This window comes from Mastacembelus armatus, chromosome 8, assembly GCF_900324485.2.
Source record: "Mastacembelus armatus chromosome 8, fMasArm1.2, whole genome shotgun sequence".
NCBI lineage: Eukaryota > Metazoa > Chordata > Actinopteri > Synbranchiformes > Mastacembelidae > Mastacembelus > Mastacembelus armatus.
In genome coordinates, this window is record NC_046640.1 from 14,656,362 (window position 1) to 14,790,591 (window position 134,230).

Below are 134,230 nucleotides of genomic sequence, written 5' to 3' on the forward strand. Positions count from 1 at the left end.
CTTGTACTTTGCTTTAAAAACAGAGCTGTTGCAGAGCTCCTGTTGGCTGAAGTCAGCCTGTAATGTCAGAGCCCAGTGTACAGGTGAGCAGACAGTATGTCTGATGTCACTGTTAAACTTAAGAACGTGTTGTTCCACAGAGTTGCAGCACACAGCTTGATTGGACGATGGATAAGGCTCAGCACGTGTGAGAGTAAATAACACTTGTCTTTGAATTCTGCTGAAGTGTAGAAGGTGACATACTTGTGTGTGTGTGTGTGTGTGTGTGTGTGTGTGTGTGTGTTTGTGTACAGGTCACGGAACATTACTGAGGATATGTACACTTTTAAGTGCCATTCATGTTAGAAGCAGACTGCTGCATCACTGTGTGCTCGGCATGCATGTGAGAGCATGTTTGATCAAGCGAACACCTACAGCGAAACCGGTGAGTCATGCCAGCACAAAGGAATCAGCCTGTACTTCTCAAGAAGACTGGATTATTATTTCAAAGTTCTTGTGTATTTTGTCTGAAGCAGCTGTTCATCTTCTTTGTTAGAGGAAAACATTATCAGGTCAATAAACAAGAATTAGATGCTATTTTGGTTGTTTTCAGCTGAATCTAATCATGGAAATAGAAACTTTAAACCGCTTTATGTATATCACACTGATAACATATTTAAATATATACAGTATGTGTTTTAGTGTATTTCTAAAACTGCACTATCATGTAGGGTAGTGGTTTCCCACCTAGGTTTGTGGCAAATGATGGTGCTTTACAAAGTTAAGAGGAAATTGTAAAAACTGTGAACTTGTGGCTTAACATCTGTATTAATTCAAAATTAGAGATGCTTGCTTATAAGGTGCAGCATGTTTCACTGTTAGTGAGGACAGACCCAAAAAAAGAAAAGAAAAAACCTATTAGTCAGGTTACTCCTCCTGAGGAAATAAGGTTTTAGTCATCACAGAGCAAATCAAGTAATGAACTCATACTTCTTATAAAAATAGTGCTCTTTATTATAAGTTAATAAAACTTTCATACAAATATAAATAAGTGCAAAGTTGTATCAGTCTGCTTGTTTCGTCAAACTTCTCAAATATATTCAAGCATCCACAGCCAGTTGTGTTGCTGGCAAAAGTACATCCTTTATAAAAGACAGCACAAAAAACAGATTTACCATTTCATCTTCACTCATGTAAACATGGTTTTAGGGAAATTATGCATTTTGATGCTTCCCTTATTAGGAAAAGACAGATACCATTTTTTTAATACATTCATTTGCGAACAGTGACAACCCTGTCTGGGCCACAGACACTACCACATTATATATTATGCTTGCTTTATTACTCGGCAGTGGTACTTTTTCTTTTTAAGACCCTGTAGGACTGAGTTGTGTTGGTATTCCAACAAACTGTTACCAAGTTCAGGCAAGTTTGGCATAAACCCTTCCTCTAAACAAAACATGAGCAACACATCTTCTAACCATTTTTTTTGTTTTTAAACATCTTATATGAACCAGATTTAAAACAATAACAACAAAAAATTTGCCCTTCCTCATCATGGTGGGCACAAATATGCACCCAGACAGCTGTCAGCGCCTGCTCATTTGTACTCTAAGTTTCCACTGTCTGCGTATTTCCACCGTACACTTGGTCAGAGATTCCTGGTTGCTGGACGGATGTGTTTAATTAGTCCAGGATTATCATCCAATGTCAGCAAAAAAGCCAGTCTGATTGTAAAAGCCAGTCCAGCTTTAATGGATGGATGATTTTCTGAGGGTGATGTGTGTGAGAGCTTGACAGTCTCACAGCACAGTGGTTAGCAGCAACAGCAGCAGCAGAGGGAACTTATGTGTCATCTGACTGTAGACAGCTGACTGTGAGCCTCACTTCAGTTTTCAGTAAGTCGGACGTCATCAGTGAGCCAGAGGAGGACGGTGGGGTTATCTGTCTGCCATACCAGCAAACTACAGCAGTGATCTCTTCTTCTTGGACTTCTTTGTGGATTAGTCCTCAATCCAGTGTTCTCCTGAAATGTGAACCTTAAGAGGCTGATACCCACTTCTCTGTGCGACTACACATCTATTGTCAGTACACAACGGCTCCTTTTCACAAGCTCAGTCCCAGGCTGGACTCCTTTGATGCTGCTTCAGACACTGTGCATGTCTTCAAATGTAGCTGTGCTGAAACCACTCAGTTTCCTTAGTACAGTCTTAAGTCTCTGCCACTTTCAAGAGCACCAGCCCAACATCTCTAGATAGGAGCATCATACTCCTGGAGGAACTCCTTAAGAGGAATAGGAAGTTTTTCCTTTTTAGACAAAATGTCCGAATGTCCATTAACTGCTTTCCTACACAGGTGCTGCAGCGTGGACAAGCTACAGGAGAAAGGTTTGATGAGTTCCAGAGGGATCTTCTCCCCTCCACAGTAAATGTGGCACATATTCCCACTGCGAGTGTTCCCTTTGCTCTGAGGCATATAGTAATGTACCAGCTTGAGGACGCAGTCAAAGTGGGGCACAGACTGAATGTTCTTAGGGTCTGTTTGCAGATAAAATGAAGATGAGTCACATTGGATACGCAGATTCTTGGTGCCTGATGCTGTCTTGACACTGAGGGCAAACAGGTGCCGGTTGTCTGAGCTGTCCCGAATGAGGAAGGTGCCGATGTTCTCAACCGCCAGCATGGCGTTAGCTTCCTTCCCCGTAATGGGACCCCAGTAGAAGCCACTCTCCTGGAGCTTGTGGAGTGTGGCGAGGACCATCTGGTACTGCGTCTTGGAGGTGAAAGTCTTGTAACGGTGAGGCAGCCGCATGCTGGAATCCAAGAGGCTGCTGCTCATTGCGGAGTCAAACTTGCTGTGAGTTACCATGGCTCTGTGCCCAATCTCTAGGTAGCCTGGGCAGCGCTGGGTGCCACACAGACAAGAGAACAAGAGGTGGAGTCAAAGAGAGGTTCAGGAGGTTGTCTGGGAGGGCATGAAGAGGTCACCTCTCAGTTCTTATGGAAATGAAATACCTGAAAAGAGAAAAAGGGGGTGAGTAAGTTCGAGAGCAGTGTGGAAAAGATGACTTGAAATGTTAAAAATTCACTTTGAGAGTTGAACTACACATTTTATTATACCCCAAATCTGTTTTACTCATGTTGAGATTTAATTTAGGCTGATACACTTCCAGCTCTGTTGGAAGAAACTCTGTTTTTCCAGATGTGAAAGAACTGTTCATCACGCGTTTAATTACACATCTCTGGTTAAGACTGGGAAACTAGAGCGACTTTTTTCTCACTAAAAAAAAAAAATCAAAAAAACGAACTACCTAACTTCCCTGACTCCTTTCCTCTGTTGGAGAGGAGCTGTGGTTTTAACTGGGTGTTTAACTAAACTGCTTCCAGTTAAACCATTTCGGGGAAACTTTTGTGTGTGTGTGTGTGTGTGTGTGTGTGTGTGTGTGTGCACCTAATCTGCCCTGGAGAGTCAGGCACCACGGTCAGTTCCAGTAAAGACAGTGTCATTCTGATTGCGCAATTTACATGCCAAGCCCGGCTTTACTAAAATAAAATACCCCACTTAGATACACATTCATAAAGCTTTAAACTCTGGTTCTAGTCTACACAGATAATAAGAACTATGTAGGTCTACAAAAATAAATAAATAAATAAAAGATCCTCACCTTTAATGTTACTCGCTCTTTTAAAATAAATCCAAGTGCTGGCTGAGCGGCTGTTCACTGCCAGGAGGTTTAAAATGTTTTAAAAGTACTTTGGCAACAAACTCCAGACGAGAAGTCTTGTCGGTGCGTAACAGCCTGAGAGCTGCCCTGCTGAGCAGAGGGTTATAAGCAGGAGGTATGAGGTGGCTCCGCCCTCTCTCTTCCAGTAAAGCTCTCTCTCTTGGCAGATTGACAGGAAGTGTGTATTTATTTTTTTTTTTAAGGGATTCCTGCTATGAGAAGGGCCCTCCCCCCCCTAGCGTTGCCCTAAAATGAAGTTAAGGAGGATTTCAAAGTAAAACTTATCACCGGTAATCTGTTCAGTGTTAACATTTAAATACATTTTTAGATGTTCAGAATCTTTTTTTTTTTTTTTTTTTTTTTTTTTTTGGAAAAAGTTCCTCTTTAGTGCGAAGAAGTGTGAGGTAATGTTTCATTTTTAGCTGGGGCACTATTGTGTAATGAGTTTCTGAGAAATTCACTGTAACGATGTCTCACAACTGTCGATAGAGGGCGCTAGATTTTGGGGAACTTTAGGGCTTTATTTTCCAAAAGCAGCAGTCGGTATCCAAGGGCAACAGCGTATATGACCATAGTGTATTCATACTTTAAGGATTGACTCAAGCTTAAATATTCTTGTCTTACATATGCACCTTCACAGCAAAAACACATAAGACACAAAAAAACAGGTCTATGAATAAAATCTGCACTAAAAACTTGTATTTATAAGCAATAAATGAGCATTTAAGGAAGCACAAAGTCTTTACTTATACTGTGTTCCAAATTCCAAGCAGAGCATGATGGATAAAATAAGGTGTATTAGTACTATTACTATGTTCTCAACTAAGTGGTAACAAAAATAGATTTCTTTGGAGCTCTCCACCCACTCTGATGCACTACTCTATTCTGACGATACCCCCCACCCACCCCCCTTCCGCCCCACCACCTTACTGTAAAACTTTCTTTATCATCGTTTTATAATTATTTGAATATCAGCATGAAGCCCGTCTGAGCTTTGGCAACGTGTGTGTGACTGATGGAGTGCTCATTCCATCCACATCACTTCCTTCCCTGCTGATTCAGCTTCGATCACCACAGGCCTCAGGTGGTTATTGTGTTGTAGATTAACCCCAGGATATGGTGTCATGTCAGGCTTTGCCCTCCTTTAACCAGCTCACTCAGCAGTGTTTTACGACGCTTCAGCTTGTTAAGTGCAAAGCTGAAAAGTAACTGTGAAACGTTTCAGCACGATGTGATTCAGTGTAGAAAGACACACAGCATCTGTTTTGGTGTTCGGTTTATCAAACCCTTGACTGGGAGCTGCGCAGACGGAGGGGGTTGTGTGCATCAAATAGACGTCAGAGTGTGATAGGTTTGGTAAAGCCAGCTGTGTCCACAGAGGTGAGTCAGGTGTTGTCAGATTCAGACCCCATTAGGATATGGGGAGGGGGAAATCAGAAGGACTGCCTCATATCAGTCCTCTCTTTCCCAGAAAATCTAGCATGTCATCATTGTGAGGCATCTATTTAGCATCCAAAGTCTCTCTCCAGGGATCCTAATGGGAGTCAGTACAAGGAGAGGAGCCCTGTGATGGCAGTAAGTTGGGAAGCCCCAGACTATGATTTAGCACAACATGCTGCCATGGAAACCACTATGCTGGTTACTAAAGTGTGCCGACTTTTCACTTTGATAGTGCAGAAAAAATAGACTTTAAAGTTCAGTGAGAAAGACCTTGAAAAAAGGAAGGAGCCACAGATGTCAAGAAGAATAAGGTTTTTTTTAAAATTTGTTTTTAAGCAAAAAGATGAAAAAATAAAATAAAGAAATAAAAAAACAAAAGACAGAGCTTTGGTAATCAAATGACAATTGTCAGATGGCAAACCAAGTGACTTATTGCTCTGGGACAGCAGCCAAACTGAAGCCTCAGGGTGTGAGGCTCAGTAGTGACAGATTTGACTTTACTGGCAAAGTGTGTGTGTGTGTGTGTGTGTGTGTGCGTGTGTGTGTGTGTGTGTGTGTGTGTGTGCGTGTGTGTGTGTATTTCCTCATCTTGTATTTCTAGCAGGTTTGCAGAATGTAAATAGTAAAACAAAAAACACCCTCTAGTCCATGTTTTAAAATTTGCATCCATGCTAAACTAACTGTATTTTGCCAACTAATACTTTAGGAATGACACAAAAATGGAATACGTTTAAAATTCACATGCAAATTCGTCCTCACTGAAGCAGACGAGACAAGGCTTTGCATGATAGTTTGTTGATCCACCTTGCATGATAGCTTGTTGGTCCAAACCACTGTTTAGTGGAAAAAGCCGGCTGTTTAGGTTTTCCCACACTGACTCAGAAATTTGCTCTAGCTCATGGTTCCCGTAAACCCAGCGGGTATGAGCGGGAAATAGAGGACCTCTCGACTGGAAACAGGGTTGAGAAGCAGAAAAATGTTGTTCAACAAAATATTTTGGAGCTGCTTGGTCTAGCAGAATTTCACAGAACAGGGAGATCTTTTAAAAGCTTTGCATGTTTTGCCAATTTTACGAAATTATTTGTGAAAATGGCAATTACAGAGGCGCCACTTATTGTTTGCACAGCTGAATACAAGGCCTGAATTTAGGTTAAGTCAACAACATCAGCATATGTTCTTTATCCTCTGAAATTATGGGTCTTTGAGTTTAGAATAAAATTTTTTTTTTTTTTTTTTTTACAATTCAAAATGATTGAAATCTTTGCATGACACTGCATGAAAAAAGGCTGCAGGAAGAAAATAGGAAGGCAAAGTGTTACTGTGAGATGTAAACTACACTGTATGATTTCAACTGCACTGGGGATGTCACTGATCGTCTAAACTATGAAGGGAGGTTCCTGGCACAATCAGTCAGTCTAATTCCTGTTAGCTCTGTATCATTACTATGTACAGTAGCTGTACTTCCTGTTTGTGCCAGCGTGTCTACCTAGTTTTAATGTCATTGTTAGTCGGCTATGAAGCCTTACCATCCACAGCTGTATTACTGTAAAACTTCCTTGTTAGTTCAGAAAGATCACTTCTGTGTGATTACCAATCATCCAGTAGTAATTTCCTGGTAACACATGTTCTCTCTCTCTATTTGTGTTGTTCACTGTGTCACTGTTAATGTCATTCTTTGTGTGTTTCTGTGAATTATGGGAAGTGTCATGTGTGCCCACCGCAGATGAGAATGAACAACATGCCACAAGACCCAAAGTGGCAACAATGTCTTTCTCAATTCACTTTTTCGAAAATAAACCGCCCATCTGTCGTTTTGTTATTGGTTTAAAGTATCTGCATGAATTCTGTGTTGACATGAAACATTTTACAATAGTCTGTAGTATGTGAGCTGATGCCAGGAAATCTCTTAAGAATATTTTGTTCATGAGTGTCGAGATCATTGTCTTCACACTGATTGAGCAATAGTGTTAGGGCATTACTGTAAATTTACAGGGAAGGAAGCTTCTGCATTGCTATCAGGTTTACAGGGTGGAATTGAAAAACTAAAAGTAAAACAAATAAATCATTGATAGTAAAGGTACCACATAATCACAAATATAACCAGCGGAAAAAGTGAGATCATATTTTTATATATACTGATATATAGATAGATAGATGGACATTTGTTTAATATATTATCAAGCAAAGCAATAATTCAGCACTCTACCACACCTCTGTCTGCAGGGCTGGCTAAATCTGTCTCTAGGTTGTGAACAAGAGATTGTTATATGTTTAAATTAGCAGGTTACTGGCACTCGATCAACTGCAAAGGTGTAATGTTAAAGTTGAAGCATTGTTCTTTGCATATCACACTGAGTCTATTTCTAGCTGAGCATTATCACTGTCACAGCTGCTTCTGGGAACAGCTAAAAGCAGAACAGAGTCATTAACTTTTACCATTCACACCCAGAAAAGTATCCATGACTATATTCAGACCACAATTGTTTCAGGTAAGTATGTGACCTTTCCATTTTATTATTGCTTGTCTGTTTTGTATATTTATTTATTTATTTATTCCAAATAATGCATACATTATCACACTTCAAAATGTGTCTACAGTATTTCCTAGCAGCTAAAACCTGTTTAAAAGCAGGTTTTTACATTTCCAAGAATGATTTCTGAATAAATGTTCTATTTATTTCTTATTGTATTATATACTTTCTGGCATGATTTCATGTGGACCCTATCAGCAAATGACCAACAAACTTTTCAGCTATAGGCAAAGCTCCAATAGTCACATTACACCACTCAGTGGCCTGATGACCAAGCCGGTGCCAACTCTCAAGCTGAAGGAGGAGTGTGAAAGAAAAGTTCTGGATGCCACAGTCCTCCGACTGTTGTCATTCGCTGCTGGCTTTATGAGTGAATTCTATGGGCATGTTTCTTTTCACAGCGTAGTATTTTAGTCATGTGACACTGAGCTGTGAGCTTCAGTGACACAGACATCACTGGACTGACTCCTGAAAGACCTGCACTAGAATTTCAAAACTGTTTCTTTCCAAATCACACAGATGAATCAATGTTACATTTAACGCTAACTTGGGATAATGCACTGTCATTCTCTTGAGAAAGAAGCTAAAGAAAGAAGTGAATGTCACAAACATCATCAGGTCTTGGAGCCGATTGTGTCATTTTACATAATGTGTGACATTAATGTGGTTGCTAAACATATGACACCTCAACATTTATTGGAAAGTTGAAGTTCAAATGTTTATAGTGTACAAGTCAACTGATACGCAGGAAATCCCATCTCAGTCTTCACTCTTCTTACGTGATATGCTTATTCGTTTGTTTGTATAATTAGAGTAGAGGTCCAATAAAATTCTCACATCTACATGCTAAATATGTTACTGCCAGCAGCCACTTAGCTAAATTTAGATTAAAGACAGAAACAAGCGGACCTAATTCCACCTATCAGCAACACAAAAACTGACAAATTTACATATTTCATTTGCTTCATGTGTCTAAAACAAAATCTAACAACAGCAATTTATTGTTTTACAAGTGTCAGTAAGAGTCTGCTTCCTAAGCCTCCCCATAAGTAAAAAATCTGCATTTTTACACTTTAGGTTTTGTATGCCAGTCTGTCACAGGGCTGACCGGTTAACAATCACACCTAAAGACCATTCAGAGTCACGCAATCGCCTAATCCCAAACTGCAAGTCTTTGGACTGTGGGAGGAAGCTGGAGTACCCAGAGAAAACCAACACAGGCATTAAGAGAACATACAGAGGCAGAAAGGCCCTGGGCTTGAACAGGATTCAAACATGGAACCTCCTTGCTGTGAGGGGACAGTGCACAATTTTACCACTGCAGCGCCTTGCCACTCTTTATTCCTTTAATATATTTTACAACATATGAGTCCCGTGTAAACTAGAGGGGAAACTAATAAACACCCTGAAGGAGGCTGACATGTTCAGGATTACAGTCTGCGTCCTCTTTGATCTCTGCAGTTCCAACTGAAATAAGTTTGTGAGGTCATACCCCCATGATGCTACAAACTGCACACACGGCTCTGAAACCCTTAGTATCCAGATCATGATCAACTACTGCCTCAAACATTCAGATTGCATCATGGCAGATAATGTGATTGATCTGACGCTGCCCACCTATCTCAGCCCGCCTGCTACTGCCGCCACTATCCGTTTATCAGTATCAAATGCTTGGAGATAAAGGGAGCCAATGACATAAGCAGGATCTTCAAAATGGACTTTGATTCCCACAAACCCCTGAAATAGCAGGCTGATGTCACCAGGCAGATGGTAATAAATCTGTCTACACTATAACGGCAAGATGGCCGAGAGATGCTGCTAACTGAGAACACCTTGCTGAAATACACTCAAGATGGTGCACTGTCAAATCACACTTACTGAGCACAGCACTCAGCCTGTGTATAAAACAAACACACACACACACACAAATGCATACAGTATTCATGCAAATATAATAATTATCCATATTTATCTATACGCATGAGCACATGCAAACGTGGACACGCGGACACGCGGACACACACACACACACACACTTCTGCTATAACACAGTAGTAATTTGATACTGAGCTGTGCCAGTAAGTCTGATATTTCCGGGTAGATTTAACGTGTACGTGCAACATTCACCCACCGCTTTTGTGGTTATCCTTCAGATAAGAGTGTGGAGATAAGTGTCATGCAGAGGACAGGGACATTTCAGTGAATCAGAGGCGATTTTACTTGGAAGATGTCCTGTAAAATAACTCTGCAGAACCCAGGCCCTGATTGCTCATTTATCCTTTACTGATAAGTCGCCTTTTCCTTCATGCTCCACATTTTCTACAGGGCCTGACTTGCATGTTTGAGGATACTACCCCAGACACATCAGTCAGCAGGAGGAAAGCTTTGATCCTAGCTATTCCTTCACTCGGTAAATGATTCCACATGTGTGTATGACTGGGCCTTCAATGACTTTCCACAGCATCTTTTTATGGCAGACACAATAAAGTTGTATCAGGGGAATATAAACTGACTACAAGTCACTGACTGCGTTGAATAGAGCCTATTGTTGCTGGCGCAGGTGCGTGAGTTACAGGAGCACTCTTTCATCTTCTCAGTCATCATCCGGGAGTCTTTGTTCCTATGTTTTAGCTTCTAATAAATCTGCAGCTGCATTATCAGCTACTATCTATGCATTTGTTTTTTCACGACTCAGTTTTCTTTAATTCTCACACAGCCTGCTGCAATGGTCCTATCATTTTCTCCTTGCCTTGATTTCTGCAGCTCCAAGTCTTTGAGGTTTATGACCCCTAACAACAACTCAGTGTCCCTGTGACACTGAACAAAAGGATCTTCTGTCTTTCCTGCCTCTTCTAGATATTGCAAATGTTTATTCAGATTACACTCATCACACACAAGAGTTCAACGGGACTTTTCAAAGGCTGCAAGTATTCATCGTTTCCCAAGAGTAATGAGGGCAGTAATCAAATAACAAATGACAGTGCTGGTTGTGGAGCAGAGATCAGGAGCCCCCTCCCTTTTTTTGAATTTTCGTCAAGGCATTTCCTTTTGTCCCCTTCTCATTGGACACTCCCTGTAGACAGGAAATTCTTCTGGAGCAGCTCCAAACCACAGCCTCCTTTTCCCTATTTTTCCCATTCTAAGTTAGAAATCTTGGAACAAGGGTACAGTCTGTCCCAACCAACAGAGTGCATGTAAACAAACTGTCTATTCCAGTTTATCCAGCAGTTTTCATCTGAGATTTCTGCAATTTTATGCTGCCTGTAATTATTAAACATGAGATAATATACAGGATTCTCCATTAAAACATGAGATCAATAAACTAAAATCCCAGCAGAAAAAAATGTGCTTTTTTTCACACATCATATTAAAAAAAAAAAAAAAAGGTTCCCAGAATTAGAGCCACCCACAGTTCAATGAATATGCAGGAAAAAAAAAAAAAAAAAAAAAAAAAAAAAAACCCACATTACCATTTTCCCACTGGGACAAACAAACTTGTCTTATTTGTAGTTTTTGTAGAGCCCTGCATCAGCATGTTCACTACCAAAAATACTGTACGCACAAAAAAAAAGCTGATTCTTCTTTCCAGTAAGTCTAATTGATGTGGCACCCAGACAGCGTCCATCTCTCAACTCAATTCTGTTCAGTTAAATTCAATTCCTTACAGGAACAAATACTGAGCTGTAAACTTGAGGTGGCTGCATCACTTCTCAGTTGTAATCCAAGAATGCCAGTAACTGCAGTTAGTATAACATCTACAGTATCACCTGAATCATTTACAGCACTTTTTATTAGCTACACATCACTGTTTATCGTTTACAACTGATCAATAATTTGAGCATGCCTCTGTTCAAGCCAGAAAGATTGCAACAAGATATGAATATGATTGAAAATGTTTTTAAACTATCTCTTTAACAAGCTCATATCCAGGTCACCTATAAACAGGACATCAAATAGCCGGGTCACATAATTTCAATAAGTACAACTAAAAACTATGCCGTTATTAAATGTTAGTCTATTTATCTTTGTTTTCTTTTTCGCTCCAGCTATTTTAATTAGATGTTTGGCAAGATTTAACATGTAGGGGAACTTTCAGACTTACTTAAGTGCATGTTTATGGGAAGTTACGTTTAACTGAATCAGTAAATCATACAGTTTTGCTCATAGTTTTACATACCTCTGGTGCAATTTGAGAAATGACCACTTTTTGGAAAATATAAGAATATGAATATGCAGAGCTTGTGTCTTCCTATTTAAAATCATAATGAAAACTGCAATTATTACAGATATTATTTGACTACCTTTCTTATTAAGACAAGTTTTCTGTGTGGTCATTTATATCTTTTAAAAATGGCCATCATCGGGCGTAGGTACATTTATGAACGAAACTGTGTATTCCACATCCCAGCAACATTTTAAACTCTTCACTGAATGCAAGCTAAAATTTTGCTGCTTTTTACTACTTCTCTTGCAACCCTTATGCTCAATAACTGCCTTGCAAACAACACTAAGATGTTGTAATATACTGTAAATAAAACGTTTGCATGGTTAGATGGGTGTGCCTTCAGGCAGACAGCCAGATAGCTATATAGTACCAGAGATAGTGGAAAAGGGGAGGAGGAAGAGAGAGACTGTGTTGTGGCTGCTTTTTTAATTCCCTTTCTCAGAAATCCTGCCCTGAGGATGAATTCAGCGTCCCTCAGCAGAGCCGGAGATTCCTGAAGTGATTTGAGCAGGACTTTTGTTTCCAGTAAAGCAGAAATACATGTATCAGCAGAGCACCTGATATGTACATGCATCTTAAACACTGTATTTGTGCACAATTTTAAAAGAGTATCACTATGACATGGTGGTGATAGTTTCACTGTTTCCTGGTTAATCCAAGAACCATGTGGACTCACATGATTGACAGCTTTTAAAATGTCTTCAAAACAAAACCCTTCTTAGTAACTGGGTTACTGTGTACAAAACTGAAAACCGAGAGACCTGCAAAAGCAAATTCTAAGGACGTGTGAACTGATTTGCTAGAAAATGTCCACCAGGCCATGTTGTATTTATGGTTGCATTTGCATACCTGTGTGTGTGCAAAATTCTTTGTCTGCATGAGACCAATCGTGAAGCAGCCCTACCCAGGCCAACTGAGGTCAGGTCTGGACACCATGGGGCACACACTTCTCCTGCCACGGTGGGCCAAGAGGCAGGGGGAGGCCTACAGAGCTTCTGGGAAACAGTCTGGGCCTAATTGGAGCCTGACTGGTCTCACATGTCTCCACTTACCGGAGGAGATGGAGGATCCCACTGCCTGGCCTATGAGAGCTGCTGTAGGCCTAGGCCTTCCCCCACTTCATCAGCATAACCACAGAGAAGTGAATTCACCAAGCAGGCCCAACATGACCATGTGAATGAGTGATGTGGTTGTGTGTTTCAGTGCACTGATGTCAGGTACAGTATACTATACTGAGCTCCATCACCTTATACTGTGCTTTAAAAGAATGTGATAAATCCTTCTGTGTTCCAAAGATCTCCCTTCTGAACAGTATGTTCACTTTCCTTCTGTTCCTTCCTCACTCATTCTTGGTCAGGACAGAAACCTCCCCTCATACTGTACAGTATATCATGTTCTTCTCACACACAGAAACCTCACCCTCATAGAAAAAGATGAACAAGCACTCTGTCCTTTCATGTGCCTGCTTACCCTCTTTGCAGTGAGAAATACGAGAAGTGAAGAACAGTGCAGACAGTAAAGAAAACAAAGGCTTCCACGCTGCTGCTGCTTCCCCCCCACCACCACCACCACCACACATTCTCACCCTTTTTTTCTCAGTTTTTTTTTTTTCTTACCGTGGCAACGTGCCTCTCATTTCCCATCAGTCATGGTCACCTCCTTGGCCCTGCTCTGTAATTCTCAAAAATGTTATTACTGTGTTTTAGATCAGTGCAAAAAAGTTGTTTGATTGCAGTTGTGCAAAGATGATTAAGGGAAATCTCTTACACACAGTTCTTTCCTTTAATATCAGAATGCCCAGATACAAAACAGGAATTCGTCTTGCTGTTAGATTTTTTTCTGGAACATCTGGAACAGATATTTTCATAAACTGTACCCATGTTCCTCCCAAACACTGCAGGCAAGGGCTGAAACGAAAACATCATCTATTCATTTAGCCTTCATTTGGGACATAATTGTGTGTTGCTAAAATAAATAAATAAATAAAACATTTTAACCTTTCACAGATCAAAGAGCTTTAGCAGCTAATTCTCTCTGAGTTTCATGCCTTGCACTACTCATATAAACACGTCTACACTTAGGTAATCAGAAACCTTTTAACCTCTAGACAAAACAGTTTTTTTTTTCTTGCTTTGTAGTCATACTGTATTCGTACACTGTATGGCAGCACAGATTAGTTTACTGCGAATGTGCAACTAGAGCTGAAGCTGATCAGTTTTATTAAAAGGTATTTTCTGTAGTACTGTAATGCAAGAGGTAAATCGGAAATACAGAATCACTTTTCTCACCAGGATGAGATTAAGGTAATTTCTTTTTCAGTTATTTAACATTATCCTCACCTGAGTCACTCTGCCTGATGAATGCACGTGTGTTTTCTATTTTATTTCAGCCCACATGACTACAGACATGTCCTACATCACACTGTATCACAGCATTTATGCCCTGCCGTTTCCTGAATGCCTGTTCTACTGAGAAAAAGTCATTTCTATTGATTGCTTTTCCAGGCATCATTTAATATGATACATATTCACTTGTAAATATTGACCTTTCTCCACTGCTCCAACATTTGTCCCATAAATAGTTTAAAAGCAGGCTTGTGGAAAGATATGAAATGTTATGAAGCTGTAAATAAAGGCTGAATTTAAAGGGTAAATGTGGGTGGGCGTAATGCAAACTTTGCTGTAATTGTGTGCAATTACAACAGATGGGGGATGATTCAATTTCAAGGCCACTGTCAAGTGGAAGCACAATTTAGTATTCATGGGCACACAGCAAGTTGGCCTCACTTCACTCATAATTTAATTAGTGATTGATTTGCAGGATATTAATTCAGATTAAATAAATATTTGCATGTAAAACTTTATGTTACAATACTGCTGAGTTGCCTCTGCAGCACAGCAGAGCACACTATCATATACTGCCACCTGCTGGAGTAATATATAACAAGCTTTTTGCCTTTGTGCGAAACATTCACGTACAGTGTTTGTGACAAATCCGTCTTTATTTCAGCTTGATTAACTGGCAATAATAGAAAACCTCAGAACATTATTGAACAGAATAACAAAAGAAAATGGCACAACTAATAAGAAACAAAATGAAAAAACACCCACTATACATTTAAGTATGTACAACTTTGATAAATAAACCAATACTGTCTAGAATTATGATTGTTTTGCGATTTTTTTCTTATCTCTCTAGGATTAGTGCGCTGAGAGGAGCAAAGAAGAGAACCGGCAAACAAAACAGGCAGGCAATGAGGATAATGACCAGCAGGCACAGAGAAGAGTGGAGACGAAAGGGAGACAAGAGTAGAAATAAATGACTGCTTGATGCACAACACAGACTGCATTTGCAAAATTGTACCTTGAGAAAGTTTTTGCTATTTGTCGAAATGATCACTGCTGCAGCATGACCATCCTGCCTTCCATCTATCTGTTCCCCACCACAATACATTCCTGATACAAGTAATAGTTTTGTGTTCTTTCGCACTTCCTGAGATAGGGGACATCCCATTTCTTTCCAGGCATGAACCATGCGTGTATTTGTGCTGCATAAAAGCCTCTACAACAATATGTCATATATCACGGTTTGTGCATAAACAACCTGACGTACACAGTACTCTACAATGATTTATGAGGTTGGGCTGATGGATGAAAATGATCTGTTTTACCATTAAATAGGTAACGCTCTACAAAGAAAAAATACCTAAAAACTTTTGGAAACAAAGATTAAACCTCTGAATGGGGAAAACAGTGGATTACTGTTGCTAACCAGCAGCATTTCTCATCACACTTCAGCCACAGCACCAGGCACTGTGCAGCAGTACAGTAACTTTTCTGACCAAAAAAAAAAAAAGCTTTTTTCTATGATACAGAAACAGAAAGTGTTCTTATGTTTGAGACAAGGTGAGAGCAAGAAAAATGTATAGGAGGAGAAAATAAGGGGCCATTTCTGTTTTCCAGTCAAACTAAGACGGCAAAAAGAGGTCCAGTGTGACACTGGATGCCCAGTCATCATCAGGATGCATCTCCAGGACCTTCAGGAAATGAACAGTGAGAGTCAGATACAACACTGAGACCCTGCCCAGACAAGCAGACACCCTCGCCAGCAGCGGTACGTCCCCTACTGCAGCATTTACAAAAACAGTTCAGTCTGTGACACAGATGAGGCTTTCATTCCTCGCATGGCTGTCGTGTTATGAACAGGATCCATGTCAACACTGACATGGAAAGTTTCAGAACATCGTTACAATCTCCTGAGTGGCAACTGTTTTAAACAGAGAAGTTTTTGTTTCCTTTTTTTCTATAAAATCACTAAGAGTTGGCAACCCACCCTCCCTCCCACACCCTGCAGTTGCTGTTGAAAGACCATTTCATTTTACAAAGCAAACAAAAAAGGTTCAAGAAGAATCAACAGTAAAAGCTGTAAAAATAGACACGTATTACCGAATCGTATTAAAGCACATTAGAAAAGGTTTTAACTTTTCTTTGATAAAGCGAGAATTATTTTGGTTGGGGTGCCACACTCGGTCAGACCTGCTGAGTTAAAACGATGTGTGCTACAGGGGACTGCATGAGTGTATGCATGTTGTGTATGTACACAATGTACTGTATATGGGAATTCTTTTTTAAAGCATCTTTTAAGGGGATTTTGCTGCAGCAACATTCCCTTTTGGCTTCACAGACAGAGCACACACAAAGCTCAGAGAGAAAAAGAGACATTCAGACAGGAGGTTAGAGGAGCTTTTGGCCATAACTCTTATCTTGAATCTTGAAACCCCAGCATGCTTCCTGTTTTTCAGGCCATTCAAGTCCCAAAGCCAGACCTAGTTACTGTATGTATCCTAGAGAAATTCCCTGGAGAGGTTTGAGGCAGACCTCAACCATGGCCTCTGCACCAGCCCAGACAGGGCAGATAACCAGAACCCCCCTGATCTGTCAAGTGCAATGTTTGGAGTGCTGAGCAGCTCTAGTGCCTCTTCATGGATGACACCTTTTTCTTCCTGGCTGCCAGCATCTCGTAAAAGGGGTCCCTGCTGATGGCAGCTCTGTGGGCACAGACACAGAGGAAAAGCTTAAGTGTGCAAACTGCTGCACTCTTGCACTATAATGTTGGACATAGTATGTTTGCATCTTAAGTAGAGCTAATGTTCTTCAATTTTTATTTCAAAAATCCTTAAAATGTATCTGAGTATTAAATGTCAACATCCAAATGAGACAAAAAAAAAAAAAACATTCTGAATTACACATATCTGTTTTTTCATTTAGGTAAATTACTCAACATAATGGTGTCCAGAGTGTTTTCCCCCTATTTTTCTCTTTATGTTCTATAACCACAGAAATTTCTAAACTCTGCTGATCATAGGTGCACTACAGTGATTAGGTGCTCTTGCATGAACAACCAGAAAATGCAGATCAGAGGATTTCAAATATGAGGCATGGAGGGGGAAACCTGAAATCTGAACACACCTAATCATTTTAGATTGTGCGACTTACGCTTTCTGTGGACAAAATCATCTCTTATTTTAGGAAGTATAATTTTGGGGGCTTCCAAACCTTACAGGAAGTTATTCACATATACACTGTACCATACACTGCCTAAACAAAACTGAAAAAAACATTTACTTGATGCTGTTCATCCATTCCTCCTTTTCCTCAGCAGTGGGTGCAGAGATACGGTAGAAGGTGTGGTTGCCCTCCACAACACGTCCGTCAGCCTCAGTCTTGCACGCTTTTATCACCTGGTCTTTGTTGTCAGGAATGAAAAGCTCAAAGCAATTCTATGAATTAAAGTTGAGGGAGGTTGGACATAATTAATCTTAAAAAATGAAATTAAAAACTGCTTTTCAAAACTACTATATACAGTTATCTCAAGGTCATGTGCATCTGAACAGCACACTGTCTACAGATCTCTCTAAGGTATACTCTTCAGCTGTGCATACTGGGTAAATCTGGCAATATTATGAGGATGCAACTGCCAAAAAAGGGTAGTTAATATAAACTTAATGATGTGACTTACTGCTAGATAATTTTCAAAAGTCAAATCTGTGCCTTTGTTGACAATTAAAAAATATGATTTAGAATAAAATCTCAATTCAAATCCCAGCCCTTCCCTGACTGTGTGTAATCATAGAGAGAACCAGTAGTGGGAGCTGTACTTACGGGCTTCTTATCCTCCACCTCCTTGATGCTCAGGTTCTCCAGTGGAATGATTCCTCTGGGTTCTTTGTCCTTTACAAATATAAAATACAATGTCAGTGCACCCCAGAAAAAACAAGAACAGCTTATTCACAGTAACTGAGCAACTCAGCTGTACTCACTGTGGTGTACTCAAAGTAGTATAAACAGTTGTCTGTAAGGATGAACCACCTCCTCTTCCAGGTTTTTACACGACCCCCTGTGGAGCAGACATTTAGCATCAGCGTGGCTCGACAATAGAAAGAGAGAGAGCACTGAAGCACCGGGTCGAGCAGCAGACAGGCAGACAGATGTATGGGCAGACAGACAGATGACAGCTCCAGATGACTCTTTTTACACAGAACACCCCACTATCCACCGGAACAAACACTGGACCAGTTTGCACTAGTCTTCAGCTTTCCTCATATTTTTTGGGACTTCATAATCATTTTCCCTTTTTACTTGTTTATTTGAGATTGAGATTGTTTTTAGTTGTTTTTCACAAATAATTTTTGCAAGCAGGCATGAGCCACATAGTTACAATGGTCTAAAATAACTGATAAGTGCTGACTGGAGTACATGTGAAGATACTATATGATAAATCAACACATCCTCATAAATGTCTGTCTGGAAACTCTTCACTTGGCTCTGTTTTCTCTTTCTTTGTTGCTGCCTCAGAGGAGTAAGTCTGGAAAGGCAGGATCAATAAACAGGACACAGATCTATGTGGTTTACACTCACTGAACTACCACATAAATTAAGTTTTTACAAGAAGGCAAAAAATGTAGAAAGCACTCAAATAACTATATCAGAGCCAAATGTGCAAAGTAAGGAATGACTAAGGAGGATTAAATTCTCGCCTATTTCACACCCAGCGAGGGCTGTATGGTTGACTCTGTGCTTGCTGATCTTTAACTGACCTCTGACCTCCTTTGTCACCCATACTTCCTGTGAGGGGAAACCTGATCATGGTAGCAAACGGCAACCTCACTCTAGGAGGATTTGATGCCAACAAACTGAGCGGGACAGGAAGCTCAGTGCCTGAAGCTATGCTGAGCTACTCTACAGGCATCTCAGACTTAAGATATTTTATTAAGAAACTTATCCAGGAGTGTCCATTGAGTGGGTTTCTTTCTAATGACAAAGATGTCAGTTTTGACCAGACTCAACTGTCCCACCACCAATGTTAGTAAAAAAGCTGCATTGTGAAACCCATCTACCAGGACAGAAGAGGATTTGAGGATGCTTGCACTGTATACAGACATGTAGAACACACTTGTATTATCATATGACAGCACTGGCACTGTATATGATATCCCATCATTTCAGAGATGCCATGATAGGTCAAACAATTCACTCTGTGCTTGTTTTTATCTACAGACGCCACTGACACGCTTCACTCAGCAGACAGGGATGGACAGTCCCTCGCCACATCTTGATTTATTGGAGTGTTGCAGACACAGAAGCAGACATACAGAAAACACAGACGTGATGCCAGAATCACACAGCTGACGGCCTGTGAGTTGATTTGGTTGGTCAGTTCCTGTCACACCAAGAAAGAGAAATGACCTCCTCCCAAGCAAGAATGTCTGGGATAAGGTGGGACATCCCAAGCAGCTTGTTTTAAGGGTGTGTGGACACTGCTAGGCTGGAGTGGATCTGAGTGGAGTGAGTCACCCATGCAAAAGTGGACTGTGGGAGGCTGGGCAAGCGGAGGTTAAGAGGGAACAAGCCATGTTATCAAGTTGCTGAAGACTTTTTGATTTATTTCAACCAGGATGGATTAGCAACATTCTATGTTCTTGTTTAATTTAATTTGACTCATTTTTCCTCTTATTTTTGTGCAAAAAAAAACAAAAAAACAACTACTTTCATTTATTAATAGGAAATCCACACTAATTACATGAATTTGCATTCATTGTACTAACCATCTGCATTTTATCTATTTCCTGAACATGCATGAGTCTTGAATCCCTTTCGGTAAACTCCTCTGCCCATGCTTCTCTCACACAGTTTGGTCCAGTCCAGCCTAGGACCACACAGGGCTGCAGCTACACAGTTAAACTTCAGTTTACTCCTTTCAGATTTACAGCATGAAATACGGAGAGCAAAGCTACCTTATTGAAAAGGTGCAGTATGCCCTTTCCATGGAACCAGAGAGCAAACAACAATAGACTAATGGGTAAATGGCATAATAATCAATTCAAAAAGTCAAGCAAAAGTCCTTTGTTGTGCTCGCTGAATGGACAAAAGGTATAATGCAGCTTCCAGAAAACAAAGCTCAAAAAGAGTGACCACCACAGCATACAGAGAAAAGAGGGTCAAACTGCTCCGTAGAGTGGCCACAAAGCATCAGTTCCCAGAGCCAAGCCCACAGGGTGGCAAATGCACCCGGTGACCGCCCGGCAACCACCCACAGAGATAAAAGAGTGTGGACAAACCACCGACTCAATGAGAGACTGAACAGACAAATAAACATCTGATGTTCAATGAGTCAATGGAGAGACAGACATTAAAAAAGTTACAAAAACCCCTGGATGAATGCAAAAATAAAAATGAAGAAGAGAACAAAAGCATGGCGGACCACCAAAAGCACCTGAGAGCTGAGAGATGGACTAGCATTTGGGAAGAGCAGGTGTACATACCTCCTGAGGAAAGACAACAGCCAAAATCATGGGAACAAACAAACAAACGTAGAGGAAAAGAAAACAAAAAAATAAATTAAATGATAAGGAATTATAGCACCACAGTCCTGTTAATTTTGGCTCCAACGAGGCATTCATGCATTGCTTCACAGATTTGATTTTTATTTTTCGAATAAGGGCCAACAGATTTTATTATTATTTATGATGTTATTATATCAGCCCACAAGAGGGAGTTCTACTCATTGTGAACTTGTGAAAGCTACTGTGAAGTACTGCATGAAATACGGCCTCAGTTTTGGGTCCATTTTTTGTTATATCCAGTAATTTACCTTCCACCATGATTGCCTTACTCAAATCTGCCAATTTGGCAGACAATGATGAAGACTAATTCTTCACTACCTTGTCATCGGTTGTAAAGATTCACAGTGACTGGAAGAGAATTTCACTCTACACATTCATGGTTTTTTAATTAAATTCATTGTGAATCTGTACAACACATAGAAATCTCAGAGGAAACAGAGGATGAAAAGTTAAAGGATCCAGAGTTCTGCTTTTGTATATACAGAAATATACATTTCTGCAGATGTATATACATCTGTGTGTCAGAAATTTGCAAGGGTCAGGGCAATAAAACCATTCACAGTTTACAAATCACTTGTACAAATGTAATTAGGTTAAGAAAATAAACATGAATAACACACATTTTAAAAACACACTTTATTTTGAAAATTGCTATGGCCTGCACTGAGTCACCACAATGGGACAAAAGGGGGAGAAAAACGATTAACGGAAAAAATAAAAAGTCGTTCGATACCATCCCAACTAAAAATCAATCCTAAACTTGGTGCATTTTCAGGACATGTATCTGCATACACTTGATTTATAAGCTATGAAAATATCTGTGCCAACGCATGCATGTCTGTGCACGGACATGCCTTTTGTTAAATAATTCAGGGGCCTCCCATATGCTGGTCTGATCTCAAGGCCTCATTCATAATACATTAAAGTAGACTGAACTGTCTTCAGATGTCTTGGCTTGTATGTGTACAAACATATTCGCACATGCTTACATTTGGCTTAACACACTCACATATTTGCATACACACAGGTTACTGACCTCAGGGGAGATATTGGTTATCACTTTGTGCAAGCTTTTCAGACTTGAAATGTTCCAGCAATGTGTGGTGCTTCAAAAGCATAATGCAAAGTTACCCACTGAAACCAATTCATTATGTGCTCCAATAAGTGTCACTCACCCAGTTTTAACAGCCAGCCCTCTCTGTCTGGGTTGAAGAAAGTGTGCGTGAGGTCGTTGCCGTCGTCCTCTGGGATTTTGAAAGGCTCGTTTTTGATGCTTTCATAAAGATTCTACAATAAAGAGAGTTGACCATAAATACAGACCAGGTCTTCAATTAGAGAACAACAAAGAAAAGAATTTGTACCCAAGTTAGAAAGTCCTACTGACTCTGAGCAGGTCTTCGGGTAAGTCTCCTCCATCGTTGATACCTCTGTTCATGGAGATAAATCGTTCCACAGTAGGTTTGTCCTTCACATTTGGGTTGTGAAGGCTGGTGTTTAGCATGATGATTGCAAATGACAGGATATAACAAGTGTCTGTAACAGATACACACAAACTATAAGGGAGATATAAGCCTTACAAGATAGCAAAAGATTTCTTACAATAAGAGTACTACCAGTGTTTAATGTGCTGTTTAAATATGAATGTGAATTAGCTTAGCTGAAAGAACTGTACTTTGGGGACTGCAGTTACACAGAAAGGAACAGATAGGCAAAGCTTCGCTAGCAAGGGGCGTGGGTGGGATGAAAGATGCATGTGGGCAGCTAAGTATTCATGTGCGTTTCTGAATGTGCATCCCTGTGTGTGTACACTAAAAGACAACGTTCCAAGCACGCGGCTGACACAGCAGCACTTTATCTGGCCTGTTAGGCTGCTGAAAAGCCCATGCATTATTCACATCCATCTGCATCCATGTCAGAGGCAGTCTGCTAGGGGAATTATTTTCAAAAGCCAGACAGCACAGTTCACCTCAGCAGACTTTGTGTCTGCTCAATCAAATAGTTTAGATAATACTTTAATTGGCATGCCATTAGATCTCAGTTCAGTATGGAAAAACACTATATGCAATGAATAACAAGAACGAGATAAATGGAAGTTATTTTTTTCTTCATATCACTGCTCGGACATTACTAGCTCATTGGCTTTTTATCACAGTATTGAAAGTCAGGCTGTGGCATCACTCCAGTACCTGTAGACTGGAAAACACCAGGGTTGCATTGACAGTAGCGCTGGGCAAAAGCCTCCATCATACGGTCGATTTTCTGAGCTTCTCCTGGTAACCGAAAGCTCCACAGGAACTGTCTGTTAGGGGGACACAGCCCAGTAGTCAGCAAAAGATTCACTTCCACTGTGGAAATATTTTCTGCCCAGTCACAAACCCGAAACTGTCAGCTGCGTCCTTTTAAAGTGCCAATAACGTGACTCTTCATACACGATTTACATGAAAAGAGGCACTGAGCTATGAGTATCTAGAAAAGCACTTGATCATGTAGCAGACCTGGAGAACATGTCGACTTACCTTAGGGCCTGAACCAGGTTGAGGTCTGTAAACTCATGAAGCTCCACAAAGGCATGGAGAACTTGGATATTGAATTCATCTCTATTGGAGACAAAATACAGCAAATTTTCTTACTATAAGACGTAATATACAGAAAAACAAATTCTTAAGTTTCTTTATCAACGACACTAATTATTATTCTCTGAATTAACTCACTAAATTGTGACTAATGCCCTTCACCCTTTCCTAGTTTTATCTAGTGCAAATTCTAAAGATATTTAATTTCCAACCCATAAAAACAGCAAATCCTCATAATAAGAAGCTGAAACTAGAAACTGTGCATTTTGCCTTGAAAAACAGTTGACATTACTATTTATTGTATCAGTTATTTTTTTTTTTTTTTACATACATAAAAAGATCATACTATCAAATTGAGAAAAGTGAATTTAAAGGAGTGATTTCATGGTTACTGGGAAAGGCTGAGACAAAACTGCTTGTATTATTGTGCACCATATAGGCACCGTCAGGAACGTGTCTGAGAACTCAGCTCAGGGTGTGAGACCTGGCTCACATGAGCTTATGAGGTCAATGATATGCTGCATACTCTAATCATACCCAGTGGACAAGGACAAACACCACTGACCCCCTTTCATTTATCATCTAATCTCCATCATGACATCATTGTCGACCTCCATGCCCTTCAGAGTAAATGATCTGCACTGAGGGATCATGGGATGGCTCTAAGGAGCTCTCGTTGACAGTCATATACAGTCACTACCATTATCAGTGGACAGCCAGCCAATCATGACTCTGGTTTCAGAGCAACATGGAAAGCTTGATTACAGAATCAGAAACACTCAAACACAAAGATAACAATCAAAATGTGTGGACCCATCAACAGCTTGTGCTCCATTTCCTGGTTTGATCTCACAGACCACACCCTGGCTATAACACTGCCTGTTCTGTGGTCCCAGAGCAGTGCACAGATCAAGACCATCATAATTTCCTGTGTAATGTGTTGACTTTAACATGGATTAGCCCTACTCTCAAATTACATCTTTAATTGCACTCAAACACATGCATTCCCAAGTTGTGAGTCTCTCAATTCATTACTTATGAATGAGTGAGCAAACCAAAGCCAAACAGAGGCTATTGAGCAACGGACATCATCTTGAGAGGATGGTCTAAATGTGGGACCAATAAACAGTATTTGGAAAAGGATGGGTGTGTGGCTGACCGAGAGGAAACAGAGCAATACGGAAAATATGCACAAGCTGTTTGATGCTTTTATCAACCACACTGGTGCTGGTGAACTGACGATGCAGAGTATGAAAGGGTAATGGTTAAATGGGGGAAAATAAAACAACAGTCATTATTGGGACCTTTCTCCAAGGTAATCTCCAATGGCTGTTTTGTTTAGGCCTTCGCCCTTGTAGAGGAATTGAGCAATGTCATTGCTGGTGTTCTTCAGCAAGTCGTTCTCAATCAGAAACTGAATCCCCTGAAAAAGAGACATGGCCCAGGGTTACATGCTGCTTATGAAAACATACAGAACAAATCATATTTATGGAGAATCACAGTTACCTACCTTTTTGGGGTCCATGTTAAATTTCTTACGGCCCATGGCCACCTGTTTATTCCTCTGCATATTTTTCCTAAAACATCAAAATGTCACTCATTAGTTGATCCTGATACAAACATAACATATATGAACAACTCTATATATAGCAAACCATTTGTCAAGAAAAATATGAGACATATGAGTGAGAAATTGTATTACTGATATAAATAGTATTGTGAAAGTATTAAGGCTACAATGAACCTTCATTTTTATAATCCTAACCCTAATCTGACTATATTCTATATTAACATTCAGTCTGTAGAATACCACTTTTGAAAGTTATTAGTTTCCCCAAATCCAAGGTGATGTCTTCAGCAGCCAAAATCCAAAGATATTCAGCAATTATCATGTCATTTATATTTTAAATGTGACTCACACAAACCAAACTTCCTGCAAAAAAAAAAAAATCTAAATTGATGGACCATGACACATCGTTACATTACAATAAATATATTCACTTTATTTCCTTAAAGTATCTTTCCCATAAGCATTTTTCATTTGATTGATGGGGCCAGCCTTTCTTCACCCTGGACCATGATGACAAAGTGCTAAAGCGTTTAACATCATGCATATAGGAATGTCTCATTTCTCATGCCTGTAGTTATTCAGAGGTCACTATGGTTACAGCTCCATCCCCAGCCGGTGAGAGGTCACCATTTCTTCCCCTGTGACTTTTTAGTCACAGTGGCATTCCTTCAGCTTCACTCTGGCAAAGCACAACACTGAACAGAGGCCCCACAAAGGTGACAGCACAGATAGGCTATCATGTACTATCCTCAAATAATGGATCATAGGAAACTCTGATCACATGAAGGTGCTGTAACCCTTAATGGGTTTTAGAAAGTGCTTTAGGAATATTCCATAGTTGATGGGATCCCTATCCACTTGAGTAGACCAAATCCGAGCACTCCCTCCCCTGAGACCTTCCATTGTCTGGTTCTGCCTGTACACCCACTGCATTATTCAATGAGGCCTCCCATCATGGGGGTGTGCCTGATGAAACATTTAAACTGCCTTAAAAGCTAAGCCAATTTAGGGAGGGTACTTGGTGTGATGGGATGGCCGAACTTGGTCATCAGACATCAATAATTGACAGCTTCATTTGCTAAGTTAATAGAAGGCAAACAACAAGCCAATTTAGGGGAGGGGAGTCGGGGCACACTTTCTTACCTCTCCTCAGTGGAACCCAGGTTCTCAATCTCACTTGTCACTTCTGCTATCTCATTCTTCAGTCGCTGCAGAGAAAACAAAAATATTACTCTAGAGATGCCATTTAAATGCAACATAAGAATGAATTCATTACTTGTCCCGCCATTTTACTTAACACCAGGAAGCACAGACCAACACAAACAACATGCAAATTATTTGTATGAAAAAACAACAGGGCTGTATTCAGTGATGAGAGGGACAATATCACCTCTGAATCACCTGTTTATCTTTTAAACCATCAGCTCCACAAACATTTTTCAAAATTCACACAGCTGCATATAAAGCTCTCCTCACTTACCTTACACTAAAAACTCACAATAACACTCTATATCTCATATCACAGGGTGTGTGTGTTTTCATGTGTATGTTGTCCTAAATGATCCTCTCATTCTGAATTTGATTGTGCAGAGGAAATTCAGGATTAACCTCAATACAAATTGAGTATGAGGGCATGAGAATGGACTATATTTTACATGGTGATTTAGTGATTAATGGCCTTAAAGGCAGATTTAGTTGATCAGATCAGGCTTTCTGGTGCCAGACTGGTGTGGTGTGCAGAGGGTAAAGGATTGAGAGGGTGACATCAGCTTGACTCGAGTCTGGAATAGCATAGCAATTGAGAAGTCCTGCATAGAGTCAGAGCGTACTATTGATCCTAACGGGTTTCAGTGCTCCAAAGGTTGCAACCATCAAAGCTCTCCATTCATAGTGATAGTGTATCATTTCTCATGCATATTGCCAACTCACTATAGGCCAAACCACAAAGGGAACATCTGTGTTTCCAAGGCCTGCGCAATCACAACACATTCCTCAGATGCTTCTCTCTACAAACAAAGGCTGTGCTCAAACCGGAAAGCAAGTAGTTGTGTTGGGGGGGCTTGACATGCAGACCTAGCAGTGATGGGTGTGGGTGTTGGGGAGGATGAGTGGGGTTAGTGTGCAGACCACAGAGGAGGAGAAAATGGTGGCACAAATGGGGGAAGGGCAGTGATGGTGGCTCAGGCTCATAAAATTAAGAGTGTCGGATCACGCCTCCAATGTTTGTCTGAGACCTAGAGGAAGATGAGTCACCCACTGGGACATCTGGAAGCCAGCTCTGCCAGGTCATGACAGCCTGTGTGTCATTTGCTTATAGAGATAGTTACTGAATGACAGCACTGTCTTGAGCAGCTAGCTAGAATTATCAGCTGTGTTGTAGGGAAAAGGCAACAGCCCCAAAAAAAAACAAAAACATTATCATAGGCCAAGGACAGGAATCAAACCACCACTCACTTTGCAAATAAGAGACTACATGAGGGATATTCTACTGTCTGCATGAGGACATTACTCATGAGAGCAAAGACCATAATCGCTTTTTATCTGCATGCAAAGCCCTTTGCTTGTCTGACTTTTTATACTAATGTCATATTGCAAACCACATGATGCCAAAAACACACAAAAAACATATTTACATAAAGGTCTCTGTTGAATCTACAATATAAAGGGTTAAACAATAAAGATAAATGGTTTGCTAGGAAATACCTTACATTCCACTTGAGGTGAAGTATTCGAAAAGAGGAATGTGTGCAGTGACAGAGAAAACTACATAGTAAATGTTTAATCAAAAGGCAGAGAACCTGTAGTTGTAACGTCCGGACCTTCTAATTAAGAGGTTCAGAACTTCGAGCACACCAAGCTAGTAAATCTAGTGTAGTCATTTTATTGGGTGGATCACTTAAATATTTTTAATGGTAAGTTCAACTGTGACAAAAGCATACAAGCTTTAATGCCCAGATGAAGTTTAAACAGCCTAATTTGTTTTTGATTTGATAAAATACCAGTGTAACTTATAGGACAGGTAAACTTATGTTTAAGACCTGTGTTGTACTTCTTCCTACAAAATATCAAAAATGAGAATAAAGTTACAAGGAACATTTTCCACGGTAAAACACATGATGGTACATGCTTATCTTTTGTGCCTGTCTGCTGGTGGTGTGTCTTAAGATTAGTACATACACATTTACAACAGCTCTCGTATCCTATTCCAGCATTACCTGAATGTCCTCCAGCAGTTCTTGCTTGCGCCGGCGGATATTCTCCAGCTCCTGTTGCTCTTCTGGGGTGAGGTCGTCTGGGACTGTGGAGAGATAAGAAAAAAACAAAGGTTAGAACATCTGTACCCAAACACAAGGCACCTTTATTCTTTTCGGTGCATATCCATTTCTTAGGCACATCACGAAATATACTATATTGCACAAAAATAACATTATACTATATAATACTACAGAACACCAGTGAACCAAGTCTGCAGCAACCAGGTGTTCTATGAACAAATTTAACTTTAGTGTGACAAAATGAAAAAGCTCAGGTCTGCCGAGCAGTTCTGATCACTGGAACCAGAGTAGCACAAATGTGACAGGTCTCAAAGCACTGCCAATTCTCCTGTCACTCATAGTTTCTTATAATTAGCTCTGTCTATGCCAAGGACTGAGGGTGAGCAATGTGTCCTGATTAACAGAGTGTTTTTGTGCCTTGGAGCATAAGGAAAACCTTATCAGCAATCCAAGCACAAAGAGACAACTCGTATCAGCAATCCAAGCACAATTTCACTTCAATTTATGTACTCCAGTGTCACAATGGAAGAATTTTTCCTCTTTGTCTTTTTGTTTGTTTTTTTTAAGAATACATTAGTATTTGAAACCAGGTTATTCTTCAGTCGGAGCTACTGGATAAACTACAGTAATTGACTGCACGTTAGCCATTTACTGTGAGGCCCATAACCAGAATTGAAAGCATATGGTTAATTTGTAACATCCTACATTTCTAAAAATGCTTGTAATGCCTGGAGGCATCAAACATTGCAAATATTGTGGACATTTGCACTGAAAAACTATTGCAGCATCACAACAATACAGATGGGAATCAATGGCCACCATCTAGCCCCAACAGTATCATGAGCTGCTCAAGTCGCAGAAGTGGCTATGTTAGAAGATAATATCTGTCACTCAGCGACTCTTTCTCTAATTCCCCTTGTGGCCAAGCATAAGCCCCCCTTTGTGACCTTTCCTTCTCCCCTCATTACCTCAGCAGCAGGGTTCAAACATTAAAGCAGTTGAGGCTGCAAACCGTTAACATGGTAACGGTTATAGAGGGATGGACACTGGGCACAGAGGACTCTTCCACACAAAGTCCTTTATTACTCATTTCACAACTCTCTGAGCCAACTCCGTTCAACTTTTTACACAATGGCACAAGTCTTTTTCTCCTAAATGAAACCACACACCTAATGCTGATCTAAGACACTACTAATCAGACTATGGAGGTGAATTTTAAATCTAAATGTGAGTGGCTAATCTGTGGACACAGTGTACCTGTAAAGGGTCAGAATGAAGGTTATGAAGGCTAAACAAAATCTGGCACAGAAATCAATAAGACGAGGGCATGACCAGCCATGCAGAAGGTATTCATAGTGCTTTGAGAAACACAAAGGCAGAGCTTTACAAGTATCAAAACACATAGATCAACTCATTGTAATTTTCCTTGTGATAAAATGCTAAAGAATGGAGATGATTTAATAACAGAAGGCATGCTACCCTGAACATCTTAAAGAAAATACACATGGCATTCGCTGGAATGTTTGCTAATATTTAACACAGGGATGACAGACAATGGAAGAGCAAAACAAGAGCTTTATAACGGGCTGCTGAGAAGCTCAGAAACAAAGCCATGTTGTCTCCCTGTCTAGTTTCCAGACATCTGGGGGAGTCCACAGCTCCACTCAAGGTTGACCTTTCACACATCATACCTCACAGCCTACAGTATCCCTGGCAAACCGGCTGCATTCATTCTGAATTTTCTGGGTAGCCATGGAAACTATAGTTAGCTCTGCATAACTGTTTTCACTTTTAAGGAGGATCTGACAAGTCCATGTAGAGCAAAGACCAACACCAAAATAAATCTCTGCACAACCTACTCAGTCAGGTATCTCTCGAGATCATTAATATTGTCAACCAAAATACCAAAACTACATGCACACACACTGAAGCACTGGTAAGTCTGTGAATGTGTGGGCCTTTCTGCACTTAATGACCCTGTCTGCCGATCGACTGGACAAACTGATGTCATACTGAGCAAACAGAGTTTTGTCTTTAACAGCACACACGAGTGTGACAAATAGGGTGAGCTTAAAGCAAGAAGTCTGTTCCTTTTTCTGGTAACATGATGACAGGATGGGCAGCTAGTGGGCACTGAATATAGAAACACCACACAGCATAACCTAACCCAATCACAACACAACCACAGCAATCCTGGCTTAGAAGAGGACCACAAAGTGAAGAGGAGACAGAAAGGAACTGAGCAAAGGCACATTTGAAGATTGAAAGCATCTAGTTACTTATGACAGTAATACAATATCTAACTCCATCAGCACAGCAGATACATGATGACCCTCAAGGGTCCTGTGATTAAAGGGCATGTTTTCAGCTTTATTTGCAGGCTACCCTGCCACCCCACACGTCATCTGACATCACCCATATAATCAGAGTTCATGACGCCAGATTGTTACACCCATCACAGCTTTTCTGGTTCTGGCTCCACCCAAAATAATCCAGACAACACCAGGGAAGGGAAAGGCCCCACTCACACTTGTAGCAGAGGTGGGCAGTAAGTGGGTGTAATTTTCTGTGAACACAGCAGATGAGGGGAGAACCCATTCAATTAAGTAAATGCTGAAAGCTGCTTGTTTCCATTCTATCTGGGAATGCTGCTTGGCTGTTATTCAGCAAACCTCTGCACTGACAAGAGGCTGTTATTAATAACGAAGTCAGACTGAAGACACTTTGGTACAAACAAATTCGGTACAGAGAGCGATGGGAGGACTATCCATTTTTGTGAAAACACACTCATTATTACTAATAATATTCATTCGTTTCATGCGGTGATAGGGCTAAGAAGGTTGACAAGCAAATGATGTGAGAAAATATTAGATATTCAAAAAATGCCATATTCTTCATTTGCCCTGTCTGTACTTGTTTTCAGGAGTTTCTCAGAATTAGAGGGCCCCCACAGTATTATGACTGGGGTGAGCTTATTTGTAGTAATTTCTGCAGGCCAAGGAAATAACACGGGCCGCCCACATCTTCACTATTTCAGACACTCACACTGCCTTGAAATAAGGACATTCAGAGGAATCACACACCAGTGCACATGGAGGCATGCATGCAGCGGGTGCTGTTGTGCAGCAGGATACAGTCACATGCACTCATTTACGTACACAGATGCATAACACCCACACACTGGGCCCGCTGTGCCTGGCTTTGTGTCCACACTCAGCATAATGCTTTTTGTTTCAATATTAACACCATCTGACCAGAAAGTCCGGTCTGTCATATTCACACCAAACCATATCACTATAAACATGTCAATCTGATGTCACTCCAATATAGTTTCCGTTAGAGTTTTCATTATTAGTTTTCTCCTGTGCCATTCCAGCAACTGCATTTTGTTCGATATAAATGATTACTGTGAATAATTAGTTTTAACTGAAAACAATGCCTCACCTAACTCCTGTTTATTATTGATATTTTGATGGTGTGTGTCATTATCTTTTGCTTCTGCACAGTATGAAGATTTCCTAGATGAGTGAAGCAGTTTTTATTGAGGGCTGGGTCAGCAGAGATCATGGAGGAGATAACATCAAGGGGAGATGCCATTTATAGCTCCATCTCCCCCAGCGGCAGAGCCCACTAATACACATCCTGATTGCTATCCTGACAGAAGAGGAAGATGTCTCATTTCCACTCAGATCACTGAAGAACTCTCCTTGGAAAATAATGAAATTAGACACCTTAGCTCGTGGATCTCTTAGCCCCCGTCTCTGCAGATGTGGCCCAATTTAGGAGCTCTTCACAGCACACATGGACTCAATAAGCTCCTTACCTAGGCTGCCCCTAGTGACAATGCTACTGGACAGGTTCCAAGATGTACACATATCTTGATGCTCAAAATAAATTTGAATGATGAATTGTCACTTTAGTATGACACAGGATGTATTATTTCTATATGTACTGTACATCCTGATGTGCTTTAGGGTAGAAGCTCTATGAAGGTGAAATTTGGACACCAAAATCTTGGTGTATGTCAGCAGAAGATGGAGAGCTCACCACATTGCTGCCTTTGACCTGTTGTATGAGGGAATATACAAAAAGATTCACCTCCAATTCTGCAGCCACGTGTTCTATGCCTGTATATGATTACATTTGTATGAAATGCACAGAAAGATCAGAGCAGATGAATGATGCTGGTAACAGCAATCACTCCCTGGACAAGTACCCTCAACTGTTCTATGTCTACAGCCTTTTTCCCTCTGCAATGTGCATATATTTAGTATATTTGCGGGAAAAAAAACCCATCTATTTGCTCCACACACACGTTCCATTACACTTCACCCTCTTGTTCCTCCATCATTTCTCCTCTGATCTACTCCTCATCTCTTCTTTGATCTTTCTTTTGCTGGCCTTATCTCCAAAATTCAAACAAAAATATGAGTTCTCCCCAGCTCTCCTACATCCTTCATCCTTCTAGTTGCATGGATACCTCCTTTAAAACTGCTAAAAAGCGCCTTCCACCCCAAAGCTCCCTGTGGGCTTCAATCACTCACCCGTTAGCATTAAGAGCGGCAGCTGTAACAAGAACGCTGTCTACTTCAATATGATGTTTAATGCATTTAGCAAAAAAAAAAAAACACAATCGATTGATTATATGAACTTGGATAGGAAAACGCACACACAGACATATACACACACAGCACACAGAAGTAAACCAAGGTCCATTAAATGTCTTTAAGCTTCCTGATCTTTTTTGTGTTTGCTAAAAAAGGTGATTTAAAACAACTCTCATCCACTGACCCGAGGCTGAATCTTATTACTACAGCAAATCCCAAGGGGACTCTCCCTCATACATATATTTTAAACCATACACATACACACACGCCTGCAGCATCTGAACCAAACCTATAACAAAGCAAAGAAGGGGCTGTAAAGAAATGCCACAAGCCCAAAAGAACTTCACCTCTGACCTCCTATTTCATCAAACTAAAAACTGGTCCAAAAAATTGGGATCAAAAAACCCACAAAGCTTCCAACCTGACCTGGCCTGAGGGTAGGAGGAGGTGAAGGTGGACAGAGAGAGGTAGAACTAAGCAGAGAAGGAGCCTTGTGTTATCCCGGGGAGGCGTGGGACAGTGAATGGCAGGAGAACACAGAGACAGTGGGAAGAATGGTGGGACGATCACAGCTCTTCCTTTGTGTCTGAAAGCAGCCTCTCAGGACATTCCTCAACAAGGCCCAAGCATGAGGACAGAAGACTTAAGGAACAGTGGCTTTACTTATAAGTCCAGGCTCAATATTTATTTCTTTGTCATCCAAGCCTCCTGAAACCTCCTGTGTACCACTAAGCCAAATAATTAGGTGATCATACCGCCCTTGCCTCTGGACGAATTTAGGTACTTTAATTGCTCTGATATATGTTCCCACAAAGTCAAATATTCCTTTCTACCATCCCCCTGAATTCATAGAGCCACAACTTCGCCCTCACTGACAACACTACATTGCACAGTCACTGTCCCGCTGCATCAATATTTAGTCATCTGAAGTCACTGGAGCACCATTCCCTGGCTTTAAAGACAATGCAAAGCCATAACTTAGAGCACACTGAAGATCAACAGGACAGCACCACATATACAGTACTAGTTTGCATCATTTTCACCCTAGACGGTTTTGGTCTGTGTGACATACATTATTCCTGGCTTCACTGATCTGTTCTTCAGTGCTGTCAAAAGTCTAGAGTGGGGTTTAAACACAATCAATGAAAACTGACCAAAGTCCCACATGACAGCAAGTCCCAAAGACTGCAAGCACAAGACAAACAAGTCACCAAACAGCAATTTTAAGTGCTAACCTGAATGAGAAATCCTCCAAAGTCACTTTTCTATATTTCCAGAAAGCTCCTTTCCTCTTTCATGTTTTAAAAAAAGCACTGGGCTGGCGCTGTCCGCATGTCAAGTGACAGAGCAAAGGACCCTGCTCCTCCGGTCATTCAGAGAGATACTGCCAGGTTTCCTCAGCTGTACAGCACAGATATCAGCTCCTGGTCTACTCACAGCACAGACACAGTTCATTTGGGGAAGGAGCCTTACTCACTACCTCAAACCCTCCTCTCCCTCTCTCGCTGTCACTACCATTAACATGGAGGCTCCACCCAGTGGTCATTCCCTTCTCTGCCTCCTACTCACACACACACATAGGCTGGGCAGCATGGATTTAACCTTTGCTATATACACCAATGGGCACCTGGCTTTCTTTAATTTTTTACAATTAAATACACAAGTAACAGCTTACAAGAAGTGCAGGCTTCCACAGGTATATCATTTGGGTGAAATCTGACTTAATGATACATTGAACATCAACCGTACTGAATGCGGTCACCTCCCAAAAGGACAGAGAGGAAGCTATTAATTATAGTATGACCTGTTGTTATGAGTCAACATTTCAAGCCAGGTATTCTCTCCCCTGACCAGTCATATGACAGGCCATGTTATTATTATCACCTCCCAACTTCCGTTTAACAATGAAGTCTATGCTGAAGAGAAGTATATATTGTTTTGTTAATGACAATGTTTGAGTATTATCCCAGTGCAAATGATGTATGCCCAAAAGATTCCCGGATTCCCAGCATTTCTCCTCATTGTGTCCCAAAAGGCGTGTTTTTACAGCATGAGTGTACACTCTAAATATTTCTACAGCACAGAGCAGACATGAGCACTTGTGTTACGTCTATGTGGAGCTTGATGAGTCAGCCTGGAGCCCTCTGCTGTGCTGGCTGCACTCTGCACATCCACATCGGCCAAGATTCCTCTATCTAGTGTCAGTGTGGGATCCATGTGTTAGTGGAGTTACAGCTAGTCCTGATAAGAAGTTGACAAGTGACATATCCTGCACTAGCTGCGAAATACCCCTATGAGAGCAAGATATCAAAACAAAACTTCAACAGTAAAGACGTGAACCTTAAGCTGACAAAAAGCAATTTCATCAATTTCGTAATTGTTCACAGAATAAGAAGGAATTTATATTATTATACACATTGTCTCTGGGTTGCCTAAATTTCTGACAAAAATATAGGAAGTCAGAATGAAGAACTGGGAAATGTGCCAGGTTAAAAAGGCAAATTAATACCTATGGAGCCCCAATTAAATCCACCAGTTCCCACTGTTTTTGGCATAAATGTTCTCATGAGTCCTCATTACACAGACCTACCTAAGGTCATGTTCAGCCTGACAGTAGCCTCCTCATTCTTTTACTGAGAGTGCTTAAGTTGTAACATGAATGCTACTGCTTACGTCACAATCAGGTTGCTGATAACTTTCCAGTCTTAAAATTATGTCTGATTGTTTAATTATGACAATTCCAACCTGTTGTGGCATCTGGAAAGCCTGTAACCATTGAATCTTTACCTTCAACTGGACCTCTGGATATTAGTTCATGGTCTCACCGATACCTGAAGCCACTGTACTACTTGTTTAAAACCACGAATTCCATATTCTTTGAAAATTTGCAGTACAGTCACTAGAGACAAAAAGAAATGCTGCTCAAACAGAAACTATCCTGCTACACCCCCAAGAGCAAATTAACACCCACAAGAGAGTTTTCAGTCTTACTGGCAGCTGGGTTTAAGCTGCTGAGCAGGAATGTTGGGAACAGAGGATGTGACCGAGCGAGGAATGGGGATGGACAACGTATATCTAGGCCTAGCACCATACACACAGATTCAGCGTAAAGCAAACATGCAGACAACACCAGACCATAAACATCCTGCAGCTGCACGCATGCACACACACAGACCATTATGAACACAGAAGATCTGCTTTCTTTAATAATCTCCATCCTATTTTATTGGCGTTTATCAACACTGTTTTCATAGGCTGCTTGTTGTTTTTCCTCAAAAGCGGAAGTGCTATTTCTAGCCACAATGTGTACCCTTTGTCCTCTGCTTCTGCTGGCCTTGATTTTTATCAGGGCTGTCCTACTCTCTACATCCCCTCTTGACAGAAAAAACACACACAGCACTCACATCGAGAAAACACATGATGAGAAAGCTGGAGGAGCCACCAATCATTTTCAGTTTTACAGCTCCACTTGTCTTAGCGTCTTCATTTTGGTGTCTATCTGGCTGTTTGGCCCACACACCGTGGGATGTGGCTTCCTGTCAAGCGTATTGTCGAATTGGCTTCCTGTTTATGAGCTACTCTCATAGATCAGGGGAGGAGTGAAAGCTATGACTAAAACCACCCATCCTGTGGGAAAGGGAGTAAAATAGCTATTCTTTCTCCTGCCTGAGTTTAGTCCTTCAATTCGATCACAGCATTATCTGAAAATAATATAAAAAAACAAGGGACACAAAATGACTTCAGTGGGTCAGCATGAATTGTTTATCTCTTTGACAGTTTCAGGGGTGCCAGATCTTTCCCATAATTGAGTGCACTCTTTGCTTTTTGAAGAAGACAACACACACACACACATTTAAAAAAAAAGAAACAATACTTTATAATCTGTAAAAATCAATCATGTGACAAACATCTGCTTTTTCCATGTCACAAACAACAACATGTAATGACATGGACTAACACTTTCAGCTTTAACTTTAACTTTTCTGAGGTCCAAAACAAATGGCACAGTGATAATGTTGTTACAGGCACTACTACAGCATAACCAAACCATGAGCTGTACCCAAGATGGGTTTGATAAGCAAATCAGGTAGAGTCTTAAAAATGCTTTCAATATGGAGCTCCCGCCGGTCGCCATTTTGAATATCTGAGCCCTGTCAACAGGAGTGCTCACAGAGTTTTGAGCTCTATGAAGAAACAACTCCGGGCGTGTCTATACCTGCTGCACGCAAACTTAAATAAAAGCTGTAACAGAGGAAAAGCTGTGCAAAAACAAAAATACAACTGAGACATTCTGGTGCAAATTTGATTGCTGTAGAAATAAAAAACAAACTTGGCTCTGTGACTTGATATGTGTCTGACAGAGGATATGGCTTCTCACAACCCCCGGCAATGCAACTTTACCATAAAAAAAAAAAAAAACACAAATAATTTGATCAACTAGATTATGATTATAATCAACTAACCTATCAGCTAAAAAACTCAGTTGTTGATTAGATGTTGAGAAATTTTAGGATTTGCACTTCTCATTTTTAGAATGATATATTGTAAAGTGAACACACTTCTTTGGCGCAAACTAAGACTTTCTCAAGTCAAAACGTTTGCCTCTGGCGACCTATGACTTGTGTTACTACCCTAAAATATGTCAGCAGCCTACTGAGTGCTGCTGAGCTACTAAACGTGAGACTTTCAACAAAACCCCTCTCCATTGAATACTAAATAGATTTTGTCTGATTGCATTAACGCAGTGGCTGTACTGAAACACTGGCCTGAGTGGAAAGGAGGGCTGCAGCCGAGGCAGAAAGAAGGTTAAAATATGATTATGGGGAGAGGATGATGACTATCAGACCACGGGGGCATTAGTGCCAGGCAGGGCACATTGTTCTGCAGAGCCCATTAGAGCTCACAGCGCCCTTCATTAGACAACCATTAGAGACAACTACTTTAACTTCCCAGCCCACCCACCTCTAAGTGGCAGAGACAAATGGATTTGAAGAGAATCGACTGTTCCCCCTCTCCCGTCTCTCTGCCTGTACAAACAATGCAGCTGTGTGCCAGGCCAGCCAGGGCCACTGAAGTCAAGACAATGTAGGTTCTCCCTCTCCATCAGCAGAACAAAGCAGCAGCAGCGTATAACAGGATCACTCAGTCAGATTTTCACTGCTCTCTAACACGATTAACGGTGATGCAAGTCAAGGGTGTTAATTAATGCGGGCAGGCTACTAGAGCCAAAGAAATGGATGCATCACGCTGAGAAACAAGGGCTGCACACATTTCTATACTATAGTGAAATGACTAACAACCTTATGTAAAAGAATTACAACCACCTTTAATACTGTTTAAACAGCACTACAGCTGGAATGTGCTAAGAGGGATGAGGATACTGACACTGGAGAAGTCTGTCTGCTCTCACACCTGTTGCTTCAGATACCTCAGGATTCACTGCAAATGACACTGAGCCAAAAACTGTCCAAACTGTGTTAGACCTCCACACTTCTAAATATGTGGCTTAACCATCTGTGGTTATGACAGGACACAAAGCTCAACGCAGATATTTTTATTGGGGAAAATTCCCAAACATTAAATTGTGGCAAGGGAACAGTTAGATTAATGCAATATCCAATAAATATTTTGTTAAGTCTTCATAACAAATAGTAAAATAAATTAGACGTATTTGTAGTTTTATAATCTGTAATTGGGTAAGGGAAGAACAAATGACAATGGAAACGCAGTATTCCAAGGGAAGGCGTGGGAGGTTTTTGGTTCATAAAACACGCACATGACGGGGGGATAGTACAAATGGCAGAGTAGTAAACACTGCAAACCAGGCCAGAAACAGACGCGCCACCACTCACATTTGATTCCTGAGATTTACTGTTCAACACTCACCCGCTAACAAAATAAAATCTGTGTATGTCACACATACAGCCTTTACAGGTTTTTAAGCCCAGTCCTGTCAAGTGCTTAAGCGATATTCAAGTAAAAAGTCTTTCCTTGCTGTTATATCACTCACCTACTCCGTCTTCCGATTTTAACACCATCCTGTCTGCGCTTCGCGGGTTCGAGTCGGGAAAGTTTCAAGAGATTTCCGAGCGTCAAAACTTTGACAGGAAACGGTTATTTCTAAATATATTGGTCTTTTTTGTTTTTATTATCGTGTTAAACACTCCAGGGAATGGTTTCCTCGATAAATGAAGAGTGGCTGTGTCGACAGCTCAAGGGAGTGGTTTAACGAGAGACGAGGACTTTAACCAACCAATGTTCCTGCGCGTCTCTGTCAACACCTGCAAAATACACATAAGCTTCTGGTTGCGGTTTTCAAAATAAAACTCCAATGAACTAATTGCGTTTTAGGAAGCACAGATATTAACATTTGTATTTGTAACTACAGAAAGTAGCAAGTTTATTTAAATATTTAACGATGTGAAAATATTTCTTTGTTTAACAAACTGCAAAAAGACAAAATATTACATAAAATATTTAGGGCTTTAGGGCAAATATAGTTTATTCCATATAATATTAATAATCACGATTTGAGACGTATTTTGAAGGACACGTCGCACTATATCCGTTTACAGTCTCTGCTGACGTGACGCTGCCCAGGGTGGAGGTGCAGCACACAGACCCAGTGACGCGTTTGCCGCTTGAGCCCAGTCTCGCTCTGTGCTGCGCACATGCCAACACTCACACGCACACCCGTGTTTGTGGGACAGGGTCGGCCTGGTGCAGGAAGGGAGTGATTGACACGCACAGACAGCACGTCACTGCTGCTGATCTTGCGTATATCGCTGCGTTTGATTCACCACATCCTCTGACAGCAGTTTTACCTCGGAAACAAATGTAGGCCTGAAATTTTTTTTTTTTTGGGGGGGGGGGTTGTTTTAGAAAATAGCAACAACACCTGTCTGCGGCAAAGACAAAGCATAAGGTTTCAAACCAAGTTCGCACACCTGCTCAAACAAAGCCACTGTATATACCCCATAAATACACTCATTTCATTTATTATTATTAATTATTTTCTCCCTGGCGCTGCCTAATCTGATGATATTTTGTAATAACATATCAAAAACCTAAAAGCTATCATTGACTTACTGCAGCTCTTTTTGTATCATTAGTGATGTATCAATGTTAAAGCTAAGCGGTTGTTTCATTCTACTGTAATTATTACACAACTCAGGTCACCCCAGGACAACAAGCACAAACATTCAGGTATGTCATTAATGGTGTAACTGGTTCTACCAAATCCTGGCCACACGGAACAACATGTTTTAGGTGTTATGCAACTTTCCAGTTATCAGCCTCCTCTCACAAGAATGAAAGCCTCTTTTTTCACAGTGCACACAATCTATTCACGTTGTCAGTGAAGGCACATCTGATGGGGGTCTCTGTTAGTGGGGGAAAGTATGAGAACAGACAGCAGAGCTACCTCTAGCTTTCCATTCCCTTGTTAAAAGTGAATCAATCAGCCTGCTGTTTGTACAACACCTGCACAACTGTGCTGCTGCAAACACAGTAAAGGGCTGAGCCTGTTCCCATTCGTTGATGAATAGGACCAAGAGGAATGTACTCTCAGCTAAAGAAAGAGGCCAGGTAGAAGGGGAAAACTGTGCCTCTTTGTTTTTATTTTTTCTCTCCAACCATATCTGATGCTCCGGCAGACAGAATGCATGAGGATGATGGGTGTCTGGATGTGAAAATACCTTGCATCAAGACCAGACAGTAGAATTTGCCCCTTGATTAAAGACCATTAAAGACTCTTAAAAGCCAGTCTCCACAGCCACTTCATTTAAAGGGCTCGTCCCCCAGCTGTGGGACATGAATGCCTCATTTGTGTGATCCAGACCCAACAACTGAACTGACAATGTACTCTGTGTGAAGTAAACTCTACTCACACAAAGTTTCAATTCACTGTTATGAGTTCGTCCTTCATCTGTGCTAAAGAACCCAAAACGAGTGAATCCAGAGAGCTGTCTGACCTCTGAATGAGAAGATCTTCGTAGCATTTCAACACATCAAGTGTACTTTTGTCTGCAACGTCCTGATCTACACAAAAATGTGGAGAACTAACCCTCGTACAAATGTGATGTTAATGGAGTGTTTATGCAAAAATCCAATTAACGTCATGCTGAATTATAAAGTGTAAAAAGGTTTTTCTTCATGCATGTTACAAGATGCAGCTGACTTGGAGGAAACATTCTTCTGCTTTATTCATGCATCAGCATGCTTCAGCTTGAAAATAACAGGGACATCTGGTAATTTTAAGTGATAAAACAACAAACTATGACCTCAAAGCTTACAAAAATATGCACCCACACCTTTCTTGCCTTATCCAAAGTCTACGATCAGCTTAAAAATCGGAAAGCTCACTAATACCTGAAAACATCTGGCCTCACACAAGCCTTACTCACTGTTATGAAATAGCTATTGTCAATCTTGGCATATTATGATAAGAGCTCGGAATACAGTGTGTGCAAATGATGCTCAGGAAAGATCCTGGTTTGCAAGGTGCCTAACAATCAGTACAGGGTTCTTCCTCTACCTGCTGGATGACGGTATAAGCCAAGTTACTCACTTTAAACAGGAAGTCACTATCTCTCTGGAGAGTGTTTACTTATAATTGATGCAGGAGAACCTGATACCCTGATTTTAGCCTCTAGTGCAAGACAGGCTCCAAAAACACTGGATCATAGACTTTCAAAAAGATATTCACTCTATTTCTCAGTTAAATCCTTCATGTTTTGTAACCCCCCTTTGTTACCCCCTTTAATGGTCTGCTTGCTTGGGCAGACTGGTAACAGGTTCTATCAGTATGTGTCTGTTGTCAGCTCTCCACAATTATAGCTTTAACTGTAACTACACAACAGGGTCATTCGTGAGTCCTGTTATTAGCTCATCTCTGTTTGACTGAGGTTTAAATGACGACGTTAGATGGAGAATGGAGATACTAAGAATGACCCCTGCTGTTCATTTCTAGTAGTTACAGTTCTACATTCTGAATAGAGATGTAGGTTACAGTAGTGACAGGAACTGGCTTAAAGGTCACACAGGAGGAGGGAGAACTTGTTGTTTGACTCAAAAGTAAAAAATAATTTAACATAAATGAATCAAGGTTAGGGATCAATGATATCAGTAAGGTAAGTAAGTGCATGGATGAACAAGGAAGCAAACCAAAACAACCACACAGGAGCTGAGAAAAAGAGGAACTGATCAGGGAAACACTGAAGGTTTTCAGGCCCAGCAGCTCAGGTGGACCTCCTCTCACTGATGACTACTTGTGCTGGTTAAACCCTGAAGTAGGGGGAGAGCAGAGATCAACCCAACCCTCATATTAAAAGCATTTAGCAGTGCATAGCATTTTCATATCTGTTTTTCTCAGCCTATGACATACAAACAAAATTCAACCACTGCAAAGTGGCTTATTGAGAAATGGGAAGTTACTGTCAACAAGTAAACACCGGGCATCTCAAATGGCTCTGTTACCATTAGGATTATGCATCGTAGACATTCTTTGGCATAAGCAGTGGTTACAATTATGTTGCTCCATGCATGACTCATTACATGAGCTGAATTTAAAACCACTGCTTTTCTTTTTCAGGTGCAGTCAACGGTAATGAAACCTTTGGCTCAATCTATCCTATAATTTTCTGGGTAAGAAGGCGTGTAGACCTGAGTGATTAATTATTGACATGAGTCACACAATAAATACAAGAACACATCTATCTTTCCTGTCACTTTCCTAACGTGGATGTGTGTGTGGAAAAACATAAAGCATATACATTACATAACATGTTTGTCAAATACTGTAGCCTGGACAGGAGACAACCTGCCTTTATAAAAGCCTATAGTAGTACTCTGTTACACTTACACACATTAGCTGTACATACAGAAATGTTGTTGTCAGAAGCTGTGGCTTCCAAAAACATTTTAGGAAGAAGGTGTGAAATGCAGAAAGCTCTTGATGAAGTAGGACAGCTGATGGCCTGCATGTCTAGGACAAGTCACTCTTCCTCAGGCTAGGCCCCTTGGTAATTTGCATTCAGTTTTGCAGCTGACATGGACAGCTCAACAATTTCTATCACACACTGACAAAGCAATTGTTCATCGGTAATTAAAGATGCATGAGTCTGACTAATAAGCAGTCTTGAGGAATGACAAAATAAAACCCCTGCTGTTCATAGATGGGGTGTGGGGGCGTGTCTGCAGGCATGAAAGCTTGATGAGCTGGAGGTCAGCATGTCTACACATTCATGCTACAACAATAGGACTTGCACTACATTATTTCCCAGTTTCCCAGCAGCTGTGTTACCATGCATGTTCATCTTAGGCCATTTTATCAAGATAATAACCAAGAAGTAAAAGGAAAAACAAATCCTCCCATGTCATCAGAAAGATCTTATTTGGGTCATAGAGCTGTGTGGATTTCATCTGCCTTTGTTTGGATTCCCACACACTCCACTTTGCAGCAGCTGCGTCCATCTGGTTAGGCATCTAAAACAAATCAAACCGTATTACTAAAGGAAAGCAGTTCAGTCTCACCTAAAACTTTCTCTAAAGCAAAGTACACATTAAATTAGACTCATTGACTAACATATTCTTCATGCACCCAGGCATACTGATTAATTAGGTCTTATAATCAGTCTGAGCATTAGATAATCATTATATAAAGGCAGACGTTTCTGTCCTATAACCCAGTCAGTCCCAAACTGGAGGCGTGGACCCTCCAAGAGGTTGTATGAAAATCACATCCCAGAGGTACCACTACATGAAAAATACATTTAACATAAATTACAGGTATAGAGCATATGAAATCCACTGCCTTTAACCATGTTTTACAGTTGGGTTCCCTGGGGCCCCAAATGCAAGTAATGAGTAATTATTTGTAGCAGATTTCTGAAACTCATGCTTAGAGCAAAGTTCATAAAATTAAGAAAAGGCATGTTATATCAAACTAAAACAAGCAGGTTTTTGAGCTGTCAAAAAGGAATCTTGGGCCTTTGGGGCCCCCAAAAAAACCCATTAATGCTAAAGGCCTACAAGCCAAAAAGGCTCTGCATCGTCACTACTGCACACTACCCTTATTTACAAGCTAATCTGCCAAATATTTTCAAACACTCGCCGTTGCTGACAGCCTTGTTTATATTCCCAAACAGATCACTGAGTCCTCACCTGCCCCTGGAGCTCACACGGGTAATTTCCATGCCAGAGAGTCCGGGCACACCTGCCTCGCAGCGCCCACAGCCCTCGAAACAGGACTGATATTGATCAGCTAAAAGTTACTGTCATATCTGCTTTAAGCAAAACAGTGGAAGCTATTATTCTCAGCCTGTGTCCTGTGAAGATGAATTCTGCCTCTTTAAGACTCACAGTAACATCTAAAGGCAATAAGGCTACTGACATAAAACTTGATATGTGACTCTTAAATTTAGAAGAAAAGGAGAAGACTGAAACATCAGCTGGGATCTCTTGAGAAATATCACATCACTAGTGGCTATGAGGTGAGTGACTTTCTTCTGCTTCTCACTTACGCATTGTGAACGTGTTGGACACCTATTAGATGAGTGACACATGATTAAAAACAGAAATGCTTCATAATGACATGAATGTTTTTATTTATTACAGTTTAACCAAAACCTGACACTTGCAAGCGGGAGACAGCTGAAGCTAAGCCTGTTTCACTTCATCTTCAGCCCACAAATGAAATGACACGCCAGAACTGCATTTCCACCCAGTGTGTCACTGATTTTTGTTTTCTTGACAAAAATCTACTTTTACCAGAACAACCTACTTCCCTTCTTGAATATCCAAACCTATGAAAAGTCCCCTATTTTATGCATGTCCCTGGTGCTGAATCAGGTGTTTTGAAATCACTGAGACCGCACTGTTTCCCTTGGTAGGGACTCAGTCAGCTGATTCACCACAGCCCAGCAAAGCTGCTTTAGTCATGTCAACATTCTCTGCCAACACAATTGCAAACACTCCCCGTGAGAATTTGCACACCACCCCACAGTCTAACGTAACACAGTTGCAAAAGTTAACACCCAATCCACAACAAAAACTAAACACATACATTCAGATCTTGTTATGACTACAGAGTCAAAGGACAAATCTGATAATATGGGGACAGATGGTGAGTAAACACAAACTCCTAAAGACACCAACCTCTTAGCCAGCCTCACTCCTGCCTGCTGCTCAGGCTGTAATTAAACTGGCAAGCACAGAGTTTTTATTCCAGGTTGATGAGGTGATCGCCAGTAAACACGACACTACCACCCCTGTCTTAGATGCACATGACAACTAGCAACAGGGGCAAGAGGAGATATTTACATACACAGCCCAGCAGGACAGGATCAAACAAACAAAACAACAAACAAACATGAGTCTTTGACAGCGCTGACAATGTGTGGTTGACAAGCTGCGTTTTCACCTGAAGTTTCATGGGTGGGTTTGTCGAAAATGAGATCCATATTGTAAGTCATACCCTGAGCTTTCTGTCCCTCTGTGTGTGTGTGTGTGTGTGTGTGTGTGTGTGTGTGTGTGTGTGTGTGTGTGTGTGTGTGCGTGCGCTGATGGCAGAGGTTTAAGTTGTGCTAAATGAGAGAGCCTCTTTAAGCCACAACAAGCTCCCTCTATTTCTGTCCATCTGTTTGTGCCAGTGGTCACACAAGCACATACAAGCACGTAGACACTGTCAATCAACAGGTTATATAGAGAGAAATCATTCAAGTTAATGTAGGATTGTAGTAATGTTACAGTCATGTCAACAACCAAGCAACAAAAAAAAAAAAAATGTTAGTGCAACTCAGTATGTAGTTCAGGTCTGACAGCTTGGACTGTACCTGGAGCTTGCTGAGGTGACTTTACAGCTGGACACAAGAATGTCTGAAGGCTGGAAACACAAAGTTCACTCACTGTCCCCATAACTGCACTGGTGATATGTGTCCGTCTGTGGTTGTGTTATGTCCAAAGTTTCTTTTTGATGATTTAGACCGAAATGGAGGAAAAAGGAACTTGCAAAGGTCCAGGCCTCCCGCTGTCACTGCCGCTGCTGACGGTCTGACTCTGAGCTCCCAGTCGCTCTGACCATGGAGAGACTCCAGCTATAAGGTCCTGCAGTGATTCACTCTGCTTCCTCTGCTTCACATAATCCCCCAGTTGGATCAATTATCCACTCCCTGGAGCCAATCTCTCATGCTCACCTACTTTCTCTTCCCCCTCAGTTAAAATGTGCAACTTGCTAGGACACTAAAATCACTTCTGCTTTCTCACTGTTCCCCTTTTGCGCTAGTGTCTCAGCCTCCCTCTATCCTCCTCTGCTCTTTCGCTCTCTCTCCCTCTCTCTCTTTCTCTCCCACTTGCACTCGCTTGCTATTTACCCAAGCAGATATTCTTAGCGCTTACAGATTGCACACAAAAATACAAAGTTAAATTTAAAACACATATTAATGAAACCTTCAGGACAGAGCTCTGTTATCTATGACTTGTTCTACACTCAAGTATTGCAGAGAACAACATCACTGGGAAACAGAAAACAATAAAGGGGAAATTTAAAGTTTTACTATGTATTTCATGGAAAGTTATCAACAACATGTCATTGTGATGTGGTGTAGTTTTTGAGTTCTAACCCTGTCCCCTATTGCTTTTACTTCCATTTCACTCATCAATTTTGGCTTCAAAAGTCTTGTACATAAAATCAAGATTTCATTGTTGCTGGGCAACAGAGTAGAAGAAATGGTTTGCTCCTGGGCAAAACACTGTGAGCCATTTATTTTGATTGTATCATTTTCACCACAGTTGAGACCTAGCTTATATCACAAAATCACATTTTGGGGCCTTGGAGTGACATAACACACATGGGTTATTTCTCTCTCTCCTCTCTCTTTGTCGCTCTCTTACTAACAAGCTCACACAGTCTCACAACAACGAAATGGTCCATTTCATCTACAGTTGTGTTCAGAATCAACAATTTCTTTCTGGATTTTCACTTCCTTTTTTGGAGGAAAGCATAAATTGTTGACCTCCACTCTGTACTACCCCACCTGTCACTGTGAATTAACTCTCCTGTCAGTCACACACTTTTCTCACTCCTCTCGCACAGCCTCTTGCACTCAGTGTAAGCCATCAATTAATTCTTTAATTAAGTCTGACCTCTCCGTCAATCACACCGCCGAGGGAGGCATGTCATCCCTCAGGCTGGGTTGCGATTACTGAATTTTTTTTTATGTAGCCATCAGACCGACCCCTGCATGAACTGCAAAGTCAGTCCTGGCCACTTAAAAATGCTTCAGCTGCACATCACCCACAGAAACAGTCATGTCACAGAGAGAACAGAGAAACAGCACACAACACGATGAAGTCAGCACAAATGCTTCGCTCTCTCTCTCTCTCTTTTTTTTTAGAATACATATCCTCCCTCCATCAGCTTTAACTCTCAGTAGCTCTCTGAATGAGAATATTTTGTCAGCAACTTACAGAGCACCTGCAGAGAATATGAACATGTGAAAAGGTGGATAGAGATGGATAGCTAGATAGATAAAATTACATTTGAATGTGCACCTGAAACATGAAACAAACATCTTCAATGAGCAGGAACTGTGGCTGATAAGAAGCAATTTCTTTTGCATACTGCTGTACATGCAGGCCTGGCCTTGAACTGGATCCAAATGAATAGTCTGCTTTAGCAGTAAAGCACACATGCCACCAGGTGGACACAACATGAAACAACACTCTTGCTTCATCTATTACACCTTCTGGAGGCTACATTTCAAATGCACACAGGCTGAACAACTAAGTGGAACACCCATAGAGAACACCCATTACCAAACATCAGAAATCCTTCAGCTGCTGCAGTAAACAGTCTACTAGAGCACTGTGTTGAAAATTAGTCATGTTTGTCCTCAGCCAGGTAAGGTAGACTAGTCATCTCTGCAGTTGTACATAAAGCCTACACAGAGCTGGCTGATCTGTGTTGGTTGATTCCTACATAGCATCCTAAAATTAGCAACACCCTCAACTAGTTGGGTGGGAGCAGGACTAACACTTCTCAACTGAATATAATCATCACACAGGATGAGGCTTGTCAACTTGAATACAGAGAATGTACTTTGAGAAGATCTTCCTGATAGTACTGTGAGTACCAGCACTATTCAATTTTCATTCAGCTTTTCTCTTCAGTCAATAATCTTAATTTAGCTTTTCTTTATCTGCACCACTCTGGGATTGTGATTGAAAGGGATGACTGCTAGCAAGGTCATAAGCAGGTTTATTTTTAGACTGGTTTATTATGTGGTTAAAAAACAAGAACTGCAGCACAAGTGGAGATTTACATAGACTTTGAACTTTGACAGATTTCAGCTTCTTTTTGTTATGTGTTATGAGTTTCATGTCCCATTTTTTTTGGAACAAGATATGTTTGCATAAATCCACTGAGACTCTGCTGCTGCTGCTTTGACAGTCTTTCTATAAGTGTGCTCTGAATGTGAAAGGAGCTTAGTGCTGGAATAAACCTGACTTGCCATCACATGAGCTGAGAGTGACAGTCTACAGTAGGAAAACAAAATATTACAGGCCAGTAGAAGCAACAATATCTTTGTCAATCACTCAGCAGCCAAAAAGGGGTCAAACTAAGAGACTGAGGACAGCCATAACCACAGCCATAACTGCTGCTATAGTGCACCACCTATGAACAGGCAGACTATTTTCTTTGTGTGCACATATTTCCTTTTGCACTTTGACACCCTGCAGCTCAAAGCCTTTGAAGTGAGTCTTGAAAAAGCGCCGCACCCAATGAATCCCAAGATAGCTGATTTCGGGTACCAGCACCTAGCAACATCATAGAATCATAGTGCCAAAACACAGTATGCAAATCCTGTCAATTTCTTGGAAGTGACTGCACTTCACTATCACTACACTGCAAGTCCCCACACAAATATAATACTTGTGTTGCATAAGTGTGATCTACATATAAACACAGTTAAACCGAAATAAAATAGTCTTGGCAGAGGATGGATTACTTCTATCTTCTCTTCTTCTCAGACTTCAATTATGCTGAACAGTCAGTGTTCAGGGACAGAAGAGATGATGTGACTTGTATGTACCCGATTCAGATTCACAAGCTGTTGATTTGACTGTGGAGGTGTCAGGCACAGTGAAAGTGTTATTTGAATGTTCTAAGAGCTTCTCTTATGCCTCGCTCTTTAGCAGATAATTACATAATCACAGACCGATTCTTCAGTTCAGAATTACAAATAGGAAAGTACTAACGAACGAAGACTGCCACATAACTCACTCTGGGGCTGAGAGAAAACATGTTAGATGGGCTTTCCAGACTGGCAGAAGTCACTACTGGACTCTTTCTACCCTGCTGAATGTCCAGTATGTCAAAAACTCAATCAAAAGGCAGATACTTTGTAAGGGAAACATTAGTAGAAGATACTTTTTCGCCCTAAGTTGAGACACTAAGCATATAAGTCGACATTCTCAAACATGTATTTCTAATTAAACTATACTGAAACTTTTAAATGTCCTATTGTCCTGCACATGAGTCACAGAAAGTCCTACCTCCTTTTAACAGAGCATCAGTTGGAATCGTGCAATGAGGCCATTGCTGGTGATTCTATTTTGAGATGCATTAAGCTCACAGAAAAACTAAACAGCTAAATAATTGATATCAAGCCTCTATCACAGCCTACTCTGAGCCACCAGCTAGTTCATCATGGTCTGACATTATTATCAGGATCACGCCATGCATGATGTCAGAAGATGATTCATTTTAGCAATAAGGTTGGTTTTATATAAAAAAAACAAAAAGGCATTTTGTAAAAAAGGTGTCATCTAAATAAACCATGTACATTTGAATAGATAAATAACTTTGGATCCCAGGAGAGCAGCAACTTTTCTGCTCCCTCATTGCCTTTAGTTTGCTGGGTTAATGTGTGTATTTACACAGTGTCATAGCTGCAGCGTGGTGCTTAATAATACATCATACAGTTCTTTTTATATCCTTTTGGCTGTGAAGACCAGAGTCCACCTGTTTTGAAGGTGGCTTATAAAAGCCAAACCGGTTACTTCCTTTCCTGTGTAGCTCATATATTTAAATTAGACAGTAAAGCATGACAGAGCCTAATGCAGACTGTGTGCAGTATGTCATCCTGTCATCTTCACACTTCTACACTATGACCATCAACTACAGTCTTTTCTGATCATCTGGCACAGCAGAGCACCAATATTACAGCCAGCGATGCTAAAACAAGCCCACATCCCAGGTTGTGACTATGACGCAGATCAAAACATCCATTAAATGACAAACACTTTATAAAAACAAACCGTAATTCTCCCCCTCCATCCTGGTGGTCCTGATGCTGCTGCAGGCGTCACTGTCCGGGTATGTCTCTCGCCAAGTACCCGCTGCAGTCCGGATACCTTCTTCCTTCCTGCCCCTTCTCGTCTCTTCCTGGCTCTGCCCTCTCTCTCTCCTCCCAAGATCTCAACTTGATGGCAGGGTCTTTTAGATACAAGCTCACTCCTTCTCGCTTCTTCTCCGCTTGTTGCTGTTCAGTTCGTCTGCAGTTGCCGTTTAAGATGCGTAACCAATGTTGTCTGGCCGCTAATATTCGACCAGAAAACCCGGCGCACATGCTGGCCCCTCCCACTCCAGGTGTGATGTCACGCTCTAACCTTTTCTTAACCAACAACTTTGCTGAACAGTGGTAGCCAATGATTTCCTCCGCATTTACTGGGTGAACACAGAACCTGCATGCACATTCTGCTTAGATTTAACTTCTTAAATGGAGTCAGGAATCCAACAGTAAAGTTACAGCTGAAACTATAATTCTCCATAAACCTGAGGGGAGCTGACCTCTTAACACTGTATCATTTAATACAAAACAAACACAAAATATATTAAAATTACACAGCTAATTTATAAGAGTATAGAAGTGAAAAGAAAAGTGCACAATAATTTCACAAAAGTCACAACTTTATTGCACCTTTATAGTTACCTATAGTGTGGTAAGATCCACTTTCATTATGAAAGGTCTCTCTGGTGCAAAATACAGATCCGTCAATGCAAACATGTGGACCATCCTGGTAAATGTTCTTCTGTGTCAGGTTGAATCACGCCCTACGTCGATCACAGCCGACAAACACATTCTATGAAAAATGAGACTTCGTAGCCTCTCGTACTGTACATACTACAGCGACATAGGGAAGATCTTGAATGGAAAAACAGACAACTCTCATACACAAATGAACAAACACATTTGCAGATAAATTCAAAGTTAACATCCACCAACTGACCCGAGTATTAGTAGCACATTAAAGATCAGCATCTTCTTTAAATTATGTATTTATAGCATTAAATTCTATATGTTTTTATAGCCAATTCAAGGCAACATCTCTAGAATGAAAAATGCATGGGCCAATCTTTACAGCGTTGAAGGGGAACACCAGGTAGCACAAGATGGACTGTACAGTCTTCTACATTGGCAAAGCAATTTGTTATAACATTTGTTTCTCTATGCATCTGTGCCCGTATTGGTGCAAGATGATCCCATGGTTTCCACACCTTAAATATTTTGTATAAAACAGTTTCTACAGGATGTACAGGATGCAAAATGGTGGTCCAAGGAGAAGGAATACTCTGATATGAAATAGTGGAGTCTGATCAAAGAGGACTATGGGATACAGGATGCCTGGGTTCCTGAGTCTTAGCCCAGTTTCTAGGTCACCAGCATGACAATCAGAAAATTGCATAGAGTTATAAGATGGCAGGGGAAATGAAATTATTAGTATGTGGCAGTCCCATTCTAACATAGGTAAACTTTTTACTTCAGTACATTGATAAAGAAGAGTTTGTGGCGAGGTTTGATAGAGAATGGAAAGGTCAAATCTCAAGACTGAGAGCTTTTGATGAGATGAGCTACATAGTTTAATAGCTGCACAGTAGAAAATAAATGCTCCCATCTGATTTCCTCCAGCAACCACAAACTCTACTCTGCAAATGCACATTGCACAATACACTGTCAGAAAATTTCCAGGTAAACATATTGCTATACTGCAAGCAATGGCGTCAGATTGAGTGTTGATGCTTCCACAGTCAGTCAAATGTATCCGCAGAAGGTTTTTGAACCAATTAAAACATGCATATGTAGAAATACAGTGGCAGTTTTATACCCTAATTTTACCACCAGTATGCAGGCAAAATTTGGTCCTCAAAAAACAAGTCATGTGGCACAGACACTACAGCAACATAAAATGACAACGGAAGAAGGTATAAAATAAGAAAAGCACACAAAACTCTAAAATAAAACGTTTCATTAATAAACCATTTGAGTCTGTAATTTGGTACAGAATCATTTCAGAAGAATGGTTAAAAGGTCACTTTTTAAATGTCAAACTTACTGAGCCCTTATGTCTGCAAAAGCAGCATAGAATGCTCCAAGACGGTTCAGTTCACAGAAGACAGCAAAATAGCTACAGATATATTTTCTTCTTATTAGCATTTCCTTCACAGATATGGTAAACCATCTTTAATTTCATAGTAGATCAGAGTTTTGGGCTAATGACCAAAGCTCAAAAGATGTCAACATATAATTTATGCAACATGAATGTGTAAAGGTTTTTGGTACATACTGCATGCATAGAAAAGCTCGAGCCACTTGCTGTGGCATTTATAATAAAAAGGGGATATGAGCAGTCAAATCCATCGGGCCAATAAAGACTTTTTTAGCTTGCTTAGTTTAAACCTTATAGTGTAGGGGCTGCCAGTGAGACAGATAATACTTTTGCTTTAGACTCTAAAATATGGGTCACAAGTGAACAGGACAGAGATGATGGAAAAAAAAAAAAAAAAAAAAAAGAGGGTACAAAGGTTTGGTATACAGTATTATGTTCATTTCCAGTCAGTATGATCTCAACAACAATCTCTCAGCGACGCACTCCGAAAACTCTCTTCCCTCCAGGTGTGACAGACCATTTGTTCCTCCTGTCCTGGATCTTCTGGAAAATGTTGCTGCCACTTCTCCACTTCTCTCTTTTATAATTTTTCATTTTCTTTACCTGTCCATTCAGAAGAGGAAAGGGAGTTTAAGAAAAGGCACAATGAGTAATGAGCGTTGTAGTGCTAAACTTTTTGCTTTATTATCTGAGAAACACTTACAATGTTTGTAAAAGTGTGTGCGTGCATGTTGTGTTCATTTTTCCTCACCTTTCCCCTGTCAAAGTCTTCATCCCACTCATCAATCACAGTGTCATGCTTTGCTTGGTGGACATCCTCAGCTGCATCTCTGCTAATAGTTGAGACTTCTCCATCCCAGCTGAGGACTAAATTAGACAAAAGAATCCATTAAATGCATATTAAAACATTTATTTGCTACAAATAAGGAAATCGATACACATAGGCTTATATATACACAGCAGTCAGTCTCTCACCGTTGGCCCCATAGGCCTTATCTGTAGCATTCCTGAGGAGCTCTTCTACCACACCACTTGTCTTTTTTCCATCCCAGGCTACGGGAGCAGCACGGCTCAAGGCGCTGTCTCCTAGCACACTTGCATCAGCTGCTGGTGCCTGGCTGCGTTTGTAGCCATCTTTCACTTGGCTGTCCCACACTACCACTGGGGCTGCATTTGCAAAAATAATCAGCAGAAAGAAAGAAAAATAAACAGTGAATAAATCTGGCATTCTTTAAATGTTGTGAGTCATGCTCTCTTTGTGTAACTGTGAAATTAACGGTCACTCAAATCAAAGATGTGGTGGTGATTTTTGGCAAACAGCGTTAATCAGTGAGTAATGACATTGAAGGGCATTGTAGGTAGGATCATACATTTCTCACTGCAGATCACCCAGCATGAACCCACGTTACCTGTATGTATTGCATATTCATGCATGTCCAGATCATCATACCTGTGCTTGGTTTGGTTATTTTGTTCTCTGTGGTGGGTTTTTTGGAAAGGGGCTCTGCTGCTTCAGACTCATCATTCTGCTTGTCTGAACATCGTCTGCTCTCCTCCCACAGTCTCACCTCTTCTTTTAGTCTCTTCTTCTTCATCTTTAATTTCTTTTTTAACATTATTAAATCTTCTGTGTCATTCCGTACAACTGTGGCCTTCCTCTCAGAATTGCTAGTGGGGAAAAAATAAAAGTTGATTCATTTACAGCTTGAGGACCTATTTCTTCCATATTGTCAAAAATGCCTGGCACGCTACATTGTGAGGATTTCTGCAAGTTCTGCTTCACACTGTGGGAGATTGCCACCTGGTCACACTCATTCCAGGGAGAAGGAAGCCATTTCACTTGTTTTGTTTTTTGCCTATATCAAACACCTTCATAAATTTGCCATACAGCAACTTTCAAATTTTCTGATTTTACTGACACACACCTCATAACATTTTTATTTATTTATTTGTAGAATTACGGCTTCTATTTTGTTTTTTTTTGTTTTTTTAATTAAACCTGTGCTGGTAAAATGATGTAAATACCATTTATATTAATAATAATGTAACCAGAGTCTCTCCCAGTTATTTGTCCTGGCCTCAGGTGATGATGACAGTTGGATAGTACATGGCTGTTGTGTCAGTGCTCTTCAAACAGAAATGAATTATGGAGTATATCCTTTCAGGGACACAAAAACAGATGTGTGATTAAATTAGTAAAACTTTAACCCACCTTTCTGATACAGAGAATACAGGAGTTGTGTCCTGAAGGGCCGCAACCAGTTCCATCTTCTTTTTCTTCTTTTTCTTCTTCTTTGGCAACACACAGTCCCTTTCCTGTTCTTTCGGATTTGACTCACACTGGGTTGTGACAGCTAACTGAGACTTTTGCTTAGACTGATCTGAATCTGGGTGGGACGTTAGACTCCACATGCCACCATGACACCAATCCTCTTCCTGGACTGATGTGTCCAGATGTGACAGGACACACTCTCTCTCCTTCACTCTCTCTCCATCCTCATTTTCCCTCTTTCGTTTTTTCTTTTTCTTCTTGCGCTTCTTCTCTACAGCAGAATCCACAAGGTTAGGCTGTGTCATGGTAGCTGAGGACATGACTGGCTCTGTGTCACCTTCCACCTCAGAATGGCGCCGCTTCTTTTTCTTCTTCTTCTTCTGGTTGACCTTTTGAGATGAAGGGCTGTCTTGATCTTGTACCATAGAGTTGAGGTTGTTGGAAGACTTAGGGTTCTTTGGGCTGGGACTGTGAAGCCCATTGGTTTTGAGAGAAAGCCCGGCTGGTTTTTGCAGTGTGGATAAAAGTAACGGTTTTTGAGGACTCTGCTGCTTGAAGGATCCACTTGAGTGGGTAAAAGGCGATGGCTGGACTTTAGATGAATGGAATGAACTAGCTCTGGGGAGAGACCAAGACAAAACACATGGATTTACAATCTTATCACTACGCATGGACCAATCAACATTTTTATTAGTATTTCCTATGTGATATCAGGCTTACACTTTTTACCTGTGAGTGTGAAGAGGTGAGGCAAAGGTGGGGGGGTTAAGTTGATTTGGATGCGTGGGGTCACGGGACAGCTGGCAGGACAAAGGGGGCAGAGCATCAATGCTGCTCGGACTCCGGCTGCGAGCCTGCAGTTATCGACATAAATAAAAACTTGGTGGTCTAAAGAAAATAGCCATGAATGTGACAAAATAAGGAAGAGAATCAAAAAAGGAAAGGGGGCAATTAAAGGGATGGCAGGAAAAGATGGAGGGGTAAAACAAAGAGGAAAGGGTATGGCAGAGAAGAATTAGAAATGGTTAGAAAAAAGAACTAAAGGAAAAGAAGACAAACTATAAACAAGTACTACCATGTGGTTGATTAGACAGGAACACTGGAGAAATCAATTACATATAGCAGAAGAACTACAAAAGAAGGTTTTATTTGTCATAATAAAATTACTTATTGAAATCAATGGTCACATTTGGGAAAGCTGTGTGGAGTGGGCAACGGGACACAAAGGTATCATGAGCTTGCATTAAAACAAGAAGTGGTGCTGCTGCTGTGGATGGGGGTCAAATTCACCTTCTTGGCTGACAGCGCCAGTTTCTTGGCGGGTGGAGGAGACATGGTGCTGGTGGCTTCAGATGTGATGTTGTTGAGTGCTGGGGTTTTTATTTTCGCCATCTTTGGCTCCTCCATGCTCTGAGAGCGCTCCACACTCTTGGCTGGAGATACCAGACCATTGGAGCCTTTACGAGGGGTGGTGGGAGTCTCGCCTACTGGTGCACTTTTGGGACACACGGAGTCCTGGCAAAGACAGTCATTGGCTGGGGTCATGCTTCTGTGCATCCACATGTGGCCTGAAATGGCTCTTATGCATCCCCTTAAACTACACAATACAAACTGGTATCTGTAGTATGGGAGCCAAACTTGCCATACTGAAACATTTGCACTGGCAACTAGAAATTATTTGTTCATTCAATTTCCAAATAGAGAAGACAGTATGCATTAACCAGACTTGCATTCTAGGGGACTACAAGAACAACTGATCAATTAATCAATTACGAGAACAACTAAATTCTATAATTAATAACGAGATCTTTTTCTAGAGAATATACCTCTCTTCTATGTTTTACATTACTGTTAACAGAATATCTTTGGTTTAAATGACTTGTAAAATACAAGCAATTTTAAGACAGCACCTTTGGCTTAAGGAAATTGTGGTATATTGTTGCAGATTTGCCACAACATAGAGATTATTTTCATGTAGGCTATTTCTGTTGGTGTTTTTCATTGCAAATGTTACCTTTGAGTCAGTGGAGTCAGCAGAGGAAGAGTCAGACAAAGATTTAATTGAGGTAGACACTGCCATGCCTCTGCCCTCACCACCTTGCTTTTTATCTCCCTCTGTCCTGCTGACCCCATTGTTGGAAGGGGTTGGAGTGCTGCTGCGGGACTGTGCTTGGCTCTGAGGAGAGGGCTTCTTCAGCTTTTTAAAAGGTTCCTCAATAACCGTGGGTCCACCTGGCAACTTTGGTGGACCATTGGAGGATGGTGTCCAGTTGGAAAGCCTTGGTTGTGGCTGAGCGTTCACACCGTTCCTAGAAACAGGCAAGCCCAAACCACTATCCATGGACTGGATCTTACGTAATTGTGCAGGCTCAAGTTTCTGTAAAAGTGAGGTGAATTTGCATTAGAAAAATACATATGACCAAAATTTTCACCAACTATATAACATAATTAATGACTTCAACCATCCCACAAAATTATTTATCTGAAATGTCTTGCAGTTTACCTTTGTGACCTGCGGGGAGGAGAGGGGTCCATTCAGGTTGGCCCTTTTTATCTGTTCAGATGACAAGCTGTTCTTGCCAGGATGCAACATTCCCTGCTTGGTGGCCTGCCCCTCTGTATTCTTCTTAGTTTCAGAGATCCTTTAACATTCAAAGAAATATTCTTATTTGTATACTTTATTATATATCCAGGAGGAACAGGCAACACCCGTTTTGATCTCTTGCAACACTGTAGTGTCTTACCTCAGGTAGAAAAGCACATAAGCCTGCTGGTTCAAGACCACTTTGATGTTACTGGAGTGCACCATTGAATCATTCATTTGGTACCACTGCCCATTGCTTGCCTAAGAGAAAAAAAAACCCAGAAAAAAGTAGGATTCAAAATACTGCAAAAGTATCATTCATGTAATATCAATGCACCAAATATGATAGGATGTCATTTAAGGTAACTTGTTGGTTAAGACTTATTTTGAGGCTTAACCCTCTGGGGTCGACGCACGCACCGGCGCGTTTTGATGCATCTTTTCCTGATAAGGCCGAAACAAATTTAAATTACTCCGTCAATTCTGATCGTACAGATAAAAGAAGTATATCATTCAAATCTGTAAAGGGTCTAGTTTTAGTGGCATACCATCATAATAACAACAAAACCTTGTGCTTTTTTTAAATAAAGAAAGCCGACAGGGTGCGCTCTCGGACTTTTCTGTCTCTGCCATTTCTCTTCACAGACGCGTAAATAAAACAACCAGAATCTCAGCGAATACTTGCCTCATAAAAATAAGAATTATATGGCTAGAAAGCTTGAAATGTTTTCTTTTGACTGAAACAATTCAAGTCAAAAACAAATCATCACTTTTGATTTAATCCGTATGAACGTAAGGAGAAGTCCGTTTTTTCCTGTCTCACCTCATTACAGGTAATGCGGTCCCGCCTTGTACACTGTCCACTGTTCACATGTAAATAATCTCAGGTGAACCAGGTAAATATGTGCACGCCCCCGAGAAATGACACAAAATATCAAACTTCATCATAGAATTTACTCACTTTTTCGGCGCGTTTGGATGATGGCGTGTTACACACGTGAAGCAGCACTCCTTACATTCCACACAGAGACAAACAGTTTAGCTTGTCCTCAGAGTAAAAACACTGATTTTAACTCAAATGAGGATCGTTTGGCTCCTCATTGTTTTGTATTGTGCTGCACTAATCCGTCCTATCTACATTGACTGAAAGGCTCATTATGCGCGTCTTTGTCTGGTCGTTCAGTGCGTCTTTTGTGTTCTCAGGTAAATCACATGACTATTCATCCTCAGAAACACCCTCTTGCATATGGCCTTTCGGGACAAAAATTGTCTTAGAAAATTTAAATCAGTGTATTGTTTATTGTGAATGTGTGAACAAGATGACATTCACAGCACTCTGAAGTAAACACTTTAGCCTACAACATCCAGGTCTCCAAAGTCTTGTGAACCAATGTTCTGTTTGTGTTTTATGGTCTTATTTCAGTGAGTAGAAAAATGTAGTTTTTCACTAACCATGCATAACCACTTTTTTCTCAAAAACACAATACTGTATAAACTTGCTCACATATTATTGTAGCCAATTTTGTGCTGATTACAGTGTTATTAGACTTTAGACATTAATATGTTTAAAAAACACTGAAAAAAGCACAAATGCCAGGACATGTCAAAATTTGTCCAGGCCCCAAAAAGCCCCTCAGACCCCAGAGGGTTAAAGAAATATTTACTTTCCTTTTGGCTTAATTCACTCTTATCTGTTCATTTCTTTATTACCCGACTTTAAAAAATTACATCTGGTTGCCTTACCTTGACATAGCAGTAGTAGTGGCCAGCATGACAACTGTAGCCAGAGTGCACCAGAACAGCATAGAGTCCGTACATTACAGGATCGCCTGAGCTCTGAGACATGTAGGGGCGAATGTTCAGAAATTCTGGGTATCCGACATCCTGAAAAATAAAGACATACAGAGATATCAGAAACACTAGAAAATGATACAGTCATTATTAACCAAAATATATTTAAGTCACTGGCGTCCAAATTAATTGTTTACCTTTGTTATCTTGCCTCCGCTGAAGTTGGCAAACCTCTTCAGTGAAAGGGTGAGTACATTAGATGTTCGATGGACTGTGAAGCGCTTGGTTGCTGGCACTTTCTTTTTGCACCTGGACACAAACATATATGTCTTATCTGTCTTAATGCCCTTCAGAATGGTTTTAAAATATAAGATGTTGCCAGACTTGATAACTGGGACTCACTTGGCACACATGTAGGCATTCTCTCCACTTAATACATCTGGCTTTACGAACAGTTCCAGGGCACGCACAATGTTTGCAGCTTGCTGAAAGACAAGGACAGAAAAATAATTTCTACTACTGAACAAAAACTTTATATACATACAGTATTTGCATAGAAAATACTGAAATATAAAAATAAGACATTAAGGTCTCATAAAACCTACCCGAATTTCCACAGCAATGTCCAGGTAAGGGTCATACGTGTCTGAGACACTTTTACAAACAGAGCATTTCACTGAAAGACGAAATTAGAAAACAAAAATGATTCTTGTGTGGGGCTATTTCTAATAAAAATTAAAAAAAAAAATTAAAAAAAAGGATTACTAAAACCAAGGCATCTTTGGGTTAGGTTTAGCTCAATTAGCTTTCTAGTGTGGCTTCTTCTTATTGTCCATACATTGTGATGAAAAATACTGAGCCTTACTATACTGTCTTACCAATAATACAATACCAAAAGAAACTCAAATTCACAAAAGCTATTTTTCTACATTTCAGATTCCTGAAAAAAGTCAGTACCTCTTGACCTGAGGTACCCTCCAAAGATCTGGTGAACCAGCGTTGTGGCCTGGGTCTGCCTGTCAAGCCTACAGCCAGGAAGGAATATATATTAGAGTATATAAATGTTTTTTTTTTAATAATTACAGAAAAAACTAACATAGACATACTTTTAACACTAGCAATAATAAAACCTTACTTAGGGTAGCCATTCAGACAGGCTTTCTGCATGGCATCGATGGTGTACCGCAAAAATTCATGGGCATCTTCCTGGCTTCCAAAACGAAAATGTCTGGCGATTTCTGAGGGAGAAAAGAGAACATGGCAGCTTTATGTTAATTCAGTCTCTCCAAAATATTTCACAACATTGTCTTTTATGACAATTACTCATGTTTAAGCATAAATAGGAGAGTTCAAAGCAAAAAAGCCTGTTATAGTAAGACAGCCCCTGTGTGATTTAACCAAATTTAAAGCAAATGGTCATTATATACAGTAAATGTTGATTGACTGCTTAAATCATTACATGTATAATGGTGCAGGAAGTACATAGACAAAATGGCTGCGTTGCAGGTAGAGGAAACAATATTAAGAATCGTGTTTTCAGCTGCCACTTTTATTCGCTAAAAATACCCTGGTTTAGGTCATTCTACTTCCAGCAAACTCAGGCTTACACCACTCCTTATAGAATAAATCACAGTTCACTATACATCAAGTGACGCAGATTAACGTCACCGATCAAGTCGACATATGGAAGAGGAATGAAAATACAGTATGTCTATGCCACCGCCAAGTTTTGTTTGTGCACACCGTTTCTCCATTTGGCAGCACTAACGTGGCATCACACAGAGCAGATGCCACATCACATGTTTCAGTCAGTCCAGCTTAGGTCAAAAATCGTCATATGTCACACCTTCTGGAACCAATTAATGATGTAAACCAGGCTATGACTGTATCAATATGATAATATGTTTGGTCTGCAGATAACACAGTTGGCACTCAGAAGTCAAGATATCTAATTCATAACCTTAGGTGTGAAAGAACACAAAATGTGTTTGTTCTTTGACCAATACAGCAGAGGGACAGGGTATTATCAGTTTTCATTTCCAAAACCATTTACACTGTAGCATTAAAGAGCAGCAGGTTCTAATGTGGTTTACACATGGCAAACAGGGACACCGTTTATTATGTTGTAAAGTTTAGAAGTACTCTTTCATGAGTACTTACAGGCCTCTAAGGTTGGTAGCTCATGCATCTCAGACAAGCAGTTCACCAATGACCTAATAAAAAGCTTACAGTCACTTAGTGACTTCAGCAGTCTAACGTCTCATCTAAAAGTCTCTCATTAGAGCTAATGCAGTTCGAAACCTTTTACCTCTGCTGTTCTTTCCTAAGGGAAAAGAGAAAGTATGAGCTGCTAGAATTATGTGGTCATCACCACATTCCCAGCAAAGCATCCTGGAACACTTACGACAATGAGTCATCTCTGAGTGGGGAAAAAGGAATAAGACACCACGCATTAATGACCTGTTCAGGGCACTTCTCAGAGAAGAGGGAGAAAACATCTTGAATAAATTTAATCTGTGGGCATTTGATGATTTTACCTAGTTTGACAACTCAGCTGTAAGATCCTAGGGGGGAATCCTGAACACTTCACACAGTATTTCTATTTTTATTTTATGTTGAATTTTCATTTACATTATTTTAGCTATTATGGCACATACCTAACTGTTGGCCAACAGCTAAATGAATCTAAAAAAACCTAAAGAATGCATAAAGTCCAAGCTGAAAAGAAGTGGAAAAGGAGGAGTGTATGATTTTGTGCTAAAGCTGCTCCTCTCAGCCTGCAGTCACAAGGAGACAGAGAGGGCATCGGGAAAAGGAAAAGGAGGGGGAGATGCAAGGGGAGGGGGTGACAACAAAACGAGGCACAGGAGGTGGAGACATGATTGCAGCAGCATATAAAGAAAAAGCAGGCAGGTAGGGAGGGTGGGACTTGTGAGACTACAGCACAGTACCTCACCATGTGCAAATGCAACTCACACCTCATCCCTACAATCTACATAGAGTTCAATCACAGCCTACAACCTCATTGCTCCACTTATGTACTGCAATTATGGGCTGGTGTCACATGGGACACTGTGTCCAGTGTTGTGTTAACGTGCCTCTGGCAGTATACAATAAAAAAAAAAAAAAAAAAACATTAGGTGGCTGTGAATCCTGACAGAAACTACAATGAAACTAATAGGCACAAACTGCTCACTCTCACATAGTTGAAGTTGGATATCTTACTTTTCAGGTCTCTGATGAAGGAGACGGGCTTGATGGCATTGCCTGTGTTGGCAAAGGCCTGGATGATATGGTTCTGCATCACACAGATCATACAAAAGCCTGACTGGTGACCTGAAACACAAACAATGGCAACATAAAAGAATTTCACTCAAACTTGTATTCACATTGTTCAGGATTCATCACAAAGCGAAATAATGAGTCTTTGATCTCGGACCTTCATAATGAAGGCCCACAGAACTGACAGTAAAAAAAGAAGTCATGATCACATATTTTAATTTTTATTCATAGAAATACTGGCCAATGCAATGACATGATGTCTATATCAATTATAATATTGGCTTGCTAAGAAGGATCATAAACCACTGAATAGATCAGAGATTAATACCTAATGTGAACAAATAGATGCAACTGTTTTTGTTATTCTTTGGCTCGCATTCCACAGAGACTTCAAGCCACATGTGTCTGCATGTCATTTCCCAAACTTAAAACTATATGTGTGTACAGGGTTAAGAAAGATTTAAATCGATGGGAGCATAAATGCTGCAAACACAATTCAAATACTTACAGGCACGACCGTGCTCCTTTGAAAGTAAGTAGTTGGCAAGTGGTGGGGTGTAGGTGAGACACTGCACTGTGGAGTTGAGAAAGCAGGTGTTTCCAAGGTTGTGGAGGCCGGCTCCCACCCTGTACACACGTTCCCATTTAAGGGTAAGCTTGTTCGCTGGAAAAAGCATCTTCTGTGGGGCGGGGATGCCATCACCCTGCCCTCCAACCACATTCTCTGGGACTGAATGAAGAAAGCAGTCAATTTTATTACATTATCAGTAGGCTATACAGAAATTTGTATATTGACAAAATAAGGAGACAAATTTCAGCTTCATTTTCAGTGCAATTTGAGAGCTTACCTTGCCTCTTTATTTGGGCAGGCTCTGTGGACTTCTGTCCTGTAGCACCCTCATTCCTGGGATTGAGAATCACATATTTGTTCTTCAAACTGTCCAGCTGATATGAGAACCCCTTGCTGGCAGGCTCAAACTCTATCTTCTGCAAAAGCACCTTCTTGGCAGAAGAAGCCAACAGTTTGTTGAGGTCACCCTCATCACCTGTGTCTTTTCGGCCAGGTTTTAATGCCTCCTTGAGTTTATCCACTATCGGCATTGTTGAGACATCACTGCAAAGCAAGACAAATCAATGTCAATGTCATAAACGGACTAAACTGACAGGTTCCCAGACAACTAACTAAGTTTGTTCACCAAATTTCCCCTAAGGGATAATAGTAATGTCATCCTATTACCTCTCTACACAAAGATACTTTAAGGTACCTTGCCTGTCTCTGAGGTTAACAGGGCCAAATAAATATTAAAGTTATCCCCCAGCTAAGTGCCTCTCAGCGCCCCTGTCTGCTTGGGCTCTGGTAGGTACATCTCTAGGCCACATATCCTGACATGGCTCCACACAAGACATAAGGACTGAGTGCATCTGTGCCAGCTGGGTCTCAGCAGCTGTTCCTACAGTTATGCAACACACGAGACACTCGTAACATAGGGTGGAAGACAGTAGGAAATATTACGTTTTTAAAGCACATGGAGTGTAAGCAAATAATAATGAATGCCAAATCTAATTTTTATACAATACATTTTCTGCTTGCATAAATATATGCATTACTATCTGCCATATTTCTACAAAATCATCAAATTTTGTAATCTGGGCTGTCAGTGATACGAGAAATGAAACATTTGTAATGGCTGTCTGCTGTCCCTTTAAATACAGTGGAGCTGAGAGCACATAAAGGCCCATTTCAGTGTAGATAACAGTAAGTGCACATTTCCACAACTGTCTGCCAGTCAGCGTAGTGAATGACCCCTGACGTGTTATTTTATACAAAAGGCAGCAAGATGACAAAATGTGTTCAGCGCTGACCAAGGAGCAAGTAAACCAATCATTCAGTCTCCTATTGCCTCAATTTACCCAGGACACAGCCAAGGTTCTCCACACACAACAAACCCTAAAAGTGAAAGCATTACATCATGTAGATGTTACCGCATCATGCTACAACATCACAGGCATGGAGTGCCATGAGAGTCATGCTCATCAGAGTGGGCAGTGACGTCATGAGAGGAGGAGGAATGAACATGCATTGTATGCACAAGGGCATGCTGACCTTCACATGCTGCTGATACTGATACAACTAACAATGACAAAGCCCACAGGGACACAGCTAACTGCAGTGATGAAACTGCTAAACCAGGCACCAATATTGAATTTTTTACCACATCATAAACTCTTAATCAAATTATTGTCATGAGAATTGGTCTTTCTGGTTTCATGCAGAAACTTTATAGTGTTTATGTTGGCATAGGTAATGTCAGCTGCAGCAATAACAAGCAAATATCCTGAATAAAATCCTGTCACTAATTGCTTCAGGTTTGACATCCTAAGATGATGTGAGGTGAGGTGAGCTGATGATATAATTGTTAATATCCCCAATAATAAACAAAATTATGGTCTTGCAGACTGATTGGTCAAACGAACAGATCTGTCAACTTCTGCTTACATTACATCTAAAATGACACAGATGGACGTCAGGCACCCTCTGATGTTAAGATGGCTGTACAGGAGAATCACTTATGGATGTGGATGATCAAAATAGTTTGCATTATACCATCTGCTGTGATTCATTGTTGTTTGACTGTACTTACCAGCTCGACTAATGTATACTCATCAAAACTACTAGGCCTATCAATGAGATTTCCTTACGTAGAAAAATACCAGCATTTTGACTTTTGCATTTTCAGTTATGACTGTGTGATTAACATGTATAATTATAATCCGCCATGTTCTCACATTTTCTTCAAAAGATAAATAACATTGATAAAGTACATCCACATGTACTACTTGGACCAATACACAGAAATTGGCATTAAAAGAAAGTTAGAGCAGATTTGTGAGACAGGCTGGATGTTAATTTTAGAGAATGTATTCTTATAAAGCTTCATTAGTAGGGCAAATACATTTAGTGTTAACTACACTGTACACGTGTTCATTGTGGTGGCCCATCAAAACAGATTTTCTTCTTTTAAGGATTTTTTTTATTATTTAAAGATTTAATCCACTTTTAATGTGTTTCCAAGTGACAATGTATCTGAAAGCTTAGGCTGCCACAATGCCTTAAAGAGCAACACAAAACAAATGGATGCTTTAATGTGAGATATGTCACTCTTCAAAACTTTATAGGCGCCAGCGTCCATCAAAACAATAGCTGTCTACATAAAGAAGGGACAATCTTGAAATCAGCAACTATTTCACTAACCAGTTGACTGCTGAAGTAATTTTAAACCAAAAACCTTTTGCTTTTATAATCATCTCAAATAAAATATATATCTCTGAGTGACTGGGTCTTGATATGTTTTAACCTTGGACAAAATAATTAATTGTGAGAATGGATCTAAGGCTTGGGAAATTGTAAATGAAATTATATTAAACTTATATTTTATATAGAATAAAATAATGAATTAAAGAAATTATGAATATTACTAAACACTGAACTAAACATTACTAAACTACATTTCTGGTATCATGCATAGTCCAATCACTTCAGATGATACATCAATATGATAACTTACACCAAAACGAAAGATGAGCAGGATGAGTTCATGGTCTTCCAAAAATACAAAAAAATGATTTATTCAAAAAATATGATTTATATATATATCTATATATATATATTTTTTATGTGTGGCAACAAAATGAACCACGGAACCACAGATCGACATTTTAGTGACACCAGAGAACAAATGCAATCTTGATTTTAATTCATAAAAGGTACAACTTTCTTTTGGCAAATAATTCAATGAAAGTAATCGCAGAAACGGCACCACTGAAAATCGAGATGATGACAGCAACCAACAAAACAAAGCCTATTGCTACAACATGCCTTCTTACATAATAACCAATATGCAACTACAAGTACCTACTCGAGGACTGGAAATGCGAATTATGGACTTTAGGGGGAGCACCTTTAATGTAGCAGCACATTTAAAACCGTACCGTTGTTTTTAATGTATTTAGACAACTAGCTAGCTCCCCAGTTTCGCAGATTTTCTATTCTCCTGGTTGGATATTATCGTTTAAACATCGCACAGTAGCGGGGCACCCTCCTGCACCCCAGTGGGAACCAACTCTTCGGGCCAGTCATCACAGCTTACATGCTAGGTTGCTAACCTCAAACACGGCTAGTTAATTTCGACTTGAACTGTGATAGGTTCTAACAGAAAACGTCGTTATTATCTGTTTAATACGTGCTACTCTGTGATATTTAATTATTTCTTTTTCTCTGCTTCAGACTGTAACGTGTTCTGCCTTTTTATGCTTGACAGCGGCAGTAATTTAGCCAGGGAGCTAACCTAACGTGGCGACAGTCTCCTTCAATGCTGCAATGTGGGTTAGCATCTCGGCGTCCAGGTGGCTAACATCCCACAACCGCCACATCCTACAATATTGCTTTACCAGCGGCTTCTTGAAAAAACAACCCTTATAAATAATTCGTAGAACCAAAGGCGTTTTTCCACTCACCTTTTTAATTCTATTCCTAAAATCGTTGTCAGTACAGAGATCTGCTTCCTCAGCTGTAGCTCTTGGGTCTGGTATTTTCACCCATGCTGCATTATCAGAGGGCGGGAACGAATATGACTGACGGAAAACACAGACCAATCAGAGAACAGGTCACGACGTCGCTAAAAGGTTGAGCCAATCAGTGCTCACACTGACGTAGCGTTGTCGGGAGAAAACTACACGTGACTTCTAAACGTTGCTGTTTACCATTGATGCAAGCGGCACGATACATACCATTTTTAATTTAACAACAAAGAAGTATCCTTTATTGTGTTGCACTGTTACAGTGGGCTTACATCATTATGCTGAAGCAATGCTGGTCCTCGCTTACAGGCAGAATCCCATAATGAATTAAACTGCTTCTAAAGTGTCAGTTTGCTGCTCGATGCTGATTTTGACTTATTTAACTGTCAAAATGTCATCAAATTCCATCCGGATGGAATTACCCTCTTCTATGCATGCAGACCTGCAATAATTGCAATGTCTTGCATAGATATACTTTAATTCTAAATTATTTCCCATTTGATAATCGAACATCTGTGTACATGACTAGACCCAGAACTGAACGTCACACGTTGTTTTCTCCACTAGATGGCAACAGATTCCTATTATACTGTCGCAAACAAGTCATTTACAGTTCCTGGTTCTACAAAGTCTTTTAAATGGGCTACTCCTTAAAACAAACACAAAATGATAGGATTCATAAGTTTCCGCTCACTGGTCTGTGATTCGTGACTCCTTTGAGCAAAACAGAGGTCTTTCTCTTTCTGCATCATGCATGGCTGTTTGCATTAATATATGGGTTAACTATGCTTAAACAAACGTTTATAGACTACATTTTATGTACAGAACTCTGCTGAATTAAAATTCCTTAAGAGTTTAGTGACCAACACTATATGCAATCTGCGCACATTGAGTACTGATGTGGAAAATAACCAGTAGAAAGTACATCAAAAGAGAGTTTGGCATTTAATGGTCAAATGTACAGTATTGTTTCAGCTGGACATGCATGCATTATTTTATCTCAGAAGTCCCATGTGAAACCAGCACAGACGTTATACTTGACTACAGTTTCAAATGAAGAATCTTTTACACTCATTAACTATTAAAGTCATATAGCATTTGGTCAACACATATGGTCGTTTCTATGGCTTTGCAAAAATGGAGAATTGGTTAAAAGCAATAGTTTATAATAAAAAAAAATGACAGCACTGTTTTCAAAAGATTATGATTATGTTACCTCCTTAAATAAAATATGCTCCAACACTAAAGCATTACAAAGAAAAGAGATGTAAAAAAAAAAAAAAACTAAATACAAAATGGAGGATTCAATCCTCCTGTTCATACATTTTCATTAGAGACAATATTACTGCTGTGACTACTGTATTCAAAGTGCATTATTTTCAGGATTGTTTAAAGAAAACAAATACCAAAGGACTGACTGTGTGCATCTGAAGTGTGATCAATAACATGCCACTCTTTTGATATGAACAGGTTTGCCACACCTTCAAGAACAAAGAGGAGAAATGATTTGCATACTCACAAAAAAGCATCTAAAGCATGATAGGCACATGTTCTTTGTGAAAGCTCTGCTATCACAAATCAGGATGCTGATTCCCAGCTAACATTATCAACGCATAGATTTACAGGATTGCTACGCTTTGAGTAACAGGTTATGAACTACAGAGTTATAGGTTACCTTCAAAAATATCACTGATTTCAAAGAAAATAAAGTCTGAAATTAATTGTGCTGAAATAAAAATACTCTGAATCTGAATATTTAATAATGCAGATTATCCCTTTATTTCAGCTGAAGAAGTGGTTTATGGGGAAGTGCTTTGGATTTAGGGGATGAAGTACTAGAAAGTGCTGAATTCATAAGACTGAAGAATAAAAACATTTTGTTAAACTTCACCATAGAGTACCCTATTGCTCTCTTAAAAAAAAAAATTAACAACAAAACAAAAACAACCTATTGTGTGTGTTTGTGTTTTCTGCAGTTATAGACACTGCATCCTCAGACTACTAGATGGTGGTGGAGTTCTAAGGGTCTTCGATGTCCAGGAAATCCTTTTTGGGAGGTGCAGCCCCTCTGTACCACGCACAGGAATCATCACTTCTCTTAACACAAGCAAAATGTTTGGCTTGCTCTCCATCAACTGTCTTCTCAATCACCCAGTCTGTCCACAGGCACTCAGCTGGGCCGCTAATCATGCATGGAAGAGATGTGCAGCGAGTGATCTGGGGATAGGAGAAGATACCAACAAGAGAACACATTTACTTTACATCTCCTACTTTGTGGCAAACTCTATGTGATTACTGAATATCCCTCGTCCTTTTACCTTGCATTCACAGCCCATTTCATAGCGCTGAATAAGGTTCTTCTTCTGGGTTTCACTCAGGGCCTCCCATGGCATGCCGAATTGGCACAGCGTGACATGTATCTTCCCGTCATCGTTCAGTCTGCCTGCAGTGGAGGGACAGTGTGGCAATGAGTTGATATGGAAAACAACTTGAAGATGCATCAAGAAACAATATTTATTATATTTTATAATGTGGTTTAATATGGCTGCAAGTATACCTGTGATAAGATACTCTTTGCCATTAGTCTCGAGAGTCACTCCACATGTTGCAGATGATGAAGGAGTGTAAATGGCATCAAAATCCTGGTTAGGACCTTTGAACATCTGAAAGTTTAAAAAAAAAAAGTCATATATTGGAATAAGGTTTATACCCAAACATAAAGTGAGAATTAAAGCAACATTAGAGCATTTACCTTGATTTGTTTGATGTCATACTTCGTCTGTGTGATAGGGTATCCATAGATGTTGTTACCAACTTCAACATTCTGTACTCCAACTACCTTTGCCCTGATCACTGTAAAGAGATAAAAACAACCCACATTTACATTCACTGTATTTTAAGGCATAAGTTCACAGTGAAGCACTATCATCATGTTAAAACTGAGCTGGACCTGTGTCCATCTGTCTCTGATATAAGCCCCACCCAGCATTGGCATGCTGAAGTCGGCCACAACACATTGCTGTGGCTTGGATCTGAGGAGTTTGCATGTGCCAGGTGCTCGGAAGACAGAGGCACATGAGTGTTTCGTCAGCTGCAATCAGAGGGAGAAATGTGTGCTGCCTATTCCCAGGCTTCTGGGCCGACACAGGAGGAAGCTAGTCAGCAATCTTTGAAAAGCTGAACTAGAATACTTGCCTCCCCCCAGGCCTCTCTGCCAACCTGCCCCTCTGTCTGGATAGAGGTGCTGACGTGCAAATCAGCGTTTCTCTCTTTCGTGTGCAGCCTTTCCCTTTCTCTCTCTTAAGTTCTAGCTTCCAGATTCAAAGAGGTTTGGATGGGGAAAAATATAACAGTTCAAGTGGAAAAATATTATTAGAGCCATACGGATGAACTTTTGAGCTCAAATACTGAGTGTTCAACAGAAATATGACTCACGCATTTCGCAAACACTGCTTCTTTCATATCAATCCAAATGTTAAGTACAGTATAGCACTGAGCAGTCATTGCTAAATGGATTACTGGTCTCATGCAAGTTGCAATGGTTACTGTGAATTCACATTACTACAGTGAAAAAGGTTTAGAAATCACATTGAAAATTGAGCTTTTAAGTGAAGGAGACTAGTAATAGAGCTAATATTAACCAGATGTTCTCTCCGAAGTCGCAGTTCAGTTCTCTTTGTCCCAAGGTGGCAGCTACTGACTGCCTGGGACCATCATTGCTCTGCTGCTTTACCAAATAAGCTCAAGCCTTTTTATATGATGAAGGTATGCAGCTGTGAGCCACATGTGCCCTAATCTGATGACAATAGAGGCTTAGAGAACATGTCCTTTTAAGGATCTAACGACTTGACCCCTTAATAAAAGGAAAACGGAAAAGGGAGAGTGTGTGTGCAGAGACAGAGTGATGGAGTGATAAGGATGGTTATATTCTATAGTCGAGGAACAGAAGAGATAATCACTACAGTAATATAATTGTCTAATAGTGTCCTGTGTATACAGGGAAGGGACCACCCTTAAGAGCAAGACTGTGATAGAGTTGCTAGGCAGAGGAGGGGTTAGTAGGTACAAGAGAGCGAGGGAAATTTAGTTCAGAGCCAGGAAATGTGCAAAACACAGACATACTGACAAAGAAAAACAAGGTTTACAGAATTACACCCAGAGATAATCTACACCAGTCAAGATGTTTTTGGTTTAAAAAAAAAATCAGAAACTCCTTTACACACTGATAAACACAGAGCTGGTGGTACTGAAACTCTAAATCTATAGCTACAAAGTGGATTAGTTTTAATCTCCTTTGCCGTTGTGTGCAGAAACACACACAGATCGCTTTTACTAGTGTACAATAGGACAGGTCAAAACAACATGTGATAGAGTTAGCTCTTTAAATTACATTCAACCCATAAAAATAAACAGATTATTATAAAGAGATGGACATTATGAGTATACTCATTTTCTTATTTCTCACTTTGCTTTAATTATTGGTAGAACATCCACATTCCAGCTAGAACAATATTCAATAAAATTAAAAAAAACTTTTTCATGGCCATTCCCCCCTGAAGCACTCACAGATATTGCTAAAGGTGGATAGTGTGTATTTTACACTAATCTAGTTTAAGTACTTTCCTGTCTTGGTAGTGCATACCTGATTTTCACAACATGATATTTACTGGAAGGAACCGACAAAGTCCTATAAAAAAAATCAGTTCCACAAAACTGGGAACTGAGCGAACCATCTAATTTTCAAGTTACTCAGACAATAAACACAGGATTTTGTATGTAGTGTTGTGGTCATGGTGGTGTTTTAAAAACAAAGAGAAAGAGACAAGAAAGTCAATGCATGTCATGTAATTATAGGGCCTGTACATCCTTTTTACTCTCTGAGAAGCCACAAAACTTTGAATGAGAAAAACTAAACAGCAAATTCAAACTGACTTGTGTGCTGATCCTCTCCAAGGATACATGGACTAATCTCCCATCATCCTTTCTTTTGTATTGGGATTTAGTTTTGCTGTCATGGTGAAAGGGTTGCTCTGCCTTAAATTACACATGATTATGGCTTCAGTGAAGACACTGGATGAACCTGCTAGACATATGGATCCAATACATTATCGCGGGTGATGCAGGAGGAGCACACATTGAAGTTGGCTCAAAGGAGGGAAATCTGGTTTTAATATCTCTTCTGTTTACTCAGCTTGCAGAGCTGTGTTTATACCGGAAGTCACATTAAAGCCAGTTTTCCTTTCAAAGTCTAAAATGATTCACTTTCCTTTCTCCACAAAAGCAGCACAGGTACGCCGCACACTCACTGGGAATTGTGAAATAAACTGCAAATACATAACGAGCACAGCATATGACTGCCCAGCATTCCTCTGCCTCAGCCAAAAACCCAAGGAATGGATTTCAATTTACGAGGAACGTTTTTTTTTTTTTTTTTGTTCCTGTGGAGTCTGGAGCTAGATGTTTACAACTAAAGATGACCTGCTATTTTCTTTTTGTTTTCTGAAATAAACCAACCGCTAGTTAAGTCAAAAAATGAAAGCGGAGAAAAGTTTTTTTTAGCTCTACTCTGCTACCTATAACTTTCCTTTCCTTTCTTTTAAAGTCTCTGCTTTGACCACTGTTCTTCACTGCCTCTGAATTTAATAGAATATTCAATTCAAGGATTAATACAGTTTATCTTAGCTTCTTTTGATTAACTGGAAACTCAATAATGGGAACTATACTAAATACAGAGAAGGACCATCAAAACTGCAAGTGTCCCATTGGTGTAAAAGCTTCGCCTATATGTTTTTGACGCAAACTTTGATTGCCCTTCCTAATTTTAAAGTGTCACAACAACTGACACTACTTTCACACTGCTCTTGAGTAAATTTCTGTTGACTTTGCACTGACTGACTCAACACAACTTACGTAACACTTTCACATCAGTAAACTGCCTCACACTATGTAGCCGTTCCTCAAGGCAACAGTGATACTACATTTAATCCAAATAACTTTGCTTCATTAGAACAAGATCATTAAGTTAGACTCAGAGCATAAAGAGGTACAATGTGCTACCAAGAGTTGATAAAGACAGTCATTTTGAATGTGGCAACTTGGTGCAAAATATTACCACTCCACATCTTTAGAGCAGCTCGTGACTCTACATGACTAAGAACTCCCAGATTTAAAGGATTTTCCGCTGAACTTTAACTTTTGAGTTGTGCAAGTGTTGGAGGCTCCCCTGTATCACAAAAACTAGGAGATAATTTGCACTCTAAATGAAGACATAAGAGGGAATGAAGAGAAGCTGATCTACATTGACAAAATGTTGGTTCCTGTTGGTGGTAGTGTCTATCCATGGTGCTGAACCAGAAGCAGTGGGGTCAGGGTCATGTTAGGACTTGACCCCAGTCTCTGTCATGAAATGAATCCATCTGAGTTCAGATGAGTATCAGCATCTTAGTTAAGATTAATAAAATGATCCATAGTTCCTGTACCCTCTGACCAAAGCACTAAAAGTGCATACAAATACAAAATGACTCCAAAAATGTTAATGATTGGACACACTGGCATTGTCTGATAATTACAAAGTGATCCAGCCATTCACTTCAGAGGGCCACAGAGATAGTTAGGTAGAAACAGTAGGTACACCGAATGAATCTGTAATTTACTTCACTCACTCTTACATTAGCTTTGTCTGTTGTCTGTAATTGAGAAGTGTCAACTTCAAAATTAGCCCAATGAAAAGGTTGGTAGGGTCGAGAAAAAAAGACATCAAAAATAAGAAAAATCAGATTTTCCTTTACAGCAGGATGATGTAGTTTCTTCACCCCGTTGCCCCATGGAATCCAAAGGGAAACCTTTGAATAAGTCAGCTTCTGTACATACCACACACTCAGCCAGCTCACAACTAAGGAAAAAGCCCCTCAGCAAACCCCAGATGAAATAGCTACACAGGCTGCTCCCTGTTGACTTTTGTTAGTTTAAGGTCGAAGCTGGAGGCATCAACAAGCAGCTTTTTGTATCATGGTAAATATGAGGGAAACTATATGTTCTGTGAGTATAAGTGAATTAAACTGCCATTCAGTGGAAGTAAACCCTTCCCATGATCCTTAGCACTGCAGTTTTTAAATCATGAGGAAGGGAAATACTACAATTTCTATGCTGTTTGTTGTTGTTGGTGTGAAACTCCACATATGATAAATAAATGTAGACCTTACAGAAAATGCGTTGAGGTATATAGAGTAGATTTATGTCAAGATTCAGACGGAAGAAAGAGGCAGTGGAAATAAAAAAAATTCCATCCTCCTCCCACAGTTAATTGTAAACATAAGAGTAGAGCGAGTTTGACCAGACAGACAATATTTACAGCTTCTTATGTGGAAAATATAAGAAACGATCCTGAAGGTTAAACAAACAAACAGATGATGACCAAATGCTAGTTTATTTCCAGCCTGTAAATCAACTTACCGACGTCTGCGCTGCAAAACGCCTGCTGAGGATGCGCTGGAGAGCAGCTGCAGGCTTCCCCTACTTCTACTCGCCACAAACACAGGATGGCCAGAGTGACAAAACAGCTGTTCACCGCCCAGGTCATCTTAGAAAACTATACGCTGTTTAATTTAAAGAACTGCGGGTTGAGAAGTCCGGTAAGCTTAAAGGAAATGAGCTCTGAATCAAAAGCGGCCCACTTGTCAAAGTATGAGATGCACAAAGCACAGGAGGGAGTTCATTCCTTTTTAAGTCTGCGCTCAAGACACCTCCTCTAAATCTGGTTTCAACTACCGGTTGCGTTTGAGCGCTGCAGGCTGGCAGGAGACTCCGCCCCTCTGGAGGTCAGGGGCTCCCAGAGTTTACACATCCACCCGCAAACCCCGTCACCCTCTGTCACAACCCTGTCGCACGAGGGGGTGGATAATTGTTTGTGCAAAAACACAGAGGCTGACACATGCAACACCACCCTGAGGCACACACCCTTACACCCACGACATTTGATTCCTTCTTATTATAAGAATTAAACCTATGTTTAAACCCCAAATTATCCATAACCTCAGTTTTGACTTTGGATTTCTTTGAATCTGAGTCTGTAGTTTAATCATCCAGAATGACCCGGTTAAAATCTAACACCAACTGTGCTGACCTTATAACATAGAGAAGAAATAACCTGAAATTAACTTAGTAAAAAAATGTCTGACGTATTTCCTTATCCTACTATCTTTTGCGAGTTCATTCAAACCAGCAGGCAATTATTTTGTGGTTTTGCCACTACAACACGACTATTTTAGGAAAATCACAGGCTTGTTCCTGTAATGGATCCTCTGGGGATCATGAATGTGCTCAGTGAATTTCATGGGAAGCTTTTCATAGATTTAGACTCTGGGCTGGTATTCACATAAAATACATATGGAAATCTGATTACAGTCACATCTCGGTGACCTAGGGGAGCAAGTCAGCATAATGTAATTCATCACATTTTAGTGACTCATTGGTTTAAGGTTAAGGTGAGGTTAAATTAAGGGTCACTGTAGTTAAGGTCAAGGTTAAGGTCAGGGTAAGTGTCGAGGAAATTAATGTAATGTCCTGATTGTGACACTTTCGTGTGCGTGTGTGTGTGGAAATCTTGGTCTGATGCTGGGTTAAGGTCAGGGGGTCAAAACATTCAATTAATTTCATGGAAACCATGAGCATCCACACTAAATCTAAAGGAATATTTCAACATTGTGGGAAATTAGCTTATTTGTTTTTTTACACAGGGTTAGATGGAAAGATTGACTCTCATTTAAAGTCACCAATTAACCTACTCTGCACGTGTTTGGGTTGTGGCAGGACAATGGAATACTTGGTCAGGTTCAAACCCAGAGTCTTCAAAAAAAAAAAAAAAAAAAAAAATGAAGTGTAAAAATCAATGTCTACCATTTTATGTACCAGGCCTTTTTCTTTGCTGGGACCAATAACTTTCTGGAGACTCCACTCATTGCCTGACAACTGTTTTTTTTTTTAGTTTGTGGCTTCCTGCATGGATCCTGGCTTAGAAGGAGATCACAGTGAGGGCATGGCATATTGATGATTTAAGCTAATGATGAATAATAAAGTAACAAAGAGGACAGAAGGAAGAGAGATGTTGCTGTATCTGCTGTGGCTGTCTCGTTGACATCATATTTGGCCTTCGACTGTCGATCTTCTGGCCACTCTGGAAAATATTTCCATAGCTGAGCATTTTTGCTTGGTTGCCTTTCCACAGGACTCTGATGTCTGTGTAAAAACAGGCAGGGAGAGAGAATAAGAGCAGAGAGAAAAATGGGACAACCAATTTAAAGTCATCTCTGCACTGACATTTTTCCCTGTGTCTTTTAGTTAAAAAATGTGGACTTTCTTTAATCTTCATTTTTACTAGTTTGGAGGTTGGGATGCCATCATTTAGAGGGCAAAATTTCCCACATAGTTCAAAATTATGCAAGCCAGTTTGACTCACAGGGAAGTGGTACTTACCAGACACAAAAGACGTAGCGAAGACAACACAGTTATGTGACAGAATCTCAGATAAAGGACAGGAAGTGACACATCCAAGAGGAAATGGATGAAATGTGTTTTCATGTCTTTCTGCACTTTCCCAAAAGCATCAGAGGTACGACAGACGGCTTCTTCTGGGCCTGCCGCGCCCTGTCCAAACAGTCAGCTTCCTTTGCACTGATGTGGTGGGCTCTGCTCACAGCTGTGTCCCGGGATCAAGGGCATATTTCAACTGACCTCACAGCATGCTCATTGTCATTCATTTCCCACACTACAACTCTCCCTTCAGAATGGACTTTTACTGGGCAGTTAAGGTCTGGATTATTGTATCAACATTTGGTTTTAATATGGTGAAAAAGGGCGGATTTTCCAAAAAAGTGCAACGTAAGCAGCCCTCCTGTGTACATTACCCACTACAGATACCAAAAAGGGGCTTACGGATGGCCTGTACCTCTATCCCCTAAATTACAGACCTGCAAGGCCAGAAATAATCTCAAAAAGAAGTGCCTGGTAAAACAGAAAAGGAGGGTCTCATTGTGGGAACTGGTGGGTGCTGTGGCAGTGACCCACATCCTCTCACTGCCACCTCCGCTCTCTTGTTGCCTGGACACATCCCACAGGATTTGACCACCGTCGCTATCCATCCCCTGCTGCATGTCCTCCCCCTCCTCTTTACTATCTTTGGTTTGTGACCCGGGCCTGGCCCAGGGGTAATTCCCATCATTTTCCATTCACTGGTACAGTTATATATGAGTGACAGTGTGAAACAGTATTTCAGAATTAGCGAATTCACTAGCAAGGAACAGTGAGGAGCAGATAGAAAGCATCTAAAAAAGCAAGTCAGTGGGTCTTGTGCAAATGTTAAACTTTTTCAGCCCCACATACTCGTTAGTGCATCTGCAGCACTTCATGTCTGTTAAAAACTGTGTGTGATGGCGCATCTGCGGAAAGTAGCATCTTTAGATTTAATTTACAGAAGACACCTCTACTCAAGACTTGGTACTATACGAGTCCATCCACAGCAACTTTCCTCTTACAGAAACTGCATATACATGTAGTTCCAGTTGTCTATGAATGAATTTAGTCTGGTATTTGTTATGTGCTGTGTGTTTTGTTATTACAACACACAGATCATTTCTAACATAGGGGGAATCTGGGAAATTTCATGACAGCATGGAATTAGATTCAAGCACTCATATGAGATTGCTTTAATCATTGTTCATTGAACCAAATCAAACAGAAACCTATGCCGTGACTTATGGGGTTAATTATTTAGAGGCTAAAATGACAAAATAGTGAAAGTACAGTCAGATATGACTCACAGCAAGCCCACTCTATGATGAAACATTAGAACTTTCCTTCCTGACAATTACATGATCTTACATTGAACACATGGTCTGACAATGGATTACTTGTGAATGAATGTACAGCGCTCTGTCACCAGGAAAACAAAACCACTATTGTAAGTTTGTAGAAGGCTGAACCATGTCTACAAATGAACAGTGATAACATAGTCTTAATAACTAATCAATCATCTTGTATCATGTCTTGCTTTGGTACAGTCACATACAGACACACTTCTCAGAAGCCCATGAGTCACTTTCAGCCCACCTGCCCAGACATGCAGCGTGTGCTGCGTGAGGTGAAATCACAATTGTTTGGAAGATTGTTCATGGGTGCTGAAAAATGGTTGGGTAAAGGGAGGGGGCAACTGCAGGGCAAATGAAACACATATGAAGTGTTATTTAGCAAGCACAGAACTATTTTCTTACATGGGGGGGGGCAAATTATCTAGCAGTGCCGTAAAGAGGAAACGTATCGTCTTCAATCAAACACCCACATCCAGTCCCTGTTAAATCCATTATCTAATCTGACGACTTAACGGTAAAGTCAACATGTTGAGGTTTCTGGTTTATTTTCATTCTTTCTGGGTGATGTGCAGTGAGAATTGTGAAATATATGACACAGAAAAACATTTTTAAAAAAAAATGAAATTTAAATTTTAGCTTGATCAAACTCATTTATAGGAATAGAGGAACATTTACATGTAAATACACAAGCATGACAGTGGTATATATATATATGCATCCTCCATTCAGCCCAAATCTGTCTTGAAATGGGAAATCAGATAACAAAAAAGCAACCTCTATTTCTAATTTTCACTTTAAAATGCAATATTGTAATCCGCAGACGTGATGTCAGAGTTAATAAATATTTTGGACAGAACTGGGCAAAAACCTCAAGCATATTTTGTGTAATGGATTTCTGGATACACTCCAGATTATGATGCATATTTTAGGGTTTTCATGTGATGGACAATTATCATTTAAAGACAAGTACTGACACACTGAAAAGGATTGAGAAATCACTTTATTTCGTTGCCATTTAAGAAAACAGGAAAGGATATTTGATTTACTGTAATATGACTTAAATTCGTTACATAATACATTTGTAGCTAATCAACAGTTGAATTTCAATTAATAAAAACAATCAATCACACAGATAATTTTGTAAACTGAAAAACTGATCAGGTGAGAAAAATGTCAGCAGGGTCTGCTGTTAGATCAGAAATATACTGGTCTGACCACAAAGTGGTAGGTGTACAGGTTATCAGGACAGGGATAATCAGTACCATTCACAGCAATATTAGCCAGGTTGGCCTTGAAGTCTTGAACCTGAGAGATGTAGTTGCCTTGGCACATCAGCAGGAGCCGGTTATGAAAGTGAACATTTTTCTGCTGGGACAATTGGTTTTGGGGAGTCAGCCTTGCCATAGGTAACGACTCACAGCGAATCCCTCGGTTTGAACAATCATATCGGTTCCTGAAGACCTGAGCCTCCCACTGAATTTTGGAGTCCCTAAAGATCAGGCTGTTGTGGACAGGTGTGTGGAAATACTTTGGTGAGACTTGGCGGCCAGAGTAGTATGATGGATAATATTGAGATGAAGTGCTCATGGTGGAAAAAGCAATGCTCCACGGTTCAGCAGTGTAGATTCTTGGCTGGAAATCATCATCATCTTTCTGGAACTTGGGATTGGACGACAGATTGGTGAAGAGCAGAACATTAAACTGGAATGCTCTCATTATGTTCTCCCGATACATATTCTTATGAGTGCTGTACAGAGAGCTGGACTCAAGCGCAAACAGTTTCTCAGCAGGGATCATGGGGAAACGGATGTGACTTAACAGGTCAGCTTGCAGTTCTGAGCTGATGGAGTGGCCCTTCTCTGTGATCCAGCTCTCTGTACTCTGAAGCAAAAAATACTCATCTGGCACCACCAGGTCTGAACGGGCCAGCAGGGCTCCAAATAGCTCCACAGGCAGTTGGGTCCAAGCTGGAGACCTTGTCAGATTTTGGTAGTTCCAGGCCAGATACTGGATACAGTTCTCCTGGAGAACCAAATCTCCTGTCTCTTCTGCATATTTGTAAAGGGACAACTGGGAGTAAAATGAAGTGTCCTCTGGGAGGAATTTAGAGAACAGGGTACCTGCATCCTCCATCAGCTTCTTCACCCCAAACTTAGAAGCCATCCAATGAAGGCACTGCACAGAGGAGAAGGTCACATCTATCTTCCGGGTGTAAATGTACCTATTGAGACCAAAATTGTAAAATATTTATTAAAATTTATTTAAATTTTTTTCCAGGGATTTTGCTTTCCCTTTATATACACATAAATCAACATGGTGATATTTATTAATGTAGAAATGTATTGTATAATTGTATTGCTTCTGTATCTTATATACAATTCAGTTAGTTTCAGTATACCTGATGAAGGAGGTGAAATATGGTAGGCAGGACTGGCTGACATGGATCGTAATGTTAGAAATTCCCTCTGAGGCGTTGAAGAGCGGGAACTGTGAGAGAATAATTTTGTGAGCACACACTGTTGTTTCAGTCATCTCCATGGTGCCATCCTCCTGTCTGTTTCCGGTGGCACTCTTGACCAATATCAGGAAGTCACAGCCATGTCCACTTTCAAAGATGTTTTTGAGGTCATCCGACAGACTAAAACTGTGGTCTAGTGAGCGTGTAGCATCACTGTTGGTCATGTTATTGCCTGGAATCACAAGTCAGTGAGATAATCAGATGTCAGTATGTGTTCTGTGCAAACAGGACCTTTGCTTTGTAAGATTTTAAATACCTACTTTCACAGATAACTCCAACATCCTCTTTGTGGGTGCAGTCAGTTATTCCCCAGCCTTTGTGACTGCAAGTAAGCAGATGGTTCTCTGTGCCTTTACAATTGATATCATCCAGCCAAATAGGTCCAGTTGCTATGATGTAAAATGGATATATTTGTTAGTTGTTGTGACAATAACACTTTACACAGAGCCCATTCAGAGGACTGAACACGTGCTGTTAATGTGTTAAACCTCAAATCATAACCCCTCACTCATTGTAATTATTCACTGCCCTCTGGTGGGGGATAGATGGAAGTATTGGGCACCTTGTCCGTAGTTGTTTCCAGTGACGATAGATTTTGCTCCGGAGAAGTGGAGCTGACGGCACACCACCTGGGCCTCAGCCATGTCCCAGCCATCATCGCACACTGTTCCCCATTTCCCATCATGGTAGACCTCCACACGGCCCTCTGAAGCGTTCGTAGAGCCAAACAGCCTCACGTCACCTTCCTTTAGCTCAGGGTCACCTTCTGTATGCAAACGCAGGCAACAGTAACCAAGGCCGTGCCAGAGGTTATGTAATCACTCACATAATCTGCACAACAATATTCCGTGCTAAGTACAATCACAACTTGTTTGTAAAACTGCATAATAAAAACACTGCCTAATATATTAAGCAGTACTCCACTTTATTGAAACAGCTGTTTCAGCAAAGGTACGGCTGTCTTACTTTTAACTTCAGCATTTCTGGAGTGTCCCACACTCTGTTACATGTATCTTAACCAAAAAACAGGTTAATTCTATGTTTTTATAGCGTATTTACAGTCTTTGAAACTTTGTTTGTTAGTATTAGTATTAATGATTTCATTTACATTAATTACTTTAAAAGGAAACTTTTAGGTATTTTCTTGTATTTTTCACAAATTATGCACTTCAGATGACTCACTGAACAATTTGAATGCATTTCCAGAGACATGGAGAAGTAGCAGAAGCCAGACAGTATGTACTAATGGATGTGTAAGCATTTCCAAACACCAGCAAAGAGTTCTGACAAAGAAAAAAAAGAAAAATATGAGAAATATGCTCACACCTTTACATTTTCAACAATCATACCTGCAGTTTTTTTGAGCTGCATTAAACAGATTGTTATTGGTCTTTTTCCTAAAAAAAAAAAAAAAAATCAGCATCTATTGCTTGAAAAGTTATAAATAGTTGGAGTGCAATAGTTACTATATACAAACAAGAACTAACATTACTGCATTTAAAGAAAGTTCAAACTTAAAAGACAAATGTGCTAAACACAAATAATGAAGCCACGTTACCTTCTGTCCCTTTGTTAACAAGCTGTTGAAATGAGGCTTCTTGTTTGAAGTTTGTCACATAAATGTCTGGTTGAAAATCTTCACTTCTCTATCCTGCCTCTTTTCCTTAAGTTTTGTTTCACATTAAGGCAGACAATCAGGGTATTGCACAAGTTTTTGGTCTAGTTCAAACTTGTTTGAGGAAGAACCAGTTGTTTCTCCAAAACCCACACATGAATTGCATGACAAAAACATAGGAATAAAGATTTTACTCATTCTCCCCCCTTTGCACACAAAATAACCCATTAAATACAATGTAATTCATGAATTCATTTTTCACTGAGACATCACTCAAATAGCATTGTTTTTTTTTTTTTTTTATGAAGAATAAAAATGATGTTTAGTATGGAACAAAGATGAACTAATCTTTGACCTGTTGAGAGTGTACAGTATGTGCATTAGAATGTATGCTTTAGGATAAAAAATAAATCACAGTCTGATAAATCTGTTTTTACATTCATTGTAAGAAAAACTACAGTATGATTGAGGGCTGCTTCTGGCCTGGAAAGAAATTGATTAACCTCAACACATGCTGGCATTGTTTAGTTTGACTGGCACTTTCTCAAAACCCAAAACAGGAGCACTTGCTACACTCTCAGCATCTTGTTCTTGTATTTATACTGATGATGATGCTGTGTCTTTTAGAGTCTGAATGAGGAAGCAGCAGGTACAATACCTTCAACAGTGACTGGGTTGTAAACAAAACAGAACCACAGTGCAGTGGCCTCATGTCTCTGAGACCTCTATATAAACTCTAGACCCTCATATTTCACATCCCCAATCTTGGTTTCAGGTAACAGGATGCGCCCGTCAAGTGTGAAGGCCATGATGTATGTAGCAATCTGTCCAGCATCTTCCTCTGACTTGAGTGCCAGAATGATCTGGTCGTCTGTGTTGGGGACAAACTTAAAAGAGGAGAAACCGTGAGTGGGGTTAAGTGAGCCCACTCGGCTTAAAAGGATGTTTTTGAATTCTGGCGAGCAGCTAAGGACGAGGTTCGTTCCACGCCGCTCATCTGCCGTCTCCTCATAGCGCTCAAGGCTGGCGCGACGAGGAAGGAAAAACCAGCGCTGCAGAGTGTCGCTCCATGCCGCCGACTCATGGATGAGATAACCTGTGGAGATTCAGAGGAATAAGGTAAAGAGTAAAGCAAAGGGAGAGACAAAAAAACATTGGTGATTGAGAGCAGATTGTCATCCTCACCTGGAGGCTCTATCCCTGCTGCAGACTTCAGAGCTTTGTATCTGGGAACCCAGTTCTCATGTTGTACATTCCCTCTGAAACCCACAACTTTCACCCACTCTGGATTATTGTTGACAAACTCTCCTGTAGTGGTGGTCCACTCCTTTCCCAGACCACCAACGTATAGGTGCTCATCCTTCACTGCCAGCCACTCAGCTTTGAACCCTAAAAGAAGAAAGAACGTCGGTAAAAGTAAAACAGAAAAAGAAAGAAAAACAGAGGACATCTATGCAAATGTATGTAAAGTCTTTGAGAACAAAGCAACACAAACCTTTGGGAACGCTGCCATCGCCATCAGGTAGGATGACCCAGGGCACAGCTTTGTCACCGTCAATGTGGTAGACTATACCCGTTCTATCATCAACGCTGTAGAGCTTCCCGTTGAACACCACCAGCTCAGACAGCTCCATTCCCCTGCCCTTCTCCGCCAGGTGGCTTTCCAGCACCATGCTGTCTGTGTCCCACTCAACTGCCACCTTGTCACCACTCTGGGACACCAACAGGTACCCCCTTCTCATGTAGCTGAACCATGTCAGCTTTTTGTCACTACGAGAGTTTGTGTCCAAGTCAGCAATGACCCCAATGCGATAGCGAGTGCCCTGCGGTGTGTGCTCAGGCGGACTGAGAGGGTAGGTATCATTGTAATGGGAATCGGACCATTGGGTGTCACCACGACTGGCCCTCCAGCTGTGTGGGCTATAGGAGTGTGAGCGCAAGCCTGAGATCAAGTGCATGAAGGCCAGCAGGAGTATAGCCAGGGAGACGGCCACAACTACAATGGGCCTCCACTTCAGGCGAAAACGGGGGTCTGTGGTTTTGGCCATAGAAGCCAGCATGGGGAGGCCTCCGACAGATATACGCAGAGTGTTCATAGGCTCATTCTGCTCAAGACGAGTGAAGCCTGGGGGAGCAGGCATGGGGGATGGAGGTCTGGACTGACCTGGAGAAAAACAGGGAGAAATGTATTCACTTGTAGATCACTAAAGTAGGGACCAGACGGTCAGAAAGAGAAGAGTTACTGACTGGATTAGCTCTTTTACAAGTTTGTATAATATTCTATATTTAAGCTATATGAGGGTCTGATGATAAGGTCCCACCATAGCGCTACAGCTAAATTTATTCAACCACAAAACCATTTCCATTTCTCTTCAAAGGACAATTTGTCATATATGGTTTCTTATAACTCCTCCTTTACAGTTAACTGCAGACTTTTTTAAAAGCTGGACTAAGTAACTTTTGTTATCACTTATATTATCATTTAGTAGCTAATCCAAACTATTAGTCATACTAAACCAATAGAAAACCATGACATATACTGAATTGAGAAGTGGTGACTTTGATTGCTTATACTTTTAACTTTTCATTTGTAAAAGCAAAAATGTGTTAGCTCCTGTTTGAAAAGTCACACACTCTTGCTTTAACACAGATCACATGGCATAACCTTTTTATCAGGGACAATACATAATAAGAGAAGCTGTCAAGATAAAACAGCAAGAGAGTTATACGCTTTCACTTAGAATGCCGTAACAGTTGCATGTTGTAGTTAATGTTTGCCTTGTGTGAAAATGCCAAAACCAGACCAACGAGCTTGTTCTAAACATTTGCTAATTATGTGATACATAATAAAAACCAGTCCTCGAACAATGTAAGTTATCTGACATGGAGCCTACTATATGACAGCATCAATAAAGACAGTAAAACCCAATTTACTCTACTCACATACTATCCATAAGCAGATTTTCTTTGCACCTAAATTTGATCTTTACTCCTGGAGGGCTAGCAGACCATTCACATAGGCCTAAATTTGAGATATTCTTTTAAATTCTAGTAAGAGCTCACACGAGTAAGTGTATGCTGGATTAAAAGTAGAAAGCAGGAAGTAGACTGGTGAACGTCAGGTGAATTACAGGGCAGAGACTAGTGCACCTTATTAACGTGGAGGCTGGGTGGAGCCCATTCTTGACAATGACAAACCAGTGGCTGTGAACAGGTAAATCCAGAAATACAAACCACGCAACGCAGAGAATGTAGCAGTGATTAGTGTCATAATACTCCATCTTGTATTGTTAAATACAAACACTACACATGATGGTTTGTTACTTTTCTCTGTTCTTCTTATCATTTAATCAAAAGACAGATGAACCCAAGTTTCAAATAACTGTAACCTTAAGCCCCATCTAATCTAAAACATAATACATTTCCTTATTACAGCCTGTTAAGTTGAGCTGAAATGAATTTCCATTAAAATATTAGCTGATCATAAGAAAACTAATGAGCAAGAGCAGAACAGTCACCAGAATCATATTCCAAACACAGCAAACATATATTACTATACCTAAACTAACTATACTGATGTGACCTTTCATTTAATTCACCAGTTGCAATGGAACCCACACACTGTGGAGACACTGTTTCTTTGAGCTGGCTGTTGTTTCCTATATGTGAAGGGTCACCGACAGGCTCAGGGGCATGTGTGTGCTCGACTCGCAAACAAATTCCAGGGACCTCTATGCCCTGCCACAGGAGCTTCACACTCTGTGGCCTAAACATGGCTGCATTCTCTGAAAGGAGAGCAGGAGCTGAAAGACTCTTTCATAAGAGGGCCCCGAGTCAAACAGCAGTCCACTCTGGCAGCAACATTAGGGCCCAGAGAAATGTCCTCCCTGAAATACACCAACAAGTGGCTGATAGTGAACTAACTTAAAGGGTTGTTTTTTTATTTTATTTTTATGCATTGGATTCTAATATTGACTTGATCCCCCTCACTCAAACAAAAATCACTGAAGCAGCTTACCCCTTCGTCTCCTCCTCCCAGAACGCCGAACCTGTGTCATCTGTTTACCTCACTGGACCTCCACAATCACTCCTGAGCTCTAAACTCTCCTTCTCCTCACTGATTATTTGCAGCGCAACCATGACTAGGGTTTGTTATAACGCTAGTGAACTTTAACTAGACATGGAGGATCATGATCCAGTCCAAAGGGGCAACCCTTTGCAAGAGATACCAACACAGTTCACCAAGTTATCTTTCATCACTGCCAGATACCAGAGGTTAAGAAAACATCCCTGCATAAAGGTGAAAAGCTGCGAATTCTGCAAGCTCAATAGAAGTTAATGGCAAATCTGCAGTCAGGAGTCCTACCTGTGATGAAGCACACAGGGTACTGTGTGGCTGGACTGAGGCCAGAGATCAGGCTGATTCCAGCAATAGAGCAGTAACACAGTGTTATTAACTGATGTCACTGGCTCAGCAGTACTACTATACTATATTTATTTATACTTCAGCATGAAGTCCTGTTTATAAAGGGGTTTATTGAGTAGAGCTGATTGAGATGAGTCTCTGGCAAATATAAAGTGGGTGGTTCCCAGATGTAAAAACCCGAGCATCTCTGCTTTGGCCTCACTGCGCCACCATAAAGCGACAGCATCTGGGGAGCGGGACTTCAAAGGAACCAGATCAAGGACACAGAGAATATGTGTGAGGGTCATAAATATTTTACTTAGTGCTTTAAGGCAGATTCCCTATCTTCTGCAAGGCAAGGACCACCAAACAGATGTGCATCACACTGTGGACCTCATTATATGCGGTTCAGTGCTATAAGAAGAATCTGTGTGATCAGTGGATTCAGAGTAATATCTTAGTGTGTCTCATTTAGCTGCAGACCCCTGAGAGCATTTCGGAGGCCCAAGGTGGTCCTGGGACATCTGCTTCACTCTTTACAGGCCTTACATTCAGAAACCACCAAACCCCTGTCAGCTAATGAGCTGAACTACAGACTGTGGTTAGTTCAGTCTATTAGAAACTGTTAGAGTTTAGGTTGATCCCATCTGCGTGCATGTGTGTGTGTTAGTTCATGGCCCTGTCCTCCCAGCAGCGCAGAGGTTAATACACATGCCATCACAAAGCGCTGCGTTCACAGGCGGCCTGAAACCCTCCGGACCCTGCAGCCTCACACTCACCGCAGACGTTAGACCTTCAGCTCGCGGGTCAACAGTACTCGGAGATCAAGTGTCATTGTGGTGTCGCTTCCTTCTTCGGCTCCCTTTCCTCCGTTTTCGTTTACCGGACAACCGATCATTACTTCCTGTATGGTCTGATGACGACAGCCTCGCGCAACCCCTGCGCCGCCGCGAGCCTGTCAGGCACTGTTGCTTTCAAGTGCCGCGGGAAATATGATAACTACAAACAAACTCAAGGCCATGCAGGATCTTGACTTCAAAAAGAAACGTAATCCGGCCACAAAGACTGTAAACAACTAGAGAGACTCGAAATGGTACACATAGATAGAAAAGCACGATAGAGATAAATAACCGTTGAAGAATACAAAATTATGTTTTTATTTTATTTTTATGGCCATATTATGTAGATTCTGAGTATTTTGTTAGTATTTTAAGTTAGTTTTGAAAGACTGTGTAAATATTGCAGGTTGGAGTTGTTTTTTTCACTAAACTGCATCTGCCAGTAGTGAAACTGTGTCCATTTGAAATATTGAATATGAAAGTGGTTTTCCAAAAATCTTAGTTTCGTCAAATGAAACTAAGAATGTGGCTTTCAAGGCTTTGGTGGATATTACTTCATTCAGACACCTTGACTGTTTCATGTACATATAATGGCTCATTGACATTAACTATTCTTCAAAGGTTCTTTTAGATTCAACACAATCACTACTCAAATATTTGCCTAAGGAGAACAGCCTACACATATTCCGGATCTCTCTTTACAGGAGGATATAAATAAAGGGCAAACCCAGACCTTCAAAACGACACCGGTTTTTATTTGCCAAATCCTGTGTGCTACAGAATACTGTATGAGGCACTTAATTGGGGAATTATTGTAAAGCTACTGAGCACAACAGTAAAACTGCAACACATAAAACAGAAAGGAGCAACAGGAAAAATGCAACCTAGTAAAAAACCTGTTTGATTGTCATGTACCTGGACTGAAAGGACTAAGGAGGATAATAAATATAGCAATTACTTCATTCCTGAAATCAAACACTTGCTCAATTGGATGCTTTTAAAATAGTTACTGAACTGAATAATGGCACTTTACATGTCGACAGATATAGCTGATGTAAAATGAATAGCTTGACTACCTTTATACCGTTAAATACTAAACAGCAGTATTGGATTTAAAACAGAAAGATTAACCATCATAGATCAGACATTGGTTATCTCCTCCCAAACAAAATTAATTGTTTCTCAGTGCAAAAAATCCATTTTCAGTGGTTGATGAGTTAAAAAAAAAAAAAGGCATTACAGTAGTTACAGAGGGAACATTTTCAATGCACCCATCAATTAAATAAATTTGTTTAGTGATCAAAAACATGAATAATTTCAGAGGAAATGTTTTTTTTCCTAAATTATTGCTGTTGAACTGGTATGTTTGAATTGGGGGGAAAAGAAAATATATGTACTAAACAGTAACATATTCATTAAAAAAATGGATCATCTTGACAATGCAAAGCGAATAACCCAATAAAGTAAATCACAAACTGTATGCTGATTAGTGCTTTGACCTTAGTAACGCTCAAACTGCACTCAGAAATTAAACAAAAGGAGGCACTGCAATAACTACAGACAACAATGGCATGGTCATTCTCTCTAAGACAAGACAGTATCCTTTAAATGGAAACAAAGAGAAGCTGTGTGTGGCACATATCCACAAAACAACTTACAACAATGAAAAACTAAAAACATATCAGTGCACCCAAAAGTATGCAAACACTTTCTGCAGGAAGAAAAAAAAACAAACAATGGGAGTGCAAAGAACGTTCTGAGCTGTAAAGAAAATCTTTGGCACACATCTTTATTTAAAAGGAAAACTCCCCTGTTGTATTCATGTGTTTGAATCTCAGTCCTTCAATAAGCTGGAGGCTGGTATTCTCCTTGGTTCTGTTGATTCTGGGGAAAGGGTGACTGCTGGTAACCCGTGTTGCTGGTGGTGTAAGGGCTGGGCGGGTATGGAGTGCTGTGGTCGCTCGCTGGGTCTCTGTACTCCTGCTCAAATTCACTTATACCCTGGCGATACCTTGCATATGCAAAGTAGGACAGCAAACCCTGTTGACAGAAGGTTGAATGTGTAAGTGAAACTTTTACATGGTTCTCTGGAAAAAAATTCAACCCACTTCACTGTAAGTGATATCATATGACTTTGTTAATCAAATGATAGTCACACATGGAGGCAGCAACAGTCTCACCCAGGTGAAGATTGAGAAGAAGGAGAAGACAAGCACAGCCCGTGCGGCATCAGCGGGGGCAGCAGTCCCAGTGGTTTTGGACCACTGGTTGGCCAAGACACAGAAGCAGATAAACCACAGGAACGTCCAAGCCGCTGTCCCACGTTGAAAATAAAATAGAACAATAAATAGTCAGGATAAAGATAAATTATAACAGCATTAACCTCAACTCTGTTGCACTTCCTGTTTTTTGGGCACATTTCCGTTATTCTAGTATGAGCAGTCTACAGTGAAACCTAACTCTCACCTGAGAAGACCAAATCTCCTATAACAATGTATTTTCTGTCTTTGGCATTGCTGATCTGTGGGAAGTAGGCATCCAGTATGAGGAAGATGACACAAGCCAAGAACGCCAGAACTCCAATTCCCATTGCATAGCTGCAGGCGCTGTCATCTCCATTAAACATGCACTTAGCCTCTTGCTTGGATTCTGGGTTAATGTAGCCTTCTCCTGTGATGGTTGCAAAGACTACGATGGAAAATAACTGTAAACAAGGGACACGCAGGGTTAACTCTAGGGGGAGATGGCAAAAAATGAATACGATGCTAATCACATGGTTCACATTACAGAACAGTTTTCACAATACCATATGTAAAATTTAATTCATCTTAAAACCTCTGTCACAACCTCAGTTTCAATTCCTGATTTATTTTATTTCTCAGAATTTCAAGCAGAAAACAGTGACAACTTCAGTGAGTGATCCTTGTTGCTAAAGCACTTCCCAGACATGAGCCACACTGAACCACCTCATGTTAACTCATGAGTTTACAGAAAATTACTGCACCTTGCCCAAGACCAGATAGCAAATATTTTCTGATTCCAGCTATTGTGAAAATGTACATCTTAAATCAATGATCTTTATTAGGTTGGTCAAAACAACACACTTGAAGACATAATTTTGATAAAATGAAACCGAAATGAAAAATAACCTCCATTAGCAGCTCTACGCCTGCACCTGAACTGATCATGCCATCCCTGCACTGTATGCCAGGGGCTTTTCAAACTGATCACCAAATACTACAGTGTGTCTGTATGTCTCTTCTTGAGAGCCTTACTCACCCTCTAAGACCCAGACTCAAACTCAACTGAGTCTTAAATTACTTGAGTAGAAGAGCAGCAAAAGTTTTAAAAGTTATGACTTTTTCTTTGAGTTAACTAAATACGCTTTGCTGTAAAAAGCAATTTGCAGCTGTGTTTTGAAGAGTAAAGTTTATTATGATGTCATGATTAACTACACCAACTTCATTTAATTGACCCGACGTGTGCAGGCGAGCGAAGCACAACATGGAAGTTTCATTTCCAGATCTTTCCTAATACTGTAACGTTACACACTGTAGAAGAAAAGAGCGATATCTTTTGGACGTGTTAACTGTTACGGGTTGAGTTTTGAAACCACAGTAAAGTATATGAAACAGCTTGTCCATCGTCAGGCGATAATCTCTTTGGTGCGGTGACACAGCACTGGGGTATGCTAACATTAATTAGCTGACACCAACTACTGCGACAGTAAATACATCTCATCCACGCGTTATTAAAGATTTATTTACGGTTTCAAATGAAGCCCCAGTTCACGGCCAGTGTTACACGTGTCCGACCCTAAACGGCTGTATCATTAACTAAACTGTATCGATTCTGCCCGCGCACATCTGGTAACTTACGGTCGGTGATGTGACAGCTGGCTAACTTTGATGCTAATGTCAACGTTTCGCTGGAGTCACTCACCCAACTCAGGAAGCGCAAAATGGTCTGGGGCTGTTTGATAAAGTTCTGTGCATCAAAAGCACCACCGGCCAACGAGGCACCGTAAGCACTACTCTGCATTTTTCAAGCAGGTAATAATGGCTGCTGAACACTTTTAAAACGAACTGAAAACTCTTCCTGCCACTTTCGTTTATTCTGTTTCCTGAAAACTTTTCAAAGACCGCCCCCCGCTGTGGTGCGTTCACGAGCTCCTCGAAAACTATAAGTGCAGCGTTAAGTTAAAAAAAAAAGGGAAAGTGGCTAATGCTGGAGCCATTTGGTTGGTTAGTTAGTTAATTTTTTTAATAGTGGCCTGTGTGTTGTCAGTGTGGTACTAAATTCTTCTTATTATAGGATTTTTCTGATTTCTCTGGAATTTTGTTTAAATTTCTCCTATTTTTTATCATTAATAAAATATATTAGATTGTTGCAAAATATTTCTAGACATTAATAGAGATTTAAAGATTTTCTGCAAATAAAATGAAACACTAATTGGAAAATGAGCATAAGCATAATTACTCAATCATGGGATTACTTGAGATTTGCTCTATATGAATTGCGTGCTTGTCTGACTGGCACATGTTTGCCCCAAGGGCCTCTAGAAGGTTAATCCAGCCAAGCTTCAGGAGAGATCTTTCCACATGAATCAAAAACAATACTTTTATTATTTAAAATGCTTCCACACTGTGACCTCTAGAGGGCAATGAAGACGTGATTTTAAATACACTCAACCAAACAAAATTCAGTGAACCTTTCAAGGATTATATTAAATATTATGAGCATTTTCACCTTTTATGGAAAATGTGCCATTATAATAATTATATGCGTTTCTTTTTTTTCTATTTTTTACCACAGTTTGTGTACTGTCCATGCAAACCATGCCAGGCAGCACATCCTTTGTGCCGATTGCAAATAAGGGACAGCTGTGTGAGAGAGGAAGCGTGGTCAGACAGTCAAGAATAAACAGCTACTTTGGTCCTCAGTCTTATACTGTGGTTCATCTCTTATTTGAATTATCTCTTTGCTCTATCATGAAGTTCATTGCTAAGGAAGTTAAGTCCTACCAGTTCTGTGACAAGGGTCAGAGGGAGGATGTGCTCTGTTAGAGAACTTCACAGAAAGCAAAGCAAAACTTCATGCCACTACATGTCAGACCTTCACTGAGCAGCCTTTACACTTCACACAGTGGAAGGATAAATAAAAGAAAGCCTCAATAACCAATTTCTTTTCAGCGTGAAATGACCCAGTGATCCATCGTGAGCAATAAAACACCAGAGGACCATGGAACACAGTGTGAGCTTCAGTGACGACATCTGTCAGATGGATTCAGACTACGAGTAAGTCTTCTTTGAATGTTTCTACTGCTGACTTGTTCTACTGCTTTTTATATGTACTCTGCTCTCACTCGACACCAGCTTTGGATGGGCCAAGGTGCAATAAATGTAATTTATGTTTACTAAGGGGTAGCATTGTTAAGCCAAATTATCTATATGTGTGTGTGTATAAAATTTTGAACACTGCAAAATCACCATTCCTAAAGTATGGTCTTTACATATACTTAATATAGTTTTTGAAGTCCTTTTGCTCTTTAGTATGTGAAAAGGGAATGTAACGTGGAACTATTTTCACAATGAAAAAAAAAAAGATATTAAGATACATGTTTTATATAAAGCACATGCAGTTGGACTGAGTGCGAACGGGTCAAAGCCTTTTGTGCTCCGACTCATTTGTCTTCTGATGGCCATTGTTCCACAGGAACCTGAGAGAAACTGAATCAGGTCAGACTTCATTCCCTCAGTGTGTTAGAGAACCAGCAGCCAGCACCCAGAGGTGCCCTGAAACCCTGCAAATTGATGTTTTAGGAGAATATACAGGTACAAATACAGAACATTTTTAATTTACTGCAGCAGATGTCTTTTCAACTGTAGTTTCCCTTACAAAAAGAAGTTTGCTGTTTGTCTACTTCTTTTGTGAAGTGAAACTACTGTTGCGATACAGGCTATGTCCTTTTGGTGTTTAATAGTTTTTTCTTATTTTACTGAGCTTCTATGGGCCTGTCAAAATAAAAGGAAGCTATTAAATGTGTGAAGTTTTCAGTTTCCTTCCTCAGCTGACTTTACTATTCGTACACCCTATTTACTATTCGTAAAAGTATACTTTTATAAACAAAGAAATGGGCCAATTTAGTTTTAATATATAACACTTAAAGTGTACTACAGGTACGTTGATGGTTATACTTACTACATTAAGTATACTTAGGATATACACTTGAAATTTACTTAAGTTTACTTAATAATATAAACTAAGTACACTTTTTTGGTAAGGGTTGTGGATTGACTGGACATAAGACTGTTTAAAATAAATATATACTGCTGTCACAAAGTCAGTTACACTGAGAACATAATTATGGGTTGTAAATTATTATATTCTAAAAATCATATTTCTTTCAGAGACTGAGTCAACCTCTAACACCCACATGAGCAATGAGACACTTAATGTAGAGCGGATAAACCGTTTGCAGAGACACAACTGGTCAGCTGCTACCCTGAAGGTGCTCTCTTCAATGCCAAGTCGCTCTGCTGGTGAGATTTTAACTGGAGTCCAAGTTGGCGCCAGTTGATAAAAACATTAAGTGGTAAATATTGTGTTTACAAAAAAAAAGTATGATTATTTGTCTATTTAAACATTTAAACGTGTAAACTAAAAATTGTCCACATAGGTGCAAATAGCTTGGCAGTCTCATCCAGTTCAATGCAGCTACAGCGAAACAAGACCTCCTCTGATGAGTTTTCTCGGCCCTCCAGACCAATTCAGGGTGACTTTAGGGAGTTGGAGAGAATCAATACTGAAGGTGATGCCAGCAACTTTAACAACAAGACTACTAACTATTACTATTGCTGTTTATTTAAATTAGGCTTCCTGCTTTCTGCACTGATAGTGAAGGCTGCTAAAGCTTGTGTCTGAATGGATCCACAAAATCCATAGGTGCAGCTGAGATTTTAGTTATTGTTTTTACTTTTGGTTTACAGAAAACAAGATGGAGCGGTTGATGTCCAACCTCAAAGGCCTCTCAGTGAGTGAGGGCATACGCAAGTTGCGAGGGATGCCACTTAACATTGCAGATAAGATGGCGATCAGGTACATGTGCCACTGTAAACAGGAAATTACCTGTAAAATAAGGCAACATGGTGGTAACAGCTCTTTCACCTATCCTTTATTAGAAGGCGTGCTTTCAGTGGCATAGCTGATAGTTCACTCATCAGCAGAAATACTCCATGCTACAATTGTCAAAGAGTCAACATTTTGAGAGTGAGTGCAAACATTGTGTTGGATATAAGATAAATTGTCTTTGTGTGTATCAGTCATGTTTTTCTCCCTTCAGACTTTCCGCCACTGCTGTCTCCCAGTCCTCAGTTTTCTCCAGCTGTGGCATTCACACATGAAAAGAGTGAGTGGACGTTTTGGAACTGGAGTTCTCTCCTACTTTCTATTTCTCCGAACCCTCTTGCTCTTTAACCTACTCCTCATCATCATCACTGGCTTGTTTGTGGTCTTCCCTCAAGCCATTCACCCTCCTCCTCTATACAACTCTCATCCCGACAATTTCACTGGCCTTGACCTTCTCACAGGCACGGTAAGATCGCTGTGTATTACACAAGAGCAGCATATACACATTTATTTCTGTGGCGCTCTTTTGAACCAGAACTGTTTTATCTCTGGCAGGGTTACCTCTCTTACAGTTTGATGTTTTACGGCTACTACACCAACAGCATCATCAAATCTTGTCAAAATACTAACTCAACTCCTGGCTATATTGGTTTGATGATGGCCTGTAATACTGACAGGTCCCAGACAATGCATTATAGAATACCTGAAGCGTACTTGTTTACCATGGCTGTTGCTTTCTTCATTATATGCATCATCCTGGTGTACAGGTTGGACAAGTACATTTTGCACACATTTGTATTATTTTACTCCTTCTGTGTGTTCTATAGATATTTTGTTCTCTTGCAGAATGTCCAAGTCATTAGGGAGAAATTTTCAGTTCCTCAAGTCTAATGGGAAACTGGCAGTACAGGTTTTCTGCTCCTGGGACTTTAATGTTAGCAAGAAGACATCTGTCAAACTTCAGACTGAAAAAATCAGCATTCAGCTCAAAGTACGTCATCATTTGAATATCAGAGTTACAGTCACTCACTGAAGTGTGAAACTTTGCAACCACAGAGAGTGGAACATTTAAAACATCTCTATATATATTTTTTTTTTTTCATAACCGCTCAGCCCAGAACAATCTCTGGCAATGATGAGCAACAGGCGATTAGCGATGTGATAGGTTAAGTTCAGTGTCACAGGCTTTGTATAGTTGCTTGCAAAAAGGAAGTTTTAACGAGGCACTTTGCACCTCACCTCTTATTTTATACCAAGCTCATCAGGCACAAAGGTTGAGAAAGTAATTGCTGACATCCCTTACAAAGAAAGTATACTTAAGGTTTATACTTAACTATCAGTAAGTTTAAAAATTACCACTTAAAAATAACTGGCCAAAACAGATTAACTACAAAAACACAGGTTGAAATAACAACCACGTACACTGCTACACACACACAACAAAAGGAACATAACCAAACAATTTAACCCCAAATAATTACAGTAGTCAAATACAGTTTCTATCCTTGGGGAATGCTGGGAAATCTCTACCAGTCCAATTCCTTAACACACTGGTATATTGTGTGATGTAATATAAGTGAACTTATACGTACTAGTGAGACCTGTTTACTCTAAGCTTTTCCATCTGAAACTACAAAACAAATGCTTAGATGTTATGTATAAGGCAAGAAGACTTAATCATGTTTAATTAGACTTATATTTAAGTATATCCTGATCAAAAATTAAGTACAATTACAGAACAAATACAAATAAATAAGACATGTATGTCAATATAAGCCAAGTATATTTAAGTATAAGTGCAAGAACACACAAAGTAAACCAAAAGTGCACTATACTATAAGTTTAAAAGAAATATAGCACACTTGAATGAACTTTTTTTAAGGGATAGTTAACAGCTGACAAAAAGTTAGTTTATTTGTGGTTTCATTATACTGAGAAGATCAGTAGCAGCAGGGATGACATAAGTGCAAAGGCAGAAAAACAAGTGTAATCATTACTGACTCAACATAATAATAAATGCTGCTTCTCTAACAGGAGCTGGTGTCTGAGATGATCAGCGGAGGTGAGGAAAAGAGCTGCCAGCAGCGACTCTGCTGCCTGATAGTGCATCTGGCCACATGGGCTTTATGTCTGGCTAGTATCTTCTTGAGTGCCATGGGAGTCCACTACCTGTCGGAGGTTAGAGACAACTGCAAAAGCAGCTGAGTGAGACACTTTATGCATAATTGAGTGTAGCATTTTCTCAAAAATACCACTGAAATTACACCCACACACCTCGGTTTATTTATTTCCTCTTTTGCCTTCCTGACAGATGTCTAACAGTATGTGTTTTGACTGCTCTTTTTTTTTTTTTTTTTTATAAAACTACTGTGTGTGAGAATTCTCAATTGGTAATACTACTGGGCAAACTACCATTTTTAAAAACATGAACTGCGTGTGTATTCTTCTACAGGTTTTTCATTACTATTTACCATGTGAACAAAAAATGAACGAAACATAAATCGAAGCACACTTGCTGCTTTGTTGTCCCTGAATGAAACAGACCTTTTTCCCCAGCACACTGCCCAATGGAGGAAAAAACTGTTTTATTGCAATGTAGTAATCAATAAGGTCACACACTGTTAAAAAGGTTTATTCAAGTTTTTTTTGGCCCTCTGGTCATTAGATGTACTCTGTAAGCCCTCACCGAGATATATCCCTTCCTTCACAGACTACCATTGAGCAGGAATCCATCAAAGGACTTAATCTGCTCATCCTGCCTGCAGTGGTGTCAGGCATTAACCTGTTACTTCCGAGCTTTTTCAACCTGTGTGCATGGAAAGAGGATTATGACTCCCCCAGTGTTTGTGTTTATGTCTCCATTTCCAGGTGAGAGGAAAGTCTGTGCTTAAAAAATAGATAAGTGAACGTCTTCTTTATATTGATTTGGTATTTGAGATCAGGAGTCAGAGCCATTATTGAAACAAACCATCTAACTAGGGCTTCCAATCCACTAACCAAGAATGGCATCTAATACACCAATTACCCTTAATCTGTGTTGTTGAGTGAAGTCCTATTGTGTGGAAATCCCCTTTGTTTCCTTTAACTTATAGAAGAACTTGTGAAACAGTTCGACATTTGTCATTCCTAATAAGAACTGATTTCCCTTTTTCTTGTTACTCTTTTTCAACATTTTCTCAGGAATCTGTTGTTAAAAGCCAGTATCATTGGAGTGCTGTGTTACCGCTGGCTGGGACGAATTGCGGTGGAATCAGAAAGTCATGGTTTAAAGGTTACAGTCAATTCGATATTTTAAGTTCTCATGATTAGCATTGTACTGAACTCTATGGTGCTTCAATAAGTGATTAGGTGTTTTGTTGTGGCTTAACTTTTTATATAGCTCTTTATATTTATGTTTCTTTTCAGTGTTGGGAAAGCTTTGTGGGGCAAGAAATGTATCGCTTACTCCTAATGGACTTTATCTTCACGGTGCTTTACACTCTTTTGGGAGAGTTCCTGTGGAGGCAAGTTGATGCTTCACCCATAAATCATTTGACTGTTTTGCTGTTTATAAAAGCATTGACTTCCTTTAGCCAATCTGGGATCTTCTCTCCAGGCTCTTTTCTAAACAAATGCTGAAAAGGAACAGGAAGCCAGTGTTTGACATTGCTCGTAATGTGCTGGAGCTCATATATGGACAAACTCTTACTTGGTAATGTAATAACATAGCGTTACACCACATCTTTGAAGCATCTCACATATTTTTTTTTTAATTAAAAATTGATAGTCTTCTGTTCCTCTCAGGCTGGGCATACTGTTTGCCCCATTGCTTCCTGCAGTCCAAATCATAAAACTGTTTGTGCTGTTTTACATTAAGAAGGTTGGTATTTCTTGGTTGGTGGTATTTTATTGTTATACAGTCTGTCTCAATAGCATGACAATCTTAGCACGCTTTCTCTGGTTTACTCAACAGAGCAGTCTGATGCTCAACTGTCAAGCCTCCAGAAAGCCCTGGAGGGCCAGTCAAATGACAACACTATTCATCTGTCTTCTGTGGTTCCCTTCATTCCTTAGTGCTGCTACGTCCATCACATATACATTTTGGACGTGAGTGTGACAAAGTGTCATATCTCCTGATGTTTATAGTTTATACTCTTGTTTACTTCCTTTGCACTGTCTAATTCTTCTGTCTGTCAACCACAGAATTAAACCCTCTTCAGAGTGTGGCCCTTTCAGGAATCTCACCAATATGTTTCATGCAGGGAAACTGCGGGCTCAGGAGCTGGGGAACACTGACCCAATCCTGTCTTGGCTCAGTTGGCTCTGCAGCTCTCTGTTTCTATTCCTTGTCACAGGAGTCTTTCTGTGAGTGGTGACATGATCCCAAAAAATGTTTTATAGGAACTCTCCATTTTACAATGATTATTTTATTTTATTTCATGCTGCTAGCAAAGCCAGTGTTGAAAGAATGATGCAGTGCATGGTCAATATCAGATCTCTAAAGTTCCTGGCATGATGATGTGAGAAACTGTAATTGAATATTACTTTTGATTCTTTATGCTTTCCTTTTTTTCCAGGATGGTGATATACTTTCACAGTCAAGTTGTTGACGGCCAAAGACAAATCATCACCTGGTTAGAAAAGCAAATTGAAAATGTATGCCTAATCCACCTTTTTATTTATTTATTTGTTTTTTTTTTCTTTTAAAAAAGACTAAGTGTACCTGGTATGGGTGCTATGAGCTAAATGCTAACATGTTGATGTCAAATATCATTGCCATAGAAAAAAGTGAAGGGATCACTGAAGTAATTAGGGTTCATCCTAAATGATATCAATGAAACAGGTGACTTAATTCAGTCTGGACCATAGAAATGGAAGCAAACTTCAAACTGAGAAAATGTCATCTATTGCCATCTATAGACATTTGCTACTAGCATGCCTAAAAAAATAGGCTCTATGGTGTATGTACAGAGTATTTACATTTATTTTAAGGTATATTGTGTATTTTTCTTCTCTCCTCAACAGGAAGGCAAGGACAAAATGTTCCTCATCGCCAAATTGCAAACCGTCTACGGACAGAATGAGCTGGATCCTCCTCATTGATAAAATGGGTTTTCTCAGTGCTGTACAGTATATCCTTGTTGTAGTGTGTGTTGTCAGTATTTCAATGACTTCCTTTATCTGATGAAGGATTTTTGAGGATATAAAACCTACTTTATAAACCTAGTTTGTGGCTGAACAAAACAATCACATTTTTAAATGTATGTGTTTTAGATTTTTGTTAAAGTTTAGGAATGATATTAAATGTGTTGTATGACAAGACAAAATAAATTTAATACATCTGATTTGAGTTTTTTCTCCTTAAGTCACATCTTAACTAAAAGAATGAATTAAAACCACAAAATACCATGTTTGTAATCTATACAAAATAAAGGGTTCATAGATGTATGAATTGCACACGTAATCAAAACGTAATTTTCAAATTAATAGTAATATTACTCGTAATTTTATTACGATTAATATAAATATAAATGTTCTGTTATTCATAAATTCATTAAATTTTGAAATTTTAATTTTATTAGCTCGTTGCCGTTGGTTGTAGTCTAAGGAGGGCGGGGAAGGTGACGTCATAGATTAACGACCAATCCGCACACAGAGCGCCAAATTCCTCTCAGAACGTCAGAAACATGGCGGATCCTGACGCAGACATAATCTTCAAAAAGGTACCTAGTAACCCCAATACCTTTATACATTCAGCGTAGGGCAAGAATATTGCTTTGCTTATAATAGCTGAGCTTTCAAGGTTTTCCCCGTGGTACTAATATAAAAGTGTTATTGTCTTTGGGGTCTCTATTCCTTGTTCCCAACGACCCCGATGGAACACGTTACTTGTTCTTTGCAGCTATGTTAGTTATCAGAGTAGCTAAACGTTAAACCTCGTTAAGATATTATTAGCTAAGTGTATTAACGATATAAGAATGCCGAATGGGAGAGCGTTTTATAATCATTCACTCAAGTGCTGGGTGGGCAAAATACTCACTAGTTAGTTACTTCGTCGGAAAGTTTAACTACGGCCCGTTAACCGGACATTTTCCCAAGGCAGTTTGGCATTGGGAAGCTATGTACGAAAACACGCCAGCAAGAGACAAAATACCAGCACTAGTGTGTTTTAAGGAAAGGGATTTTGCAAATTTACAACGGTCTGTACTTGTTTTGTGTTATGGCAAAGAAAACACCTCTAAACTATTTGCTACTTGCTACACATACACTGTATATCACAATGTGCTTTATTCTCCTCACGTTTAGAACACAGTCAGCAAACTCTTGTCTAGTTTCTTCAAGGAGGACAAAACCAGACGTGAGTTGGCCAAATATTGTTCTAATATATGTAACTTTACCCAAACTGTCCTGTGTTTTTAGTCGACAACTCAACAAATCTCACTGTTTTTACAGTAAGTTCTGATGCTGTTCTGCTCATGGCAGAGATTCTAAAAGTATTTGTCCAAGGTAAGGAGTTCTGCTGGGTACACTTGTATACACTCTGACACACAGTACTTTATTGCTTGATAATGAAGCTCTTCATCTCTTATGTCATTTGCAGAGGCTGCTGTGAGATCACAGAAACAAGCTGAATCTGAGGACTGTGACCAAGTAGACATTGAGCACTTTGAAAAAATTCTACCTCAGCTGGTACGTATCTCAGCGTGCTCAACAGAACTGGGTTTGTAATGTGCTAGTTGGCAGCCAAAAACTATAATGAAGTACAAAGGCTGCTCCAGTGGGCTGTGTAATCTCTGTTTTTTGCTTAAATTACGAAGCCATTTCAATAAATTATATCTTCTTGTTTGGCTCATGATTTATGAATTGATTGTTTTGTACACTTGGCCTGGATTATTCAATTGATACTATTTGATTATATATGCAGCCTGTTTACACCTTTCTAAAAAATTGGACATGAGGCAAGTCTGTGCAATCTCAGCATCATTGGTGCCCTTTCATCTCTTTTCTAATGCAGCTGTTGGACTTCTAGCACAGTGATGCCACAAGATGGAGCCAGAGTGCTGCCTGCTAACCCTGCTTCAACTGTATAATCAGTTTCCATAGCTACAAATTTAGTTTAACTGATGTTTATTTTATTCATGTATAACTGTAAATTCATAATCACTGAAATCTGAGATTACATTAAGATTTTTTTTTTAAATTTTATTTGAGTGAGTTTATGTAAAAAGCTACAGTTCTGTCCCCAATGCCCCCATGCCACCACCAATAATCCCCACCTGTGCTCCTCTGTGCAACAACAGGTGCTTCCAGCATGCTCCATGGCGCCCTTCATCAAAGCCTCCTGGAGCAGTTGGAAGCAATTAGAGTAATAAGGGGAGCAGCCAGTCCCTTAGATGATGACAAGTGCCAGGAAAAAAGGAGTACCCCCTCCGGCCACTTTGAAGTTCCCTTTTGCTGTCCTGCGATGTTTAGTTAGAGGTGGGGGGAAGGGCAAAGGGGACCTCTAGCACAGGGGGAAAGTTGAATGGGAGTGTGTGTGCACGGATGTGTGCATGTGTTAGCCAAACATGGCCAGAGACCACACGCATAGATATTCCGTTTGAAAGGAAACATAACAAAACACATTGGAACATGGTCCAAGAAGAGCAGGGTGTAATTCTGAAGGTAAATAAACAAAAAAGGCGAGTAGTAGAGGTGCTTTCCCTCCTTTCATCACAGCAGAGGGAGAAGTTGGGACTGCAAGGGAGAAGGTAATGTGGGGTTTTCAAACCCAAGTGCCTGTGATGATTTTCCACCAGTGGGGTATTTGACCAACATGTCTTCACTGTGAGTCAGCATAGCTGTACAACACCTCACAGTGTTTATTTATGTGGCTCTCAGGGTGACTCACTAAGCTTACAAATGCTGCTCAAGTACAGCTGGAAGCAACTTAGGCTAAAGTCAAGAGTCTAGGCTCAGCTAGGTGCTCAAGGGCACAGCACCTGGAATTTGACCCGGCACCTTTTGAGCGGGGCGCGGACTGAGTTTGTGTTTCCCAGGCGTCTTCCACAGCAGGCCTACAGGACAGCGCTGGTTTGGTTGAGTGATGTTTAGTTCGATGATGCCATGAGTAGCATTTGGGTAGGAAACTACTTTTTGTGATGTAAGTAATTTGTTAGGTTAATAATTATAGTCTTCAATAGCAGCAAGGCTTGCCCTCTAGCTTTGTGAAGTACTGTAAACTGTGGAGACATTGCTTTGCCAACCTGTTCATTCAAATAAAATTCTGCAGTTATGAAGCAAAGTGATATAGGTGATAGGATATAGAATTTATATTATCACTGTAAGGTAAAAAATTGTTAAAGGTGTACTTTTTATATAGCCTGTGTAGTATTTAGCATTTCTTGAGGTCTATTTGAGCTGAATTGATCTTCTCCAATTGTTAATCTCTGAAAATAAAAAATTGTTTTCTTAAATCTCATTTTTTTTCTTTACACAATATGATTTGTTGGAAGAGCTCTACTGCCAAAGCAGCGTACTACCGTACAACTTTTCTCTTTATTCATCTTAGTAGATCAAATTTCATATGGACACAGTATTATAAAACATACGAAAGCAGTTAAGACAAGAATGGGGAGGGGCGTTGAAGAGTAATGAGTTAAAGCTTTTCTTGATCATACATTAAAGGCAGGCAGTGTCGACAGCCAGTCCAGGCGCTTTGGAGAAGCTCCGGAGTGAGAAACTTTTCCCAGGAGACAGTGATCTGTCTCCAGCCTTCTGGCTTGGCTTTGGACAGTCCTGCGTATGGGCGAAGGACCTCATCATTGCTTAAAGATATCTTGTGTGCCATCAATATCAATACTGTTTTTTTGAGTCTGTGCAGAAGTCTAAGGCTGTTGTAACAGCAATCGTGGTTTAGGGCGATGTTTTTCTGGGGTGGAGTTGTCTGCATTGGTCTCGAGAACCCCTGTGAGGGCATTTTAGGATTATGCCAGATTTCACTCCCTAATTCCCCACTGACTAGCCAGTGGTTGTGTTTTTTTTTCTTTCTTTGAGTGACACAGCTTTTCTCATCTTTCCAACTTTCTTTCCTGTCTATGACAAGTGATCAGAATACACCCATTCACAGACTGCTCGCTTTTCTGAGGTTGACTATAGCAACAGCAAAGTTAAGGCAAAATTAAGTATATGACCCTCTTCAAAGTTTACGATATTACCATTTACCATGAATTTGTGATTAATACCTTTATTGTATTATATACATCATTTCCTTATTTTCATAGCTGCAGAACTGCTTTTGTAAACTGACAGACCGTGTACTTTTTTAAATCTGAAGCTACAGGTGTCATTGCTATAAGTTCTATTTTTACCCCCATGATTTCAGTTACACATTTGTGAGTTGGTATATATTAAATGTGTGATTGCGTGCATCTGTTCTCAGATGTTTGTGTGCATGTATGTGCTTGCATGCATGTTTTGCTTGATCTGGGGCTGTGATGCATTAGTGCTCAGGAGACAAGAGGCCCTTGTGGCCCCCTCATGGGCATGGAGCAGTCTAAGCATGGAGGAATGCTGCAGGGGACACAGAGCGAGTGCATTCCTTTTAGATGCTTCACACGCAACTCACACAAACATGAAAAGTTACAAACATTTACAGCACTGTCAAGAAAACAAACAAAACACAGTTGTAGGCGTTTGGTGCATGCCTTTTACAGAAAGCTTGCATGTGTGGGGGGAATGCAAACACAGAGGCAGCATCTCTGTTGACTGTATACACTGCTGTGATATGCAGGTTTCCTGGAGGCCCCGCGGCTCTCTGAGGGGCCCGGTATCCTCAGGCTAAGCTTTGTTAAAGAGCCACAGGGCCCACGCCAGGGATGATTAGAACATACCTGGCAGTTTGAGCCAATTGGGCGCTCTGCTGGGATCACTCCTAACTGGTTGTGGCGCTTGGCTGTTAGTCTGAGGCTGGAGATGGTCTGCTGCTGTGCTCTGTGTATCGGCTGGGGCTTTGGTAGCTACAGGGGGCGGAAAGGATTCTTCCGGAACCAGTGAGGTGGATGATAAGGTCAAAGACCTTGGCACGCAGCTGAAGAAGGAAACAGGGAGCAAGAGAGACGTACAATTAGGCCCACAGCTGGGTTATTTCTGGATCTCTGTGCCCTGTATTGGTGCTTTAACTATATTACCCTCCACTTCCACCCCAAGCCCCCCCTCTACTCTCTGTCTCCACCTCCCTCCTTTGTGTGGTGGCCTACATGGTCAGGGCATACACAATAACAACTGAGTAATCCTCTTACGTAACACTGCACGAACTCAACGAAACAAGACCATTCAATTAATTTTGGAAGTGTCTAAAAATAAAGCAGCAGTTCAGTTGAGGTGACATCGAAAGGGGTGTGTGTTGGAAGAGGTGGACTCATACCCCAAATGAGCTGAGCACTCTATTTTTAGGTCCCATCAAAAGCAGTGATAAAAATACTCCAGTACTTAACCTCACAAGATCTGTCAGTCACATGCTCAGAATGATGAAAGGGCCGATGTTTGATGATATTTAAAAAGGAGCAAGTAATGACCGAAATCTCTTTAGCTGGTGGCAGGTGGCACAGTGTGAGGCTGGCCTTGTTAAAGGACTTCATCAGCAGACATGTGAAGCCCTCAGTGGCAGTTCACTATAATGACACCATATTGTACATATTGTGTAGGAAAGTGGTAAATGAGGTGAACTGATAATGGAGATCAGATTATCAGGGTAAGGTACAGATTTGTGTCAAATTAGTTCTCAAAAATCTCAGGAGTGAAAAAAACCATTGTGAAGAAGAGTTTCCACTGGGTATGTTCGCCCTGGATAACTGATCTTAAGTTCCCTCCACAAGTCCAGGAGCCAGTGTGTTCACTGTCTGTCCTCACAGTGGTCAGGGGCACCGGAACTTTAAATTAGCCTTGGTGAGTCAACAGACCAGCTTTCATGTAGAGAAGGGCTCATGTCAGATTGCAGGAGAGGTCAGGATGCAGTGTTGGTCCTTGTCTTTAACAGCTTCCTGTCTGTTCTATTGTGCAAACCTGAGGTTTAATCCCTTGTAGAGAAAGAGTCTTGCTCATGTACAGGTAAGGGGCTTGTCCCTCCACTTGTACTCAGTCACTGGCTACTGTTGATACTAAGTGGATGGCAACACTGTTGTCACTCCGTTGATGTGCAGGGAACAGATGGATGTAATTTCATACAGGTATTTATTGTCCCCAGGGGATGAATCCTCCTGACTTTGGTGAGCCTCTGACTTTTCCTCTTGCACCAACTTGAATTTTATTTTTTTTATATTAGGTGTCAAATAAAACTTGATCCCTCTCCTTTTCATCACCAGTACCATCATAAAACTAATGGCATCCTTATCAGCCTCTGGCACTTGTGTTTAGTGTTAACCAAATGTTAGCATGCAAACCAATCCAAACCAATCGTGAACCACAACCTTTGTGAGTTCAAGGTTTGCCCTCAATAATTTATTGGTCCTTTGACATGAATGTTTCATTTTAAAATATATGACAATTTGCACTGATGCACCAGCTCAGCCTCAGACTTTGAAGGTGCACCTGTTTCTTTACACATGTAATTCTGTAGTGCTGGAGGGAACGTGAAACATCAGGGTCAATAGGAGACACAGCAGGGTGCCCTGGTGCAAAGTGACTCCTTTTCTCTGAGAGCAAGAGAAATGGAGGAAGCAACTGTGGCTCTCTTTGTTTCTCTGGCATGATAAAAGGGCAACCAGGAGAGGTGATTTACCAGCCTGTCTTCACTGGAAATAAACCAGAGCTGTTGGAAACATGCTGGCCAGCGTGCCTTAATGCACACTTTCACATCACCTAACTGGAGCTTGGATGATGTATGGTGACTACTATAACTGGAGAGCCCTAAAATACATCTCATTTAATCTCTCTAATTCTTTTTAACAGAAAAGAATACAGAAGGTGATGGTTGCATACACTATGTAACCTTTGACCTTTGAAGGCAGGTACATTGCACCACTCCGATAAACCGTTCTACCTTCATCAGACAGAGTTGAGCAGACAATACATGTTTCCAGACATAAAATGTAAACCCTTTCCAAAAACAGCAAAGGGAGTAGATTCACTCACCATGAGCTGTAATTTAAAAAAATGCCTCTCCTAAAAAAACAACAATAAATTTGAAAGGGCTTCAAAGGGGCCGCTGGTACTCTTACTTTTCTGTACATAAAACAAAGCACCGGCATGTTCAAAAACAACTCCAACCACTCACTCCGTGATGAAACACACATCTAACAAAAGACTGAGACAGAGTCTGTGCAGAGGCTTTTACGGTGTCTGACTAACGGGACTGTTGGCTAAACAGTTAATCTCCTTTTTCACCTTTTTTCTCCCTCGACTCAGTCTAAAGGTTTTCAGTCAGCCATAATATGGTGATATAAAATTATAAAAGAGCTGCAGTTGTGAGCAGAGTTAGGGCAGTAAATGAGCCAGAAATGTATTTGCTGTTAGATCATGCATTGATACACTACACAAGCTTCAGGGATGCACATCAGTGGGAGAGCAATATCCTGCATCCTGATTCTGTCAAGAGGCACAGCCATGACATGTCTGAGCGCCCAAAGAGAAAAGGCCAGGTGTCCCTCATCCCCCCTGCACATCCACCACTGATCCTGCTCACTAATAGCATCAGGGAGCTACCACCCCTGGCACAGGAACCCGGATCACTGGGCTGTGGAGGTGTGTGGGAGTGAGGACTTAGTTGACTTACTATATGCTGCCTGACAGACAAAAATGTATAAAATTGTGAGTGATTCAGAGTGACGTGTACCAGATCACTGATTATCTCATTAATGTATCAGCGGTGACTATACAGTTTACTCCACTGTCTGTACCCTACCATTTGACACCTAAACATTAAATAAAAACTGAACTATAATATGTAGCAGTGGTAGGAGTGACAATTCTACTGAAATGTGCTTTTGATTAAAGTCTCTAAAGTGAGCTGCTGGTTTTTATTTTCTGGGTTGGATGAAGACCTTACCAAAAGCGAAAGCATTCAACGGGGCCATGGTTCAGAGTGATGATATGAAATGTATCAAGTACAAAAGAAACCACTGAACATAAGCTGATTGAAAGAAGCCTCAGCCTTTACTCAGTCTATGGGAGGCAAATGTAACTTCACTGTTGACTGATATATTGATTATTATTTTCAGTTAAGTATTAAGTCACCACAGTTAGAGAAAAGTTCATCACTTATTACTGCATCCAACCAGAACTAACAAAAAACAAATATGAGTATTAAAAATATTACTACATATAAAGACATTACACAACATTGTAATAATGGCTTTGTTTAATTTCTTCTTCTTCATAGCAATATATGAAGTATCTATTGCTATAGTAAACAAAAAAACCTGACATTTCAGATGCAACAGCAGGTAGGTTTTCATCCTGCTCATATCATGAGAAATGTTTACACATACTCTGTTTGATGAATGATAATTCTAGGCTGCTGAGCTGCTGACGCAGGTGGAGAAAGCACAGAGGATGTGACATGCACGGCTCTTTTGAGGTTATGAAACCTTGTATTTGCTGACGGCAGCCTTATCTCCTTCCTTCATCTTACTTAGTTGAAGAAATATTGTCACAATATAAAAAGGAAGGTCAGATGCTCAGCAACAATGTAAAAACACAGCATCAGAGCAATTTTATTCTTCACTGCCACTCTGACACTGAGAGGGGAAGCAGAGCCTGTTCATCCACAGCTGAGTAAACTACTTAAATCTATCTTATAAGGCTACAGACATGATTTTTGAAATGGAAAAACCTCAAAATGTGGTAATGATAGAGACAGAAAACATAGCTATGTTTTATTGCCAGACTTCCTTTTGTTATTTCACTGTGTGTTTGAAGTCTTGAGAGAGTGAGTGAAATCTTAGCAAACTGTCTTCGATTTCTGCACTTTCTCTGAATCAAAAAAACTGGCGATAAAATCTGCTGGATAGGATTCATAGAGAACACACTATATGACTACCAAGTTCTGCACAGGCAGCCAGAGCCTTGTCTTTTCCTGAAATCTCTTATTGTTCGCTCAAACCAGCTGTGTTAAACTCCCGCAATAAGATAATCTATGGGTCTGTTTCCTGTGCTGCTTATAACTATGGCCTAATTACTCTCAAGTTTAGCTGCCTGGACAGATGTTACAGTTGCATCCCTCCACCTCTCTGAAGTATATATTGATGGTTCACAGGCTGTTTACACAGTTTTTATTCATCTGTGCTATGACTATTCTCAATTGGATCCATTTGCCAACCCGAGTCTGGTGGTTTACATAGCAGAGCCCCTGCAGCATGTGGAGCCCATGCTCTTTACCCTCTGCTTGTTTCATGACTGCACACAAGCAAATAAATAAAAAGTGAAGATATATGTCCACAAGTGATCCATAAAGGAACAGGCCTGGCAGGAATGGGATCTAAACAGACTCAGATGAGTTGTATATGTGGAGTGAATTAAACAAGTGACACAGAATGTTATGTTTAGATCTGCTAATTATAGTGGAAAACAACCTGGCAGCATAATTGCTGTTATCAGTTTAACTGCATTACCTGAATTTTCCACCTTGCAAACATCAAAAAATGTCCAAAGTATAAATGTTGCAGTTCAGCAGGTGAAACTCTTTGCTCCACTTTTTTTTTTTTTGTAATAACAGTGTATTATAGAGTCATAGTCTTCAGTCTTCAATGATTCGTGAAAACACTCATAATCTCAAAACTATAAAACTGCAGTAAAGCTGCAATAATTGAGTTTTAAAATCTGTTTTTATTTTGTTCTAGCTCTATTTTTTTTCTCTAATAACTCCAAAGGGAAATATATGCCTCCTTAACTGCTAAATGCTCCACTACCAGTCCGAATAATTGTGCCAGTTACCGTTTTCTTCTAACCAGGTTGTGTCCACTGGGTTTTTATACCTTTTAGGCTGCTACAGACACTGAACCGGCTCACTAATGAACAACTAAACTAGACGATAAGCTGAATCTCACTAGCACCTTAAAGCTGAGAGAAGAATCTGAAGATAATAATAGATTAATGCTGTCATTTTGCGCATTCATGTGACCTTTATTCATTTTGAATAAAGGTCACATGGGGTGATCTAGCTTATAAGGAGTGTATCTTTCCACCAATAGCAAAGAAAACTTTCAATTAGTGTTTCACTTTCATTTTTGTCTTTCACAGCCTTTGTGCTTCTCAAACGCATTTAATACCTGCACCTTGGTGATGCCTTTAATTGCCATTTAGCATTAAGCTGGCTGAATAATAAAGTCCAGGCTGAGGGGATGCTGTCAGGTTTAATGAGGCCCTCGCTGAAAGAGGGCTGCTCTGTCGGCACCACCAAAGGCTGCTCCATGAATTCACCTCCAGTGGACCAGAGTGGTCCTCTGTCTCTCCCCCACTGTGAGGGTGTGAGGGGCTGCAGTGGCATCAGTAGCCCTTGTTGTGCATGGTTAAGTGGGCAGAAGGCACCTAGTGAGAGTTTGTAACCATAGTGTCACAGAGCAAGGTGCCACGGGACAGCTGTGGAAAAGCAGGGCGCTGGTGGTCAGCACACACAGAGAAGAAACCTTCACTATAGCCCCAACAGCAGCTGGTGGTCTTTCACATCACCCTGACTGCAAAGAGTAAGATATAGGCCTTTTTGCCCCATTGGCAGGCTTAAAGAATGAGCACATACAGTGCCAACAAAGGCACAGACAAACATGGCCACAAACAGACATATAGAGACAATGACATGAAGCACAAAGGGGAACAGAGCCAAAAAAGAAAAGCAATGACAACTGTGAACTCCTGGCCCATATTTAAGAGGGGTACATGGTTCACAGTTTCACATGGAGTCCTCCGCCTTCAAACCCCATTCCAGTTACTTTGATTCTTTATTCACCCCTTTCTCCCCCCCCAGCTAAACCCCCTCCACCCCATCCTTAAGTCCAGCTGATGGAGACTCTTTTGTCCACCAGCACCCCGGCAACAACATCAAAGGTCTGCTGGGTGTAAATGCAGAGTGCCTGAAAAACAAAACACAACTGAAAAATAAAGAAGTCCCAGAGGGGATGGGAGAGCTTCACAGCTGCACCCCAGAGAAGGAAGGAAAAAGAGCTGCTATGTACAGGAGGAAATAAAGACACAGGGAGAGGGGAATGAAAAAATGGAAGAAAGAAAGAAGACACTATAAATGGCTTAATGGCAGTGATTTGTCATTTGACATTCATCATCATTTACTGTATTCACAAAGGTATGGGCTGAGTCATTTTAGTTTAATCGCGACAACAAGCAAAAAAAACAAAGACATTAAACTTTGTCTGAGACTATTATGACAGTTTCTTTGTGCTGGATCATCAAAGCCCATTAGGGGACAGTGAAATGCCTTCCATTGCTGTTCATGACCACTTCCTCATCCAGTGACAGCTGAATTGGAGGCTAGATGGATTGTTGTGCAAGACAATGTCATGCTTTTGGATTGAATGCTTTGCTTTGATCTCACTGGATTCCCTTGAAGCTTCAACAAGGACTGATATGTTAACAACCAGTCTGGGTATTCTGGTTCTATCCTCCACCTACTGCCCTGCCAGTCAGAGCTCCGAGAGGAAGGGGATGGTGGGAAGGAGGGGGCTAAGGGCAGATAAAAACCCTTTCATCTCTGCCCCCATATGGGACTCCAGTAGAGTTACGCTCGGCGTGGCGGCATGCCTTGTCTCGTACCCGCAGTGACACGCTGACTCCAGAGCCTGGCACCAGGTCTCCAGCCAGTGCAGAGCAAACCCTCTATTCAGCAAGATGGAGGAAGCACAACTACATCGGACCCACAGCTTATAATTAAAAGTCCTCAGCCTCAAAGAGTACAGCATCTCCATCTTAATAGTAGGCTTCCAACTGAGGAATTGGTTTAATACTTACTCTGTGTCCCATCAGATAGTGATGTGGACAGACGAGGAAGAGAGACATTAGGACTACAAAGAACACATGTGTCCCATCCAGGATTAGAGGTTCACTCTTCCCTCAGTAGCTTAATTGCTGGATGGGCCAGATCAAAATCACTTCATTGAGATCAAGGCCACTGTCTTCCTCTAGTCTCACTACTCCATTACACAATAACTCAACAAAAGCAACGACCAGACCAAAAAAAAAAAAACTAAGAGTCCAGAAGTCGCGGAGCAAAGATGAATGTAGTCCATGTTTAGAGAGCATGTTGTGTGATTAAGGGAAGCCCACATCAAACATTGTGGCTTAAGAAAACCACCAGTTGAAAAACAAGATGCTTCTTCTGTGCAGAGCGGCACCGACTGGAGATGCTGTTGTTCAGAAGAAGGACCAGCCCAGACTAACCCGCCTGTCTGTCTCTTGAGACAAACAGGCAAATAAGAGACATCATAGATCTGCGAAAGACTTGGAGTTCACTGAGTAAAAAAGCCGTTGGGCTGGAGATTTCCAGTAAGAGCAGTAAAACACAGCAGGTTAAAAATAACACAGAAACATGTAAATGTGTGACATTACCCATCACCCACTGGTGGGTTACTAGACAAGGATAAAAATACATGCTCTGTGTAAAGCAGGTATATGTTGTGAGACACATTAACAGATGTTTTAAAGCCAGTGTCTGACTTTATTTGTCTATGCATTTGGACAAGACTTTGAGGCTCTTGTAGGTTCTGTCATACCTCAGTAGGAAACGCTGGATGAAAAGGATGGATAGCACCCACTTTTCCCACAGTGAGAGAAGTTCTCTGGACAGAAGAACAGCAATATTGTGGCCACATGTGTGAGCTTGTTTACTTACACTTGGCTTTTAACTGCAGGAATTTCATGATTTAAACCACAACATAACAGACTAAATTATTAGCATGTTACCACACTACAAACTTGTTCCCTTTGATTGGAGCAGGAGAAAGTGGGTATGTGTTGACCAACATCAGTGGACATCTTGGTTGATTAAGACATAGAAATACACTTGCAAGATCTCTACCTCATCTCTCTCTCTCTGTCTCTCTCTCTCTCTCATACACACACACACACACACACACACACACGCTGTAATACACATTGGACTAAGCAATCTCTTAGGTAAAGAGATGGAAAGTTTATTTCCAAAATCCTAATCATGGAAATATTCCCCTTAAACAATAAACTTTCAACTTTATTTCATCTCTGCCCATCCCAGGACCACATCAAACAAACCTTTAGGTCAACAAGGGTCAGCAAAAGGATTTGGATAATGATGAGGCTCAAAGTAAGAGAATGAGGGTGGTGAAAGAGAGACGGTAAAGGAAGGGGAGGGGAGCTGATGGGAACTGAAGAAAAGATGGGGTCGGTGGAAAGAGAGAAGGTGCAAAGGCTAGGTCTTGTAACAGCAGACCCCCTGATTACATTGTTGCACAAATAAACAGGCCCTCTGCAAGCTCCCTGGAGTCCAGCTGTGGTGCAGGAGAGGAAAGCTTTCATTTCAGGGGGCTGAGGTCAAGCCAGGAAAGTGATGGGATGGGGCCTGGCTGTCTACCCGCACCATTTCCTCACGTCTCCATCAGCAAGTCAATGAACAGGGGAACAGGGCAACATCTCATTTGAGAAGGTTGTTGATTATGTGCCATTTCCTGCACTTACAGACTGCCTAGAAAGGCAGTCAGCAAGTGGATTAATAACTGTCAATCTCAGAGGGCTGCAGAGAGGAGCCACTTATGTTGGTAAGAGGAGAGAAAGCATGCTGGATATCTGTACTTTTTGATGATGATGAGGGCCCATCTGTATGGGGTCAGATAAGTGTCAGAGGAAAAGGGCCAAGGGAGACAAGGTTCAGATGCCCTTAAGCCACATCTGTAATCGTCTTTCCTTCACCTCTGACCATTACAGAGTCCTGTCCTCTCTTTTCTCTATGTCCTCCAGCTATCAAGGCCCACATCAAGGCATGCCCCTGCCAAATGTATGCCCCCCATTAAGGGGCCATCATCAGATAAACAAGATAAACAAGTCCAATTCCTGGCAGGACTGATCAAAGGACTCAGTGTTAACCCCATGGCCAATTTCAAGTAGGCAAAAATCAAACACAGATGAGGTCACATGGAAATGGGAGAGGTTAATCCATTGTCCCTTGATGGGCACAGAAAGCAAAAGGGACAGTGAAGACAGTGGAGCAACGAATGGAAATGGTTTGGAAACATAGGGGCAAATACTTTCTCAACTGCATCTTAGCATTTAATTCCACCCAGGAATTGTAGCCTTTGACCTGTCCAGGGTGTACCCCTGCCTTCCATCCAAAGAGAGCTGGGATAGGCCCCAGCAGATCCCTGTGACCCTGGTTAAGGAATAAGCGAGTATAAAAAATGGATGGAAGAATTGATTTATAGCCTTATCCCCAGACAAAATTTATGCTGGATTTTACATGGACAGGTGCATCTGTTCAGCACTACGCACAAAAACATAGAAGATAGACAACAACAGACAGTGAATCCCCCAGACAAGTCTTGGATGCAATATCGAGGGCGACACTCCAAGTTGTAAAAGTCATCTTGGCAGCTGATGGTGAATGCAGTGGCTTGGCTGAATTTCTAGAAAAATGATGCATGTGCTCTCAACCGCTTTCTTTGAATTTTCCTAGTGGATTATTGTGTCATCCAGACCAAACACTTGTGAATATGATGATATAACATTAATCATTTTTCTAAGCTCCTGTATTGCCTTTGTTCTGTAAATCACCTCTTCCTCAAATGCTCAGCCTCTCCCCACATCAAAAAAGAAAAAGAAAAGAAAGAAAAGAAACAGTTGAAAGAATCTTGCCAAGTATGCGTACATGTACTTCATTTCCAAATTTCTAGTCCCAGACATAGTTTTATTTGACAAGTATTATCAAATATAATAACAAATCTCTATAACACAGAAACAAAAGGCAGAAGTTTTTTGTCCCAACATTTTTGAAGGCAGTTGCCCTTTTTTTTGTGTGTGTGTATGTAATCCTCTTGTATTGGTTGGAACTTGGAAATGGAACCAACTCAAGAACAAACGTCAGTATTTTTCAGTGTAGGGTTCCTCTCATTGGCCAAAATTCATCATTTCAAAGTACATAAGAAATATTTAATGTTATAGTGAGGTCATGCACCCACAATATAAGTCACTGCATTGCTGGCTTATCACATAATGAGAAAAAGTAGCTGCAGGCAAACAGCTTTAAACTCTCAAATGATCCTGATAATGACAGGCTTAGACTATATTTAGCTCTTGTCTCTCTGACAGACATCTGAGTGTTGTAGCTGGAAGGGAGAGTTGTAAACAAAGCTGGCAGAGGTTAGACAAGTATTTGATAGCTGAGCTGCGAGCAGTGCCTGAGATATGAAACAGAAGGGGGCAGAGGGTGGAAGGATAAGTGAAGAACATGAAGTTTATAGACACCATCGCTGAGGCTTGTGGTTCATGTCAGAGCTTTGACTGACAGAACAGTCCTGCAATACACAAGGGCAAACTCCATCAGTAGCCCATCAGCTTGTGTTTTGGGGTCAGATAAGAGAAAAAATGTTTGTGCATTAAGAACAAATACTTCTCTTAGTCTGGGGTGGAGGTTCTTGCGGTAGGTCATGAGTACAGGGTAGACAGACCCCACCCAATTTCTTCAATCCTGAATAATTAGAGGTCCATGAGTCATCCATAAAGATTTGATGGGTTCAAAGAGACCCTGGTGTCCCCTACTATAATTTCAAATTACTGATTTCTGTTATTAATTATACATCCTAAGGGCCTTTGAAGAATTCAGCAGACTATCCTTCACTGGGAAGACATAATGTCTGGAACAAAAAAAAAAAAAATAAAGTAAATTTATTGGCTCCAATGAATCAGAGGTTCCAGGAAAATCAGCAGGTCCAATCTTTTTGTATCATTATTATTTTATTTATTTATTTTTTAGCAAACTCCCCACATCTGACGTCAGTGTATCATTGTCATTTCCAGAGGAGTCTTGCAAGCAGAGCAGGGGTTGTGATTGAACTCTGAGAGCTGCCCCGGAGCTGTACTTTGAGGAAGAAACCACGGAACCACAGATAATGCTTTACAGTCCACTAGTCTCAACTACTGTCATCAGATTTTCACTGTGTAAGATACTCAAAAAAGATTGTCATTCCAGTTTCCTCCAGAGCAAAGGGCATTGCACTGATGTCAAACTAAAAAATAAACGACATTAAAGATTGAAATTGATGTAGTCTAAATGAATTCCAATGCAACAGTCAATCAACAGAAGGAACTTGATTTAACTTGCTGTAACATTATGGAGGGTCCAATTAATCTCACCTTCAAGATGTCCGTGTTGACACAAATATTAAGAAGAGACATTAAGATCTCCATTCAGGCAGACAGACATTTCCGACATTGTGGCTAATGTTGGGATCATCTAGAGTCATCTGGGCAGAGTTTATTGACAGAAAACAAAAGCATCAGTGTCAAGCACACAATAAAACCAAAACCATCTCTGCTGACTGGTTGAAGACTAGAAAGGCACGAGACACAAGTTCAAACACTGCAGAGTCTCTTCCTTGTCTACTTTCCACTGGTGTAAAGACTTTTCAGGAGACAGGGGAAGGCATCTCCCTTTCATCCTTCACCACAGACAAACATAGACATATAAAAACATCCATGTTGAAAAGTGGCAATAGTCCTTTTAATTCCAGACAAACCCGATGTGAGGAACTTAATTACAGAACGGGGGCAACCCAGCCCTTTTGAAAATTACACTTACAGTAAGACCTTTGAAGCAAATACATCCTTTATCCCATTTTTTCTTTTGTTCAGGCTTTTGTCTGTTGTAAAGCATACCATTGACTACTGTGGTTTATAGTGGCTCTGTCTTTTCTCATCCGTCTCCATCTCTGTCAGGGATTTACTCATCAAAGGCCCATCTTTTGGACACGCACCGGAGGGCAAAAATATTTCAAGGCCCATTTAGTGTGTTGATTTTTGGTGCATTTTTTTACATAGTCGATTACCGATCCCAGATTTGGATTTAAGCGTATTACACAATATAATCAAACACAATTGTCACTGTTGCTTTTGTAGTACATCAAAACCATCTATCAAAAAAAAATACATCAATCCCTCATGGGAAATCTTGCCTTTTACAACAACAGCAATTTTCCTTGTGGCCTTGGCATTACTCAGCCATTGATGACTAAGAAGCGGGGAATCAGAAAGAAGCATTTCGTGTGAATGAAGATTGTACAACAATGTTTTTATTGCCTTTTGTTGTTGAATTATATTAAGTTGTTAAAACACCACACTGCACTCAAGCTGGTACTGAGAACTGGCCAGGTGTTTCATTAGAAACTGCTCCAAATTGCCAATTACCAGCACAAATAACATGATCATTTATCAAGAATTTAATCAAAACAAACATGTGGGAAGTATTCCCTCTGCACTCAGGTAATACAACTTCAAAGGCGGAGTGCAATCCCATGACATAATGCCCAGAAGTAAAAAACAGACGTTAATTCCTTTCTGTGGTACATGGATGTCTGATGCAAGTTAGAGATTTCCTCTATTTCCTGACAATAAAGGTGAAGCAGAAGGCTCCGTGGTCGGATAGAACCAGAAGGTTCAGCACAAAGCTTCTACCTAAACCCATTGTAAACCACGGGAAAATGAAAGAGGTGCATAGGAAGCCGTGTTTCATTCTCATGCTTCTCTCAGGCAGGCATAGTGGATGTTCTGCCAGGTTAAGGCTGAGGTGTTTGGTTCAGTAGTAAATCAGCTTGGTGTCTGATGATCAAACGCTTTTCGTTATTTCCCGCGTTTTCATGTAATCTCATAAAAGGCCGACTGCTCTGATGGGTTGAGCTTGCCTGCCAAACTAGCCCGCCCTCCCATGCTGCCACTTCAGTGTGTGGCTCTGATGGTTTGTTCCTAAAATCAGAGCTTGGAGGAAAACATAACAAGATCTAACAACAGCAACAGAAGCATCCTTGTGATGAAGTACCGCACATACATTTCATCTTCACACTGAGGTGGAGCCAGATGATGAACTCTTTTTGATTTTACTCATCAAATTAAACCAGACCCAGAGGTGTAGATTAAAAATATTTTGAAGAGACTACAATTGGAGGAATTGCTGCTAATTCAGAACACTTAAACAGAAAACAAAACACAATGTGAGCTGTGTAACGTGGACAATGGATGCCTTCATGTGTACATTTGAGAGCTCTGTATTGTTTAAAATGTAGCGGAAAACATGCCATTTTGTGTGAAAAATAAGTTTCAGGAAGAAGAGATGAAGCGTTTTGGTGGAAGACTAATAAAATGTCTGAACCCACCCCAACTCAGAATGAAAAAGAGAAACATCAAAGTCCATAGAGTGCCTGTTTGATCTAAGTTTTTCATCTCTTTTTAATATAATTCTGGGCGATTTACACTCTGGTCTTCATTATCCTCCTCTGCTCTTAAAATCATTTAAAATCTATCAGTGTCTGACCTAAGCACGGGGAATGCTGAGTTTCAGCTGTTAAATATGAGAGAACTATACAACGACAACTCTGAAACAAAACATTTACCAGCGAGTATCACTTCATCTCCTACCAAGTTACACGTCTTTTGTGGGAACACAAAGCATTTGGAGCAAAACCAGTGGAGCAGCAGGGAGGTTTATGGCTAACCGTTTGACCCATGAGAAAGAGGGAGATAAAGCACCTACACACCCTTCAGAAATGAAGTAAATCAATAATCATAAAAAGGTAGCAATAATGCAGCCTGCACACAAAACTGATAAATGGATGTCATGGTGCTGGAGTGTTTGGGCTGTATCAAGTGTGCTGGTGGGCCAATATAGACTGCAAATATTGGCAGATGCAGAACAACTTATTCACAGCTTTCTGATATTTGGCCAGCTTGGTCAGGATTGAGGGAAAATTGGCAATACAGTGAAAACATTTGTTGTGGCATTATGCTTTTTCAATTTAGATAGAACTTCATTTTTTAAAAAAAAATTTCTGCCTGAGGATTTAACTGAGCGTACTTTATGTTTGTGTATCAGTGTGATTTGGTTTTTTTAAGTTACAGTATGTCAGCATATGTGCGTGTGTACGAAGCCTCAGAGAGACAAGGCCACTTGTGCCCATGGCGTCTGGTAGAGCTCGTGACTGTGCCTGTTTAACTCCACTAACAGAGAACTGTTCCACAAAGCCCATCACGCAACCCACAGATGTCCCACAGAAACAGACGGGACTGCGCCACAACCAGCAAGAAGCAATAATAACCCCCCCCCCAGCCCACACATGCACATGCGTGCACACATACACACATACACAAGCAAACAAAACAAAACACACACACACAGGGGTCTAGCTGGCTTGACTAAGTCGCCTTCAGAACATCACCAGTGGCTGCAAACCTGGCCAAAAAAGCATATTTTCTCAGGTACCTCTAGTGGTATTTTAGTTTGGGTTTTGTATGTGCAGGTTTTCAGATTTCCTGTACTGGGTCTTTGACATTACTGTAGGTTTGTTTTTTGGACAGGGTCCCTGTTACAGCACAGATTTTTATGAGTTATTGTTTGATGGATTTTCATAGTTTTCACAGGGATGATTTCCTTAGTGAAAGTAGGCTTAACAGACTGGATAATTTATAGATACATGCTATTTATAGATATGTATTCATAATATGTGACCTGTATGATAGTTATAAGGGTAAATGGCTTAGAGGGCACTTAGTGTATTGGCAAAAACATAACAAGCTGATGAACAAGCTGAAGCCAGAGACATGTTTTCAGTCTGGTACATAAAAAACAGAAATGAAGGGAAACGTGTTAGTTAGAAGATAATGTATATTATCTAGCATGTTTGCTTCCATTATTATTTCACATTATGGAGTGCCTTACAGTGTCCCTCTCTATAACTCAAATGTTAATGTTGTTTTTTCTGATGGTCCTGCAGCAACCCCCCCCCCCCCATAAAAAAAAAAAAAGGCTGGACTGCACAAACATACCCGAATCAGGCAGAACACAGGCTCCTTCAGCCTTTGTGGACTTCCCTGCCAGTCCAGCTGCCCACTAAGATACAATTTGCATTTGGCCCTCAGCACAGTAGAGCCACAAGCATAGGTTTCAATGTCGAACATATACAAACCCTGAGGTAGCAGCATCACAAAGGAGAAAGAACAGTAAACGCTGCTAAAATACATCATTATATCGAACATACCTCGGTCGGCATAGGAACCACTTTTATTAGAGACACTAAGAAGTTTCTAAACAGAGCTACTTGACACAGTGAACTGAAGAGTCAAGGCTGATTCTCTGTGTAGACAGATTACCACTTCATTAAACAAACCAAGACCTCAAACAGTAAGAAGCCCTTGGACATGCAGACCACAAAGACAGCAAGCAACCCCAATCCTCTGCCCACATGAGACAGTAACAGGCAGTCTGTCCCAGAGGTTATTACAATTCCAAACATTTATTGGAAGGAAATCAAAAAATGTGAGTCTTTTTGTCTTCCTTCTTATTTCTGCCCACAAAATTACATTCGAGCAATAAAAATGTTTATATGTTAGGTACATAAATGCTTGGGAATAGCACTTTCTGACTATTTTTAAACCTACTCTAGGCTGAAATAACATCATAAAAAGACATATGAATCAGTAAAAATAATGCTCAGAAGAATAAAATAAAACCTTCTGTTTCAAGTAGCTATTATAAAGGCACACACAGCTGTGAGGACAACAATTCAACGTGTGTGACCGCAGCACAGTGACTTTGACCGGAACAGGCTGTAAAAGCAAATTGAAGCACTGGCTTCAGCAGCATGAAAGCATATATTGCAAAATCAGTAAAAAGTGAGGAAAGATACTATGATTACTGTTTGGTCAGCTAACTTTGAAGTTTTGGCAGCCCACACACACGCGTCAGTCTGGGCATCAATCTTCTCAAGTCCAATCATTCACTGAAAGCTTTTACTGTACATAGTAGAGTTTCAAACAAATCATCTTTAGTAAATGCCATCCTGTATAAGACTTAACACAATAGGCAGCTTGTTAAAATGCATGACAGAATTGCTTATGTAGATTGTAATTCTCTTGTAGAATCAGTTCAGTATGACCGGTTTGGAAATTTAAAGGATTTCGTTTGATGCAATCAGGGACAAAAAACAGATGAGCAGTGATATACAGTTACACCAGTGCAGAGGAAAAACAGACCTGTTCTCACTTTAAAGAGCCAGGGGGATGCTTTTAAAAAATCACACCGGCAATAAACTACAACAGAAGTTCATCGCCCTTCCATGACATGAAAGGGATTTTCAAAGTTATGTCTCTTTGAGTAGTCACTGCTCTCTGCACGGACTCTACCCCTAAACAAAGTCCATATCGGTGGAGGACTGGTGGCGCTGAGGCTGTTTACATGGGAGGTGTTACCATGGGATCGGTGGAATTATTTTCATTTCAAAGATAGAAGACAACAGGCTGCTGTTTAATGTAAGGAAGGAAAAAAGAGAAGGCCTCAATTTTAAAACGGCACTACTCGCAAATCAGTGTAATATAATTTCTATGAATGAGGGGCTGACTTTTTAGTGCCTTTCATCCTGTTACCCCTGGAATGAAAGGGCAGGAATTAAAATGATAAATATGCCATGGACACTTGTAACCAGTGCTGTTTATCTTTGCATGGGAGTAAAATTACATCTCAGAGACAGCAGCTGGAACCCTCCTCCCTCGCATGACTAATTGAAGTAATTACAGAAGGACATGAAAGAGATGCCCTGCCCTGCCAACTAAATGAGTGCATTATATCAACTCTTTACTTGCTCAGGATAAATATGAAAACACAGACAATACCAACAAAGGTACTAAGATATACACAATATGCACAGAACTAAAGAAGAAGAAAAAACTGCAACACTTTGACATTATCATCATCATCATCACCTGGAAGAAGATGTCTAGCAGCTGCATTGTCATGGAAAGATGCAGTAGACAGATCCCAGAAATGGCAGAGACAGAATAGAAAAGAGAGAAGAGAACAGGAAATACTGACATGTCGTTGTCATTTTAATTGCAGTAAGTGATGGCAGGTTGCGTGGTGCATTCAGGCTCCTCTCTAACTGTACAAAGAGAGGTGCTGACTGAAAGGACGGGAAAAAGGTAGAACTGGAAAACCAGAGCAGGTCAATAAGGTGACAGGTGACAGGGCCTGCAGTTGATGGCTGTGACTCACATTAGAGCAGGATCCTGAGCAGTTGCAGCTCCCTCCTGAGGCAGCTGTCTGAAACAGCATTGGCTGCTTCACAAGTACTGCACATGCCAGATTGTATATTTCATAAAATATTAAAGGATTATCATGGGCTTTTGATAACAGACTTGCAAAAGTACATATTAAGTCAGTGTAATGTGTGTTTATAGTAATGGCATGCAGCATTTTGCTCCACATGTGAGTGATCATTCATGATTTCTAAATACTGTATATCATGGTTTAGGGCTAGCCTTAATCTAGATGTGTGCATTCTGCCATGGAAGATGTTGCAGGAATCTGCTGTGGAGTGCTGCCTTCATGCAGATTCATTCTTACCACAAACTATAGACCAAGTAATTTTAGTGATTATAGTTATACTGCTATGATGAACAGCATATCTTTAAAACCACAAGAAGAAAATCACCTGCTGTGGTGACAACTTGGAATGAAAACATTACTCCATGGCACCAAGCAGAATTTAAAGACATGGATATACTGGTTTCATTTTCCACCAGGTAGCTGAAGCCAAATACATATTTATTACATATAATATTTATTGTTTGGATTTGATGGTATTGTGGTGTGGCATAGGTATCTGGAGTGGCAACAATACTGTCTTTACATCGACCACAATGGAAATAAGTCTTGGCCTTGGTTAATTCCTGGCAGTTTGTAGATATGTGTGAGCTGGGCTCTTCTCTAAATGATAAAAAATCTAAGGAGCATTAAGCCGCAGAAACTACTTCTGTGTTTCAGTCATGACTCAAATGAACTGAATATTATTTGCTGTAAAATGAAGAGCGAAGACACACATAGCAACACCAGTAGTCTGAGCAACCCTCATTCATTTTTGTGTTCATTTTTACCCTGACACATTCCACCGCGTCCTCTAAATCCCGGTCTTCATATGTGGCAGTCGCTCTGTGCTGAAAGAGAAATTAGAGGTAAAGATGTCAAAAGTGTTCTGCAAATTACAAGGCTTTGTGTTTACTATTCTGAGCTTGAACATGACATTCAGTCCAGCAGCATACTAGTCTCTTGGCTTTCTTTTTTTCACAAAAAAAGAAAACGCCACAGTCGACTGGAAGCACAGAGTGAAAAAAGAAAGGGTCTAATTATAGCTGAGGATGAAGAGAGAGTGAGTCCCCATCAGGAACTCTCATCTGCTCATCTTCATTGTCCCTCACATCAGACCATGGCCGACTCTGGTCCTGTTTAGCAGAACATGTCAACAGCCATTTCAGTAAAGACTATATATGCCAGTGTCAGAGTGTTGGGCCTGGGGATTAAAATTGCTTATCAAGCTGATTTAAACAAAACATCATTATAATAGCTTTGTTACACCGTTCTCAAAGCGTTAATCAGCTGGGACAATCATTTTGGCTCACACTGCAGCCTGAATATTTACAATTGTTTACATTTTTATGCAAGTGAGAATGGATATTAGTCATGCATCCATGCATTTGTGGATATAATTCTGAGTCAGCCAGCTGGACACGGATGAAAATGGACTGTCATGTTGACTAAATACTTATTTCTAAGATAAAAGACCATCTACAGAAAAAAACAGACATCTGTACAGGGAAAAAAATCTACTGAGTAACATAACAGACTACACTCTCCCATCACTGATGTACGTGTTGACTGGTGCCTGTTCAATTCTGTTTGTACTCCTTCTTGATTCATCCCACATTTTCCTAACAGACCTCAACAAATGGCTGTTGCTAGAAAAGTAATAATCTCATCTGTGGTTTTTGTCTTCATCTCGCTGTTTCTACATCGCTATCAGCCACTGAGTTTGTGATATCAGTGGTTACATTTCGTAGTTAATTTTAACAATAAAATGAAATTCTGTTGTGCATGAAGAAAATGAATATTGTTGGAGAACTGAGGTCATTCTCATTTAAGGGTCTCATGTCCTCATTTCAATCCAGAGACAAACACTGATTTAAAAATATTATATCTCTCAAATCTTATTCAAAGTACTGGCTATCTAAGCACCTCTTAGCATCAGAGCTGGAAACAGCACTAAACAGCTGGCTCTGCCCAAATTAAATCCAGGTATCAGAAGCTCTAAAGATCACTAATTAACAAATTGTGTCTCGTTTCTTTAATCAATACAGAAACTGTGGCTTTGAAATGACAGTGTGCCATTGTGTGCTCGCAATGCTCTGAAGCAATTTGTCTGCAGTTGCAACCTTTGAAGGATCTGGCCCTCGAATTGGGACACAGCTTATTTCTTGGCCCTGAGCAGGGACACAGAAAGTTGCTTTTGCAGCCAACAAATGGTCATAATTTACCGTAACATCACAACATGTCATTTTTACAACTTATATTTTGTTGAGATGAAACAAATACGATATAACGTGTTCAACGTGTTCACCAGAGGAAGGCTGTGCTGTTTCCAGTCTTTGTGCTCTCCTAAGCTAACCAGGCTGTTGGCCTATTGAATGGACAGCGTGAGGGTTATATCAACTTTTATCATTTAACTATAAGGTAACACATTTCTTCTTAACATAATGTCAAACTAATTATTTAAGTTACTTGAGGTCACATATGCATATTCTTTAATTACTACACCCGGAAGAAGATTTCTGTGTTTTCTTGACCTCTGCCATATGGTGCTTTGTCTGGCTATATGTGAGTGAATGTGTACACTCAAATGCTAAGCTGCCAGTGCATCACTGTATTTCCCTTCAGGCTCTCAAGTGGATATCAAAGGCCTGCATTTACAGTTATCTCTGGTTGGCTGCGCCACGGAAGTAATCACTGCAGGTCAGGGGTCAGTGCTCTGGCCCAAGACAGAAGCACAGCTGACTGACGTCGACTTCAAAGTAAAGCAATCCTGTGACAGACTGTTGTTTTAGCCTCGGAACTCTGGATATCATAATCAGGAGAGTGGAAAAGGACAGTAAGAAAAGAGAGCGGTGGAGTGTTTCGTGGGGACAGGCGGAGGGACTTGTGTCTCTGAAGAGAGAAAGAAGAGAGAAAGTCTACCTTTGAATAATTAGAGCCAACAAGATCAAAGAACAGGCTCAAGTTTGCTCTGCTTAACCTCTGTAACACAGAAATGGAGCAACAACAAAAAAAAGCGTCATTTTATTCCTGTTGTTATTCCTCTGGTTGGCGAAACCCAAAACCATGTCAAACATAATGGAAAATATTTGAGGTCTTCTTTTATTAACCAAGGAGAGCTTTGATGTTTGACGTCTTTATTTGTTTTAGAAGAAGAAAGGGAAGGGGCAATATGGCATGCAAGCGATCTTCTTTAGGAGAGAGCACACGGAAAGGGGAGGAATGAGTGATATGAGAGCAAACTGAGCTCATTCTACATAATCAATTAAATATCATTATCATCCATTGCAAGAACGCTAAGATCAAAGACCAATAGGAAATGATCAAAGTGACGGTTTTTTGTTCCGGTGCACTAAGCCCTTCCTGCTACTGTGTCCAGCAAATTCATCAATGTTGCAGTGCTAAAAAACTGATGAAATGACACAAGTCTGTTTCGCTTCAGTGTGTGTTTTACTGTTTATATTAATGTTGTGGAGAGGAAAAGCTGATAAATTGAATTAAATTTCCTGTCATATCTGTATTTATTTATTTATTGGCCCCGTAAAAACAGAAACTCCCGGGGAATGTTTGGGAATTGCAAAATCAATAAACATGGCAAACTGAGTCAACTCATTGTCTTCGATGTTAGTTACTCTCAGGGGGAACACAAAACAGCTCTGTTATTGTAGAGCGGGATCGATCCACACTACTTTAATTTAATTTCACCCTATGCAGCTAAACATCATCTCTATCTGACAGCTGTGACAAACTACTGATATACTGTGGAGCAAAGTGGGTGGCTGCTACTTTCAGCACCTTGATCTGAGCCATAATAAAACAAAACTGGTTGAATTACAGTAGGTTAAGTGGAAACAAATTGTTATTTCAGTAGACTTTATAAGGGTGGTGTACGCAGCTGCTGTATACAAAGCTGCTCTTATTCTACATGTCTGCAAAGATGGAATAATAACCAATTTTGTGTTTCTGCATTTTGACATGTAGCTGTATTTAAAAGTCCAAAACTGCATTCCAGATTTCAAAGGCACAAACCACAGACTGTCTCGAGTGTATGTGTTCAGCAACTGGACACTTCAAATGCATTGCAACAGCATGAAAAGGAGCCTCTTCAGCTTGCTGGGTGTGAAAACAGGTGGAGGGGGAAAGAGGGAGTCTCTCATGGATATCCTGTCAGGAGGGAAGGGTGCGGGTGGAGCAGCATCACAGTGAGTGTACGAGCAGTCAGCATTTCAGGGTGGTCAGCTGGAAGGTGCAAGAGGTCAGAAAAACAGTGTGTGAACTATTCTACACCCGGCCACACCATGCAAGTCTTATCACTGCACCCTTGTTGGTTTTGAGTTAACTAGCCAGTGGGGGGCCATCAGCCCTTAATGACGTGCCTGAGCCACTGAAACTTGGCCTGTCATCCATCTTGGCTCTTTCGCATCTTTGGAAGAAAGCTCTGTCCCAAAAACAGTCGTATTTGTGCTTTTTCCTTAACTTACATACTATTTCCATTTATCCAGACCACCCTCTTAGACTGCATTCTGCTGGAAGTTGATCAGAGAAAAATGTGTGACATAATGTCTTTTAAAGCACTCTGAGTAAACAAAATGGTGCAATATGGGCTGGCTGTAGTCTGCCATGGGTCATCTGCATTCAAGTTTTTGTTTTTTCTCAGGTAAAGTTTCTTTTAAAAGAGCCTAAGAAGCATGTATGTACTGAAAATATCCCCAATTATCAGTGTGAAGGGGTCTGTAGCAGCAAACAGCCAATTTAAAAATGGTGCCTTATGGAAGTAAGCTATACATCAGAGACCAGGAATGTCTTGTGGAAGCCAAAATAGAAATCCATACACATTGTGATATGTTCGAACAAGAGAAGCAAGTCAGATCAGATCATCTGCTATGTAAACCTGTCAGGGTAACATTGGTTGTACAAAACTTTGGAGTTACCGTTGTGCAAACGCTCTTAGACAGTGCACGAGATAGAAAACATGTGATCCAAAGCCCAAGTGGTGTTCTTTTTGGTCTGTAACAATTCACATACATACACATTAATTCACAAACATAGACATAATGCTGAATCATGCCAAAAAGGCAATTTGATCCGCAGTGAACCCGGGAGAGGAGATTCACACGCTCCCCACTCTCCAGCACAAAAGGGCAGAACAACAATATTATGGTGTCCACTGAGTGCCTACCCCCCAGTAAAAACATTTCTGTGAGAGTGGGCTTGACCTACCTCTTCTCTCGTATAAAAACACAAAGCCGAGCGTATTCCGACAGCTGCTGCCCGGGTGCCCTGTGGAGAACAGAAGGAGAGCTTTGAAGATCTTGACCTTCTGGAACAATAAAACGCCATCATCAAACACTCTCCTGAGACAGACTGCTAACCCACAGATCTAAGTGTCTGCTTGAGATAATTCATATTAAACTGTAGGGATCACTCTGTGTATGCCTGTGCATGTGGGTGTGTTTAGTGCTGATAATCTGGATCTGGACCAGTCTGATGCTCCTGACTGACAGCATGTGGGCATACTGATATCTGAATCATAACAACTTCTAATGCTGTTGCCTGCTGACATACTTTCTGGTATGATGCATATCTCATTATCCTAGAAATGTGCCTGTCATAGGTTTAGCATCCATCATCCCTTTGAGTCATTCTGGATGGGTCAGGTCTTTGGCATGCAGGATTAGAAGTTCAAAATGACTCAACAAAATGAAACTACACAAACTTTATACCAATACAATTCAGGATGCAAAGCTAAGCATATAACAATAATTCCAACCTATTATTTCTCATTTGAAATGTGACTTGATTTTTCTATCACCTTAAGTAAGAAGTCATCCTAAGCTAAAGCAGAATTAAAGGAATAGGTTGAATCTTAGGAAACACACAATTTGCGCCATACTAAAAGATAGATGAGATGACGAATGCATTTACGAGCATAGATGCGAAGTATAAAGTATACTGCCAGAAGCCAGATCATTTTGCTTGAAGACTGGAAACAATGGGAAAGCAGCTAGCCTGGAAATACAATCCACAAACCAGAACCTGCCAAAATATTTCTTTTCCAAGATTTTTGTACAGACAAAGCAAGACAACATGTAAAAGGTGCCAGTTGGTGGATCTTGTTGCCTTTGGGCAGAGCCAGGCCATCCGTCTCCCCAGTTTCCAGTCTTTGTGCTAAGATAATTTAGCCAGCAGCAGGCATTCAAGCATCAGAGTAAAAGAGCTTCATCTTTCTAAGTAATTAAAACAGCATTGTTTAGCACTAAAAACATTGTTGGTATTAGACTGATGACTCAAAATACCTCTCTACGCATGATGCTACATGTGGCCCCTGTGGCATCTGTACTGGGAGAGAGATCAGAGGGGTGCAAAGGTAAAGTGGCTCATCTGAGTGGTCTCCAAATGTAGGAACACCCGTGTGCAATATGGAGCTCTCTGTGGCTTCAAGGTCAAGGCAAGACCTCCTCGCCTTTAATGGCAAAAGGAGAAAGTGCTGCTATTTACCACCTCGAGAAATAGGTGACAGTTTTTTGCACAAAATGAAACAGGGGCTCAAAACGTTAAATCAGCACAGAAACATGCTGATGGCTATCAACAACTTTCTTATTTCCAGCTCACTCTTACAATATCCACAAACTCATGGTGCAGTTTCAGTCACATGCATCTTTAAAAATAGAACCTTTGATGTTATATAACCTTACATTAGCATAACTGGCAAAAGGTGCAGGGCAGAGATGCCAGCTGGGTTCTCTTGCTCATCTCACTGGGGTCCAAAGGCCCCTGTCTCTGTCCACATGTTAATCTTTACAGGGCACTCAAGGAAGTGGCATTGACAGCTTAGATTTGAGGTCAAGAAGGGGCCAGGGGTCAAGCACTTCCCACTGACATGAAAGCACATCCAAGCACACCTTACTCTTGGTATCTGTCATCCACCCCCCTGACCATCTGTACCTACATAATCTGGGGCTCATCGGGCCCAAACAAAAGCCATGTGTTAATTACCTTTGAAGGTGCAATGACTTCAGGGCCGCAGCCGATCTTCATCTGGTTTCAAAGTGAGGGCCAGAGAACAGGTTACGCTTCAGACACGTTACAGTTGTCCTCTCCCCTACCTGCCTGCCGTGCTTTCATTTTAGAGGAATAACCATGACTTTTGGTTTCCCTAACACTCTACTCCTCTCCTCTATCAAAACCAGAGCTACACAACCACTTCACTTGCTTTTGTGGGCTCTTAAACAAGTAAATTAAGGAGAAAGTTCTGACACAAGAATTAGTCCTACACCTGTCTTCCAGATGTGAGGCCATTCACTTTGATGGAATTTCATCTTATTCTCCTGATGTTTTGTCTTAATTTCTTTTGTACTTCTCACTTTTAGAATATTACTTAATGGTAGTAGCACCTAGTATTTAGTTTTATTTATTTCTATAGTCACAGCTATCATTTCTGCAGTTTATAGACCTGCAAAACAAAAATATCAAGAGCAATTTCTCAAAGATTGACTATTTTTATTTCCTTCTCTGCTCTTTTTCAGCTTGTGTCCAGAATAAACCCCCTTTCTCCTTGATTCAGAGAGGTGAATTATTAACAGATTAAAACCAGAGACAGACATGAGACAAAGTGCTGGTAGCAATCTGCTCATTAGTCATCACAAAAACAAGATGATGTGTCCGATGAAGGAGCTTCTTACTCTCTTTGTGAGTAAAGACTGAGTAACACTTTCTTCTTCCTACGAATGACCACCATCTTCCTGTCAAGGGAGAAAGGGAAGTGGTTGCCGCATATTCCCCAAACAGTTAAATGACCTTGTTTTAGATTTTTGTGGCTCAGTTGGCTTTGTAGAAATTACACTGTACTTTAGTTACATTGGCTTCAATATTTCTTAGTGTGTGCTTCTAATTAGATCACACAACAAGTGTTTTTAAGGGTATATGTGCTTTATGCATCAAAAACATCATAGAGCGATGTGGACTTGGAGGCTGTCTATCTCTCTCATGAAGTCTCATGAAGATATGCAGTCATTCGCTCCATGCCCTCTGCTGAGAATAAACACATGCACTCACTAATCCTTTGAAAGATGTTTTTTTGTGGTAGGGTCCATGTCGTTTTAAAATCCTAAACTCTAGTTTCCAGTCATAGAATGATCAGGACCCCCCAGACACCTGTTGATCTTCAGTGCATTTACAGGAGAGTCTTTATGATGTGGGGAGGAGACCCATTCTGAGCTCCTGACCTACAGGTAAGACGGCCTGAAGCCGACGCTGTGCAGAGAGGCACCATTGCCAGCCAAAGTAGTTAGCTATAAATATCCACCTCACACGGCAGTTTCCTCAGTTTCCTCCAAAAGCAAACACTTCAGATTCTACCTTGTAATTTATCACAGCTCTCAGCCTTGTGGAGGGAAAATCAAGGGAAGGCAAACGTGGAGCTGAAATATTGCAGTGTGTACAGTTGTTTTTATTTTCCATATTTCATTTTGTCTCTTCATGTTATCTATTAATATTTATTGAGCTCCATCTGGTTTCACTAGCAGCACAAAGTACATTGTATTAAAGAATCTTCAACTAATCTGAACTGAACTTGTTTAAAGACATGGCTCTTTTTTCTGCGGAATGAGGCAGGACAAACTCCAAAGGCAAATACCTTACAGGACTAACTATTGTGTGTGCGCCACACAAGCTAATGGCTCAAATGTACATTTCTTTTATTTTGAGACTAAGGGTGTAAAGGCGGAGATGATGATTTCAGATTCCTTGGAGAAAATTCCCAGGCCTGGAAGGGCCTGTGGAAAGTAATCAAGTAGCAGAGTGATGTCATTCTGATGAAAGGCAGCCTGTCAGACAGTTGGCGACTATGGGTGCTCTTTGGCATGGGACACAGCCCGCCATACACCAGAATATGACATCAAAGGCAGGTACCAGATCAGTCCAAGTGACTGGCACTGATCATTGTCTTCTTTGATTACAGTACCCTCATCTTATTGCCTGGAGGATAAAAGAAAACGGCTGCTTGGTGTTACGAGAGTGTCAAAAATAATGAAACACATACCATGCATAATGATGTCCCAGTGGCTCAGTGGATTGAAACGCATATCATACCATGTTCTCACAACATTATGGCCCGATTTCCCAGATTTGGTGCTTTTATCTTTTATTTAGTGATACAGTGCTTTTCATGTGATATTTCCAGTGAATTTTGCCTATAGTCTCGGACTAGTCTTAATCTCTGTCTGATGAACTGGCACCAAGCACCGAGCATCAAATTTATGCTGAATACCAACAACTATTTCTTCTTCTTATGTTATTATTTCTAAAATAAATGGCAATACTTGACATTTCCTACCTACATTTTTTAAAGTCTACAGTCTCAAAAACAGTTTCAAATACAGCTCTCACATAATTCAATAATGACCATGTTTTACAGCAGGGTGTGGACTTCAAAAGAATTTCCCCATAGAGTCTAGCAGGTTAAAGGACAGAAAATGAATAATGTGTTGTGGGTCTACTGTCATGACCTGTAATAAGGACTTTTCCATGTCCTTTGGCAAATCTGTGGTTTAAATAAACATTTCAGAGACAAAAGAACCTGATTCTCCTTCAGTCTGTGTAGAGATGAGAATAGATGCTGGGAAGGGAGCGCTGCCGCCTCTCTGATGATAATAATAGCAGGTCTCGAATAGTAATTGGTCTCTGCATCCTTCTCTGTCGCTACCTGGCACAGGGTAGGCACTACACATGAATGGAAACCTCCTGCAGGAAGGCTACGCATTCACGCACTGGTACATCCAAGACAGCCGAGCCCACTTCATCATCTTCCTGTACACCAACACATTCCTACAGTGCAGGCAAACACGCAAAACACACATGTACCCCCAGCCAGACGGACACAAACATCCATCTTGCTTAGTATGAATGACGTGACAGAATTGTTTACAGGCAACAGCAGCTATTTTGTGACCATCATTTAGATGAAAGATCAACAACAAACAGCTGACCTGTCAGCTGAACTATTTGGTTACCCCTTAGTGCCAGAGAGAGCCCTAATGCAAACTGTCCTTTCTTGAAAGAATTCGTTTTTATCAAATAGGGCATCATCTGTAACCAATAGACGGTCTCCTCTTACGAAATGAAAGCCTGCTCGACAGATGTCTCCTGCCTCTCGTACTCTCTCTTACTCCCTATTTACATCCACATCTTAGATGGCACCTCTTGACTTAAGTTAGGATCAAGGTTGTTTACTGATTCTCTGGGTAGTATCAGGACCATGTGGTGAGGGTACATGAAAGGAGCTTGACAGTATGTTAACACCCAAAACCTCTGTACATGCTTGTTTTCAGTTTTAAACAACAGCTTAGACACAAAATTAAGGGGACCCATTTCCGGAGATTTGTCTCAAGGTGACAGAGAACAGAAGCTGAAGCTCAGAACATGTTCACAGGGGTGGGGAGCCTCAAATGTCAAAGCTCTCTAAGACTATAGAAAGAGCAATGAATGACACTATACTTGTTTATGAACATCTATCAGTTGGTTTTATTTTTTAAGTGCAGTACATTGACTCCCCCCTACAATAAGTATTAAACTAAATATCGGGTACAGTCTTGTTACCCACAGGAGAAATTAAGAGTCATTACTACAATACACACAAAACATCTGAAAGTTTAAAGGTCTGATGTTTTTGGGCTAATTCATAACACCTGAGTTATAATCCATACATTTCCAGTTCCCCTTCCTTCTGAGTTTGTAGCAGATTTACACTTAAGCACTTTATGGCATAATACCACTAAGTGTAAGGCTTTGGTGTTGTGAGCTTAAGTCGAGTCCTGCAGTCCCTAAAGTGATATGGTGCTGTGTAGTTTGTGCGCTCTGTGTAGAAGAGGGTGGCAATTTAAAGGAATTTAAAAGAACTCTTGTATGAAATACAAAAGGTTTATAGATGGTGATCTCTCCTTTGTTCTTCCAATGAGGACCTCCACCTGTTTCTGATGATGTGAGCCAGAGCCTGTCCCTTTCAAGAGGCTGATCCCTCCTGATCGCTTTGATGTAACCTGACCTAACAGTTCCAACTAGCAGGATTTGATGATCACGGATGGACCCTCGACAACAGCATGTGCAAATCAAAACTAACAGGCACTGGGAGATGGACAAAGGGGGTGTGTGAGCAGAACTGGCAGGCTGCATAGACAAGGAGCGCTCACAGAGGTATGATGTGTCTAAACGCCAGACAGGCAATGGTCACATGATCAATGCTGCCAGCCCAGACTTAAGCAGTAAAACCTGTGGATCTGTGAGGGCACATGCAACTGATCGGAGATGAAAGACAGGCTTTGACTTTCACAGGAGGCCTGGAGTTGGGGTGGGGGTTATGGGGGCGATGGGGGCACTTCTGAGGGACTGCCATCAGAACAGCTGGGTCATTTTCAAGTGACCTAATTCTCAGATTAATCCATTCAGACTGGTACTGGTTAAATTTGTATCCACTCTACACACAGATGACGGGAGGCAAAGAAAAGAGAGAATTACCCGTGAAAGCCAGAAAAGCTTAGCACTTAAGAGTTCAATCAAGGTGCACAGTGTGCACCAACGGTAGCCAAGCTAACTGGTGTTTCTGTCTCCGTCTCCAGCATCACTGTCATTTAAATACAAAATCCATGTTCTCTCTCTCTGAATTGAGATCATCTGTGGCTCACACTTTTCACTGACTTGGGTCAAATGACGCTTCCACACATCACTGGGGCATCTCTTCATAAGAGTGAGTGTGTCAGAAACTAGCATCCATCTGCGAGTGATTTAAGGGTTACATTTTTGGGAATGACGTGTGATAAAACAGGGAGGTATGGGTCAAAGTGACTAGACTCAAATCTGTGACAGAGCCTCTCCTCCTGGGCCCTACCACATGTTTAATCTACGCAAGCATCTGTTTGAAGTTCCCAATGAATACCATCAGTCCTTCTGGTGACTTCTGATCCATCTTACCTGGCCAAGAAATTGTTTAACATCTTCGGTGCACTGATTAACCGTAGGGCTGCAGTGGAGAAGAAGAGTTTTTCTGAAAGGACGTGAAGTAGTTTTTGTAATTATTCTCTGGCTCTGTGGTGAATTAAATATCCCGTTCAGTTATTGTGGCTTCACAGTTGTTGTCACATGAGGAGATTGAAAACAACTCCACTGACCCCCTCCACTGAAACGTTTATCACCTGATCTCTCTATACTTGCTTCAGCAGATGTGACAAAGCATTAATCAATAAACTGGCATTGTTGCTGCTGTGTGTCCGTAATGAATAATCACTTTGGTTTCAACATGTGCTTAAAATGACAGCTTTGTTTGGAAGGAAGCCTACTTCAACCATAAGAAGGCATTCCTGCGTTAAAAAGCTGGCGTCCCATCAGGATGCTCTGCTCGACTTAAAATATACAGTAGCCCAGGAAAGTTTGGAAGAGACTGAAGTGGGAGGAAGGAGGCGAGAGGAGGGGGTGAAAGAGTGATGGTTGCTTTGATCTTCGGAGGCCCTGTCTGGAGATTTAGAGAAAAAAAAAAAGTGTCCAAGTCCCTTTTCTAAACTTTACAAAAACTCAACCAGTCAGAACTGGAAGTAACTGTAAACAATATGTTGTTTTTTTAGGCTACCTTGTGCTTATTGTTTTGGGGGTTTTTTGTAAGATGGAAGATAATATCATACAATATCATACTTTTATTTCCCTTAAATATAACAAGTGAAATAATAATAATAATAACATAATAATAATAATCCTTATTGTAAAGTCTCTTGGGAATGGCATTTTTTTTCCAGATAATGTTGGTTTTCTGCAAGAGTTTTGATCATG

At 40.5% G+C, this 134,230-nt stretch overlaps 9 protein-coding genes across 18 annotated transcripts; 2 read left to right on the plus strand and 7 right to left on the minus strand.

The window, feature by feature from the left end:
- Positions 1-969: 969 nt before the first annotated feature.
- socs3a (suppressor of cytokine signaling 3a) lies at positions 970-3,794 on the minus strand. Its single transcript, XM_026325877.1, has 2 exons — positions 3,644-3,794; positions 970-2,993 (listed from the first exon to the last, which is right to left on the minus strand). Exon 2 carries the CDS (start codon positions 2,845-2,847, stop codon positions 2,230-2,232), a length of 618 nt encoding a protein of 205 aa, XP_026181662.1. The 5' UTR covers positions 2,848-2,993; positions 3,644-3,794; the 3' UTR covers positions 970-2,229.
- An 11,087-nt stretch (positions 3,795-14,881) lies between these two features.
- cyth1a (cytohesin 1a) lies at positions 14,882-50,422 on the minus strand. Of its 3 annotated transcripts, none has more exons than XM_026324122.2 (13): positions 50,146-50,422; positions 28,160-28,242; positions 26,088-26,152; positions 24,885-24,951; positions 24,679-24,797; positions 23,318-23,398; positions 22,988-23,100; positions 22,186-22,334; positions 21,976-22,088; positions 18,219-18,297; positions 18,061-18,129; positions 17,524-17,678; positions 14,882-16,946 (listed from the first exon to the last, which is right to left on the minus strand). In XM_026324122.2, the coding sequence occupies exons 1-13, from the start codon at positions 50,162-50,164 to the stop codon at positions 16,868-16,870; spliced, it is 1,191 nt and encodes a 396-aa protein (XP_026179907.1). In that variant the 5' UTR covers positions 50,165-50,422; the 3' UTR covers positions 14,882-16,867. The 3 variants fall into 3 exon arrangements, with proteins under 3 accessions (XP_026179907.1, XP_026179905.1, XP_026179906.1); XM_026324120.2 differs by lacking the exon at positions 50,146-50,422 and adding an exon at positions 45,660-46,107 and having other exon boundaries at positions 18,219-18,295; positions 21,977-22,088; XM_026324121.2 differs by lacking the exon at positions 50,146-50,422 and adding an exon at positions 38,837-39,099.
- A 357-nt stretch (positions 50,423-50,779) lies between these two features.
- On the minus strand, positions 50,780-66,832 carry usp36 (ubiquitin specific peptidase 36). 4 transcript variants are annotated; one of them, XM_026325655.1, is made up of 20 exons: positions 66,720-66,832; positions 63,053-63,318; positions 62,713-62,934; positions 62,148-62,258; positions 60,058-60,160; positions 59,880-59,947; positions 59,528-59,598; positions 59,325-59,407; positions 59,120-59,231; positions 58,875-59,015; positions 57,292-57,392; positions 57,051-57,189; positions 56,562-56,924; positions 55,838-56,062; positions 55,277-55,347; positions 54,488-55,165; positions 53,726-53,943; positions 53,251-53,442; positions 53,027-53,142; positions 50,780-52,878 (listed from the first exon to the last, which is right to left on the minus strand). In XM_026325655.1, exons 2-20 carry the CDS (start codon positions 63,303-63,305, stop codon positions 52,747-52,749), a joined length of 3,399 nt encoding a protein of 1,132 aa, XP_026181440.1. In that variant the 5' UTR covers positions 63,306-63,318; positions 66,720-66,832; the 3' UTR covers positions 50,780-52,746. The 4 variants fall into 4 exon arrangements, with proteins under 4 accessions (XP_026181440.1, XP_026181439.1, XP_026181441.1 ...); XM_026325653.1 differs by having other exon boundaries at positions 52,741-52,878; positions 55,277-55,401; XM_026325654.1 differs by lacking the exon at positions 66,720-66,832 and having other exon boundaries at positions 55,277-55,401; positions 63,053-63,305.
- An 872-nt stretch (positions 66,833-67,704) lies between these two features.
- timp2b (TIMP metallopeptidase inhibitor 2b) lies at positions 67,705-74,515 on the minus strand. Its single transcript, XM_026325209.1, has 5 exons — positions 74,235-74,515; positions 69,535-69,635; positions 69,340-69,445; positions 69,101-69,225; positions 67,705-68,999 (listed from the first exon to the last, which is right to left on the minus strand). Exons 1-5 carry the CDS (start codon positions 74,359-74,361, stop codon positions 68,802-68,804), a joined length of 657 nt encoding a protein of 218 aa, XP_026180994.1. The 5' UTR covers positions 74,362-74,515; the 3' UTR covers positions 67,705-68,801.
- Positions 74,516-78,625: 4,110 nt separating this feature from the next.
- Positions 78,626-81,873, minus strand: LOC113141102 (galectin-3-binding protein A). Its single transcript, XM_026325322.1, has 6 exons — positions 81,721-81,873; positions 81,345-81,445; positions 80,725-80,928; positions 80,423-80,551; positions 80,043-80,334; positions 78,626-79,865 (listed from the first exon to the last, which is right to left on the minus strand). Exons 2-6 carry the CDS (start codon positions 81,421-81,423, stop codon positions 78,839-78,841), a joined length of 1,731 nt encoding a protein of 576 aa, XP_026181107.1. The 5' UTR covers positions 81,424-81,445; positions 81,721-81,873; the 3' UTR covers positions 78,626-78,838.
- Positions 81,874-81,953: 80 nt separating this feature from the next.
- cant1a (calcium activated nucleotidase 1a) lies at positions 81,954-87,098 on the minus strand. 3 transcript variants are annotated; one of them, XM_026325324.1, is made up of 4 exons: positions 86,962-87,098; positions 83,273-83,941; positions 82,963-83,166; positions 81,954-82,873 (listed from the first exon to the last, which is right to left on the minus strand). In XM_026325324.1, the coding sequence occupies exons 2-4, from the start codon at positions 83,916-83,918 to the stop codon at positions 82,503-82,505; spliced, it is 1,221 nt and encodes a 406-aa protein (XP_026181109.1). In that variant the 5' UTR covers positions 83,919-83,941; positions 86,962-87,098; the 3' UTR covers positions 81,954-82,502. The 3 variants fall into 3 exon arrangements, with proteins under 3 accessions (XP_026181109.1, XP_026181108.1, XP_026181111.1); XM_026325323.1 differs by lacking the exon at positions 86,962-87,098 and adding an exon at positions 85,796-86,683; XM_026325326.2 differs by lacking the exon at positions 86,962-87,098 and adding an exon at positions 84,721-85,647.
- Positions 87,099-87,755: 657 nt separating this feature from the next.
- syngr2a (synaptogyrin 2a) lies at positions 87,756-91,162 on the minus strand. The gene is made up of 4 exons (XM_026326017.1): positions 90,964-91,162; positions 89,488-89,725; positions 89,202-89,335; positions 87,756-89,061 (listed from the first exon to the last, which is right to left on the minus strand). Exons 1-4 carry the CDS (start codon positions 91,060-91,062, stop codon positions 88,864-88,866), a joined length of 669 nt encoding a protein of 222 aa, XP_026181802.1. The 5' UTR covers positions 91,063-91,162; the 3' UTR covers positions 87,756-88,863.
- Positions 91,163-91,908: 746 nt separating this feature from the next.
- Positions 91,909-99,473, plus strand: LOC113141611 (transmembrane channel-like protein 6). Of its 3 annotated transcripts, XM_026326138.1 has the most exons (19): positions 91,909-92,318; positions 92,737-92,855; positions 93,432-93,563; positions 93,701-93,832; positions 94,011-94,119; positions 94,203-94,290; positions 94,364-94,615; positions 94,705-94,916; positions 94,996-95,140; positions 96,184-96,327; positions 96,860-97,017; positions 97,330-97,420; positions 97,555-97,652; positions 97,745-97,840; positions 97,933-98,008; positions 98,102-98,235; positions 98,332-98,493; positions 98,706-98,784; positions 99,154-99,473. In XM_026326138.1, the coding sequence occupies exons 1-19, from the start codon at positions 92,263-92,265 to the stop codon at positions 99,229-99,231; spliced, it is 2,361 nt and encodes a 786-aa protein (XP_026181923.1). In that variant the 5' UTR covers positions 91,909-92,262; the 3' UTR covers positions 99,232-99,473. The 3 variants fall into 3 exon arrangements, 2 of the variants coding, with proteins under 2 accessions (XP_026181923.1, XP_026181924.1); XR_003296762.1 differs by lacking the exon at positions 99,154-99,473 and having other exon boundaries at positions 98,391-98,493; positions 98,706-98,782; XM_026326139.1 differs by lacking the exon at positions 94,203-94,290 and having other exon boundaries at positions 94,011-94,054.
- A 323-nt stretch (positions 99,474-99,796) lies between these two features.
- Positions 99,797-102,584, plus strand: cenpx (centromere protein X). The gene is made up of 5 exons (XM_026324118.1): positions 99,797-99,851; positions 100,435-100,486; positions 100,582-100,635; positions 100,730-100,818; positions 101,144-102,584. The coding sequence occupies exons 1-5, from the start codon at positions 99,816-99,818 to the stop codon at positions 101,156-101,158; spliced, it is 246 nt and encodes an 81-aa protein (XP_026179903.1). The 5' UTR covers positions 99,797-99,815; the 3' UTR covers positions 101,159-102,584.
- Positions 102,585-134,230: the final 31,646 nt, after the last annotated feature.

Excerpts from the sequence above, each read along its gene's own strand:
- cenpx (XM_026324118.1), top strand. The coding sequence starts at position 99,816 with ATGGCGGATCCTGACGCAGACATAATCTTCAAAAAG. Across the intron at positions 99,852-100,434 it reads CAGACATAATCTTCAAAAAG|AACACAGTCAGCAAACTCTT; the intron begins GTACCTAGTAAC and ends CCTCACGTTTAG. Across the intron at positions 100,636-100,729 it reads TCTAAAAGTATTTGTCCAAG|AGGCTGCTGTGAGATCACAG; the intron begins GTAAGGAGTTCT and ends TGTCATTTGCAG.
- cyth1a (XM_026324120.2), bottom strand. The coding sequence starts at position 45,741 with ATGGGGACAGTGAGTGAACTTTGTGTTTCCAGCCTTCAGACATTCTTG. Across the intron at positions 24,798-24,884 it reads TTAACATGGACCCCAAAAAG|GGGATTCAGTTTCTGATTGA; the intron begins GTAGGTAACTGT and ends TCTCTTTTTCAG. Across the intron at positions 22,335-22,987 it reads TGGTGTTTTCCAGTCTACAG|ACACTTGTTATATCCTGTCA; the intron begins GTACTGGAGTGA and ends TATCTGTTACAG.
- syngr2a (XM_026326017.1), bottom strand. The coding sequence starts at position 91,062 with ATGCAGAGTAGTGCTTACGGTGCCTCGTTGGCCGGTGGTGCTTTTGAT. Across the intron at positions 89,336-89,487 it reads AGGAGATTTGGTCTTCTCAG|CGGCTTGGACGTTCCTGTGG; the intron begins GTGAGAGTTAGG and ends AACGTGGGACAG. Across the intron at positions 89,062-89,201 it reads TCTTCTCAATCTTCACCTGG|GGTTTGCTGTCCTACTTTGC; the intron begins GTGAGACTGTTG and ends TTCTGTCAACAG.
- cant1a (XM_026325323.1), bottom strand. The coding sequence starts at position 85,835 with ATGACACAGGTTCGGCGTTCTGGGAGGAGGAGACGAAGGG. Across the intron at positions 83,942-85,795 it reads TGGGAGGAGGAGACGAAGGG|GTCAGTCCAGACCTCCATCC; the intron begins GTAAGCTGCTTC and ends GTTTTTCTCCAG. Across the intron at positions 83,167-83,272 it reads CGATGGCAGCGTTCCCAAAG|GGTTCAAAGCTGAGTGGCTG; the intron begins GTTTGTGTTGCT and ends TTCTTCTTTTAG.
- socs3a (XM_026325877.1), bottom strand. The coding sequence starts at position 2,847 with ATGGTAACTCACAGCAAGTTTGACTCCGCAATGAGCAGCAGCCTCTTG.
- timp2b (XM_026325209.1), bottom strand. The coding sequence starts at position 74,361 with ATGACCTGGGCGGTGAACAGCTGTTTTGTCACTCTGGCCATCCTGTGT. Across the intron at positions 69,636-74,234 it reads GTTTTGCAGCGCAGACGTCG|TGATCAGGGCAAAGGTAGTT; the intron begins GTAAGTTGATTT and ends ATCTCTTTACAG. Across the intron at positions 69,446-69,534 it reads ATGACATCAAACAAATCAAG|ATGTTCAAAGGTCCTAACCA; the intron begins GTAAATGCTCTA and ends TTAAACTTTCAG.
- LOC113141611 (XM_026326138.1), top strand. The coding sequence starts at position 92,263 with ATGGAACACAGTGTGAGCTTCAGTGACGACATCTGTCAGATGGATTCA. Across the intron at positions 96,328-96,859 it reads GAGTCCACTACCTGTCGGAG|ACTACCATTGAGCAGGAATC; the intron begins GTTAGAGACAAC and ends CTTCCTTCACAG. Across the intron at positions 98,785-99,153 it reads TAGAAAAGCAAATTGAAAAT|GAAGGCAAGGACAAAATGTT; the intron begins GTATGCCTAATC and ends TCTCCTCAACAG.
- LOC113141102 (XM_026325322.1), bottom strand. The coding sequence starts at position 81,423 with ATGCTTACACATCCATTAGTACATACTGTCTGGCTTCTGCTACTTCTC. Across the intron at positions 80,929-81,344 it reads AAATGCATTCAAATTGTTCA|AAGGTGACCCTGAGCTAAAG; the intron begins GTGAGTCATCTG and ends GTTTGCATACAG. Across the intron at positions 79,866-80,042 it reads TATTTCACCTCCTTCATCAG|GTACATTTACACCCGGAAGA; the intron begins GTATACTGAAAC and ends TGGTCTCAATAG.
- usp36 (XM_026325654.1), bottom strand. The coding sequence starts at position 63,305 with ATGCCGATAGTGGATAAACTCAAGGAGGCATTAAAACCTGGCCGAAAA. Across the intron at positions 56,925-57,050 it reads CCTCCCCGCAGGTCACAAAG|AAACTTGAGCCTGCACAATT; the intron begins GTAAACTGCAAG and ends TCACTTTTACAG. Across the intron at positions 55,166-55,276 it reads TCACCTCTTCACACTCACAG|AGCTAGTTCATTCCATTCAT; the intron begins GTAAAAAGTGTA and ends GTCTCTCCCCAG.